Source organism: Scatophagus argus, chromosome 13, assembly GCF_020382885.2.
Source record: "Scatophagus argus isolate fScaArg1 chromosome 13, fScaArg1.pri, whole genome shotgun sequence".
Classification (NCBI taxonomy): Eukaryota; Metazoa; Chordata; class Actinopteri; family Scatophagidae; genus Scatophagus; species Scatophagus argus.
This window is the reverse complement of record NC_058505.1, coordinates 18566935-18711113: the sequence shown is the minus strand read 5'-3', so window position 1 is coordinate 18711113 and position 144179 is coordinate 18566935. Positions and strand designations below refer to the sequence as shown.

At 39.9% G+C, this 144179-nt stretch overlaps 2 protein-coding genes across 2 annotated transcripts; both read left to right on the top strand.

The window, feature by feature from the left end:
- The first annotated feature begins 55347 nt into the window (after positions 1–55347).
- klf17 (Kruppel-like factor 17) lies at positions 55348–58019 on the top strand. The gene is made up of 3 exons (XM_046409161.1): positions 55348–55584; positions 55709–56804; positions 56939–58019. The coding sequence occupies exons 1-3, from the start codon at positions 55504–55506 to the stop codon at positions 57112–57114; spliced, it is 1353 nt and encodes a 450-aa protein (XP_046265117.1). The 5' UTR covers positions 55348–55503; the 3' UTR covers positions 57115–58019.
- Positions 58020–68071: 10052 nt separating this feature from the next.
- slc6a9 (solute carrier family 6 member 9) lies at positions 68072–131328 on the top strand. Its single transcript, XM_046409278.1, has 14 exons — positions 68072–68290; positions 78396–78650; positions 113232–113388; positions 116244–116375; positions 117148–117424; positions 119634–119766; positions 119966–120100; positions 120178–120281; positions 122343–122580; positions 123282–123416; positions 123499–123598; positions 125109–125209; positions 125819–125989; positions 126646–131328. Exons 2-14 carry the CDS (start codon positions 78621–78623, stop codon positions 126874–126876), a joined length of 1944 nt encoding a protein of 647 aa, XP_046265234.1. The 5' UTR covers positions 68072–68290; positions 78396–78620; the 3' UTR covers positions 126877–131328.
- Positions 131329–144179: the final 12851 nt, after the last annotated feature.

The following is a 144179-nucleotide window of genomic DNA, read 5'->3' as shown; positions in this document are numbered from 1 at the left end:
TTCCAAAGCACAGTAAAAGCTCCAACCCTAGAGGCGAATGACAGTTATGAGACATTTGGAACGCACTTTCAACTGTTGGTGACTTGACTGCACAAACTATTTAGTTAACTTTTGACTTCCTCAGATGATCATTTTTGCAAGTGACCTTAAGGTCAATGTGCATTTGTGTATGATCTAATCCCTGCATTTTGCTTTTCTACCTGCACGTCGCACTTTCGTCATTTCTTTTCTGCTATATTCTATCTTGTGTTTTTCTGAAATGTCTGTGTGACCATGCATGAACTGCAGAGCGATCTGTGTGAGTCCCGTGTGGCACACATAGTAAACTGCTGCCCACGTTTTCATCATGCATGCAACAAAAATAAATATCCTCAGCTCTCCTTTTGTTGACACGTACAGTCTTGCACAACTTAAACACAGCAGGTGTGAAATAGATACAAAGACTCAGGTTTCACTACCCATTCACACTCATTTATGTCGACGATCTTATCAAACTGGCCCGAATGTGTGACAAACATCAGGATGTTTTTATGGCACTGTGTTTTTATGACTGATATGGCATTGTGTTACCTCAGCTTTAAAAATGCCCTCAGGTGAATTTTTTTCCAAAGTATAGATGTTTTGCGCAGTATTCGATGCGAACACTTAAACATCTCATGATGACTGACGTAAGGCAACTAGCTTTTGCCTAACAGCACTTTTTCTTGTCCATGGCATCATAAAGTCGTTTTCTTCTAGTCCGTAAATACTTGTTTCATCAGATGACTTCATTCCATTTCACTTTCAAACTCATCCACCATGCCAGAGGAATAACACTCAGTTAACAATAATCAGCGACAGTTTGCCATTCAGAGCTAGGAGTGTATCACAGATGACGGTTAGCTGATCCCAAACAAAAAAGTCTTTCATAGTAATTTGGTCACCATATGCAGATAGTAATCTAAACTGGGCTGATACAGAGGCAAACTGCATGCAGCAACAGAGTTATGTAATGGCTGGAAACCTGCCTACCTTGCAGAAGTGTTATCTGTGTGCTCGTATTTCTAACTATTGCACAATTGCTACTGAACAGAGGCCCATGTGCACCTGCAGTTTGGGGGAGATGCATTTTACCTCTGATCGCAGCTTACTCTTTTAAAGGGCTTTAGCTGCTCTTAAGCTGCGTAAATGATAGTAAAATTAGTTTCATTTTGATATTTTATATTTGGACATTAGTATTTTATTTACAAAGGGCAACGGTTTTTCATGTACATGAATGATTCCAGGCATTCTGGTAGTAACCACCTGAGGGCAGTATATTTCAATGTTATCTGAATAAATTCGATACTTTTCACAGTGCATCGTAGAAGCATTTGTAGGCAGGTCTGTGTGGCTGAAGAGCTTGACCAAAGAAATGAAAAGGGTCCAATGATAATTAAATAAGCATCTGTGTGCATGTTTTTTAGTACCTTGTAATATTAATGAAGCCTTATTTTTTATTTAACAACACAGAAGGTGTCATCAAGGTTTCAAGGCCCATGAGGACTGTTAATAAAGTGTTCATGAGTACTGACAACTTTAATATGTTTCTACCTACACCTTTCTTTTGTATGTCTGCCACTAATGTTCAGCGATTCTGGTAACATACATGTCCTGACACTGAAGTGCCATTCATGGGTATGCAGTACAGAAAACATATGCAGTGGCACATTCTAACCAAAAATCTGTTTTAGACTGATCGAAACTAAAACTACTATAGATTTTTATTTTATTCTCCAATCAGTTTACTTGATCTCCACATTTAATACCCCCTTCCACACACGTTTATGAGTGTGAGTTTGTGTATGGACACAAATACAGAGATGTTAAGATATGTTATTAATGTGTTTGCATTTGTGTGTGTCAGTGCACGTTTGCCTCTCTGTCCGGACACTCATCTCCCTCTTTGTTTGTGTATGGCATGGCCAGCGATAACCTATCACGAACCTTCAAGAGAGGCTGGTCAGATGTCTGACTAAGTGTACAATCTTTTTTGTGTGTGTGTGTGTGTGTGTGTGTGTGTGTGCACGTGTACACATCATGGGATAAGCTGAGGTTAACTCATCACGTCTCCTCTTCCTTATCAGTCAATTATGTTTATGAGTTGTCTGTATGGACATAATGACTGTGTGACACACACACACACACACACACTCAGTTGGACACACACATTCAGTCCTAAGTGGTCCAACAGTCATGATGGGAAGTTAATGAGGGTTTCATATAAGGTATATGTGACATGTAAGTTATGGCGAAGTATTTCTAAGTCAGCTGATTCATAATTTTGATGAAACTGCAGCCATAAAAAAAGAAACTTAAGAACACACAGGGAAGGAAGAGAGACCCTTTGACAGGACATGAATCACTGGGACACTTGAAAGCTTTGACTAAAACAACACATGACATGGAGATACATATCAGAGTGTAAGACAAACAAATTGGCTGTTGAAGTTATCATCAGTGTTTATACTGTTTGATGTGGAGAACTATGTCAAGCATGCATGGACTGTATATAGTTCTCACTCAAGCTTAAGACTTGAAAAAACAGTGGAAAAATTAATGTGAGAACAAACTAGAAGAGATGGGATGGAGAAGGAACGAGGTCAAAAAGCAATAACAGAATCCCACATGTGGGGTTTCCTAGATTTGTGATAGTGCTGCTGTGGTGCCACTGCTGCAATAGCATCTAAATAGAAAATCTCTCAGAGCAAATGAGCGTCCCATCTGGGGCCTTTGAAGTTCTTCAGCAGCAAGACCCGGCGCTTCCTCTTTGCATTACAGAGCCAGTTTGTGGCTGGTTTCTCAGGGGAATTAACAAGACGTGCCTTGATCCATGCGTGCCTGGAAGGGTGCCACGCTGCTCCAAGCCGGAATGTTCTTGCACATCTTTTCTTTATTTCACAGTTGCACATAAGACACTGTATACATTTATATTGCAAACAGACACTGGGACATATAATGCATACACGTAATGCTCATAGAGACACACACTTGATACGATGAAGATGCAGTAAAACACATAATGACTTTGATACTAACTTGTTTTTGTGTGTAATGTAGCTTAACGTCAGTGAAATACCTGATAAGAGAGTAAACTGAGCACAATGCTGATAGGATTTCATTTACATTCTTGTTAAATTAAGTTGGTTATGCCTTTATCTTCTATTTGGATTGCTCATTTATACTCAGACAGAGCTGTTATTGTGTGTGCTGTGCAGCACCAGCTCCCAGTTTTTAAATAAATAAGGTGAGGGTTGCAAATTCAAAATTGAAAAAGCAGTAGGGGGCATCAAGTTTGTGTTTTTTTATTATTATTATGTGAGACCAAAACCAATAATGTAACAGTCTGTCTAACATGTCTGTGACACTCAGCCACAAGCCTACTGGTGCCTATACTGAAGACATTAAATTTTAAGAATAGTGGACAAATATATAGCATCAAAAACCTCCTAAACAAATCTGTGCAGTCATTTTTAGTGAACATTACTCAGACTAAAATAAATACAGTATTTGTTTGGGACTTTTTACAGTGGCAAATCAATAGCATTTTTTGCTGTAGTGAGTATTTATGACAGAAAAACCATGTATATATGTACTGACTCAAAAATAACTACAGCACCTGTATTTACAATAATGATGGAACATGTTGGTGACTCTTTTTTGGACAACAATGGATATCTATGGCACAGAGGAATAAGATACATCAGGCTTTGGGTACACAAATAATACTTGTTAGTAGGATCAGTTAATTTCTGGTTTTGGCCTTTTCATAGAATTTGTTGCCAATAAGAGAACTGAATAAGATAACTTATTACTTCCCAGGATTTTGTCCCATTACAGAAAATATATGGAGCCCATGATAAATATAGTCATATAATCTATCACTGAATCCCGTGGGCCCATGGAACCCACTTTGAAAACCACTGGGGTAAAATATTGCCAGGTTTATCCTTTAATATACACAGTAGACATGCTCTAAAAGTCTCAAGCACATCCAGTGAAAATGGTAATACCAGCATGGCCCAAAACTGTTTGGACCTCTCTTTAGCAGTGACCTCACATTTAAATGAAAGAATGAATTAGACTGTTGTACTTGCTTGTAAGAAATCATAGTTGTTACAAGAAGACTCCCTCATTTGCACCATTTATTTGTTTGTGTGCAAGTGCATCTGCCAAGTGTGTTAAGAATCAGTAAAGCAATATTAGTATGGAATTTAACATTAGCATGGCTTACTTGTCTGCAAATGCCCCAACACGCTGATAACATGAAGTTATGCACCTGTAGCTCAGTTATGTTCATGTGTCAGCTCAGAAACAGGACTTAATGTCCTTTGTTTGCTCTGCTCTCCACATTCTGCAGGTGCACTGGTAAACCCTATCAAGAAGCCTATAACCATTATTGGCTTGTAGCCCAAACTCATATCTACCTTATGATGTTATTGTTTACCAGATAGCATTCAAACTTCATCCAACACCTGTTAGAAATGGCGTTCTGCATGTCTGAATGTTGAACTGTAACAGTGGAGGAGATAATGAATTATAAAAGGGTTTGTCCCACATTTCTTTAGTGTACTGTATATACAATGGATTGTTGGCTCAAGTTACCATTAATATGTGAACTTATCAGTAAAGGTGAAAGAGCTAATGCAGCACTTGAAGGCTTCGTTATCAATAATGGAACATGTGGTGGTTAACTCACTGAACTTAATGTGTGCCTCCTTTCAGTTATTCTTCCTCCTTCCTCTTATTATTTGAACATGATGCAGTTTTTGTGTTAGTCACAGATTTGCAGTCATTGCTCATTTGGTTGACTGACTGTGATTCACTGTCCTCAGCACGGACAGATTTGAGCCATGCAGGTCAGTTGATCCTGAGCTTGCTAGCTGTTACACGCTGCTATCATTAATGTATGTAGCACTGTTAATTAGTTGTGAACAGTCAGAGATTAATACACAAAGCTTTAGGCACCATGCATAACATTGGTATGATGTGTGATGTGATGTTGGCATGACCCTTCCTGAACAGACAGAATGACTGGACGTTTTAAATGAGACTCCTGACATTTGTTATGGTTAGTCACAATGACGTGATCGATCTAATCTGATAGACTAGACTATGACACATTTTGTTTAGTTTAGTATACACATGTTACTAAAATTAAATTTTTGTCTGTATTTGAGTCTCACTGTCTCAATATTTTGTGTCAATTTAGTCTTTTGAAATGATCAAATATGTAAGTATTTGAGTAATTTTTTAAGGATTTTAAGGTTGGAAAAAGCCCTTGAATGGACTACACCACATGGAACAGTAAGTCCTTTGGGATAATGTGTAAAATTTCACATCTATTTAGCCCACAATCACATGTTTGTGTCAGAGGGCTTTTACAATATGATCAACATTCAACACCCTCTTTCTTTCGACTTGTGATTTTAATTACAACTGTTACATGGTGTTGATGCATTATCAATTGCATAAAATAGCAAAGACAGAGCTAGAGAGCAACTCTGAAAATGACGAAACATTAATAAACAAGTGCATGCTGATTTCGAGACACTTAGTGCACACTCAGCTACCCAGCTAGCCACACCTTGGCATGATAAAACATTGAGACTTATAAGGATTCCTGTTGAAGCAAAATGACTTCCATAAAAGCTGTTTCTCCGACTCTGATTTTGCGATAACCACAAACTGATGAAGTAAATGCATTTCATTGAGTTTCTCTAAAAATCAGATTAAAGAGTTTGGTCTAGACCTGCTCTAAATGGAAACTGTCATGAGACAACTGTTATTGTGGTTTGGCGCTATATAAATAAATTGAATTGAATTGAACTAAATGCAATAATTAGCATGCTAACATGAGAATACTGACAATGTACCATGTTGGTGTTAGACATGCATAATCTTTACCATAGTCACGATCTTAGCTTGGCATGTTTACATGCCAACATTCATGTTAATATGAGTCTATGTAATAAACAAATTCACCTAACCTTAAGGTGGCACTAGAGTCAGGGAATCACCAAGGTTAGACTTCATCTCTTGTGGACCATGACTGTGCATGCTTAGTTACAATTGAATCCATCCAATAGTTGTTTCACTTAAAGCCAAAAAATGTTTTTGTGGCTGCAAATGTGGTGGCTCAAAAGGAAAAGTCAGTTTTTACCCACTTATTTCTGAGTCAAAATATGTGCAAGCAGTTATTTCTACCGTTAGAGTAATCATCATGGAATGTATTGTCCAGGAAACCTGAATGGCAGGATCTTAAGCTAATTTAGTAGATGTTGAGATATTTTACTAGATAAATGAAAGCTTACTAAAAACCACAAAAGTCATTCTCAGTGATGTACTATAGAAAAAGTCCCAGGATGACCACACCAAAATCAGTACAATTCATCCTCCGGGGACCACGCATTTCCGTACAAAATTTCATGGCAATCCAACCCAACAGTTATTGAGATATTTTAGTTGGGACCAAAGTGGTGGACTGACTGACAGGCCAATATTTTCATCCTAACAGAGCCACTCCTCTAGCATGTCTTAAAAAAAGTGCAAAAAGTGAATTGTCGGGTGGTTTGTATAGACTGCTGGTTTAAGTGTCTCCAGCAACAAACCACACCACCACCCACTTTACCCTATCATTCTGTCTTCCCTTCTGTCTGATTTGCATCTTTTACATGTGCCATTTCCACAGCAGTGGGAAGTTGGTAAGACAAAGCAGCTCAGTTTCCGTCTTGCAGCACTAATAGTGCTGCTGGGTAATAGCCTCCAGAGGGGTAGCATTTCCTCCACTGAGGGAAGCACACACACTCACACAGAGTCACAGCAGTTCCGCTAGCCCACCATAAGCAGTCCAGTCTCCTTCCCCCATTTTGGCTTGTCTCCATCAGTTAGCCCCAGATTATTAAGAAGGGCCAGTGGGGGCTTGTTAGTGGTCTAGCCAGGGCATTTCTGGTCTGGTACAGCATGTGTTCCTACAAATGCAGCAAAAGAAAATGTGAAGGTCATGGGAAGAATTGGCTTTTCTTAGTTATAAAGAATGTGATTTAAATTTTGTGACCTTTCTTACTTTTCAACCTCCAGTAAAAATATATCAGAGTACCACTTTTAGAAAGACAGTTTCCAGACTACTGTTTTATTTTTTAAAAATAGAGTTAAATTCAATTGAACTCTTTGATTCCATAATTTGCTCACTTCAGTGCAACTGATGCTGATGCCAATACTGCTACTGCACTTATTTGAGCATCCAAATGTTTTTAAATGTTCCTTGACACTGAGGATCAAAGATGTCTGAGGCTGTGAGCAAAGTGTTTGAGGGCCTCTTGAATCTGGGGTACACAAGTCAGGGGATTCGAAGGGGTTTTCCCTCCACTTCCTACCTCCATGGTTGAAGTGAACAGCGGAGACAGCAGTGTGTGGGAAATATTTCTCTCACTCAGACTAACAGAGTATGTTGTGGGTGATGTACAAAAGATTTCATGAATCGGAGATCATATCTTTAAACTGATCAGATGAAGAGTGAATGATTGAGTTCCTGTTTAGTCTGCTGTTTATTTTCTTGATTTATGCATGGGTGAGGGAGTACTTTTTTGTGTTTCTTGTGCATGATTTTTGTAAATATTAAAATGATAAGAAAACGTACTTGAACAGATTGTATGGTAAAAGATATGTGTTTGTGAGAGAAATCCCACCCTGTTTCTCATTAAAATAAATTGGGAGGTTGAAATCCAGTCTGACCTCACCTTCACACACTAAAGATGAGATAAGAAGAGAGAAACTGCATGCATGGTGGGAAGGATGGGTTGAACTGACAAAGTCACGCTGAGATTAGACTGTACAGATGAAGTATAAAATGATAAAGTTCCTATTAACTCTAAAACAATAAGGCAGATTGATTTGAGATTTTTTGGACATTTTTTTGTGTTGACTTTTTGGAAAACAAACACCTGACAACTGTCTTTGGATCGACAGAACCTTCTGAGAGGATTTCATCTTAACTAATATACAATAGCTTGGGATCAATAAATTGTTCAGTTTTAAACAACAAAATATGTCCTTTGTATTCAGTACAAATGATGTTATGGTAAAGGTTTGGTTAGGTTTTAGACACAAAAAACAACTGCCCTTTGTTGAGGGCAGTCTGCAGACAGGGGGACAATACGGACAACTGCAGGGGCTGCATTTTCGGTCATAGGATAGGACAGGACAGAACTTTATTAATCCTGAAGGAGATTCTTGTGCCAGAGGTTGCTTAAAAGAGCACATTGCAGTACACTATTTACAGTTACAGAACAGATTAAATTACAAAGCAAATGACCAAAACAGCAGCTTTGTACAAAATAGCAAAGTAACAAAGATAAAAATGTTCAGTCACGAATTGAAAGTTTTGGTTTCTGCACATTTTGTGTGCTTACAGTTGATTTTCTTACACTGCTGCATTAGAGCAGCTCTTGAATTTCCCTCAGGATTAATAAAGTATCTATCTGTCTATCGATCTATCTATCAGAGCGAGCTACACAGGGATATGTAGAACCACTTCTGTCCCTTGGAAACATCATATTCCAAATACTCATGACTGTGCATGTGATGTAATGTCAAGGTGTGTCCTCAATTTGGTTCACAAAGTAGTTTGCCAGTTAAACAAAAGATTTGATGACAAGTTTTTCTATACTTTAATATGAAAACAAGAGTAAAGATGTCATGTGGCTATACAGGCAATCATATTTAATTTTTTGACCTGGGGAATGGCAGCTGTGAAAAATGCACACTGCAAGTTGTGTTGTTGATTTCTGTGACATTTATGTTTTCATATCTCTCGTTGTTTATTATAGGGGTAGTGAATGTAAGTTGATCACAATCACAATGAGACACACACAGACAATAACCAGGAACATTTTATCAGATCCAGGCTATGTTTAGATGACTTGCAACATTATACACAACATTAGATTCCTCAGCTCACAGGGGCTGGATGGATTTTCACTACACAACATTGCACACTGCCACTTCATACCTCGTACTGTTTACAGTAACTGTTCAATCTGCGTTTTATTGTTGTCTACACAGCACATACTCCACACAATCGCACTCTGGTTGGTGCTGCTCTTCTTTTATGTTTACAGTATCTTTGCGCACTTTGCAATATGTGCAGTTTTCTTGTAATAGCTTGTGTCTTCCTTGTGTGACACTATATATAGCTGTATAGTTGCGTAGTATTTTTAGACAAAATCTCGTGTTGACTTTTTTTGTCTGGTGTTCCATAGCACCTGGTTTTTGGAGGAACATTGTCTCATTTCACTGTGTACTGCACTGACTTTATACAACCAAAATGACAAAACAAAAAAACACAACAAGACTCAAGACTTGACTTGAACATGGAACACAGCAATACAGCATTTGAACATAAGAAAGTTGCTGGTACTTAAATAAATAGATAAGCTCTGTCATAGTCCTCGTACCAACTTGTACTCGCTGCAGTCAAGTCAAGTCAAGTCAACTTCCTTTTCTGCTTGCATTATATCACCATTAAGTTCTATAAACAAGTAGATGAAGATCAGTATTCCCTGACTGAGGGGCCAACAGGGGGAAATCAAGGGGTCAGAGGCAAATGTGTCTCACCCCTTTCCCACTTTAAATAAATTCATCGACTGCACAGATATTGTGGCAAGGACAGAGAGGGAGGAATGCTACTGTGATTCAAAGTCATGCTGAGATTGAGCTGAAGAATGAATGATAAAGTTCTTGTTCATTTTAGACTGATAAGACATATTTTTTTGATTTCCCTACAGGACTTTGATAGGTTGCTGTTTTTTCAGGTCTTACTACTGAGGAAATCAAAAAACAAAAAAGAAACAAACAAAAAAAACATCCAAGATGTGTAAATCAAATCAAATCAACTCACCTCAGTATTGAGACAGATTACAACTTTAAAATGTATTTTACTATAGTTTGAGCACCCAATTTTATTTCCTTATGCTCCCTACAACACATTTGAAATACAATTTTGAAATATGAGTGCTCAGTTATAGGCAGTCTTTTGCAGTTCCCTTCTTCCTCCAAAGGTGTGTATGGACCCAGGCTTATTATGCAGCATAGTTGATTACAATTCAGATACTGATCCTAAAAAGTAATTCACACAAGTTCATAATGAGCTATCTATACTTGTGAAGTATAGATAAGTAATTCAGATGAGGTAAGGTGAGTCTGGAGGCACTGATATGATGGAACAAATGCTATTTCAAACCTCAGAGACTAGTGAATGAAGTAAAGATAATTGTTTAATACAGCAAATGATATGTAATAATAAGTCTTTGGCACTCAGACTCTATCTATCCATTTTCTATACCGTCCTGGGGGGGCCCGGAGCCTATCCCAGCTAACTATGGGCAAGAGGCAGGGTACACCCTGGACTATTCACCTGTCCATTGCAGGGCCAACACACAAAGACAGACAACCATACGCACACACCTAGGGGCAATCTAGAGTAGCCAATTAATCAATTAATGTACATGTTTTTGCAATTGTGGGAGAACATGCTGGGATTCAAACCTGGAACCCTCTTGTTATGAGGCGACAGTGCTAACCACTGCACCACCATGCCGCATGACTGTGCTGATGAGGCTGATGAAATGATCAAAAGGGTGAATGTGTGAAGACTGGGTGGTGAAGTGAAGGTAGAGAGGCGCTCATAAAAGCAATTGAATTTGCTAAAGGCAGAGAGAGAATCATATTTAAAAAGAACAGCAACGGGATGATAGGCTACTGGAAAGATGTAACCAGCTGACGAGAACAGCTGATATCTCAGTTGACAGCCTCAAACAATGACAGCAAGAAATTATGAGTTAGTATGCGTGAGAGGAGTGAATGACAGGATAGTATGAGGCATAAGCTACATGCCTAAGCGTGCAAGAGAATAGGCTTCCTGACTCAATTTTCACTAGAACAGGTGTGTTTAGAGGTGGACCAGTCTCTAGGATGACATACTACTTAAAACATAACAGGTGATTTTCAGTGTATTAGTAAATGAGATTCGTTATTAACTGGTATATTTTTCTGGCTGAGCCTTTTTTGACCGCAGTATTATTTAACCACACAATCTTGTTGTACATGCTGATCTGGCAGGGTACACAGTCAGTTCCTCTTCTATAATTGAAAGTTGATGCTATGTTATGCCAAGCACACTTGGCATGTGAGACAACTTCTATTTTCACAGCAATTAATCAGATGTACAACAGGTTTTAAAGCTGGTTGATGGATGTCATATCAGTATCAGTATATAAAAAAATAAAAAAATAACTTAAACTGCACGGCTTTGGAAAGATTTTCTTTATTTTTGTAGTCTCCTTGCTGATCTTCTTCCAAATCTGTGCTTTGTCTTCTGAACTCATTAATTGTCCTTCTAAATTTCAGTTTGACAGTCGACTCCCCCTCTGGCTAAATCCCTGAAAGCTGTTACCAGTGCTGACTCACTTGAACTAAACACTGTCATTGTGTGTGTGGGTATGCACTAATGTGTAAGCACCAATGGGAGCGTCAGAGGTAGGAATTCCAATTGGCACAGCAGGGGATGGGTGTTGGCTGAACTCAAGGCAATTCAGTGATACCTGGATGAAGAGAGGTGCAAAAACATGTCGCCAAATGAATTCTTCTTGTTAACAACTTTTCTAATGACTGATGAGGCTAACCGTGATTCTTTGTGTCAGCGACAAAATGATCGTGACATATTTGAATATCAAAAAGCAATGTTTTCTCAGGGTGTTTATGGAAGCAGTTTAAATTAATAGCCATGTTCAAATCTGCTCTGACATTGATTCACGTACTAATTCATTTTCTACTAATTCATGTGAGAATTAGTGCTTGGAGGACCAGGAATTTTAATTGAGCAGGGCCATTTAAGATAAACAGGTATTTAGATTGAAATGGCAGAGTAATTATGGCATAATTATAGCTCAGAGTAAAGGGTGTTTACTTACTTGGTACCTGCAGGTCCTTGGTATATGTTGTGTTGTTGAGTGGTTGAGAAGTGAAAGAACTTGAGTAATTTCTCCATGGACAATGAAAAATAAAAGACTAATTGAAGGAATCACATTTAAAGAAGATGGGTGATAGGTGGGAACTGTCCTGATTTTGATAAATATATCAAACTATGCTAGCATCTTCTCAAAAGGTTGAGACATACAGAAAATGGCTAGACAGAATTACATTCTATTTTTCTTTTAGCTATTATTTCTTTTTAATTGATGGATGAAGCTTCAATGGACTTCTTGCTCGTTTGCATTAGGCAACACATGTTGCATCAGACATTCAAATAAGAAACATTCATGACACTGACATTTCACTGGTAAGGTGCATCATGATAGTGTGGTAAGAAAATTGCTCAACCAGAGAAACATGTTTCTTCCATCAGATCATTTAATAAAAAATGTGCTCAGGCTGACAGGCTGGTTTTCTTGTGATGTGGCAATCTGCCACTGTAAAGTGTAGGCCTAAAGTGCCATGAGAAAATGAAAAGCTTGTCAGCTCTTCATCTGTAACTTAGTGATTAGCAGGTTTTCACTTATTAGTCCCACATCAGCATCTAACCTATGCTGTTCTGAAGTCAAACTGAAGTCAAACTGAACAAGTGCAAGTGCAGTTGCAAGTCATTTTTTCAGTTGCTTTGTTGGCCTCTCTGTTTTTTCATTTTCTGTAAATGGTGTAAATTAAGGTGTTACACTTTTCTTCAACTCTCCCTGACGTCAAACTGATAGTGATAAAATGTAGGAAGGTGAAGGCATTAATGTCATCCAAGGTGGTGAGTGAAAAATGTGCATGATGCTGGTATGATCTTTTAGTTTTAGCCAAGAGCCACAAAACAAAGGAAACCACACCAAAGTCCATCTTCAGCTTGCCTCTGCGCTAAGATTTCCAGTGTTGAAGAGCTCTCTGCCTCAGTATACTGTACCCCAAGCTGTAGTCATTCAGAAAAAACATACAATCAATCCTTCATAAGGAGCTTATTAGGAACTACACAATTGAGTTGTCATTGATAAAAGATCCCAAATGAAATGGTTGGTCTTTGCTCTGACTGAAATATCTCCATAGCTTCAAACTTTTATACAAATATTCATGGTCCCCAGAGGATGAATCTTACTGACTCTAGTGATTTCTTGACTTTTCCTTTAGCGGCACATCGAGATTAACTTTTTGTTTTCTGTGGAATGTCTTGACAACTGTGGTATTGTTATAAAATTTGGAGAAAACCCTTATGTCCTTCCTCAGGATAAAGTTTGATAACTCGATGATGTTGATCCCAGATTTCATGCCAGCATCTGGTCAAAGTTTGAATTTGTTCAATATTCTGATGACTCATCCATCCATGGGTCACAGAGGGGGTTTTGTAGCTTTGATTATTCCCTGACTTTACATTCTAGTGTTTCCATCAGATGAAATTTTGAATTTGTCTACTTTGGTTTATGACTAAATACCTTAAATATTCAAAATAGTTTATTGTCATTCATACATATATATACACACATACATGGCACATTGTGGATGCAGGAGGTAAGGACTGAGGGGCCCAGTCCAGTCTGCTTCAGCCTCCACAACAAGTAGACATTGGTGTGTCTTCTTAACAATGCTGGTGGTGTTGTAGCTCCAAGTGAGGTTGTTTGCAATATGTACCCCCAGGCACTTGAAGTAGGTGATGACCTCCACTGCTTCTCTGTTAATGTAAAGGGGAGGGGGAGGGGGAGGGTGGTGGTTTCTGCAAAATACCACAATCATCTCCTTTGTGCACCATGCTTCCAGTTTTTCCACTTCTCTCCTGTTTGCCAACTCATCGTTGTTGATGATGGGTCCTACTACCGCCGTGTCATCTGCAAATTTAACTATGTGATTGCTCACATAGTGATCAGTGCAGTCATAGGTCAGCAGCATGTAGAGGAGGGGGCTCAAGACGCATCCCTGTGGGGAACCGGTGTTTAGGGTGATGGAAGAGGAGGAGAAGTTATGAATTCTGACAGTTCAGGGCCTATTTGTCAAAAAGTCTGACATCCAGTTGCAGAATGTGAATCTTAGTCCTAGCAGTGCCAGTTTATTGTATATTTATTATAGTGTTTGTGGGATGATTGTATTAATAGCCAAACTAAAATCCAGGACAAGCAGTCTGACAAAGGAGTCCTTTTCCTCCAAGCGAGTGAGGGCCAGATGAACCACTGAAGAGATGGCATCGGCTGTGGAGCAGTTCTGTACACATACTGATGGGGGTCCACTGTCACATCAATGGTCTTTGTTTTATCCCTGCCGTTACCAGCCTTTCACAGCACTTCATGATAGTGGAAGTGAGTGCCACCAGGCAATAGTTGTTCAAGCATGACACTATAAAGCTCTTTGGTAGTGATGATGATGGCTGTTTTGAGGCATGTGGGAACTATATCTGTCAACACCTCAGACAGCTGGAATGCACAAACCTTCAGAGCACTCCTCAGGATTCTACCAGTTTTGCAAGAGTTAACCCTCAGCACAGAGCACCTTACCTCTGCTGTTGTGATGCTGAGAAGCAGCTCACTGGGTAGAGGGGTGAGCTTGGAGGGGGCAGTGGTGTTAGAGTCCTCAAAGAAGGTGTTAAGGGCATCTGGTAGAGATGGGTCCATAAGGCACTCAGTCTCTCTGTTGTTGTAGTTGTTCTGGAGGTTATTGGTGGTGAAGTGACCCTCAGTTTTGAGAATATAGTTGTTTTTACCCCTCTGTATGTCAGCTGTCAGTTCCTCTTTTGCTGCCTACTTATTTAGCCATGGTTTCTGGTTGACAGTAATTGTTCTGGTGATAGTATCATCCTCAACACATTTCTAACTTGTGACTGCTGACATGTACTCTTACAGATCCACATCCCCTCTCACGCGTCTGCCTCTCTGAACATCTGCCAAGTGTATTCAAAACAGTTCTGAGCCCTAACTGCCTCTGCACCACAGAGTGATTTTTTTTTGTGGTTTTCTGGACTTGAGAACACAGCTGTAGTCATCATGATGGAAATATGGTTAGAGAGGCTGAGGTATTAAAGTTAGATTAAATTCAATTAAAATATTGAATAATTTCCATTTTACCCATAGTGCAGTTTTCTATTGGCTGGTCTTGATCTGTATTAAGTATTCAAATTCAAATATTGTCTCTAATCTCACGTTAACATAACCTCTTATCAGCTATGCGTGTAATTGTGTCAAAACCACAGGGGGACTTCTGTTATCTTGTCTACAATGGACATAGTTTGGGCCCAGGAGCTATTATTGATTTGTCTCATGGAGCAGCGAGAGTGGATGCTGAGAGCTTGATGCAGTCTTGTGATAGGATAGTGTCAGTGTTCATACAACCCGTGGCCCTAACTCAACACAAACTGAATGTTCGTGACAATACAGATAACTTCCACAGTGATTTTCATCGGGCTGTTAGCACTAACTCAACATGACCTGTTGGACACCCGAGCTGAGCTTTGTTCTGCCACTCTGCGGCTTCCAATAGGATTAACATCCATCCACACCTAGACACACATACTTACACACACGGACATGTATACTCTAATAGAATGCAGAAATGTACTGTACATCCACCTCCAAATATGAACGAACAATTTAAGTGAATATTTAATAGTGAATATAAGCATCACAAATGTATACACACATACAAACTCACATTTATAAGATGAAGTTATGAACACACATAGATGAGCTTTGCTAAGTACACACAGAGAGGACCCTGCCCTCTCGTACCGACACTACTTACAGTATATTGTTTCTCTTCTAACCTGACTGTTGCTTTAGCACTTCTTTACAAACCTTGATCCCTACATGAGAGATTACTGCCAGCGTTTGCTGTTGACTTAGTGCTGTCTTCTTTGGTAATGACAAGTTGGTTTACACATCCTGAGTTGTAGTTTCTTTGTTATCAGTGGGTGTGTAAATAAGTCAGATCCTCTGTGGGCGAATGTGGAGGGACAAGTTTGGGATTAAGTTGCCCTGTGGTGCCCCGTCAGGCCATGCAGGTTGTGAATGTAGGGAGAGAGAGAGAGAGAGAGAGAGAGCATGACTTTGTGTGTGTGTGTGTGTGTGTGTGTGTGTGTGTGTGTTGGATTTGATTTCTTGAATGCTTTTTCTGACTTTCATCTAACTATGAGATCAATTCACACACAATTGACTCATTTGGCATTTTGGCAAATATGCTCATTTGCTGTCTTGTTGAGAGTTAGATATAATATAATACAATAATAATAATTATTATTATAATGATAATAAACTTTATTTATACAGAAATTTTGTAAACCAGGTTACAACAAAGCAAATAGCAACAGCACAGATGAAGAACATCAGATAAAGAGCTAAAACGCAAGGATTATAAAACAATGGGGAGGAAAGTTTTTTTAAAAAAAGTGCAAGGGGAAAATGACAAAACCCAGTAACTTATATTTAAGAATTCATACATGCCTGTCCATACAATAAAGCTCTAAGAGAGGTGCTAATGAAGTGGCCTGTCTGATTTCAGTAAGCAGCACAGTGTTCCACAGTCTGGGCCTGCTCACTTTCAATAACAAGTAGAGACCTTGGAACAATCAGGAGAGCTGCATCCACGACCTTAAAGAGAGTCCAGGCACACAGATGTCAATAAATGTTTCATGTAATTTGGGGTGAGACCGTTTCAAGATATAAAAGTGATAAGTAAAATTTTAAAATTGATATATATTGATAAAACAGGTAGCAGCCCATGTAAGCTGGCTTGAACAGGAGTAATGTGCTTGTATTTCTTGGTGCCTGTTAAAACTGATTCACTAGTGTCACCTGCATCAGCTGGAGTCACTGAAGGAAGCTCTGACTGATACCGGAATAAGGTGCCTTACAGCAGTCAAAGCGTGAAAACATGGATAACTTGCAAATCAGAAGGCAACTCTCTTTACCTGACTGAAACAAGATTGCACAGTACTGTTAATATGAGCCTCAAAACAGAGATCTGCATCAGAGATTACTTGCGGTCAGCTTAATGCTTTTGTTGGATGAACCAGGCTTACAGCAGAGCAGGCTGGTGGAATGTGTTTGTCCAAAGATTATGACCTCTGATCTATCATCATAATGAGTATTATAGTGAGTATTAATACTAATTAATTATTTAGTAGGTGAATTTTGGTACATCTGGATGGAGCAAAGGTAGTTGTTTTTGCATTTCCACTCCCTATTTTAAGTAAGGTATCAGGGTGCCGGATATCGCATGGCAAGAAAACAAGTAAGCATGTTTTGAAAAAAAAAATGTATGAAAAAATGAAAAAAATGTAAAATATTCCTTTAAAGGTTAAAATGAAAAGTAACATATATGACTGAAAAATACACATCTTGAAGACAACAGTATCGAGCCACCTGACCATTTTGCAGCTGTAACAGCTTCCACTCTTCTGGGAAGGCTTTCCATAAGATTTTTCTATGGGGATTTTTGCCCATTCATTTGTGAGGTCAGACATGGCCTCAAAGGTCTGGCTTGTCGTCTTCGTTGCTGTTCATCCCAAAGGTGTTTGATGGGTCTGAGGTCAGGGCTCTGTGTGGGCCAGTCAAGTTCTTCCACGCTAAACACATCCAACCATGTATTTATGGACTTTACTTTGTGTGTGTGTGTGTGTGTGTGAGAGAGAGAGAGAGAGAGAGAGACATAGAGAAAGAGACAGAGAGAGAGTAAAATATTCAGAACAGTTGCTTTTGATGAGTGACACTGAATATATTGTGATTGTGACATTTATTTCAACATTTATAGCATTTGTGCATGCTTTGCACCAACACAATGTGATATAAATCAAGATTTTTCAAAATAAATAAATAAATAAATAAATTATTATATTTTGTACAATAAAAAAAATCTAAATTTTCACTTGTTCTGATTCTATATGACTCACAAAGTTAATAAATCAACAATATAAAGAGTCACAGAAGCAAGAAAGGACAAACCCTTTAATCCCCCTCCTTTTATGCATGCCATTTTACTGAGCACAATACATTATTCACCACAATAAACAAGTCCTGACAGACAGACTGACTGTGTGTCAGTGTGTTCTGCTGGTGTGTGTGTTCTCTCTCCTGCAGTGTCATATGCTGTTGTCCTGGGACTCTGGGGTGTTTGATATCATCCCATGCTGTGCCCTCTTTAGACCCTCTTTAGCTCCCAGTGGAGTGGCCCAAAGGCTAGGGCAAGCCTGTGATTGTAGCCCCCTGTGGTGCTGGGAATGAGGGGCCTGCCTCCCTCCAATTACACCCAACCCAGCCCCATGAAACGCAGGGCTTTACGGCTCTTATCCAATATGAACCCCAGGCAATAGAGGGCAGGGAGAATAGGGCAGCAGCAGGTAGTAATGGCGCTTAAATGGCAATAGGCATTCCATAGTGTGAGGCATCTCCCTCTGAAGAAGACAGGTAGGGCGAAAGGTGAGGGATGGATGGTATAGCCTCAGAGAGGGTTCACACACAGGCACACATGAACACAGTCACCACAAAACATGTCTGTGCAAGCCAGGGCACTCATATAAACCTCTTAGGGCCAATCACAAGATGATAAAAAGGCATTTTACTTTACCTGAGATATATTCATGTTTCTTACAAATATTAAAGAGCAATCACAAATATATTTAAGAAAAAACAATATAAAGAACTTGTAGTTTGTTGCAAATGTAATAATGTCTGATAGAATTAAACATACTTTTACCTTTAAAGTGCTGAATGTCAGATGAAGTGATCAGCAACACCGGGGCTCCACAGGGGACCATCCTCTCTCCCTTGTTCTTCACCACACCACAGATTTTAAGCACTGCACAGAGATCAGCCATCTTCAGAAATTTTCTGATGACTCTGCAGTTGTTGGGTGTATTACTGGGCAGGATGAGAGAGAGTACAGGACTGTAGTGGACAACTTTGTCACATGGAGCGGGAAAAACCACCTACAGCTCAATGTGACAAAGACCAAGGAACTGGTGGTGGACCTGAGGAGGACCCCTATCAACATCAAAGGGGTCACTGTGGAGGTGGTGGAAGAGTATAAATACTTGGGGGTGTACTTGGACCACAAGCTGGACTGGTACAAGAACGTGGACACTGGCCAGAGTCACCTCTATGTTCTCAGGCAACTGAAGTCCTTCAACATCTGCAGGACGATGCTGAGGATGTTCTATGAGTCGGTGGTGTCCAGTTCCGTCACTTATGCTGTTGCCTGCTGAAGCAGCTGCCTGAGGGTGAGGGACACTAACAGACTCAACAGAATCATTAAGAAGGCCAGCCATGTTGTGGGAGAGGAACTGGACTCTCTGACAGTGGTGTCTGAGAGGAGGATGTTGTCCAAAATAAGGACTATACTGGACTTTCCCTCTCACCCTCGTTCAGCAACACGCTCTCACTTCCATGATGCACCACAGAGTGACACAGGACATCATTCCTGCCTGTCGCCATCAAACTGTTAAACTCTGCACTGTGACAGACACACATACTTTTATACATACAATGTATATATGTACACATGTAAATACCCGTATTTTTAGATTTATACTTATCTTGTTGTTTATTTTATTTATATATCTTTCACTTTCTTTCTTGGTCAGGAAAACTGCAAACGCAATGTCTGTACAACAAAGAAGTTCCCCTCAGGGATAAATAAAGGAATTCTGATTCTGATTCTTTTAGTCAAAACAGAATAAATGCACTCATAAGCACAAAAGCAATGGAGATGGCTTGGTATTGTGCCAGCAACCCAGGGGGAAGGTTTGGTCAGGTAAAACATCTAGTGGAAAGCATACTTTGGCAGCTTGGGAAGATTGGTGCCATCACATACCTGTCATCTCCTTCCCATTGTTCCCGGAGAATTTTACAGTATTTAAACCACACGAGATAGTAAATTAAGCTGTAGGCCATCCATAAATAATGATTGTGATTTTATGGTGGGAGAGACCTCAGGAAAGGGGTTGGCCAGGTATTGTAGCTCCTGCTGTGAAGCCCACTGGGCAGCCCCATGAGGCACAGTGGCAACAGCACAACATAGGGAAACTTTGACTGTCAGTTATAAATCAAAGCAACTGAGATTTTTAGTATGGGTCCTTTTTAAATGAAATCACATCAGTTTTATTTCTTTGTCCAAATTTCAGACGGGAAGATAAATCTTTGAAGTTAACCACACAACCACAAACATTTCCATTAGATTACTTGTTAGAGGCCCAACAAAGAGTTTAGGAATGTTTTAGTGAAAACTGGGCTAAACCAGAGACAGAGAGACTTGTACGTTGGGTGTTGTTTTTATTTTTTCTCATAACAATTCATGTATCGTGCAGGTTTAATAAAATAGAATATTTCCTCATACACTATTCTGAAATCTGCAAAAATATTGTAAGTTATTAAACATTCATGAGTTCATCCTGGTCAATCCACATGTGGGAAACAGTATACTAGGTATAGTTGCTCCTGCTGGCCAGCATACTGTGTAACCCCAGGTGGTAAACTAATCATAACCCATCCATACTGGTATGTCTCGGGTGTGGGTTTAATTAAACATATTGTTCACATTTTAACAGATAAATTCAAAGAACATTCCAGTCCTGAATATCTGATGGTAACTTGAGCTGCATGCCTTCCATGGATAATGATTGTGATTTTATGGTAGGAGAGACCTCAGGAAAGGGGCTGGCCTGCTATTGTAGCCCCTGCTGTGAAGCCCACTGGGCAGCCCCATGAGGCACAGTCATGGCAGCACATCCAAATGAAGCTATGACTGTTGCTTAAAATTAAAACTGCGATTGTTTTTTCCTGCATGAAACATACACTGTCACTGTAATTTTTTTTTAGAAAATATTATCTCCACAAGAAGTTTTAAAATTACAGTATTTTGTTCACCAGGCTGTCCTCTGTTAGTAAAGACTGGAGGAAGAAGATTGACTGTTACAGTGATTGCAACATAGCATTTTGGGGAAAAAAAACAAAAAAAAAACAGTCAGTTGTTTCATACTGAACAGAGCAGAATTAAATTTTAAAAAGGGATTGCAAACCCCATCTTATGCCGTGTAATCAATTCAGAAACTTTTTATCAATCCAAAAAAAAAAATCCTTAAGGAAACCCTATATATATATAAGAAAACTTATATATGTCACTAGTGAGTCACTATGAACCTGATTCACTGACACTGTACACACCCAGAAAAAGACAGTGGTATGCTGCAGTTTGAACTTGTAATGCCACTGTACGTGACTGTGTAGTGTCCCAGTTTAAACCAGCACTGACAGTACTTTAATGTGGACAACTTCGCCCACTCAGCAGATTTCAGCTTCAGGAGTAATTTAATGGTAAATAAGAGGGGCGTTCAATACATTTATGAAAATGCAATAAATATATATTTGAAAATAAGTATAGCCATTTCAATGGTCATGAAATACTTTATAGCACCTGTAGCATATCTGCACACTCCTGAAGGTGCAGCTGCTGCCATTCCCTCTTATACTCTTGACTATTGTAAAAATAATCCATCCCTCATAGCAATGCTTTTCTATTGTAAAATAACACCCAAAATGATATGAAAACAGGATATGGAAAAACAAGCACAACTAAAACATAGGCAGTCTTTAACTTTCCACGGTTAAGTTTCCAATTGAAAAAAAAAAACAAAAAAACCTCCACATATACATATACAGTATTTTGCTGTACAGAAACAAAACAGCAACATAGTAGCAACATATTAGGCATATTGTAAACCTGATGATCCAGTCAATGTTTGGCTCCTTCAAAGATGGCATCTAAGGGAAACTCTTTTTACGGTTTTCTTTGCCATCGTGGAGCCACTGTTGTTTTTGGCCTGCTTGTCTGCCTGTGATCATTTTTTTAAAAACATGCCAGCTGACCCCTGGCATCTGATCCACAGTCATTGAAGCACTTCCTCTCTACCAGGAATTCAGCGAAACAATTAACAGAAACTCTCTCTGATGTCTTATCAACCTCTGTGTGCATGTGTGTGTGTGAGAGAGAGAGAGTCAAAAATGGAAATTAAGCAGAGGTGTTATTATAAAGGTTATGGTGTGGCACAACACTAACAGTTACTTTGCCAGTCAAGGAAATCTGGCAGGTCTGCTTGTAGAGCTATGGGCTACTTGTGCTAATAAACTAAGACAAGATCAGTTTGTTTATATACAAGATATACTTCTAAGGTGTAAACTAAACCTTATCTCAGAAAATGTTAGGGTACATGGAAACATTACATGAATTTCAAAGCATATTTATAGTTAGCCACTATTAATATACAGTGCATCCAGAAAGTATTCACACTGCTTTGCTTTTTTCACGTTTTGTTATGTTGCAGCCTCATTCCAAAATGGATTAAATTAAATTTCTCCCTCAAAATTCTACACAAAACACCTCATAAAGACAATGTTTGTTTGATTGTTTTGCAAATTTATTAAAAATTAAAAACAAAAAATGTAACATGTACATAAATATTCACACCCTTTGCCATGACACTCAAAATTGAGCTCAGGTGCTTCCTGTTTCCACTGATCATACTTCAGAGGTTTCTAAAACTTGAGTTGTGTCCACCTGTGGAAAATTCAAACCAAGCCATGAAGTCAAAGCAACTGTCTGTAGACCTCTGAGACAGGATTGAGTCGAGGCAAAGATCTAGGGAAGGGTACAGATAGATTTCTGCTGCATTAAAGGTCACAAAGAGCACAGGGGCCTCCATAATCTGTAAATGGAAGAAGTTTGGAACCACCAGGACTCTTCCTAGAGCTGGCTGCCCAACTAAACTGAGTGGTGCTTTAGTCAGGGAGGTGACCAACAACCCAATGGTCACTCTGACAGAGCTCCAGCTTTGCTCTGTGGAGAGGGGAGAACCTTCAAGAAGGACAACCATTTCTGCAGCACTCCGCCAATCAGGCCTGTATGGTAGAGTGGGCAGGCAGAAGCCACTCCTCAGCAAAATGCATATGAAGGACCATCTGGAATTTGTCAAAAGGCGCCTGAAGGACTCTCAGACCACGAGAAACAAAATTCTCTGGTCTGTTGAAACAAAGATTGAACTCTTTGGCATGAATGACAAGTGTCAAGTATGGAGGAAAGCAGGCACTGCTCATCACCTGGCCAATACTATTCCTACTGTGAAGCATGGTGGTGGTAGCATCATGCAGTGGGGATGTTTTGTGAGAGTGCACTGGACCTCAGACTGGGGTGAAGGTTTATCTTCCAACAGGACAACAAGCCTAAGCATATGGCCAACATCACAAAGGAGTGGCTTCAGGACAACTCTGTGAATGTCGTTGAGTGGCCCAGTCAGAGCCCACACTTGAAACCCACTGAGCATCTCTTAAGAGATCTGAAAATGGCTTTGCACTGACGCTCCCCATCCAACCTGATGGAGCTTGAGAGGTTCTGCATTAAAGAGTGGGAGAAACTGCCCAAAAATAAGTGTGCTAAGCTTATAGGATCATACTCAAAGACTTGAGGCTCTAATTGCTGCCAAAGGGGTCTCAACAAAGTATTGATCACAGGGTGTGAGTACTTCTGTACATGTTATATTTTTGTTTTTAATAACTTTGCAAAAAATTCAAGCAAATTTGTTTTACTTTGTCATCATGGGGTATTTTGTGTAGAAATTTGAGGGAGAAAGTTTATTTATTTTTAAAGTTTATATTATTGTTGTAAACTTTAACATATCAGACAGGTTCTTATCTGATGACATTAGTATACAATCCAAATCAGCCCTGTTTTTACTGCAAGCTGACCACATTTAAATATGAATAACCCCCTGTAATCAAGGTGTATAAACTCCATTGAATTCCCCTTGTAAAGGTCCCGTATATCTGGGCTGATGTTACAATCACAGTGAAACAACCCTAGTTGTAAACTTTTAGATTCACCTGTCATTTGGAGAACTGCAGCTGTAAAGCTGAAATACATCCCAATTCCAGCATGTCTTCTTTAACCTTCGGATTCCTTAGAAAAGTTTCTCAGACTCCTTTCATCCAGACAAGATCTTGCAATATTTATCTCCATTGCAATTTGTCTTAGCAGTGAAGAATGACAGAAAAATAACAACATTTGTCTCCATAAGCAATGTCGTAGTTAATCTGCATAAAATTACTCACATTACTGAAAATCCATTTTAATTTCAATTTGCTGTTTAATGACTTAGCTTTTCACCATCTTTCCAATGAAATCTGTTAGCAACTATAAAATATTCTGTGACCTAGTAAACAACTAAACTAAACAGGACCAAATTCATACAGGATAAAAACACAACTGTGGAATGCATTTTAGCACATATATGATATACCTATTTGTGTTGTACACATTTACCACTGAAGGGACAGACAGGAATGAGCATGGTATTTGACCTATAGGCACAGAAAGACTGAAGCTGTGTATTAGCATCCCACTGTTTTCGGTGGAGTCCACTTCCCTCTACTTACTAGGTTTGATGAGGTGGGGCACTGGCTCCCTTGCTGGGTTCAGGTGTGTCCAGGATGGGTGGAGAGCATCAACCCCCCAATTCCCATTGAGCTCTTTGCTCTCACTCTCACCCTCTGGGTCTCTCTTTTTCGCACTGCTCTCGCAATGATTTAAAGAATTCAGTGGAAACCTAATTGATGTGCCTGATTTAGTAAAGAAAATCTTAAAACAGATTAAACTTAGTGAGGCCGAAAATTGTCACAATCATACAAGAGCATTTGAATTTTCTGCCTGACATTCAGCTTTTTAAGAATGAGCTGGAATAAAGAACTTTTTGTTCTAAGCCAGTTCTAACATGTGATCAACACCCATGGAGAGTAAACAATAATAATAATTATTATAATAACTTTATTTCTATAGCCCCTTTCAAAAAGCAGGTTTCCAGAGGAATGGAATAACCAGAATAATATAGGAGCACACAGAAAACCTCTGGCTGAATGAAGCAAAAGAACATGAATTTTACTCTTAGTGCGTATGCTGAATGCCAAGATTTCACCCTTGGGGGATCTCATAGTCCTGACAGGTGTGTCAGATTTGGAAACACATCTCTCCCTTAAAACAAATTAGGGTGAGATTGGATCAGTGCCGGGCGGCACGGTGGTGGAGTGGTCAGCACTGTCGCCTCATAGCAAGAGGGTTCCAGGTTCAAGTACATTAGGTTAATTGGCTACTCTACATTACCCCTAGGTGTGAGTGTGAGAGTGTGTGTGGTTGTCTGTCCTGGTGTGTCGGCCCTGCTGTTGACTTGCGACCCCACCTCTAGCCCGTAGTCAGCTGGGATAGGCTCCAGCCCCCCGTGAACCTGACGGATAAGCGGTATAGAAAATGGATGGATGGATGGATCAGTGCTTGGTATGAACAAGAACAAGTTGAACACCTTAAAGCACACGTGCATTGCATTCGAGATCAGTAATGTGTGATTTGAAATGCTGACCTGCCAAACCTGAGTATGAATCAGAACAGAAAGATTTGAGTGTCTGTGTTCTTGTGAAAGTGATGACAGTCAAGTGATGGAAACATTTTCGCTTAAACAAAGGAGCCATTCTCCTAATGTATTACCACTGTCACTGTTTGCTGTTGTAAAGAAAGATGGAAAGGAAGAGACAGGATGCACAGAAGTAACCAAGCAGTTTGCGTATGGCAGAAATGTGCAGTGTGCTCCAAGAGTGGTTGGTCTCGTTGTAAGTCAAACATTAATGTGTGGGAATCCTCAAAGTAATCACAAAGTATAGACATCCCACGCTGAGGGGTATATGTTTGCTCATAAACTTCACAGAGAACGGCCCAGACTGGGATTCTAACCTGGAACCCTTGTGCTGTGCACCACCGTTGCAAAATAATTTATTATTGAAAATAATTCTTACTCTGCATATTTTATATAGTGTTTAGTTACCATCAGTTAAACTCAACACTACCTGCAGATGTCTCAAGTTAAAGCCTACGTGGAACAGGAGGAGGAAGATAATGCTGCACTCAACTCAACGCCTACTGAATGATGTTTGAGCACTACATGCAAAACTGTTTTCTCTTCCGAACACTTCGAACAATCGCACTGTGCCAGAGAAAGGGCCAAAATTAGCATGTCCAGCTGTCATGTTTCCAGCACTGCCAGCTGGATTACTGCGGAATCATTTGACATGGGAATGAATGTCGACCGTACCCTTTCACAATGAAGGCAACAGACAGATGTTGGTGGGGGTTTATTTGCAGTGTGAAGGGGGTTCAGAGGAGGAGAAATTCAGAGCAGTGTAACTGTGAATATGGCATTGCTTTGTCATACTGATGGAATTAGTGTTGTAGAAATGTACTTTTTACTGAACTTATTAAGATAAAGGGAGGAGATTTTGAGTTTGCACAAAGAGCATAGAGCTTCAAAAGCTAATTAACATTAGGAACTTTACGAGATGTATCACTATGAACCTTATGTTAAAATATACCTGCAGCACAACGAACCCTGCAGCTCAATTAAAAAGAGGATGTGTGCACTCACAGTGAAGTTACTGAGAAAAACAGTCAGCACAGGAACATTAGCAGCTGACACTACTTCCAATTGTCCCCGTTTCCTTCCACCTATTACAGACGGCATGCAGCTTTACTGCATTACTGAAAACATCCATTTTAGATGGATAATACTAATCTTGGAACTGACGTAAAGGGTAGGAAATAATTAGCAGTCATGTTATTCAGAAGAAAAATATAAAATCTAGATCAGAACTGAATATGCTTTTTCATTTCAGTGCGTAAAAAATGGGATGGAGTGTGCATCTAAACAGAGATCGAGATATAAACATGTTTGACATCAGTCGCAAGCTTGTGAATGAAAGAGAATAGACAGATTCTGATTAAAAAATAAGATGTGCTAGTCTCTCCTTGAAGGGAGAGAGACATGATTGACACTGCATCCACACATACACACACACACACACACACACATATGCAAACAAAACCGGTGTGCACCTGAGTGCCAAGTTACACAGTCTTTACTTGCACACATTACCTACTGTGTAAAGACTAGTTATATGCAAATAAGGTTCCTTTGAAGTAGTGGTGTCACTGTCACGGTAGATGATCATCCAGCGTTTTGCAGTAACCCTCAGAAAAAAAACTCTGTGTCTGACAAATCAACAGTGATGTCCTCTTTATGCTTGGCAAGAAACAGAACCCAACAAGTGATTGTGTTTCACTTGCATGAGTCATGTACTTCATAAATCTCTGTGGGAATTTTAAACCCCCACAGAATGCACAATAATCAATGGAACTGTAAGTTTATATTTGTTTAATCTATTCTGGGCTTCACTAACCTCTGAACCCTGTTGCAGGTGAGTAATTGTTTATGTCATCAGATGACCTGTGGTAAACTCTGCCAACTTCCTCTTTCCAGTAAGAGTTTCAGGCTTGCAGGAAATCGTTATCACTCAGATGAAATGATTTTCCATGGAAGAAAGTGTATACTGGAACACACACACACACACACACACACACACACACACACACACACACACCCTGGATGTAGTCAAATTTTTTATTGCACTACTACAACTACTCCCACATGCTGTGTCTAAACTAAAGTGGCACACATTTGGATAAAGCTTTCTAGTCACACTTAAAGTGTGATCCCAGTATGTTTAAACCTAGACTCTATGTTTTCATATTTTGGTTTGTAAAAGTTCCATTAAGTGAGTCTATTTACTTAATTTATGCCCCCAGTGTTTTTTTAAAAGCAGCAATGAGTCCTGCACTGAAAATTCAAGAGCTAAAGCACAAGTGCTTATTAACAAATTGTACTCAAAGTATCAAAAGTAAAAATACTCATTACACAAAGTGTTAAATTATGGTCCCAAGGGTCTTTTGTGCTTTGAGTGTCTGCCTGGAATGTCCACAGCTTATTTCAACTTTTACCACTGCTTTCCATGTAATGATATCATGATGATATCTGTATTTACAGTTAATTTCTTTTTGTACACATGTTAAGTCTTCACCTTCATGCAGTAAAGCCTGATATTCCGTTGCTGTACTTGATGTCAGTCGATTCACTCCTCACTCAGGGTTTTGTCTTATGCAATCCCCTCTAGCTGACTGAAGGGAGTTGCACTGTACATGATTATTTTACAGTATGAAGCTCTACTTGAAAAAAAACCTGTAACTATCTGAACTGTACAATCACATCTAAATACAGTTATTATAATGTGAAAAAGCAGGACATTTTAACTTTATGCTGCAATTCAAACAGGACTTAGAAAAACTGTTTTTGAATACTGCAAAGGTCAAAAATACGCATGATACAGAAAGTCATTTATTTTGAAGATAATTATACACAAATTTTTTGAATGCCACTTGTAGTATAGTCTATACTTCATGTCTTATACTAAAATGTATTTTTTTTCATTATGCTAGCTTTGTTTGTTTACACTGAATCAAACAATGCTGGTATAACGCTCTCCCAGTGTGTGATTTTAGATAGCATGTTGGCGTTCCAGAAGCAAAAGAGATATGACATGTAAACACACAGCTCCTGCCATTAGTGTTGCCAACTTTGGGACTTATTCAGACCATCAGGAAAAAGGTGAGAAATATAATACGTTGTAATTCCTTTCCATGCGTGCTGCTCTTCTGCCAACAGTGTCTGAGTTGTGTGCAGGCAGTCAGTAGGTGTGGTGTGTGGGGCAGGTTGGAGGACGCTGCTCACTGCAGGAGTGGGGGTTCAGTTTTAGTCTTCTGTGTTAAGTTCATGCTCTCACTCTAAACTATGATCTGTAAATACTATAGCTTGTCAAGAACTTCTCTGTCGTTTGGATTAGGGTGGTCCTATAGGTTGGAAATATTTGGATTATCATTTGACCTTCTCCCTCCTCACTGTTAATTTTTTAATCTTTATATTTACTTTTTGATCTCTCTCTCCCACTGCTACTGATACAGACAATTAGGGAAATGAATGTGTGATAACAGCATCATATGCAAATTAACATAGGGAACCCATGTTTATATGTTTAATACAGAAGAAGTTGGAATAATGACTTAGCACTCCTGACAAGAAGCTACTGAGGCAATGACATCTGTTCCAGTAAAGGATGATATTATGAAACAGTGGAGTTCATTTTAATGCTTTAAACATTAGTGTTATTGTGTTATTTGTAATTTTACATGTATTTGCCCTAATGTAATATATATTTATGTCAGAAGATATCCCTACCACTGTTCATATATTCACTCATCAATCTAACTTTTATCACACAAGAAAAAACATGTAAATAATAATAAGAAGAAGAATAAGGAGAAGAATAACAATAATAATGATGATAATGTGTGGTTCTCTGTTAATTTGCTTTATTTTAATAGACAAATGTGACTGTATCTACCAATGTAATCTGGTGAAACTTACCAATATGAACTGTCAATTTTAATGTAAAATAAGGGGATTTAACTTAATTACTTAAACTCGTGTGTGTGTGCATTGACACTGGAGTTGTATTGATGGATACACAACAGCCTCAGGTGTGAAACTTTAAAAATACAGATAATAACACATTGCCCCTGCAATCAGTGAGGTTTAATGACTCTATTATTCTGTCCTTCTCATGATGCTATTCATATGTAACACCATGTGTTTTGTTAGCATGTAGTGTCCCCATTAAGTGTTTCTATCCATCATTTCATTTGCAGGAGAGGGAAGCACTTGTATGAAAGGTACCTGGGTGCAAAACTCTCGGGAAAATTACAGTCTGAAATCTGAATGGATTTTGTTCAGCTTGCTTTCATCCAGACTGCAGCTGGACGTGAGAATGTAAAGCATATGTTTTGTTGAGAAAATTGCCCTGTGAAGGACAAGAGGGCCAATTTGAGACATGGCAGTTGTTCCACTGTCTCCTAACACCAATGGATTTTATTTGAGAATCCTTGTGATTATTGTATTTTTTAACATTTTAATATTGTCCAAGTACAAACTGGAGTTAAAAAGTACTGAATAGATCATCAAACAGTTGTACTAGACAGGCAAACTGCAAATGGAAAGATTTCAACTTGTTGCCAGGCTGCAAGTTTAGGAAATAGGTCCTTTTGTAAAGAAACAATCAAACATACATGCAAATATTATTTTTTAAAAATCACATATGATTTAACTGTGAATAGAAAGTACAATACAGCCATGATTTGAGAATATTAAGTGACAACACTAATGACAATCGTTATAACTCAGGCGGAAAACGCTGAAAAATAAATTCCCCTGCAGGCCTACTGTAACGGCTCACATGCTAGATCCAGCATAATGACATTTACTCTTTCATTAATTTGTCAGCATAGTCAGATCGTTCTGCTCTGGGCTTCTCTTAATACCAGTTCCAACAGTTTTTACATTTTTTTTTTACATTTTCAACTGAAGTGAACGTACGTTAAGAAACAGCTGGAAGACTTCATTAAACAGCAGAGGGAAAATACAACAGCACACAGCTTCGGCAGCAAATAACGACAGACTTGTTAAATATCACCACATATACTCACAAGGGAATATCTGTCTGTAGGACTCAAACACAACGCCTGGCCTGGTTTTTTTCTTGAGTTAAATAAAGGTTTGTGTTTGATAATGACACACTGTGAGAAGCTGAGCTGTTGTAAAAGTTTGAATTGTTGCGTTTTGTTTCCATCTTTTTCTTCCAGGTTTGTGTAAAGTTTTGATGTTTTAACAGTTTGAGAAACACATTATATTTCTGTGTTCTGTGTTTATTGTTGCTAGTTTTTGAGGCAGGCTAGGTTGTTTAGTTTCCCTTTGAGTATGTTTCCTTTTCAAAACTTTCACTTTTTTCTGCTTTCATTTGCTAAAGTTTTTGCACTCCTCATTTCCATTTTATCACAAGGCATGTTTTGACTCTATGAAATTCTTAAACAAACTCTGCCTTTAAACACGACGAGGAATCTAACAATCCTCGTTTTCTATCATGATCCAACTCATCTAATTCAGAACCCTCATCTCTTCTTTATATTTACAAAAATAGAGCTGAAAAGCTCCACATTAAAATATCTCATGATATTTCACTAAAAGACAACTGAATATAGCGCCTCCATACACGTGTGTGCCCCCATGCTTCCTAAGACTTTCAAGGAAGTAACCAGACTGTTTCAGAGCTTTGGGATTCCTTCACTTCCGACTGGTTTGACATGTGAAAGCAATTTCTTTGATCTTGGGGCTCACCCCTGAGAATCCAGCGTAACAGGCGTTGACACTGAGAGACAGAGAGAGGTGCAATGGAGAGCGACAGGGAAAAGAGGGAAAAACAAAAGGAAGTAAAGCGAGTAGCACAGATCATAGTGGTGAAAGAGAAAAATGAAGAACGGGGAGGGGGTGGGGGTTAAGGAAGTGAGGGGCTACTCTGGAGGGCTTTGGTTACGTAGGTAGAGAATACAAAGTGTCAAGAAAACAAGGAGTATGGAGGGGTCGCCTCATCCAAAGAGCTGTGTTTCACTGTCATAGGGTGACAGGTGAGAGGGCTTGGGAGCGGAGAACGGGTGTAACACAGGTAATGGATGACATGTCAGTGAAGGGTTGTTCTTTAAAAAAACAATGTAAGGTCAGTACCTTTGCTCAAAGAAGCACTTCATCAATAAGAAGATGGAACATGATCTTACATTTTAGCTTTTGTTTTAAGATATGATCGTGAAAGAGTCTCTGCAAATTCTTTCTAGTCGCCAGAAAGAGGAGGATTCAACAGATGTGTCATCATTCAGTCTTAATCAAAATTATTTATTCTTTTTCTTTTCCTGTTTATCTATCTATCCATATGACTGTATACTTCTATCATCTGACTAGTAGTCATTTTCTCACTGCTCTCAGCTTTTTCTCTTTTGAGACCTCTCAATAAACTTGTCACTGCCACCCTTCCTCTTGCTCATGATTACACTCACTGTAAATGAAAGCTGTCAGTAACAAAACTGCACTGTCTCAGTGTATCAGCAAATTGTTATTGATTGTGAAGACTAAACATGAACTGCATGAACTGACTCTTTACTGAGATTGTTGCAGTAAATACGCTTAACATCAACCAGTCAGGGCAACGTTATGGCATACTGACAGAAAATGAAGTTATTATGTTTACATGAACCTTACTGCAGTAATTTCATGTTTTTTATTTTCATCATGATATCTTCTCCTCCCGTTAACAAAGGAAACTTGTTGTGTCTTGTAACTACTGTGAGTCGACAGATAGACGTCCTTCAACCAGAATCCTCCTTTACTACACATGGAAGTCATATGAAACTTCCTAATAATCACCATGTTTACATGTTTTCTTCAGTATTTAAGTGTGTCTTTGCATCGGTGGTTACAGTGAAAACAAAAAAGTGCATATGCCTGTGAATAAAAGCATTAAAAAAACCAAGCAAAAACAGAGGGAGGTTTAAAGAGTTCATCGACGTTTTGGGTGGTCAGGTTTTTCTATCTCATACATTTGAATGAACTTGTCTGTGTAAGAGAATGGAGATAAGCCATTTTAATCCTTCTTCTGCATTAATCTGCTGCTCCTTGAATCACTGATGTTGTGCATGCCAAGTCGAGGCATGACCGTCACAACCATAACCAGTTCATGATGTTAGTCAGATCAAGTGTAGGTCTCACTGCAGTCTTCAACAAGGAGTGGTCAAGCCCATTAAAGGCTTATTTTTTAAGCTAAAATGACTTGCAACAAGCAAGCAACAAGCTATTATGATTTTTTTTTCAAATGTAGTACTGTTGCATGCACAAATTGAAATATGAAGTAATGAAAATATCCTCTTCTGAGACACCTTGAAACAAAACCCTGCTAACATTTGCTCCAGCACTAGTTTTGAGAGTGTCCAAAATAAAATAGAATAAACCACATTGAGGTGTCCTCTGACTAACTGCTCCTGTCCTCAAGGAGGTTGAGGGGTAAAGATCGTTCAACATACACCTCTTCTCACTGGAGACACATTGTACAGTGCATGTTGAACTAAATAAGCATTACTGAGACATTTCTCAGAAGCTTTGATGTTATTACCTTTATTAAACAGGTACGCTTGTCGCAGAGTGTGTGAAGCAGTTACAATGGTTACTACATTCTTTGCCTGACAGTTATGAGGAAGACATTCTTGGTCTGGTCTGACTTTGCAGAGATGAATGAATTCAAAGAGTGTCACATTGTAATTATGACACTTAAACAGTTCCAAAACTAATAAATAATGCCGATGATTGGGAGTGCATGAAAGATAAAGTTGGTGTACTGCTAGAAGAGGGACAAAAGACGTTGTCACGAATAGGATCCTCTAAGGATCCTCATCAGAATGAACAACCTGTAAATATAGGAGCAAACAGTCTCAACAACCACCAAGCATATACACACAGACACACAAACACATTTTTCTCACAGTTCTGAAAACCTACTTAACCTGGTTATCCAGTCCTAACATTTGGCCTGCAGTTACTGTATCTCTACCTTATCTACACACACACACACACACACACACACACACACACACACACACACACACATGCAATTAATTCAAAATCAGCTCATCTCATCTTACAAATCTTCACCTTACAAAACAACAACAGTGAAAGGCTTGTGTTGCAGTGTGTATTTGTGTGTGTGTGTGTGTGTGTGTGTATTCCCGTGGTTGTTTGCACAAAAATCTGTTTACACAGTCACAATGTGCGGACCCGCCCTCCTTATGGGGACAAAATGCAAATCTCCTCAACATAAATCATTAAATATTAGGGTGAAGACTTGCTTTAAGGTTAGGCTGAGGTTAGGATTAGGTTAAGGTAAGACTTAGGATTAGGCAAGTAATGTTTATTGTTATGGTTAGGTGGTGGAAATGAATGGAAGTCTATGTAATGTCCTCAGAAGTGATGGAAACAAGACTGAGTGTGTGTGTGTGTGTGCGTGTGTGTGTGTGTGTGTGTGTGTGATAACCTGTCTGTTGTAAGGTATATGGTTTCCAGTGTGGATGAGCTCCTGTAGGAAACCGATGAGTCCCATCTGTCTGGGGAAGGCCTGAGGTGTTAAACCAGAGAAAGGTTCCAGCCACAACAGTTAGCTGTTGTGCCTCTGGGGAGAATTAATGAGGTTGCAGCTCGAGGCACATATCACATCTGTGGTATCAAATGTGTAATGTACTGCTGTTACACCTGTCTCTCTCTGCTGGGGGTGTCTCCTTTTTTAAAAAAATCAACAGATAGTAAGTAAGTTGTAAATAAAAAAGTCTTTCCGAGGCTTTTCTCATGTTCTGTATTATTGTCACAGTAGTTTGAGCCTCTAAATACTTTAATTTTTAAAGCTGTATTATTTAATATGTTAGAAATCTAGTGACTAACACAGAAACAGAACATTATGAGTATATTTCTGGCCACTCAATTCAGTATTCACTCTTTTTAGCTCTGATTTGTTCCTCTCAACTCTTTAGCTGCTAAATGCTCAGCAGCTACTCATTAACATTGTCTGTCTGCTGGTCAGGAGCATAAAATGGGTTTGTCAGAGTTTTTTCACTGAAAACAAAACATGGTTGATGAGAGCAGTGAGAGTTGAGAGTGAAAGTTGTGAACTGTAACTCCAAAGCAACGAGCTCAAAGACTTGCTAAACCACTTCAAAAATGTCGAGGGGAGCCTACAGATTTGATGATCATTTAATGCGAGATTGTAACCAGTAGTGACATTTTTCATCATATTGCACATAATCAGTGTTTACTGTATCAAAAAAGACTATGATATTTGCAGCTTTAAATTTCGTTTAATCTGTAATCTGTATCTAATGGTGTCTCTGTATCTATTTGTACATTCTTGATTTCTCTTAGTATCTTTGCACAGCAAATATAGTTATGGCTACTACTACCTGTATATGTTCTTAAAACGCTCATTCTGAAAATTGATTATATTCCAAAATAAGCATTTATGACAGTTATAGTAAGACAACCATGCCAGTTACTCTCCACTATAACACATATTCATCTATTTTCTATGCCGACTTGGCATGTTCCTGATAGAACCTGTCCCAGCATTGCATTGACTGAGAGGCAGGGAAACATGCTGGACAGGTCACCAGTCAAAAGTTAGCATAGCAAAAAACACTGTCACACTCAAAGTTAAGCCTACAGGCATTTGTTGGGCCAACCTACAGTTCTGCAGAAGGAAACTGAGAAAACCCACGCACAGAGAATCCTGAAAGACCTTCCTTCTGTGAGGCAACATGACAAACTAATGAGTCATACCGCTGCACTTACTGTAAAACACAACTCAGCAATTAACTGTTTATGCTCCCTAAGACATAGGACTTGAATTTAATGTCAGAATCTGGACTTTTATTTTAAATTCCCCTGAGCACAGCCATTATAGTACAAACTCTGGTTTGCAAGTCATTTGGAAGTAAACTAAACAAAAGCAAAGTAAAAACAAACATAAAACTAGAACCTGAAACACTGAGTAATAAAACTACAGACACAAACATGCACTGTTTAACATGCAGTTATTCTTAGCCCCTGTCAGCCACCAGCCTCCTCTCACTCCCTCTGGGGTGGTGTTTGTCTTCCTTCCTGGGATTTTGAGGGTTCTGTGCAGTATCTTAGGACTGCCCTCTTCAAGTTTTATATTTATACTTATATAGTATAGTAATAGAGAGAATATATATATATATATATATATATATATAACTCTTAACTAACCTATAACCACAGTTCTGATGAGGCAGACACTCCCCTGAATTTTTGAATTTCATTCATTCCAAGAGCATGGATGAATAAATGAGCACTGCACAAAATACAGCGTGATAGCTGTCATTTCCACTCACTTCATCAGTCTTACACAACGTGTGCACTGCCTGCATAGTGAAAGGTGCATGTCAGCATGGAAGCTTCAGTATCCTGTTGGTGTCTACACCAGATGCATTTGTGCACACTACTGAGTGTATGTCAACCAGTGTTTTTGGTAGCACTGAGAATGTGCAGTGTAAATACACAAACTGTGTTTATGTGTGTACAGTGTGAATGAATCTTAACCAATACACACAGCTGTATTGATTAAAGTAGAAGCGTATTTGTGTTGTGAAAAGTGCCGGGAAGTGTTTGTGTGTAAACTTTGAGGTGTATTCCACAGCTTTCAGATGTGAAAAAGGTATAAATCCATCCCAGAAGCATTCAACATGGAGTCAAATCTGGCTTAATGTGGAAAATGTGTATGTATGTGACTCTACAACGTGGATACATACCTTTCCCTATGTCAGTAAGCAGTTGGTGGAAGTAGTCTCTTGAGGGTCCATCCCCTGTGATAATGGACTGAAATTACAATTAAATTCACTGTTAAGCTCCCTGCGCTCTTACAACTGGAGAAGAGTGGTTAAAAGCCAGTTATTCGTGATTTGGATGTATGGATTCATGGATTTCCACTGGAAATATTTCCTTTCATCAAGACTTTATTATTCTAAGTTCTGTCAGTCATTCAGTTTCCTTAACATAGGCTGATATAAAAGATAAATGAGTTCAAACAACAAACTGATGACATCTTTCCTTACAGGACTAGGCTCAGTCCAGGTCCAGACTTATCTGATTTGTATCGTTTCATAATGATGAGGTAGAAGTGTAGAAACAACCACATTTTAAAAAAGTCATATTCCACTTATTTTTGACTTTAAAATATTTACCTCCCACGTCTGGAATGATTCCCACTCCTGAAATGAGTCAATATTGACAGAAGACTTAAGAGAGATAATAAGATACTGGAAACTGCTATCATTGTTTATGCAAAGTTAAAATAAATGTAGTTCTTTTGAAAAAAAAATATATGTAAGCATCAAATTTGACATAGGGAGAGAAAGATAGACATAATCCAAAATACTGTTCTGCAAGAAACAGCAATTCTCAGTAAGTCAAGGTGACTCATTTTTAAAAGCAGCTCTTCTAAAAGAGCTCTTCTGTTAATTGTTCAATTTTCTCTGACACTTAGCTTACACCACCCAATAGTTTGGCACTACAGTGTGTTAGTGATGAACATTCTGCACTATACTGTGATAATGCAATAAACTGAGAGAGGAAAATTCCAAATAATTGATTTGATCTCTCTCTCTCTCTATCTATCTATCTGTGCCTGTGTATGTGTGTGCATGTGTGTGTGTGTTTGTGTGTGTGCCTACTGTGGTACTGCAGACTTAATATGTTTGGCAAATGGCTGTGAACACTGACATCTGCCTTGCTCCATCAGTACTAATGGTATAATTGAAGTTTTTTTTTTTCTTCATGTGGTTGCAGCAAGTGACGCTATCAGCAAACCACAGGCGCCATTTCTGGTTCCAACCAATAGAATCAAAGAAAACAAATAGGAAAAATAAAATCACTACCAGTATGCTCTCTGGCTAAATGTGTGGTCTTTTAATGAAGCATTTGTAAAGTACTGCGCTGGACTGAGTCCTGGTGGCTGTTGCGGTTAATGCGTGGGTGTGAGAAAGAGGTACTGTACATGGCCTCTTTGGACAGGCAGTATTATATTAGTCATTGTCAGTGACACAGTTTTATCATGGTCATGAAACTGCAAACATTCTTTGAGTCAAGATTCCTGGAGTGATCAGTTTTTTTTGTCTCATTGTCTCATTTTTATATACCTATAAATTGAATATGTTTGAATTTTGGAATGATGGTCAGACAAATTGAAAACATTTGAAGATGGCATCTTGAGCTGTGTGACAGCCATTTTTTATTATTTTCTACCATTTCATGTAGACACATAAACAAATTATTGCAAGTCTGCTTGATGCAAAGCAAAAAAGTAAAGATCAGACAATATCAGTAATCAAGAGCACCAGTACCAATAAGATTGATGAGCAATGAAATTCTTAGTGTTTAAATTCTTAAATTTTGAATAACCTTCTAAATAACCTACAGAACGGTTTATATACTGAACTGACAGTATGGACCACATGTTATTCTTTCATGACTGAATCCAGAGTGGAATGAGCGTCTGATGAATCTATCTTTCAGCAGTATGTCATTGGTCAGCTAATTGGTCAGTTCTGGGTGATGCAAAACATTTAACAGTTTGTATGTTGTAGTATGACATATGACATATGACATGAATGTGTTCAGCAGTAGATCTGTTCTGAAACCATTAACTCTCATTGATTATGTTAAACCTAAATGGGTGGATTCCAATAATATCTTATGTTTTGTCCAAAACCAACACGGCCTTTGGCATTCTTTGGTTTTTAAGATCTAGTTAGGATTGCAGGCAGGGTCATTTGTGTTTATTTGTGTTACTTGCTCAAGTTTGACTGTGGATTTGTCCCAAACAACAGGAACATTTTACTGTATATGAGCTGGAAGACAGTGAGCAACAGCAGGCACTGACATGTTAGTGTCTGCGTGTCTGTGTTCAGTTTAGCCTCTGACTAAACTCAGCATTCATCTGAGATTCAAGTTCTTTCTGTTATCCTCCAGTGTTGTTTTTATTTCCAACTCTTCTCTGTACGTTCATGAAGTAGATTGCATTCCCTTCCATTCAGCAGGCAAATAAGGGAGAATTAAGTTGTACTACATTGCAGTGGATTTCAGCAGTTCTACGCAAGTTGACAACCAAGACTGAAGATAAATGTACTTTTTAACACTAAAGTCGCAGAATTGCAACAAGTTGTATTATTACATTAAACAGACGATTGAACTAAATATAGTGCCAAATCTTGTTTGTCCTCCCTACCACTAGAAGGAGGACAAACAGATGGGAGTGCTTCCCATGCTAACCTAAAATTCCGGCAAATCAAAACTTTCTTTTTCTGGAAGGGTAAAAACAGAAGAAATCAACCTCACAATGTAAAAGTTGGAGAAGAAAAGAAACTGAAATAAAGCTTATTTAGAAATAAAGCAAAAATTTGGTGAGCAAATGGCCACTTCAAGGCAGAGAAACATTTTTCAAGTGGTAAGGCAGAGCTGGCTAATCTGTGGTGGACAGTATGGACAGAGGAGGGGGCTAGGTGAGATAGCGCCTTTACTCCAACGGAAATGCAAGAAGCCAGAGTCTGATAAGAGCTGTGAAAAACTGTCCAGCCCTCTGCATGTACTATGTGGATGAGGCGATAACACACAGGATTCTTAGAAAACATGAATAGAACATTAGATGCTGACAAGCAGAAATCGTCTCATCTATAGGATTTCTGTGTATCATTGTGTCCAAGTACTACGTAGATACATTATTTGCAGTGTTTTTATGCTGATCAGTCATATACTGAAATTCAGGAGAAAAAAATACCTGCAACTTTGCAGTGTTAAGGGCTGTAATCAGTGAGGCAAACAGGAAATGAGCAGGAAAATGGTGATAGATGCACAGAATAAACCTGCAGCTACATAACAAATAAAGAAACAAAATCGATTAAATTAAAATAGATTAAATTAACTTATGTTTAATATCCACCAGTCCATCTGTCTCTTCCCAAACTGATAAAGGAAAACAGTTTCTGCTGTGGGACTTAATACTCCAAAGTATTTGGACACATGACCATTACACCAACAGGGACTTTGGTGACATCACATTCTAAGAACGTGTACATTGGTGTGGAGTTGTTCCCCCTTTGTGGCCGTGGCAGATCCCACTCTTCTGGGAAGACTTTACACAGGATTTTGGAGTGTTTCTGTGGGAATTTTTACTTATTCATACAGTGGAGCATTTGTGGGGTTGGGCACTGATGTTGGACTTGGGGACCAGGTTCCCAATCTCTGTTCCAGTTCATGCTGGGGGTATTTGATTGGCTTAAGATCAGGGCTCTGTGTGGGCCAGTCAGTGTTTTTCCACACTGAGCTCATCCAACCATGTCTTTGTGGACCTTACTTTGTGCACAGGGACGTGGTCGTCCAATGCTGAACCAATTACACACACGTGCGCACAAATACACACACACAATCAATTGACAAGTTGATCTTTTAATTTATTTTGTGACTTTGTATCAGATGTATTATTTGGAGAAGAAATGATTAAGTATAGAATATCACACTAAATTGCTTAACCTACCAGAGTCATTTGTCAGGGCTAATGTGGTCTCAGACTGCCTCAAACAATCAATCAGGTGAAGATTTTGCGGGGTTGACTGAAACCACTGAATGACCCAAGAAAACACTTCACCAGCATTTACAGATATATGTGCCTGTGTGTTTCTGTGAGAATTTCTGAGCGTGTGCAGCCATGTGATAGCTCTGTGCCTATTAACTCTTGTCAAGTTTGCTTTTGGTTCTATGCTTGTTGAAACAGACTATTAAAGGCTGGAGGCAGACTTGGTCAAACAGCAGTTATCTGAAGTGGACCCCATTAGCCCTGCAGATGTGACAGGAGAGCGGTGTGAGTGTCTAACAAAGTCAATGAGCACATATGATGACAAATTAGGGGGTGAGAAAACTTGTCAACCCCATTTGAAAAACCAAAAGATGAATGTATGTCAGCTAAGCTCTCTGCAAAACATCCAAAGACCAACTCTGGCTTTTCAGAGAGGTTCACACAGCAGACAGGAATTATCTTGTCAGTGCTAACACTCTGTGGGAAATTACATCACAGCAACAAATAATGACAAATTAAGACAAAATTAGTAGCTGTTTTGAGAAAGACAAACAGACTGATGAATGCACACAGATACCCAAAGATAAGTCCACAAGGTAAATCTCCCTTTCATCGTCAGTGGAGCAGGTACATGGTTTTCTCTTGACGACAGTGCAGATAAAAGTCTTAGCTGTCTACTTCCTTCAGAAAGAGCAAAGCATACCAAGAAGGAAAAAGAAAAAGTTTTCACCTTTTAGATTCCACTCAACAGTACTGTCTACAAAATCCTCATTCACCCAAATACAGTGTAGACGCATGGAACCTCCATAATTAAAATTAGATGAAGCAATTCATTTAGTTTATAATTATCTGTGTTGATTCCTTTAAAGGCATCAGTGGCTTAAATTTAAATTCTTCACAACATTTCTTCCATCACTTAGATGGGCAACACCATGGCTCTGAGGAGGGACTGTCCACAGGCGTTTGTCCTTATATCAACTTGTATGTCTTGTAGAATCACAAAAGAAAGTTGTGCTCCCTGGCCTTACCAAATGGTGTGTGAAGAACATGCCAGTTTCTTCAGTCGTTTTGCGTGATATCGCAACACATTTTTTAGCTTATGTGTGTCGTTTACCGCTGTATGCTTTAAGCTTTACTTGTGTCATTTTAGCCACGAATGTCATGGAGATAAAGTCGGCACATGAAGGAGGTTCGGATGGCTTATAGGTCAAATTAACGGGACTTTCATTCATGAGATCAATTTTCATGTCCCGTGTGAAACCAAAAACCAGTGTTAGTTGATTTTAACTCATGTCTTTAAGTTAATTTATGGTATTAATGCACATGTTCAAAATTCACTAAATGTTCCGTAAACGTTGCTATGCTATTTATATACCTTCCCATAAGATCATGCCAAAATACCTCTTCTATTTAACAAGAACTTTACTAGTGTTTCCTTTGTCTTAGTTGTTAGTGAAAGATAAGCTGTCATTACTGTGCAAATGTGTGTGTCTGTCTTCAGTCCATCTGCAGTGGGAGACTGTATTTTTTGTTCTTTTCTATAATGTACTCTCAAAGAATAGAACGCAAAGAACGTTTTTCTTTACTTTGTTCTTTGTCCTTGCATTTATCACCCATCTGTATCATGCATGCATGTATGCGGTTTACCATGTTTTCTCAATTGAACAATTTTCTAATAAAGAGAAAATCCTGTCCAAATGATGAATACTGTAGATTGTAATCTATAAAGCACACTGTGTAATTAAAGTAAAACTTGTCAACTTCAAAGATAAGAAATTTCCCATTAACCAAAAAACTAATGATAAGTACTGTGGTATGGAATATGATGTATGTGGAAGTGCAATGGTGAATCTGTGAGTTATTTATGACATTTATGCACATTCTAAGTTGTGTGCATCCTCAAATGCATGTTTATATTTACAGTGTGATTTGTAGATATGTCTAGAGAAGTCTGTGGGTGTGTGTGATAGCATGTGTCAAGCTGGAGTCATTGCGTGTGAGAAGCTAAACACTTGCTCTTGCTCTCTTTGAAGGAGGCCTCCAGGGCTATTCAGTACCTAAATCTCATAATGGCTTCAATGACAGCTCCATATCTTTGTGACAGCTATTTCAAAGGCCTGGCAGGTTTAATGTACTGCACATCACAATTCAAACAGGCAGCACAACACAGACAATAGGTAGTAGATTATAAAACGCATCACATCAAAAAAAACAACAAAAAAAAAGGATCTTAAACTGCCATGTTTTCATCAGGACATGCTTTATTTAACAGCTCAGTGCTGTGGTTAAAGATGGATTAACTTGTTAATAACTTGTTTACAATATGATCTGACAGCCTAGTGACAATAAAAATGGTGGCCAGGGTAGCACTAGTAGGTAACTTTATGTTCCCAGTCATTGGGTCCTTTCTTGAGACACTTGTGTCATTGGTTTCTTTTTGGTTCAGTTCTTTATTTTTTATTTTTGTGTGTATTATATGTGCTTTGGTGTGTTTGCTCCATTGATTTTCTCTGTGAAGCTTGCAGGTTATTTAAAAAACAGCCAGATTCTTTAACAGGCAACTGCACCGAGTTTTACACATTCAAAAATGTTTGTAGGTCTTGAGTGATACAACAGATCATGTAAAAGAAAAGGGAGCTCAGATAAACTGAAGAATGTGTGGGTTAAAAAAAATTCTAATCTGTTAATTACACTAAAGACTGTAACTAGGTGGACAGTTACTTCATCTCACAAGATGATAATGATACATATCCCTAGCTATTTTTAAATAAAGGTAAGGATGTTTCCTAAGTGATTGTTTGTCCCTTGAAGAGAAATCCTTTCATTCAGGCTATGTTAAGCTTATATTCCAGCTATGCTAGTAAAAATGTAATTTCTTCTAACTTAACTTAACTTCGACAGGTTTTTGCACCTCAAGTGATGTTGCCAGATGCCTTCAAAATGTTCTGGGCAGCAATGAAAAAACGATGAATTGACAGGTAAATCAGGTATTCCACAATCACAAGGGTTATGTGCTCCAACACGTAAAAGACTGAAAATGATTCACCAGACCAAAAGTTTTGCATTGTATGACATGACATAAAAGTCAAACAAATGTGTTTTCAGTGTGTGTGTGTGTGTGTACATGCAAAAATCCCTCTGTGGTACATCAGTCCTCACCTGAGATCAAATGAGCTGGACATAATGTCAGTTTCGATGTTAGTTGTTAAGATATTCACACGCTTTCACTGTCACAGAAAAGACATTTCAATTCTCTGCCAGAATGTGGTTTGAAACACATTATGTGGTATGGTGCCAGCCCCTACAGCAATACCAAACCTGTGCATAAAGTCTTTAACCACTTGTGGCCAAGTCTGAACCTGTTCACACACATGAGGGCACAGAAGAATGCCATTTAGCCAAACCTAACCTACTGGGAGGACATCATGAACCAGAAATATGTCAGCGCTGCTCAGATTTTATTCATGAAACTTACCAAAAAAAAGAAACAAAACATTAACGTAAACAAAGTACTGAAAGAAAAGAAAACTTATTTCTATTTCTAAAATATCCAAATTTTGCTCTCTATCCAAACACACTCCTCACCCCTCCTCTAATGAAGAGGCTTCCAGCCTGGTCCCGGTCACTCATCCCACTCTGCTCTCCTTTGTCTCTGCGCGGTGGGGGGTGGAGCGTGAGGGGGGTTGAAAGGTGTAATTGGCCGAGCCTGCTCAGGTGAAAGCAGACCTCTTGTCTGGGGAAACAAAACCGACTCTCTGTGTGTGTCTGCAGCACTGCAAGGTCAAAAGGGCATGCTGTTTTTGGACACACACACACACACACACATCCCTTTTCACTCATCCTCCAGCCCCCAACAATCACTGCAGCTACCTGGGAAAGGTAATTATTTGCTCTTCTGTCTGTCTTCTTCATTTCAGGGTACTCAACTGCCAGGTCTGAGAAGAAACAGAGACAAAAAAAGTTTGTACTTTGCTCTCAGTTCCCTGTTGGATACATTTTTGTCCCCTTTCTCAAAGTTTATATGGAGCTTTAAATTAAAAGGTCTGTGTTAATGTACTCAAACCATATGCTCCACAGCGTTACATCCTGCAACCACTCTCCATGCTGTGTCCGTCTGCTCTCCTGCACTCTCCTCAACACATTGTAAGTTGTTCATCATCAAACAGAACATGGTGTAAAATGTCATGCCATCTGATAGAGGTACTGTTTGGCCTGCACAAACATGATCTGCAGGCAGAGCTGCAGAAAGGGCAGAAAAATCCCTGAACCACAGTTGCATCTAAGCTGTTATGGTTGACAAAGAAGAGACTTTACAAGTTGACACATGTTCTGTTTTTATTGAGTGATGATTATGTCAGTTATAACTATCACATTGATAGTTATTGATAGGGGTCTTGGAATGGCTCTATCAGTCAGGCCACCACTTAGATCCCATAGGAAATACCTTAACAACTATTGGATGGATTGCCATGAACATTTGGACGGACATTCATGGTCCCCAGAGGATGAAGTTTTCCAACTTTGATAGTCTTCTGATTTTTCCTGCAGCACCACTAAAAGGCCATATTGTAAAAATGCATTCTGTTAAATTTCTCAACATTTACTGAATGAATTGACAGAAAATTTTGCATGGCATGACATTTATGATTTCCAGAGCCTAAGACATTGATGATACTATGACTGTTCCACTTGTGCCCCCATGAGGCTGACATTCTTTTAGCTTTTTGTCTTGACAACCACTGGATGAAATGGAAACTGTGCAAAGACATGAATGTCCCCTTCAGGATCTATTGTAGTTATTTTGGTGATCCTCTGGATTTTTTTGACTGAACTTTGGTTTTAGTGTTAATTAGCAAATGTTAGCATACAAATACTGAACTAAGATGGCAAACTTGGAAAATGTTAATAGCTAAACATCAGCTGGTTATCTTTGTGACTCTATTAGCACTTAATTGTGCCACTGTGCCTAACCACTGTACCTAAATACATTCTCTTGGAGCTGTTAGCATGGCAGTAGGCTTAAAATGGTATAAAAAATGGTATTTGTAGCGCATCACTCTAAAATTTCTCTGTTTATTGTTTTGCTCTGAAGGATAATCAGCAATAGTCCAACATGTCCATCTTTGCCGCCTCTTCTCTTCAGTTTTACTGTGAGCGTATTACAAAGTGTTCTTCTCATCACAGGGCTGCACAGTATCGTTACTTCAGTAAGAAAATATGTGGTGTTATGGTTCCGCCCACTCAGGTATTAGCAATGGGTCGATGTGGTAACAGTTTATTTTTACAGTGGTGATACTGAACAAACAGACTGGAAGATACAAAGGTTCTTCCACAAATCACAAACCACAATGTTATCCAGACCCTAAATCAAACCTGACATAACCCACACCTGCTAGCCTGTCTGTTGACTATTTATTGTATCTCATCATTGTCTTTATACAACTGACATACAATAATAGCTTTGCACAAAGTTTACTGTCAGCACTGGAAGAAGGGCATGGAACTGTGATGCAAGTTATTAAGAGCACACAGTATAAATAAAAACAAAGCAATTAACAAGTCGTGCCCATTGACAACTTTGGTGACTATTTATGATTCGGTTCTTTTGGTGTTAGTGAAAACGTTGCTCTAATTTAATTTCACTCATCACAGTCACAGTCCAATTATGACACCAGGAAAGATAGAGATATAAGCATATAAACAAAGTTGTTGACCTCATATTTCCAGTCAGGTGTAGACTGAAGAAGCTCTCTGATGATCCCAGTCTCATTCTCGGGGTATCAAATGCTGTTTTTTGGGGTTTTTTTTTTTTTTTTTTTTGGTTTTTTTTGGCATGTCCCTTGATATCTCATCCACAATACTTCTTAAGGCTTTGAGCATCAGCCATTAGCATCAAAGGTTGCTGTATGAGACATATGCGACAAGCTGGGATGAGAACCTTTCTGATCATACTATAAAAACACATGCTGCAGTCAACCAGACTCAAGACTTTGATATAACATCTAATTCTAGTGATGTGTTTTTGTCTATTTCCATATCTTTATATATCCAAAGGGAAAATGATGCATTAATCAAACATGCAAAGTAATATTTTAGACAATTTATTAGAAGGATGTCAACTTTAAAGCAGTTATATAGTCCACAAGAATAAGAGGCAACAGTCACACGAGTGTCTCTGTGAGGTTACACAGAGAAGTGCCTTGAGCTAAATACTAACACTCCTGTGATGATGACCTCTCCCCAGTAACTCAACCAAGTAATCCACAGACTGAGATTCTAACCTGATGAGAAGTTAAAGGATCACTCAAATTATTGCAATTTATCCTGAGGGGAACATGAACAACTGTGCCAAAATTCATGGTAAAGCATGAAGTAGTTTTAAAGACATTTCACTTCTCAAATGTCATCCTCTGTGTTGCACTAGAGGAAAAGTCAGAGGATTAAACAAAGTCGTTATGATTCATCCACTGAGGCATAATAGCAAAAGTCTGGGCCAATCCATTTAATAGAGTAGTTCAGATATTTCATTAGATAAGTAAGAACTTTGACTTGTTGGCGGCACTAAATGATAAGGGAATCACCAAAGTAATTAGGATTCATGAAAATCAGTCCTACAAGTGTTTAGATATTTTAGTCTGCACCAAAGTGGTGTGCTGACAGACAGACAGACCGACATCTCTATAGACATACAGATAGAAGCTTATAAAAATAAGCAGAAAATTGCTCATGTCTTGTGAAAAGTCTACAATCACAGCGTGCAGCAATAAGCCATTAGAACATTGCATATTTCAGTGGCAAAACTCTTCACTCACAGATTTATGGTCTGCCTGGGTGGCCCCGCTAGAAGTTGAACTCAAAAGCCTGCCATGAGACACCGTATTGACACAGAATAAACAGCACGTTATACACAATACATCATCCCTTAGCCTTTCACTCACCCATGATGTGCACCAGCTTTCTTTAGTTTCTTCATGGCCCATGACAGGAGGCAAAGAAATGAGACATTTCATAAAGCACTACGTCATTTTACATCCATCAAAGATATTTGATTTTCTCTTGATTGCTACGGTATCAGCTTTCTTAAAGTTGAACAGGTTGGACCATCGTCATTGAAATCATGGGCCAAGTGTTGAAATGGTTCATCGACTAAGTCTATGGTACATTATCATGTCCCCACACAACAAGTACTGAGATGTTAGGTCCCATGGCAACAAATTTTGTCATATGTTGATCCAAGGGTAAAACTGGTGAACAAATGGTGCAACAGCAAGATGGGTAAATGTAATTTGATAAACACAAATGCAGGAATGAACACCATTATGTGTTAAAAATTACCAAAAATGTCAAGCATCATATGTTTTCCTTGTACCTTTCACAAAAGCTGAACAATGTGCACGATTATGTCCCTTTGTCATGGGTCTATCTAGAGTATCACGGCTGTTAAGAAAGTTTCACAGCTCAGCCACTGAAAGATGAGCTAAGTGGAGCAGCTAAGATGGAAGAAGAGCTATCGCTTATTGCCCAAGAGCACAAGGATTGCCCTCAAACATATCATACAGACACATAGACACCGTATACCATCTCCCTGTTTAAGCACACAATGTTTCTTCATATTGCGTCTTTAATGACGCACTTATTGTCACTCATTTTCTTTAAACAGGAACCCATTTGTAATGATATAAGCAGTTATTTATGGCACATAGCTGAACAACCAACAGTGGTGTCAATTCCCAGTTTATGACTAGAATACTTGTGCTTCCTGACCTTTAGAGAACAGAATAAAATAGAGAAGAAGAGACTGAAAAGGTTCATCATTGACCTGAGTAACAAAATTTGACACAATAATCTCACCACCAAGTCCATCAGTAAAATCAAATTGCAATACTGAATGTTAAGACATTGTGGACTATAAATCCTTACAATGGTCAGAAAAAATTTGACTTTCTATAACCAGACAACCTCACCTTCTGAGGAATGTGATACAGTTCAACAGCTCCAGAAGACACGGAGTAATAATAATAATAGACTGAACTGACAACAGTGTCTCTAAAGATTATTCACAGTATGTGTCATATCAGGCTTTGCAACTTTACAAGCATTAAAGTGTCATTGATCCTCATTATTTTATAATAATTCATAGGTCTCTCTGCCACCAGATTTTATAGATAGACAGCATCTATTAACTTGATGACATAACTTTCATTGACAATGAAAGTTATGTCGTCACATTCTTTGGCTAAGTTCATTTCAAAGTCATATCGTTCTGAAAAACCAGTTTACAACCGCTTTAATTATGAATCTAAATGAATGGTTTCGCTACTCTTCTTTGTACTGTCTGTAACCTCTTGGTATGGTGATTGTTTACACTTGACACCATTAGCTGTATGTCAGGGCTGCCCATCTATCTGCATCAGTCTGACAGCTGATGAAATCAGACGAAATAAGAGCACATCCACATTAAGCAGGTTTTTGTATTTGTGTTTTTCCTGTCCATTTCAGTCCTCCACAGAAACTAAGCCCAAAACTGCCTCCAGAATGCTTTGGACACAATAACCAGCTTTGACACGCAGTGAGGACTGTGTGTCAGTAAATGTCAGTATAACCAATCATATACGGCTATTTGCATTAATCTGTATTGGTGTTTTCTTGACTACGAAATAATATTTTGATCCTTCCCAATCCTATTTAGGAAGGTATTTGCAAGTCTTTCTTTTTAGCCAGTTTTGCACTTTCACTTTGTCCCTTTGCATTTAGGTGCTCAAATGTATGTAAACCAAAATAATGATAAACTGATTTTAATAAAGTAGCATCTATTATTATATATGACACCTTATTCAATATGTTCTCCAACTTCTGCATTTCTTTACTATCATCATACAGTCTGTGGTTTGTGATAAACATAGTATACTGGCGGGGCAAACACACACACACACAAAGAGAGAGAGAGAGAGAGAGAGAGAGAGAGAGAGAGAGAGAGAGAGAGAGAGAAGTCCCAACAGGTGGAACAGGTAAATGGCTTTTGAGCTAATTGCTACAGGCTAGTATAGAGAGATAAAGAGCTGAAACCGAGACAGAAAGAAGTGAGACCGGTTCTTTCCACTACACTTGAATAAAGTGCAAGATCAGGTGCTGGCCTTTAAATTGGTATTTTAGCTTAGCAGACCCAGATCCTCTGCTTCTCAGTCACATGCACGAAGAAGTCTGATGAACTGTGTTTTGTGCCAGAACCTTGATGTTTATAAAAAGTTTTCTTTTTCTCACAATTTCACAAGCAGATGATAAGAATTAGCAGAAAACAATAGTTTTTTGTTTAGTAGCATCATAAAAGCTATTCAAGCATAATATTTTTTTCTGGGTTGCATCCTTGTATTTTATAGCCATATCCTTATTTGTTGATGTGAACTCATAAACTGTCCTATTTGAACAGCAATGTTACCTCAGCAGGCATATAGCTGAGTTGAGGTTGAGATACAATAACTAAAGAGTAAAAGAAGCATATACCAGTAAAGCAGACATTTCTGCCACCCTCTGTCTGCTTACTGTGCATGAATAATCCAATTTTCTGAGGTACACAAAAAAATAAGCTACAGTGTTACTAGCACACCTGTGTAACTGGATGTGGCTGGATACATTCTGAATAGGCTGCAACTGTATATTACACATATATGTAATATACTTAATGAAAGTACATTAAGTACTGTGAAGGATTACAATTGGATTTTGTGTATTTTTCATGAAATTATCTTAAAAATTAAAACACAGTATTGGAACACCTGTCCATTACACAACAGGGGCTTTAATGACATCACATTCTAAATACATAGACAGCTTTGCAACAGTAACAGCTTCCACACCAAACTCATCCAACCATGTCTTTATGGACTTGGCTTTGTGCACTGGGCCACAGTCATGCTGGAATAGAAAAGGGCCTTCCCCAAACTGTTGCCACAAAGTTGGAAGCATAGCATTGTCCAAAATGTCTTGGAATGCTGAAGCATTAAGATTTACTTTTACTGGAAGTAAGGGGCTAAGCCCAACCTTTGTAAAACAACCCCATCCCACAAATGAATTCAATAATAAAGAGATATATCCCAATACTTTTGTCTATATAGTGTACCTACTGGAATAAAATGGTGTCAGTGTGCAATCAGAGGTCCTGCTCAGAGTGACAACCTAAGTCTGATTTTAGCATATCCAAAATGGAACTTGGTTGATTTTGACAAATGTCAGTTTTGTGCAAATGTAACTGCTAGAACTGCTAGTGTCTGGCTTTCACAATAAAATTGCACTTTGACTTCTCTGAATGTGTGCAGGCGCTCTTGGAGAGCAGGACAGAATTTGGTTTGTACAGTTTAAGAATATGTTTTTGATTAAGTGGCTTCTGCAAGTCAACCAAGACCCTGTGCTTCCCATGTAGTACATGGTGCCCAGCATGAAGCATAAAAAGCACCAAAAACCTCTCTTGAAACAACTTCCAAATGCAGAGCAATAAGAGCTTTTCTTTCTGACTGATTATTTGAGAACAATGCATGAAACTTACCTAGGAGGCATATGCACATACTGTAACAGGCTAGGATTTGAACTGATTTGATTTTGAATATGGAAGTAAAAAGTAATGGTTGCAGTAAAGTCAGCTGACAAACCCAGGACTAAGGTTAATGAAGAAAATGATGAAGTGATTTTTGAGAGCGTACAGTCTTTACTATCTATCTCTTTGTCTCCCTTTACTCAGTGGGTCGTCGTTATCATAATAGCTCTTAATTACTTCTGATCTTGATCACACGCACCAGATACGTAAATCAGCCGACATGCTGTTAAGTACTGCTAAGTATGTGGCATCCTGATCTCATTAGCCTAACAGCTAGCTGCTAATGGTTGAATGCTACTAAACCATTTAGCCACCACAAGCTTTGCCTGCTGGAAGAGGTTAAACCATTTAGCACCACTGATAGCTAAACACAACAGCAGGGCAACGATCATTTGTTTGACAGACCAGGACACTCATTTAGCATATCACTTTAAAATAACCACGTGATTTCATTTATATGTTTTGAATATTTTGTCAAGGTTAGATTTCAAACATAATGTTAGAGTTATTTGATACCTGCAACATTATTATAAATTTGCTTTCATTATATTGGGAAATGTCCATAATATAGCTATGTGTTATTTGTGAGTAAATAAGGTACAATGTTTTGTGCTTGTTGAGTAAATTCATTGTTTGCCCACTGGAAATCTATAACTTGAAAGTCAACCTATAAATCCCATATCCCATCTAACTCCTATCTAAGTCCTATCTAGTCCCACATTAAGAGCCTTCCACCCTTGCAGGCAGACTGTTTGACCCAACAGGCGTCAAACTCTGGCCTCAGGAAGAGCAGAATTACTGATTACAGGGCCTTAGGCCGATGTTATTGCTACCCTTTTTTCCCCATGATTCTCCTCATTGGCTTGTGCTTGTTCTTATTTCCTCTCCTCTCCACCTCCGTTTTCTAGAAGGTAACTAGCCTGTCTCCACGCTGTAGTTTTACTTTTTTTTCTAGACTCTAATCACTTTGTTTCTTTTTCATGCCATGCAAGACAGCATATTTATCTAAGATAACAGCTGGGTTTCCCCTCACTTTCTGGGTGATGGAGGATAATTGCTGTTGGTGTGCGTGTTTGTCTCAGTGTCCCCATGTTCAAGTAGATTATTCCTGGCTGTTCAGAGTACAGCTACTGTTTGGACAGGAACACAAAAACAATGCGTAAGCACGGACATGTGGGTCTCCAAATCAGAGAATGGCAGTGATTGTGCAGCTCATTTGCCTAAAAATGCCTGCACACATTTGCATGGAATAAAGAAGCTTCCCATCAAATTAGTGCAGAGTATGCAAAGTTCCTGATATGCTGTTGTGTGGTTCCTGTGAAAATTCCTGCATCTGTTCTTAGCATCAAAGTAAAGCAGGACCTGTAAGAGGCTAATACATTAAGTTAGTGGTTCTCAACCTTTTCGTCTGACTTATTCCCACAAGCCTGTCAGATGAACTCAAGCAGCTTACCTCGTCATCAGTACCATCCAGTCAATTCAAAGGAACATTCAAATATGTCCCTTGGAACTGATTTTAACCTACTGTCAAACTATTACTTTAAAGAAAGTAATAATGTTTGCATTTGTACCACTTGGTGTAGTAGAAACTGGACATTTCATCCATTTATCTATCAGGGCCTGCTTTTAGCTAACTACGCTGTCGAGCAATGCAGTTTAGCTCCAAGCTTACGCTGTATTTTGCACCATGCATCCCTTTCCAGCATTTCCAACTACTCACAGGCCTACTCCTTTTAACTTTTATCTGCTAATTTATACTTTTATCCTACTAATTTATACTCTATTCAAACCTTTATATCCAAATCTTTTCATATGGAATTCAACATTTAAATCCTATTCATACTTTCCCACTTTTCCAACTCTTATGTGTTCTTCAGCTGCTTTTCCATGCAAATTAAAGCCAGCAGTGTTGTATAGCATCAATTTTTCAGCATATAGCATTCACACGGCAATTCCCACAGAAACTGCTTGTTTGGTTTCATGAGCGTTGAATCAAAAAAAAGGGACAAATGGCAGTGAGCTGGCCTGACCCATCACGAGCAATTTGGCGTTCAGAATCTTGCCTGAGGACACATGTGGACAGTAGGAGGTGGGGATTGAACTATCCCCACCTCCATATATATATATATATACAGTATATATATACAAATCTCTACAAATCTATCTCCCCTTCCACAACGAAAAAGAACATTTGAATTGAAAGCATCTAAACAGGGTAGAAAGTAGAAAACTGAATGAGACATATTTTTTGCAATGCTTAAGTTTCCAGGCAAGATAACATTGCTTTAGTGAACAAAAAATAGACTATTCTAAGAGACAAATTGTTACTTTTAAACTTAGAAACACAAACAATTGAGCAAGATAAACCACTTTTTATCTCTACTTGGAAAACATTTCAGTGTATCCAGGAGGAGATGCCTTGGCTGTCTCTGTCTGCCTGCTTAACTGTAATCTTAAGTAATTGTGTTTAGAAAACACTTGAGCTGGTAGACTTCCTCCCTTTCAGAAAAGAGTCACAAAAAGAGAAACCTGAGCCCAGGGCAAATCTTTATCTGCATCTGTCTCTATTCTTGGTTACTTGTTTTTTACATGAATTGGGGTTGTGATAATTCCTTTGATTGAACAAGATAGAGCATAGCTTTTTTCCACAGTGGAGATCACAGCATTTTTCAGTGGCCTTTATTTTTTACATTTCCCAAATTATAGTTCAGTATATTGAAAGAGGCTTAATAGAACACAATAAACAGGCAAAGAAGACTAATTCAACCTCAAGGTAAAACCACTACTGACAAGGCCAAACACTAAATTTCCTAAATAAGTGTTACAGAAATATGATAAGAGAAACCGTTAAAGAGAAATTTGTCAGGACACGTGTAGCTCCATGTCATAGCCATGTCCACTGCAGAGTGAAAACAGAGGAAGCAAGTGTCAGGTTTTTCCTCAGGAAACAGAGTCCATTTCCATTTGGCTCATGGACAGAACCGGAATTTGTTTTGCGTAAGCCCGGCAGGTTAAAAATAACGACGTATAAAGGCAAAGAGCTGCAGGACAGAGGCTTTCACAACACCTGCAGGAGCAGAGAGAGGCACTGGTGTTGGCATTGGTCTGTTTGGCTTAGTTGCAGTTTGGGGTTTTAAAAGTCCATCCAAATTAATCACTGTAGGACCAGTTGCTGCTTACCAACTTTTTTTCCTTCTCACTTCATTAAATGAGACCAAAAAAAGAAAGAAATATCACATTATTTATGTTATGTTGGTAACATTTGAACAGATAAATATTCCCTTTGGTCGGCAGAAAGTCATGCGCAGTGAAATGTTAAGTGTGTTATCTCACACTGTGAGATGATTTACAAAGACACCAGGGTGCTTTGACTGCCTGTTAGATCTGTAATGTCCGAGCTACCAAGTTAATCATTTTATTTTAGTTACAGCAGATTGTGGTTACGATTAAAAAACAAACACCATTCTAATGGTTGCACTGAGATGTGGTGGCAGACACAACAGATGCTTATGATATTTTTGTGAATTTGGGGTCTTTGGCTATCTGGAAGTTGCATGAAGTTACATTAAGTTTAAAAAATATTGCAGTATATATATATATATATATATATATATATATATATATATATATATATAATTTTACCTGTTGTAATATGGTCACTTTTAATCCATTATTATTATTATTATCATCATTATCTTAGCTTTATGGTCCAAATTGGTGAAGAGTGCATAACTATAGCTATGGCCCTGATTCTAGTAAATAGCATTTGGGACCTGTTATGACGCAATCATATTATTCTGAATATGTAGAATGTATCTGCCATGTAGAAAACTAAAGTCTCTTCACATGAATTTGAACTAAAAAACAACTCATGGCTCAATTTCAAAGTGTGTTCTGCGGCAGCATTCCTCTGTCAGCACCCATCTTCCCCGCACATTACCATAGCAATTACAGGGCTTCTGGGGGAAGATCATTAAGAAACATGTCGTCCTTTGTTGACAACGAGATAAACAGGTTGTTTCGATGAGCCGCCGCTTTACACGTTTGTGTTTGTGTTAAACATGCAGGGATCAAGTCGGGACAAATTAACGAGGTGTGAGCGTCTGCGTGTGGGTTTGAAGAGACTGGGACGAAACTGTAAAATGAATGTCTTAAAGATTTAGTCTCTGCTGGGCTGAGGGGCATTGATGAAAGAATTCCCAAGATACTGAGAGAGGTTTGCGCTGGAGCATAAGGAAACTTTAAGGGTCTTTTACGCACTGGAAGCATCCTGCACTCCAGAACTTTTGCCAGGTTTAGTGTCGCCCCCTGTACCCGCCTCAAGAAAGAAGTTTGGTTTCCCAAGGGACAGCAATAAGATGAATTACTGGACTGAAGCTTAATTTGACACCTTTAGACGTCACACGCTTATTCCCACACGTTCTCACCCAATACTGAAAACACGACTGGAAAGCTGCAGATTTTTAAATATCCCCATGACTAAACTGAAAAGGAGAACCGGTGAAAACAGTTTCGCGTGTGCTTTGGAAGACGTGCCCTTAACCTCCACAGGCATTCATATGAAATCACGGATGATTTTTTTTTTCTCGCCATAGTTTATGAACTTAAGTAACTTACCTGTTTGATGCACCTGAATGCCATTTTCTGTTTGTTTGCTGTACTTGCCATTGAGGGGGAGGTGTGTGTATGAGTGTGTTCGGGGGGGAGTAGAGGCCACACCTCCCGGTATTGATAAAGGACCTATAAGAGGCTTCATCAGCACTGTTGACACTCAGACTCAATCCTGGAACACTCCTGAGCTGTCAACACTACCAAATAGGTTCTATATGGACAGAGAAGAAACTCTCTGTTCGCGATTGCAGTTTTAAGTTGTTGCCCTTTTTAATCTAAAAAAGCAACATTTCGGTCAGGATGGCTGCAGCTGACGCGATGATGTCTGTCATAACATCTTTTCCGAGTGTCCAGCCGATGGAAGGAAAACACGTCGACAATGTAAGTTCATGATTTTAACTTTGGAATTTGTAGTATTTTATTATTTTTGTATGCCTGAAGATCTGATTGTTCACGTTAGATTCTTGGTTCTCTAACTTGGTTTCGATTTGCTCCTTCTGTACAGCTGTGCAAGGTGGCTGAGTGCGCACGGGGCAGCGCAAGAGGTGGCGCAGACCAGCCGCTCATCGAAGTTGAGTTCAGCATCGTGCAGTCTCCTGCTGTGCCTCCCAGAGACGACGACGAGTTGGGAAAATTCTTGGATCTTGAATTCATTTTGTCCAACACCATCGGCTCGGATGTTGGAAGCAACAGCAGCAACGGTAACATTTCTCCGCCGCAGAAGCAGTGCGCGTATTCCCTGCCCGAGTCACCCGACAGTTGCAGCGGTAGCTCTGTGCCGGACTGCAGCGAGCACCCTCCTTCTCACCTGGCAGCGCAGAGCTATCACGGCACAGCGAGCTTCACAGGCCCGGGCCCAGTGCGCAGTCTCATGGCGGAGCTTCTCACGCCGGAGGTGAACTACCCAGTGGACAGTTTATCGGACAGCGCAGGCAAAGTGAGAGACGTGCGGGAGTACACCGAGCTGCAAGCGTTGAATCCTGTCACTATTCCAGTAGTAGCTACGTCTCCGCCACCATTTGGATACAAAATTAAAACCGAGCCTGTAGGTCAATCTTGTATGATGGCTGCAGGTGGAAGGGACTTTATGGGACAAGTGTATGAGAGACACCAGATGCACTCCGTGCAACCAGCTTTTACGCACCACCAGGCTGCAATTCCAGGTTTCGGTGTACACCCCATGCATCACCCCGAACCTCAGGGACACACAGACTGCCATTTGGCTCAAATGAACCCTATGAGCTGTGATTATCCCAATCAACACCATCCCCAAAGCCAATACATGAGCGCGCACTACCAGCAGCCGTACGCACACCAGAGTTTGCCACAGTTTCAAGGACAGTATCGCATGCACAGAGAGCCTGTCCGCGTTCACCAGCAGCATCATCCGGCGTCTGTACAGGGCCTGATGCTCACCCCTCCCTCGTCGCCATCGTTGATGGAGTTCTACGCGCACGATGACGTAGGGATCATCAAACAGAAGCGAGGTCGCAGGTCTTGGGCCAGAAAACGCGCCGCGACGCACAATTGCGAGTTCCCTGGCTGCGGGAAAACCTACACCAAGAGTTCCCACCTCAAAGCCCACATGAGAACACACACAGGTGAGCACAGAACTACAAATGCATTTATTTCAATTGTCAGTGGTTCTTCACAAAATTCTGATTTTGTAAGATTGTGTTGTTCGTGCAATTTAAAGCCTGTAATTCAAACAAAGTCCTTGTCTTGTGTCTCTCAGGTGAAAAGCCGTATCACTGTAACTGGGAAGGCTGCGGCTGGAAGTTCGCCAGGTCAGATGAGCTCACCCGTCACTTCAGAAAGCACACTGGACACCGACCTTTCCAGTGTCACCTGTGTGAGCGCGCGTTTTCCCGTTCAGATCACCTTGCTCTCCACATGAAGAGGCATATGTAGTCCAAATTTAAGTTATGGACACTTTTGTTTTGAAATCCATCATGGGATCATGTCTGGAGCATCCGAGACAAAACGCATTTTGTTCATCTTTCCCAAATCAATGAAATAAAACGTTCCTGTAGGGACTTGTGTGCCTTGACAAAGAGTTTAAAGCAAACTTATCATACCACAAATTCATCTCCATATCCAGAACTTTTCAAAAGTCAAGTGCCTTTCCATCAGAGAAACAGAATGAATGCTGATGGTTTCTGTATATATCTGTGGATATATGAATATCTGTGGCTAAATTATAGTACTCTGTATTTAAGATGTTCTTCATTCTGTCTTTCAGATAAGTTATTAATTGTTAGTGAGTGACTTAACAAGATGGCTTTTGCTTCCCAAAAGGGAAAACTCACTGTGGGCAGGACCCTGAATGTTGTACATATGTAAATTGTATTTTTGTAATGTTTACATTGCTTTTATCTTTGATACCACTCAAATCAGATCAGGGTTTTTACTAAGATTTTTAAATGTATTTTCTCAAGGTTGCTGTTGGTTTACACAATAGATATTTTAAATTTGTCAAGTGTTCAGACCTTGTTCTGATCTGATTCTGATCTTGTTGACAAATTCAGGTACTAAAACTAATTTTCAATCCCATTTTGAGAATCCCAAGCATCATGTGTCAGTGCACCCTCTCTTCACCCAGTTCACATGTTACAGCTCAGTGTGCCTAATTAGTGTGCCATTAACACACATGTATTTTTTTATGGAAGATGTCTTTTTTATTATGAATGAAGAAATCCTCTGCAACCAATGGTTGGAAGTGTTCTACTTGAAATTGCCTCTCAGATGTATATTTTTTCCCCAAGAATGCAATTGTTTTTATGTGCTCAGAAAATAAAAGTGCTTTAACAAAACTAGTATATGTCTGCCATTGCCTTTTTCCCACTCACAAGTCGTTCCAAGTCCAGATCTTTGGACTGATACGGGTTTTGACTTCTTTTCATGCATTCTCAGTGCTGCATCACCAAAGACAAAGTGTGCTGTAGTTGAACACAAAGGCTCAGGAGCCACTTTTGTAGCTGACACTGACTGAAAGTTTTTGTGCTCCTCCCCTTCAAAACTTAAATCCCAAATCTCCCAAAATCCCAAAAGTCCAATCATTTCAGCATTTTAATAAAACACAGTGATCTTTTGTCTGAAGTGATACAACCAATGAATTATATTATTAATATTATTCCCTCCTCTAAAGAAAGCAAGCATCATGGGTCGAGAGATTCAAATAAAGCCATATGCCAATGTGCATATTTAGGTGCCTCTCAGACGTTGGATCACTGCTTATCAGACACTGCCCTCTAGTGGTCAATCATATAACTTTCTCCTGCCATTGGATGTTAACTGTTTTTAAAAGACTTAGAAGTATGTTGTACATCCAGCAGTGATAACGACAATAAGCTGAATGTACAAACAGGTTTGTTTGGTAGCTGGCTTCTGGATCCTTTATACACAACTGCAGAGCTGCCATGCATGGCTACTCACATCAAGCTCACACCTCTGCAATTACTGGGACGAATCAGGTAACACCGCCTGCAGCAGCGCACACATCCACGCTACAGTCTGGTGAGAAAGAGAAAATAATCAGATTGCAGTTAGAAAATACACAAACAAACATTTTCTTCTTTGTTTGTTCATTTTGATTTCCTTTTTTCTTGTTCATGATCAAATATGATCAAAATGAATATCATCATGAAGCTGAGTTATGCTCTCTTGCGATAAAGTTTAAAATAAGATGTGGAATGGTTATTTAACTGTAATTCTTTCTGTAGTATCACAATATATTTATAACAATCCAAAATAACAGTGAAATGTTTATCTAAAATGGATATACCGGTCAGATTGCTAATTGTCATGACAACCTGGATGCTTGCTGTGTGTTAGTTGCTGAAACGGGACCCAAGTGATATACATAAGTTTTGCTCATTTTGCTCTCACCAGTGTCTTCCTGTGTGCTTTCACGCAGAAAACCAGAGTGTAGTAGATCTTCCTGTCTGGAGGATGTTGCTTTTTTCATGTCTTACTTTGTCCACTAGATGTCCTCATTTCCTGTATTTTGTACATCTCTAGTATCGCTTCAGTGTCTCATCTTGTATCTCAGTATTCTCTTTCTTGTTATGACACAATCAAACTGTTCTATGTACTATAACTCCTAGGTGAAATGCATGTGACAGTCCTATGCAAAAAAGCTACAAACATGAACAAAATGTGGTCTGATGGTCAGATGTGGATTTTTTAAAAATGCAGTGCTTAGACCTTAAACATGAACGTAAGAGATAAACTGAAGAAGTATAGTGACAAATAACCATACTGACAACTGCACTATGAGAAACAGTCACACAATATGACAAACTGCATCTTTTCTGTATGTTTCATTTCTTTGATGATCACCTGTTGCCTATCAAATAATTAGTAAATGAAGCCTGAGTTGAAGCATGGCCAGCAGTGCTACACACAGTATGTATAATGTTATACCTGCAAACCTACAGGATGTCATCTCCTGGGACAGTGGTATTGGACTGTAAGACCTTCAACAAATTTTGCTTTTACACGTTTGTGATTACTCAGTAACATTTGCATATCCTTAAGAAGCCTTTTTCACTGCAGTCACTGTGCAATAATAGGAAAAGCACAGGTGTTTCAAATAACATTAACAATGACTCAGTTCTATTCAACTGTCTTGCTAAACCGTGGCAGTGTGACACTGAGCCAGCAGCTGAAGCATTTTAAATGGACTTCATTATTTGCACCTGTTCTTTTCCTACTGTGAGGTGTGAAAATATGTTCTGTGGAAAAGGCTGATAATGAGTTGTGTTCAGCTTCTCCTCTGAAGGGAAATATTTGTTGAAATGAGTAAAACAGATCGCAAAGCAGGTGAGTTAAATATGCTCATTTGTGTGTTATATATTTATCAAAAGACATGCTCTGGAATCGAGTATTTGAGGAATTTCTGTATAGCTGCGACCAGTGACTTGTCATGCAGGTGCTGCTGCTGGCCACACGGAGACGGTATAACATCACTATGACTACTCCTGAGAGCTGGGTTTCCTTTGGGACGGTTGATGGTTATAGATAAGCAATAAACTGTATCTTGTTGAGCAGGAGGGTAAACAATTAAAGAAAACTTCAAGCTTAAAGTAGACACACAAAATCTTACAATAAAGTAGATGATTTCCTCTTTTAATGTGTAACATAAACACTGACAGCAATAACCATGGGAGCATCATGTATGGTCTTGTGCGAGGAAAAAGAAAAAGCACATGTGGAACGATTTACAGTCATCATTAGTGACACCTGTCACTAGTTTTTCCTCTGTGACATGTAAAATTGTTTTCAGTGAAAAGGGACAATTACAGTCCAATTATTAGATCCACAAATTATATTTTAAAATACACTTTCTGCTATATTTTACTCTCACTGTAACAGTTGTAACAAACCACCACGTGCCTTAAGATGAGGAGACACTGCACAGTGTTCACACTGCACTACTTATTTCCACTAATATTTAGGTCACTCATGGTTGTTAACCAGTCGAAAATTTTGCTGATGACACTTTTCTGTCCTTAGTGTGTTTTCTGCCAGGTTCTTTCACCTCCAGTGGGGTTCTGATATAATATTAATGAGTAAAGTTTATGGGCGCTGTAGTTTGTTGAAGGAACTAAAAGCTAGCAGCGGCAAAGCTGATCCTAAAGTGGTCTAAATTAGGTCTTTAATTTAAATGCATTTCTCATCCAGTGAAATAAATGAAAACAAATTGTTTTTAATTGGACTAGTGGGGTTTTGAAAAATCAAACAGGCTGGCATTAATTCTCCTCATTCATTTTCATCATCTTGAAAAACTGACAGGCTTTGGAGAAATGCCAAATTAAATTTCAAGCTAAATGTCCAAGAACCTTCAGTGCTTATCTATCATTCTGCACATAAATCTGAAGACAACGACTGGAGTCATCTTGTAACATGTAGAAAACAGTTACTGGTAAAAACTGTTTTATGTACTTGATTTTAAATACTAGTAATATAAAGGGATAATGATCGGGTTGCTGAAAGTGGATTTTCACAACTTTCAGATTTGAAGAAGTAGAAGGAGTACTAATAAGAATAAATAACCAGCAACTGCTATTACTCTGTGTATAAATATAAAGCAGTGGTCCAGTAAATGATGGTGCAGTCAAATGATTGGACTGTACAACTGTCAAAATGAAAGTGACTAACATTTTGATAAGACCAATCACAAGACCAGGCGATCATTTATTGGGTCACTACTGTCAATTTCTTTTCTCTTCATTTTTCCATTGTTCTGGAAAAAATGTTGTCTTCTCAGTTCTCAGCAATGTGCTTTCAGACATAGAAAGGATTTGAAGGGAGGAGTGTGACCACCTTTGGACACTTTTGTCTTTCCTGGAAGGCATTCATGGTATTTCACTCATTTGTACAGATGGAAAATGAAGAGAAACAGTCATGTAAAGAATGGAAAAGAGCACCAATCACAGCATGAAACACTCAAACCATATATCAGATAAGCCTTATCTTCATGTTATGCCTTCTGAGGCTGATTATTTTACACCTCACATTATTTTAAATAGGCCGCAGACAATCGTCGACAATCTAAAAATGCAGATTCTGTTTTGAGATAATCTTGAGAGAAAGCAAGGGATTTCTGTACTGAAAATGCGCTCCCTCAGCTTTTGTTCTTTCCAACGAGCGCGTTAAAGAAACTATACCTCCAACAATACGGCTTGTACATTGTGTGAATGGACGCCATTTGTAGCGGTTACAACATTTGTGCTTGAGCAGTGAAAACATTTGACACTGTAAACTCCACCTTAATACAGTTCCTTTAGCATCACAAACTACAAACCCAAGAACAAAAACCTTTCTGGGGCCAGGAAGTTCCTCCTATCAAATGCAAGATGTAAGATTCCCAAATTCCTATAAATCTTCCTTCTTGTTCTTTTATGACCTGGATGACTGAGAATCTCTTAGTTAAACTGATTAAACTCATTCCGAATCTCTCCCTCATGAGTTACTTTCAATATGATGACTTTCGTCGTTAGATGGTTAGATGTTAGATACCAATCTTGTTTCAGAGCCAATCATAGCAATAAAACAATATGGAGAATTACTCACTGATCACTTTGATTTTAGGATTGTTTGATCTCACAGTTGCTGAACACAACATTCTCAACTGTAAGGTTACATGTTTCAGTTGGCCTTGTGAGTCCTATTCTGAACAGATTTATTTTCTTAATCTTTATCTTCTTTATTTGTTTAAAGAAGAACAGAACAGACGTTTTTATGTTTCCATGGATAGTTTTGAATCTGCACAAACAAACAAAAAAAAAGTCAGTCCTCAGCCCTTGGGCCTCTACTTTTCAGTCAGTCCTCACTGATAGGTAACAGGTCACCAGATGTGCAAGTAGCTTATTATGACTCATATGGACATTTATTGGTAAATGACATATTTTAGCAGCAGCATTAATTATAGCAGGAGCAAAGGAGGAAGTCACTTGAAAAAGTATAAAGAGCGACAAAGTCATTATAAGTCTCCTCATAATGAGGAGGTTGGGGTGGGTGAAACACACGCAGACTTTCACCCAGGACACAGCTGTCCATGTCCCAGATCAAATCAGAAGTCAGCTTTTATGTATGTAATGTTATGTAATGTACCTAACTTATGTGGTGTACTTAACTTAAGTTACACATACTTAACTGTCAAACAGATTAGACTACTGTAACAGTATATTTGTGAGATTACCTAAACAATCAGTTGACAGCCCCTGCTCATTCAGAATGCAGCAGCTTGTATAGTCTTGACACATATCAAGAAAACATGAACATGTTTCTCCAGAGCTGAAACCACATCATTGGCTCCCAGAGCCGTACAGAATCACCCTTAAAGGCTACTGAAAGTCACTTGGATTGACTCCTCAGTACATTTCTGGCATCTAGTTGTACCCAGAGACAGGGTGCCTTCACTTGGTTTTGCTGCCTGCTGACTGTTGACATCACCAGTGTGTCCACATTCAAAAGCAAACTTTCCTGCTCATCCCGATTAAATATTAAAAGACTGAAATATTAAAAAAAGAAGAAGAGCATTTATATCTCGGACTTGTTTGTGCAAGTCTATGTGATGACCATTTTATTCACTAATTAAAACCACATATTGCACATTGAATTCTTTTGTAACACAAGCCTGTTACTAGCTCAGTTTGCTAGGAATGATGGATTGGTATTCTGTGTGTGTCCATATGCATGTTGTCAAGGAGGCAAAGCTATGTGCGCCCCCGTAGTCCTGTTTACCTAACCCAAGGGATTCTGGGTTCTGTCAACTGTCACTAGGTCAGAAGTCATGCTAAACACAGTGTTCCTGAGCAGAATCAAAATTCAGAAGACATTTATTGAACCTGAAAGTGACAAAATGTCTCTAATTGTAACATCGGTGGACATAAAAATAAAGTCAAACAAATGGCTCATGTATACAAATCCTTGTAACAAATATGCATCTCTCAGACATGTCACTTCCTAAACATTTCCTTTAGGTCAAAGTGAAGGCACAGGAAAACCTTGTTGTTGATCCTACAACAGAAACTAGTGACTTTGAGAACCAAACCATTTGTGACCTACTTTTGAGTAGCAGCCCAGTGACCCTGATGAAACATGGGCTGAATACATGCTCAGCTGCCTGTGGCCTGCCATTCTCATATTTGTCAAATGGGAAAACTTGCTCTTCATGTTTTGTGGTTATTGTTACCGTCTTTTACAAACTGCAAATACACACCTTAGCTGAATGTACCAACGCTCAGTCCATACTACAGGGCTGTTTACAGCCATGCAGGCAGAAGTAGTACAACCCAAACTGAAAACTAAATAGACAAGGTGAGGGTAAAGTTGGTACACCTCCCATGTTGCAATTTTGTTTTTTGAACAACAGTTCAGGCTGATTAATTTCACATGAATTTCAGACTCATGTAAACTGAAGATACACACATGAACAGAAATTCCCTACTCTTCCACTGTGTTGTTTATGTTCAGTTTCTGACATTGAGCAACATTTGTTTCCCATAAGCGAACCTCATATGATAATAAATTTACCCTTCACTCACCACGACGTAGGGTTTATAACAGCACCGTGCAGACAGGTTCAGAGGCAAGGTATATGTCATCAACATTTCATCATTTCTTCATTTCGACCTTCTAAATAACAATATAATGGGATTTCCTTTTTCTAAGCAAACATTTTCAAATTATCAGTTTTAGCTACCGTAAGTTAATAAACTATATGCTATGCCTGTTCATAAACACGGTCCCCATCTTGCTGCATTTGATATTGGGGACATTTTTTAATGTTGTGTTATAGAAATCGGAGAACTGTGAATACAAGAAACATGGAATTCTTCCTGTATCTTATTTTACTGTCTTTGCTCAAAGGCTTTTCTGGTGACTTAACTCAACTTCCTGCCGTCTGGGGATTAATGACTAGCTAATGTTAGCCGAGCCCTTGTGTGTATGAGTGTGCATGCTATGTGAGAATCTGGAGGGGTGCAGGTAGCAGTGAAACATTTCTGTCGGATATATCTGGTGTAATGTAAGTACACAGTTCAACAAAAACATAAAGGTTGGGTCATTTTAAAGCAGAAATGTTGCATATTTTATCTTTAAGTACAAGATCAGACAGAGTTGTGTCAGAAGTGTCTCCTCCACACAAGACAGCAGCACTCTTTCTTTGGCACAACCATGAATACTGGAATGGACTTTGTCATACATGCTGCCTGTAGTCTGCATCTGAACCCCTTCAATGAACTGAAAACATGAGCCCTGCCTGCAGCGGCCTGAAGGTTGCCCTCACATCAGCACCAGCTTTGGGCTTTCTAGCTGTATGTTCAAGAGACAAATATCTGCACTGTGGGCATCTTGGTTCAGAGTCATGGCTGTCAATATCACACCAAGGCTTGTTGTTCTTCTAAGTTGCCTCTTGTAATACTATGTGAGCTGCTTTACCTACAGTGATTTTAACTGAAAAATCAGCCCTATTGTTATGGGCTCCAATCACTTTATCAAATACATGTTGCACAATCTGAGCGTTTTTGTCACCCAATATGCCACATTAATTCAATTCAATCCAATTTTATTTATATAGCACCTTATACAGTCAAACTTGTCTCTAGGTGCTTTACAAAAACCCAGAGCCTGAACCCCCGAGCTAGCAGACAGTGGCAAGGAAACAGTCCCTTTTAACAGGAAAAAACCTTGAGCAGGACCCGGCTCACAAGGGAGAACCATCCTGCTGATAGTCGGCTGGGTGAAAGGGGGGAAGAAAAGGTAGACAGAGACAGAGAGAATGAAAGAGAGAGATAAACATGCATGCAATAAATATCATATATTACAAAGGACAAACATGACAGGTTGTTATTACTGGAATTCTGAAAGACTATGCATTGTATGTATTTGTTTTTTAGCTAATATGTTGTTCAAGTTAGTTACATTAGAACTACATAGAAGAACGACATGGGCAGATGCATTTCATGCCATGCTGTTTTCTGGACACCACCATGACAGCCAGCGACGGAGCGATGACATGCGGCTAAACATGTCATCACTGGTCAGATTCGGGAGGGGACCAGAGAACGCTACAGAGGCGGACACAGTTTTTGCCAATGTGAACATTACAACGTGAACTTTGTGTTTGTCTAGTGAAAGCTTTCATATACAGCTACATTGCCTTTACTTTCACTTTTTACTTTGATTATAAAGGCAAATGATTGTCAAAGACCGAACACGTAAACTCAGCCAGGTTTGAAGCAGTTTGCGGTGACTTTGTGGTGATTTAGCTCAGACACTAAGACACTCACTATATTTTTCAGCTAAACTGTCAGTACAGAAGCAGCTCATGCTTAACCTCATGGAACATCTGCCCCAGTTTACACTGAGTAAAGACATGAGTAATGAAATGCAGGTAAGGTGGGACAGTGAGACTGATGACGAATGGAACGGAAAACCTTCAGCTGCTAAAACCTCAGAAAGTGTGAAGGAAGTTCTGACAATAGACGTTTCACAAACTTAGTGTCATTTAGTTGCAGGAAGTGAACATAATGATGTTCCAACAGACAGTCTAGAGCACATTAGCTTTTTCATGCACTTGCTTTTTTCATGCATGTAAGGACTCTTTTTACTTTTGGATTATGTATCTATTTATTTGCTTTCTACCTGTAGCACAATGATTTAAAATGCTGCCTGGAAAGGTTACTGTGTCCTCTTAGCACAAATTCCTAAACAATCTTTGTTTCGTGGTTCAGAATTTATTTCTCAGCAGATCATCAGTTCTGTTGCACATTTTTTTTTCTAGTAGTGGTTCAGGAGACTGTGGTAGAAGAAGTAATAGACCTACTTTTACACACAATTCCATACATTTACATGCATCCCTAATGCTAACATACAGCCTCACACATATAAAAAAGGAAGGAAGATGATGTGTTCCAAACCCAGTTGCTCACTACCAGAATGACTGGGATAATGCCATCATTGGTAGGTGGATGCATGGTATGCATGCAAAACAACAGGTGCAGGAGGAGTTAACTCATGCCAGTATCTCAGCCATTTGTAAACATCCCTAAAGTAAAACAAATATCATCTTAGGTATGTTTTTAAAACAGATTGAAGGTTTTCCTTCCCTTTCTAGTAACTAAAACTTATTATTTCCATTAATTCAGTCATACTTATCTGTAATTTGATTCCGTTTCATTATACAGACCTGTGTTGTAGAGAAATAAATGGACCTGGTCCCTAATGTAGTCTGTTCTTTACCAACTGCTTCTGGGACATCAGATTCGACCTGCAATAAACGTCTATATTAAAGTAAGGACAAGCTGAGTTTTTGATCCTCTGTTCATTGAAGTGAAGACTGACCAGAAGCTTTTCCACATCACCGACTACAAACTGGCTACTGCAGTAATGATCAATTGCCCATTTATTTCTAGTCTCACGGCAATAACTTTATGGTACTTTATGTTTTTTAATAGCCCAAATTCCCATAATGCTCATTACATTTTCTCAAAGATAGCACTGGATTTTGTGGGAAACCACAGCCTCACAGATAGCAGAATTTTTGACCGCCACCCAAGTGTTTAAACTCCTCACCTCCCTCCTCTCACCCCAGCATCTGACCATCACCGCGTCTGCATGCGTGCCTGCTCCACCTCCTCCTCCTCCTGCGCCTGCCCAACAGCCCTACAACCTGATCGGTCCAAAAACAAGGTAAAACCTACAATCTGCATGCCAAATCCTCCGGAGAGTGCCATCATCCTTTTCCTCGGTTACATCTGTCATCCGTCACACATTCTCTGATATCTCTCATGCCCCGACGCTTCCATCTATCACCAGTGGCACATTGGATCCGAGGCTACCACACCTGTCTGGAACATCGCATTGACTATACCTTTGCATTGACTGTGCTGTCAGAGGATTGAATTCGCGTTATTATCAAAGAGCACACTGCACAGCTTATCTGGTGCATTCACATTTGATTGCTCTGCTTACAAATTGCCTGCAAATACACACCATAAAGCCAAAATCACACGGGTCTCTGTGAAGATTCGTTGCGGCGTGCTCTTACAACAAAAGAATGAGCGATACTTGCATTCCATCCATTCCTAACATGTTCACAGGGACACATGAAATACATTAATGTGGTGAAAGAGTGTCACTCCGCCAGTAATACCTCTGTCATCATAGGGAAATTACTCGCACAATATCGCTGCGTCTTTGGCACTCAATTAAGGTTTTAGCCACTTTACAGATGCTTTTGTTTAAGCATGTACATGATTGATAATTAATTGCTTTAACTCGACTCGTCATCTCAGTGCTACTGCATCGGAGAGTTTAAGACACACACTGATACAGCAGTCGGTCATTCGGGGTAACAGAGTGTCTGTGACAGGTCGTGTGTGTGTGTCGGCACACAGGGAGCCCTCACATGTTGCCGACCCCCCGCCTATTTACAAGTGGAGGAAGGCGGGGCTTGGAGTTCACCGAAGGAGGACGGCAGATCAAGGTGATGCAACTTCCAATAAGCCAATACTGGCGGAAAAACCCATATATGTAAAGCGCACTCAAGGCAACAAGACCAGCGCTCACCTCTACGGTAAGACTACCCCCTTTAACCAGAGGGAGAGAAACTTTGTTGTGTTTCAAGCCTAATTTCCTGTTTTCTAACTGAATAATGAGCAAGGGGCTCAACACACTACTACTGCTGTGGGTTTATCCTCTTAATGGGGCGAATTTATGCGTCACGTTCAGGCTGTAAATGCTTCAAAAACTGATTGGACGCATGGAGTGGACGCTTAATTGTAAGAGGCCGAAGGTGGTTCCAGGCGGAGTGATTCATGTTGTGATGTAGAACGTTACAAAGCTGTAAGTTAATCCCAACAAGGAGAAACACGTGGCACCATATGTGCCCCCCCCCCACCTCTCAACACACACATCGCTTGTTGTGGCAATACGTAGTCTGGAGGAAGAAAGAGGGAGTTCACATGTTTAAACATTCTTCTTTGCATATGTCATGGAGGGAAATTGGTTTTCAAAGGTGATATACATAGCAATGGCACACCTTTCCATTAGACAGTTAACCACAAACCTCATACCAAAGTATATATAGTATATATAACAAAGCATGTAGCGCTCATGGGGACTAGCTGTGTTCTGTAGCCTACCTGACAATACACATGCTGATATTATAGGATGAATTACCAAAAATGACAACATTAATAATTCCAACAATGATTTTATTGATAGTATAGGCAGAAAATATTGGAATTTTAAGCACTGTCTATCAGATATCGATGTTTGAAAGTGTAAAAAAATCAAATACATTGGTTATTTAAAAATGTAATGTAAAAGGAAATGTTTCGCCGAACATAGTATGGATTTGTACCTGTACATCACTACTTTACTCACTTTAACTATACACACTTTAACTCTAAGTGGAGATGTTTGTACACATTCTGTTAAAGTTTGCACAATTATTTATTATGTTACTTAAGAAGCCTGTCTATGTATGTTAGTATTTGGCCTGGCTATTTTCCAGTTAGACTATGTCAGCAAATACATTTCCTTATGTAACTACGGCTTATAACCAAGGGGTAAATCTGTGTGCAGCTACGAGTTTGTAAACTTACCTTCTTTCATTACTTTGTACATAACTAGTTTTAGAGATAATTAGTTGAGCAAAATAGCAAAAATCCTCTCCTTCAGGCTACGCTCAGTGATATAAACATTGTCATTTGAGTATGTTATGGTTTTGGACTGTTGCTAGGACAAAACAAAAGAAACCAGTGGGCTCTATTTTCAGTACTTACTATAATTTTATAGTACTAACTGATAATCAAGAAAGTAGTTGGCAGACTAATAGATGATGCATATAATGGTGGTTCTGTATGTTTCACTGTTGTAATCCTGTAACATAACCAAATTTGTTGCTTGACTGAATGGTAAAAGTAGGGTATGTCAACAGAGGTTGTGCATGCATGAATGGCAGCCCTCAACACACACACACACACACACACACACACACACACACACACACACACCTTCTTCCTAGTTCACGCACAGAAGGCCCTTTATTTCAACAGCCTCAGAGTTCTCGCTTTGCTTTCCTTATGTGGGACTGTGTGGATAAAACATAATTTTGCACGTGTCAAAAGGGCGGGGACTCCTGTAGACTAACCACAACAGCTTCATCCTCCATATGCGTGTCTTGAACTGAAGCAGCAACTGAATGGAATGTTTAAACTGTAAAATGTTAAAGACACTTTGAATGGTCACCACTGATTGCCAGCTTTTGCACTTTAAGAGGTGATTCTCCTCACGTTGTCATTAAGCTGCTCAGATCAACAGTAGATATTTCGAGGTTGTAGGCTTTGTAGCAGAAACTTGATGAACAGATTTATCAGCACTTCTCCACACTTAACTGTAACGCTCTCTCGCTGCATGAGCTTTGTAGGTCACGTACAGCACCTATCGACAAGGACAGAAACTCAGTCGTGGGAGTCTCTGACAAAAACAGAGAAAATCTATGGTGCCAGTGGTTGTGATGAAGATCTGTTTTTCTAAAGTAGTTGAGCTATGGCTGAAAGTATTGCTTATAGAATATGAGTAATTGGCAGTGAGGCTGGGGACATACATCAGCTGCAGCTTATCGATTATTAGGAAGTTCCTCTGCAAGTGAGGAAGTGAACAAAGAAAGAACCTTTTTTGGTGAAACTGTAAAATGCCTCACTTCCACCACATTGTGTTGTGTGTGGGAGGCAGTGAATGCCTGAGATTCAGAAATCTTTGCGTCTTGCATGATGCAGGAGCATGTCTGGACTGCAAGGTTGGGCTATAAAAATGTGGTTACAGTTAGGGAAATATAGAACCTATAGCACATAAATTATAGCAAAAAAAGAAAAAAAGAAAGAAAAAAAATCACAGGTTGTGGTTGTTACAACTTTATGGGTTGTTTTAGTGCTTTACAGTGTATTGTTTTGGTGAACGTAGTGGAACATTTAGTCAGATATTGTTCTGAAGTGATCATGTAGACCAAAACAAAGCTAAATGGGTGAATACTGGACTTAAATTCATCAGGTGCATCAGGAGAAACAGAAACACAACTCCAAATAAACTGTTGTGTTAATTTGTGTCTGCTGGATGTGTAAATGGACAACTGTTTGACAACACATTCATCATATAAAAAAAAAAATGATGCACGATAATGTCAGTGTTTACAGCTTGTTTGGATCACGGCCATACGAGAGTGAGGGCATGATGAGAGTTAGAATTAGTTGTCTGTCTGTGGTGGCGTACAAATTTGGTTGGCCAGCTTGAAATGTGGATGTGGACATTGTCCATCCACTTCCCCACTCATTTAGAACATTTAGACATAGACAGACTTCACTGTCATTCGGTATGCAACAGTGTACACAGAACGAAATATCATTGCGATTTGGCTCAGCACAGAATTAAAATTAATAAAATATATTATAATGTATAAAAAGTATATAAAAGAAAAAATATGTATTGTAAAGTAAGATAGTAAAAGTGGCCTGTGGAGCTAACAGTAGTGCAAACTACTTTAGTAGATTTTAGTAATTTAGTGACCTGTATTGTCAATTTATGGATGCTGAAACAAACAATTTTATGTAAGAAAAATAAAAGATTAGAGGAATCTCTTGCTTTTACACTGGGGCATATTTGTAATACTTGTGTTATGATCTAGCTTTCCCATGGTCTGATCAGACTGCTTTCACAGTGGGTACCGAAATATTTCATTGTTATTTTTATACAGCATTAGTGCAGGCATGGCAGGACTGGTGGCATTCCCAGATACTGTGTGACTCCGTGAGGGTTAGTAAAGAGATAAATTGAAAGGGTTGATGAAAAAGAAAAGGGGCTGGAAGAAGCAATACACTATGCATATCTCCAGTAATACCATGCCACGAGTCAGTCAGTTGTACATTTAGAGGTCTCTGTCCCATGTAGTAACTATGATGGCACATCTTCAAAATTTGACAAAAAGATGGTGCTGCTTTGACAGGAGAATGGTCAGAAAGAAAACAGGGCGGATGCTGCAGCCACTAGGGGGCTCTGTAGAGTCAGGATTAACTGTTAGGTATTTGTTCAGAGGTGCATTAGTTCATCATTTTAAGGATGTTTCAGATGTGAAACATCAGGTAGATGAGTAAAGTGTATATATATATATATATATATATGTGTGTGTGTGTATATGTGTGTATATATATATATATGTATATGTATATATATATATGTATATATATGCTAGAACTGCTAAGTGAATACCTCAGGCAACAACAGTAACAGAACAACAACAAATCTGAGGATGATAAGGAGATGAGCAGCAGGAAGGTGAACCATCATGGAGGGACAAGCTGCTGTATGGCATGCATGTTACTGACAGGTAGAGGAGGCTGGATGAGATGGAAGAACAGCACAGAAGCACTAATCATGGCAGCACAACAACAGGCACTCAGTACAAGATCAATAGAGGTTGGGGTCTACCATACCCGACAGGATCCCAGGTGCAGTCTGTGCAGAGACACCAATGAGACAGTTCGGCACATAACAGCAGGGTGTAAGATGCAGGCAGGGACAGCGTACATGGAGCGACATAACCAAGTGGCTGGCATGGGGTTTGGGCTTTAAGTCCCAAGCTCAGAATGAAAGTCACCTTCCAAAGTGGTTGAGAATGACCAAGCTCCCCTGTGGGACTTCCAGATCCAGACCAATCCAATGTTGATGGACATTGTGGTGGTCGACAAGCAACCGAAGAAGGCAGTGGTGATAGATGTAGCAATCCCAAATGACAGCAACATCAAGAAGAAGGAACACGAAAAGCTTGAAAAATACCAAGGGCTGCAAGAGGAGCGAGAAAAGATGTGGCGAGTAAAATCAACAGTGGTGCCAGTGGTAATCAGGGCACTGGGGGCTGTGACACTTTAACTGGAATAGTGGCTCCAGCAGATTCCAGGCACAATATCGATGGTCTCTTTCCAGAATAGCGTAGTCCTGGGAACAGCTAAGATACTACACAGAAGCCTCCATATATATATGCATATATGTATACATATCTATATATCTATATATCTATCTATCTATAGATATATATATATATATATATATATATATATATATATATATATATATACACTGATGAATTTGCTGCTATAGATGGTGTTTTTCAGCACTTTCCTTCCTTTCCAACTAATCTGCCACGGTAGTCCATATCATTGGAATGCCACTATTAAAAAATCCTGATTAAAACCCCATATCTTCTCATTCCCAATGTCACTGCCTTACTGTGGGAGTTCTTATTTGTTCATCAGTCCAAAGAGATGCATAGTGTGACGCCTCTATTTACTGCATGCCGAACAAAGGCCTAAGCCCGTTTAGTTTTCCTTTTCGTACTGCCATATTTATCTTTCTGAACGCAGTATAAGAACAAGTCTCACTCATACCCCTGCATATTGACATCATTTCTAACAGACAAGCCCAGTGAAGTGATGCATTGTGAATATGGCTAGCAGTTATGGACACTATGTTATGTTGAAGCCACTGTGTTGGACACTGAGTCATATAGAGAGCTAAGGGTCCCAGCACTGCTACAGAGTAGAACTGTGCAAATCGAGAACAGCATGTATGATTGTGTGACTACAGGAGGTTGGTGTTGCATCAGTAAAAAAAAGTAATTAACGATCCCTCTTATTTTTCTTGGGGTCTGTTTATTTTTTGCAAAATTAAGAAATAATAACAATATCTTTCAGCTGTCTTTCAGTTTTTCAGCTGGATGCCCTGTGACTCGCAGCTCTTTGGCTTAAAAGGTTACCCTGTCATCAAAAACTGTGGCCCTGACAAAGAAATACTCACGATGGTTAATGTATAACTATGTGGCGTCCTCCCATTTCTTCTTGCCATTAGCCTAGGGTCAGTAGGGCTGACCTTAAAATGCTTTATTTTTTATATAAGAGCTTGAGAAAGGACGATTGTGTCAGCGGGATGCGAAAAATATTGAGGGGTGGACCTTTGCGTTCTTTACAAAATTAGTAGCTCGTTCCCACATAGTGACCAAACAAATATACAGTGAGTTGTCACTAAGGTTATGTAACCTTAGAGACATTCAAACACAATGGGAGACAAAGTGACATCCCTTGAGTCACACCACCACTTTAGCAAGGCAAGAAACATTTACAGTACTATCAGTACACTTTCAATACCCACCACTATAAAACTATTTATTTATCCATTCACGTATTTATATTTTCAGCGATTAAAGTTATACTATGCAGGATTGGGGTACACAGTTATTGCTCAAAGTTTGACATCCATAAAAGTAGAAAATATAGGCAGAAAGAAGGGTTTCTGCAAACACAGACACCATCACACACCTCTAGTGGGTCACAAGGGATAATTGAGTTCGAGTTCGAGTTTTTACATTTGTAGATTAAATGGTGAGCCACATGCAACTGTAGTTGTGCCCCTTAGTCAACTGATCTCGCCACTTCCCATCACACTTCCAGGAAAAAACAAACACTCAAACATAATCCACTGAGGAACACGCACAGCCCAGAAAGCTCTAATAACACCTACTTTCTGAACAGAACGCAACAATCCAAACCAGGTCAAAACCAAACACTTCTAGCAGAAAAATACAATGTGAGTCTCCTCAAAACAAGAAGATAAAGTAAAAAATAGAGTGCTGGCAGATCTGACAACAAAGCCAACAACAAACCAGCGCATAGCTGGACCGAAAGCATTTAATGTCTGCGTAAGCAACACAACGAGTCACAGTAGCCCTAATGTGAGACCCAAAGCAAAGCTGTTCAACAAAAGATCCCAAATGAACAATCTCCTTTAGTCACAGTCTGCCTCAAGAAGTCACAACAAGACGAGAGAAGGCACATTTAAAGAATGTTTTTAACTGAATGTCTGTCAAACTGTCAAGCTGAAGTTTGTGTTAAATGTACAGAACATTGGGTGTGGACATCAGTAAATCAGTGTTGTGTGAGAGAAGGTGGGGATGAGTGTGTCACTCGGTGCAAAAGGATCATCTAGAAGGTAGTATAATTAACCCAAGATGTTGTGTGCCTGAAGCACAGTGTTATAGAAGAAATCAGGAAAAGATAGAGCTAAATGGAAATTAATGAGTTTGAAAATATGTTTGTGATTTACTGTGCTTCTGTCGTGTTTAATCAAAGTGTGCATGCATAACGATGTCTGTACAAAGTTTCTCACACACACACACACACACACGCACACACGCGCTCACACACACTCACACACTTCACTACAGCCTTGTCACAGCAGATATTAAGAGCAAAAAAGAGAGTGTCAACCTTATCTGAATGTTTAATCATTTTTGGACTTGCTGTTCATTTATAAGGTCAACAGTGTACATCTATTTATGTTGGCAATTTTATGTCTTTTGAGATTCTTTTATTTACTGCCACCCACTACACACCTATTTTTTGTCAAAATGTGATTTTTTGACAGAATTGGTCTCTTGAATGAATATATATATCCATGTTCTTCTTTGTTTATAAGGTTTCCAGCATTTAGTATCATATTATTAATGTATTTTGTCTGGTAACCCATACTGATTTGCTGAAGATAATACATTTTCCCTCTCTCTGTTAGATGCATTGCTCACATTTTTAAGTGACGTTTCTGCCTTTTTATCTTGTTAGCTGTGTGGCACTTTGTAAAAAAATTAAGTCATTATTATTATTATTATTATTGGTATAAATGTAATTATGAGATCTGCGTGTATCCTAATGATGGGGCAGTGAGATTACCAGTTTTCATATGCCCTAGGACCATGAAGTTAAACACCAACACCAACACCTGACTTGAATGAACCTAAGAAATCAATAGGAGCTGAAGAGGTTCTATAAAGATCAATTCAAGGCCAAGAGCGGCCTTTACTGTTTGAAAAATACAAAGAATTGAAGCAAGCCGTAAACAAAACCAGAGAGAGGGAGAGACTGGCAAGAAATTGCTTATCATTATATATGCAGATGTAATGAACATTTTCATTATTTACTTTATCTCATAATTAAACAAGGATGTACTTTATAAAAACTGCTTGTATGCTGTAGTTCTGGGAACATCTCTAATAACAGCGACTGCCACTCCTCCTGGGATGGCCCAATAGGCTTGGCTCAACTCTTGCCTCTTGCACATACATTAGTGGAGTCAAACACTGGCATTGTGTCAGAGACTGTGACTTGGTCATAGACTGAAGTCTTCACACCAGTTAATTCCTCACTGCTCACCTGATTACCTGATGTTGAAGTTGTCGTTTTTTTTCTTCAGAGATCATAACATGGATGGTAAGGTTCAGTTTTTAACCTAGCTTTGTTTCTTGTCATCTATTCACTGATGTGCAGCTTGCTGTGTATAATTGACATCCTGGGGCATTTTGGAGACCCAGTAGGGTTGTGTGTATGTGAGAGGCAGAGAGTGTTCATGTGTGTGTTTGCATGGTTATAACACTGAATAGGAACTATATTTGGGTCCTTTTTCTGGTTTTCCTGGGATGCTTTTAGTACAGTGTGGAACAGTTTTTATTCACTGAGGCAGTGATAGAGTGAGATGAAGGGAGACCTGCAGCAGAGTGGCATGACAGCTTACTGACTTTACTGCAGGGTGTACAAAGGAGCTCGGTCGTGTAATCCGATTACTTAAAATGTTTTTACAAAATCTAAAACAATTGATTAATCAGTTAGCTGATCAGTAGAAAATTACTCAGCAGCTAGTTTTGTCAATATTAATAGTTTAATTAATTAGAGTTTTTCATCAGCAACATGAAACATTCTTTTCTCAATGTTTGAGTGGTCCTGTGAGATTGGGACATGTATTGATCTCTGTTTACTTTTTTAGACCAGTCAAGTAACCAGATGTTTAGTTTTTAACAAGGCAAAGATCTGCAATGCTGAGGACTACACAGAGATGCCAAGAATAAAGTTCAATACTTTAATGCAAAATCTCACGGGAGAGACTACAACCCCCTCCCCAAACATCCCCCCCATACACAAAATACAAAACTAAAGCTGGAAATCCCAAAGAGTGTAAATTGTACAAAATGCCAGCATACCAAAGTGTGTGTGGTGTATGAGGAAGCGTGGTCAGAAACAGCAGAGGAAGGCAAATGGACCTGAGTCAAGGGAGACAAAAATTACTGCGAGAAAACAAAACACTAGAGTAGGAGCTTTAAGTGTTATTATGACTAAATGATCTGCGGAAGATGAAATAGATCAGCAGTCAGGAGGTGCAGCTGATTGGCCGGGAATTGATTGCAGGTGTGCAGGTTAAGAGGCGGAAGGAGCCCTTGACACAAGGCTTGTTCGAGTTGAGTCGGACGAGAGCAGGCGGCAGCAGCAGGCGGCAGAGACAAAAAGCACCAGTCAAGTCGGACAGTTTGCAGCAGCCTTCAGTCTACACAGGAAGCCACTCACAAAATACTCACTTGCTGTTAGAACTGATTCTGATTTCTAAAAATGTTGTATCAGACCCGCATATCAGTTTGTATGCAGTCCTTAACCCACTGAAATACTATACGAGACATCTGGGAATTTAAGGTTCATGTTTAAACTCCATTATACACAAATTTCTGTAAATCGGAATATCAGATTACTGCTGTATGTGAATCAGCTGAGAAGACCCTATGCTCATTACATAAATAATTAAAAAAAACCCTCTAAATATCTGATAGATAATCACTAATGAAAACTGTTGTCTTGTATATGTCTGTATGTCTTGTTGTCTATATTGTATGTGGATGATAATATGAGTGGTTAACACTGTCGCCTCATAGCAAGAGGGTTCCAGGTTCGAATCCCGGTCTGGGCCCTTCTATGTGGAGTTTGCATGTTCTCCCTGTGCCTGCGTGGGTTTTCTCTGGGTACTCCGGCTTCCTCCCACAATACCAAAAACATGCACATTAGGTTAATTGGCTACTCTACATTGCCCCTAGGTGTGAGTGTGAGAGTGTGTGGTTGTCTGTCTTTGTGTGTTGGCCCTGCGATTGACTGGCGACCAGTCCAGGGGGAACCCCGCCTCTCGCCCGTAGTCAGCTGGGATAGGCTCCAGCTCCCCCGCGACCCTGACGGATAAGCGGTATAGAAAGTAGATGAATGGATGATAATATGAATGTATTTATCCACTGTTCTACTACTAATGACTACTAAAAGTCACCATGAGCCACCCAACATGCATTCTGTTAATGAAATAAACCTTCAGAATCATTCAAATAAAATTTAAAATCTCTCCAATTCAACAAAAAAGAAAAGACTGAAGTAACTAAAGCAATTCAGATACATTTCACTCACTATTTTCTGCCACTTTTTCCTTCTAAATCTGGGCCTTTTTTTTTGCGTATACTTTTCCAGTTTGGCTTTCACACAGCAGCAGTTGTGGGCAGTCTAAGCGTTTCTTTAACAGTTAATCTCTGTACACAAAAGAGCACATTATTATGGCTGCTGCTTTGTCACAACATGCAAATCTGTCACTATACCGAATTCTTTTTCTGTATTCACTGCAAATTCTTTCTCTCCACCTCACAGCAGGTCATGTAGAAAGACCAAGGAATTGTTTTAACTAAAAAATGTTTCCTTGTACCCCCCCTCCACCCACCCACCCTTCTCCATTCCTCTCCTCCCCTCCACCCCCTCTCTGCCTGTCACATGTTCTTTTCACAGCATAGAAAAGTTTCTGGATTAGAGCAGAATTAGCACAAAGCAGCGACGCCACTCCAGCTACACTCGCAAAGCACACAGAAGAGGCACGAGAGGGACCGAGACACTTGAGCGAACGCCACCTCAGAAAACTTCCAACTCTGATAGCGAGAGCTGGACCTGTCCATCCCAGAGAGAGACAGAGGCAGCAGAGAGGCAAGGGGATCTGTGCCGACAAGGTCCTGAAGGATGGAAGAGAAGCAGTTTGCCGGGATCCTGGTAAGTTGACTTTTGTTCAGTGAACACACACACACACACACATTTAAAATAAAGAAATGTATAACTCCACAGAGATGTCACACAGTCTGAGTTAACTGGTGGGATGCAGTTGCTGGACCACCAGTTAAGTCGCTCTCTGCCTCTCCTTTGCCCTCTTTAATTTTCCTGTTTCGTATGATTTTCCTTTTAGAAACACTCAATAGGTGGGGGTTGTGCTCACAGTTTTCTTTTCTAGTTTTTAAGAATGTCTTCCAAACCCTTGGAAACACTTGTTATTTACCCAACAACTTAACAGCTTGGTTATTCTTTGAGACGACAAAACTACATGTTTGCACATAAACTAATAAGCTTTAGTTTTTTCTTCCAAGTATTAAATATTTGTGTGTTGCAGTGCAGTATTAAGCTAACATCATCAACTAAACACTGACCCAGAAGTGTCCAAAATGTCTGTTTACTTGCAGTCATAGAAACTTATCTCTCATCTGTCAGCTCTGCTTTCACGGTACCCAATGCGATCACATCTTTGCATCTTTGGCAAACAATAAACTGTTTTCACTGTTCTTGGGCTGCTGATAAGAGATGAGGCCAAGAGGTAAATGTGTCAGTGTCGAGGCCTGTGCTTTTGCTAAAGCTTTAAATAGAGGTTTGGCATCATTGGCAGTCAGGTCACTTCTCCCCCGCTCCCCCTTCAGTCCAAGTTCTTCGGTCCGTCTTGAGACGGCGATAAACACAAACTCCAAGCTCCAGCTCTCCGCTGACATTCTCACTTATTTGAAGGCTCGCTTTCTTCTCCGATGGTATTTTTTTTTTTCCCCTGCCAGATCCTTTTGAGATGCATATCCACATTAAAATACATACACGCCGTCTGAACTTAAGAGGGAGGAGCGTTATCAGTCTCTCTCCTCTCGCAATCTTACAACATTTGAAGGTGGTTGGAGGATGGAGATTGGAGTCTTTTTCTCAGAGCTTGTGTAGGTTTATGACAGATTGCCAATCACTCTTTTGCAAAGTTAGGCACTGCCAAAAAGAGTTTCAAAAAGAGTTCAGAAATTCAGTAAGTCAGAGTTCAGAAAGTTCAGAAATGGCTTTCTACAGGATTCAAATCTAATTAAATGATAGTCACAAGAAGGACTTGATTTGTCTCCCCTTGGAAGAGGTTTTGTTTAGAAGATGTACTTGTTTTTAACTAGTGATACGAGTGTGGTCACTCTGAGGGGGGTAAAGAAGATGTTTCATCTGGAAACGTCGCAGCCACTGACTGTGGGCATGTAGGCCATGAGTGAATGTGTCATCTAGACAAATGAATCTTTAGTATTTGAGTGTCTTTGTGTCATGAAGTCTTTTACATCTGACAACACTTCCTCACACACAGCATGTGCATTGTGAGAGGGGAAAAAAAGTGCAGCCTATTATTCGATATCACCAAAATCAAAGCTTCAGTGTTCCGAAGTTCAGTCCTTCAGTTAAAAATTTCGCCACCAGTCAGTCTTAGAGTGGATGTCACTGACACAAATGTTGGAAAACTACATGAAAAAGTGGAATGCATTCCGATTCTTGCATTATGGTGAGCTGGGCCTGGTGTAATTTATCTATATTACTACTTTGACATGCTCATAACCACATATCGTGCCCGCTGTCTTGGCTACAGCCTTGTCTTATCACTAATACAAATGATAGCTTGTTTAATTTGGCTGAAGGCATCACAGCAGTGGGTGAAGAATTTGTTTGCTCTCGGAAAGTTTTGTTCCATGGCCAGCGCATAGTGATTTTTTGTTTCAGGTCAATGCTGTTGATTTGGCAGGCAACACAAAGTGAAAAACCCATTAAAACTGACACACAGGGGAAGACGTGTGGCTGAACCTTAATTAGATTTAGTAATTACAATTACATTTAGTAATTAAGAACTTTAAATTGGGCTTAAGCACAGCGATACTTCCCAGATGATTAGGGCATTAAGTTGCACTCTTTTCTCTCTAAGGTCTTGCTTTCGTACCATTTCCCATTTTTCTTTTCAACAAGTTGGGCAGAGGTGAGAGTGTAACAGGCCCACATTTCTAATCTTTGAAGGTAAACATGGCAAACATGGTAAACAGAGCTGCAGCTAGGTTGTACAACAACTCCAGCAGTGACAGCAGAAAACTGCTCATGCACACAACTCGCCCTTTGTGATTGGTTGCTTCTCATGGCTGGGGCCGTTGTCTTCAGCAGCAGTAAACAGTGATGTCAGTCGTGGCTTAGAGACGTCAACAAAGAGTGAAAGAAAGTGTGTGTGTGTGTGTGTGTGTGTGTGTGTGTTACGGACAGAGTCTTGCTCTCCCATCACCATGTGTTTGCTCTAACCCTCCCTCTCCTTGACCTCCTCTCTGTCTTCCTCCTCATTCATTTGTAAGAAGACTTGATGAATTTATGAATATGTAGAACTTTCTGTTTAATCCTCGTAATCTTTTCTTCGGTTTGGATAGTGGAAAGTACCCTTTCCTGGTTTTCCTTTTTCTGGAAGTCCCTGCCTTTTCCTTTACAGTGTGGTTAGACTTATTTATGCTGGTCCAGATGGCTGGTGGATGGACCCGTCAACGTAAATCTTGTGACACACAAGGCGCTCACTTCCTGCTACCGCTTGGCTCGGCCGGTAGCCTTCTGCCGGGACTCTTTCTGTCCAAACTTAATTCCCCTGTTCGTTCACAGCGTTCAAAGGGAGCCCCCAGTTCCTCAATCTTCCTGCGCTGTCTTTGACTACCCTGGAAGCTGCCACTTCCACTGGGCGGATGAGCAGATGGTGCCCTGGCACTCGTTTTTACTGGACGGATAGCTGTCTCTTTGTTTTTACTCCTTAGTTACTTCTGTTGGACTCGTCTTTAAAATGTGTGCTGTTTTGGCATATCTGCAGTGATGTGAGAGGAGGAGGAGTTGGACAAAGGTTTTGCTTATTTGTCTGCTGAGTGTTGTATTTATATGTCTGGCTGTGCAGACCACTTCTACCCCTCCATCAGCCAAATGGTCTGAGTCTTTCATCCTTACAGTAACACTTGACCCTGCTGAGTTCTGATTTTTTTGCACATTCCCTTAAGATTTTTTGACACAATATGACAGGATACGTTACATGCAATATGTACTGTATTCTCATTCTCCACAGTTCCAAAATTTAATTCCACTTGTGCTTATCGGTTGCAGTTTTTATCAGACCATAGTAAAGTTATTTTGTGAGAATGAAACAAACATGGAGTGGTTTAATTATATTAACCTAAATGTGATAAAATATGTATCAGACATAATGAAATAAGAGCTATGGCCTACTTCATCTTCACAAGCTTCTTGATACAAATGATTAAGATCCTGGTACAAAACTATTAAATTGATCATGTTGAATTATTGATATGATCCAAATGAAAGATTAACTGGGAGAGGTTTGGGGTTTCACTAATTAGTAGATATGCTGTGAGTGACATTTGTATTTTTGTTCATTTGTTTCTTTTTGTATGCTGCTCTTTGCTTAGTGAATCTGTGTATTTTACCACAGATATTATTTTTATTTATTTATTTTTTTTACATTCAACGTCACATTCACACACTTCTAATATTCACTTGCATATGCAGCGAATTGCTTTGCCATAGAGCCCTGCTGTCATAATGGGAAGCAGTGCTGCATCTTTATTGCAATGGCCAACATACAGTTCAGGAAAGAGAGGATTTGACGCCTTTATTTTATCTGATACAGACTGATTAAAATATACCCAATGCGTTGTCTGTCTCAGTTGTGTTCATTATTGATAAATCTGCCAAAAAATATTAGTTGATTTTTGTTTTTGGTGAAACATACAAAAACAATGAAGAAAAGTTTCCCCAATGTGATTTCTTCAGATGTCTTGTTTTGATCAGCCAACAGTCTTAAATCCACAAATAACCAGTTTGTAATGGCCTAAAGCAGATGAGCAGCACGCTAGAAGCTGCTTGGACAGGTACAATAACATGGAAACAGTCACTGTGTCATAATGCAGGAATGTGGTTACAGTGGGGAGCCTTTTTTTCGTGCGTTTGTGTGTGTGTGGGTGGATGTGAATGTGTCCCTCACTGTGTGTGTCAGCCTATGTGCGCGTCATTTCCCAGGGGTTGTGTGGCTAATGTGTGCTGTAGGCTGTGAAGTGGAAACTAACTGGAAAGAAATAGTGGAACCCACAGCCACAGCCCCCCTTGAGGTCAGGACCCACACACACACACACTCTCTCTCTCACACACACACACACACACACACACGGATAACACTTTTATACATTAAATCACACAGACACAACCTGGATGTAAACACAATCTGTTTGACTGAAAGTTGGATGTATTCCACTGTTCCTTTTCATTATAAATTACAAAATAATAAAAATTTTGTTCACCTGTTTAGTACCTCAGCGATGTGACAAACCTGTGCAGCCCAGACTGTGGCCCATGGGTCAATATTGGACTTGTCAGGGAGGGTTGAACCTTGTTTTAAAAGTTGGATTACTGTGGTATCTTGGTGTGTTTTTTAGTCATGGTCCATATTCAGCTCTGTGAATTTTTTAATAATGATTGATATTTATTATTGCTTATGCCCTCCGGAGCTGTGCTGTGTATTGTTCCCAATGAGAGTTCCCCATAATCAAAGCACACTTATGACAGGTGAAACTAGACAGCATCTCCCTCTCTCTCTGCCCTTATGTAAGAAACATATTGAGTTGCCAGTCAGCCAGTTTAGTTAACAGCAGTGTTCAGCAACCGTATTGACTGCCTCTGGGGCGAGAGGCCAACAAACAGATGTGAACCAAGAGATAGAGAGAGAGAGAGAGAGAGAGAGAGAGAGAGAGAGAGAAAGAGAAGGCTGTGAAGGCAGGTGGGGGGGGGGAAGAGTGACTGACCAGCTGAAAGACGGGGGAAATAATTACAAGTAGCCGTATGAGGGACAGACAGAGCCAAATGTCAGCTTAATGGCAGCCACTGTGGCGAACATACAATTGACAAACAAGGGCCACAAATGCCAAACACGTTCACTGCTGGGCACTCTTTAAAAGGTAACCCACTACCAACCCCCCCCCCCCCCCCCCCCCCAATGTAAGAACACACACACACACACACACAACACACACACTCATACCATAGAAAAAAAGGACTCCATTATGTTTCGGACCTTAAGATTTCATTTGGAAAAACCACTCAGGCAGAAAATTTCGTTTTTCTGATTTTCTTCCTCTCCTCGTCTTTTTCTGGTTTAATGGTTTCCCCCCCCCCCTCCAACTCCACAAAAAATACAAGCAAGTTAGAAAGAGGGGGACTTCACTCTTCCTCTCTCGTCCTCTGAAGTCAGTAAAATTATGGACAGGGCTCTGACATTGTGTCCACTCAATGAAGCTCTTAAATCTCTCCCCTCTTTTTTGTAGTATTATTATCATTTTCAACGGTTTCCAATTGAACTCTTCTCAAAGGCCTTTTCAGAACCATATTTAGGTAATTTGTTGCGCTTGAACCCAACCTGCTCCCTGGCTCTGTGTGTGTATGTGAGCATTGAATGGCAGCTGTAAGCCTGGGACGAGGGGGGATTTGCTTTTCTCAGGGCCGGACAGCCCTCTCCTGCTTGGTTTCACACCTCCCCTGTGTTATTTATCACTTTTCTTACTCTCTTGGATTCTTCCCCTCTTTAGCCCCTTTCAGACATGGAATCTGTAACATTGCTGGGTTCATCTGTCTGATAAAATGATCAAAACATCATGGAAAAGTTCTGTGTTGACTGTGGTCAAACATGACCGGGTCATTATTGATGCAGGTGCAGCGCTGCTGGAGAGCAGCTGCTATTTGGAAAATAATTTCATCAAGGAAGATGAGCAATCAGGCTGTAAAACTTTTTGATGTTGACTGCTTATTCTCACAGCTTGATTGCCAGCTTGATTACCAGCAATCCACAGTGCAGGGTGGAGGCTCTCCCTCACTACGCTCTCATTTCATGCATACACTTCCTGACTTATTTTATCATTTACTGATAGGACATAAAATACTCCTGATGTAAACACTTTGCTACATCAGGCCATTCAAGTGAGGCTTTGAAAATGAATGAATGTTTTGTTCTTATGTTGTTGATTTCTAGGTAAAACCATTTGCAGAATTTTCCTCTTGGCATTGATATAAGTTGAAAAACTAGCAGCTGGTGAACAAATTTTCTGCTTTGTGTAGTCACACATAAAGGCAAAAAAAATAAAAAGCAACTTTGCATTAATTGTAGAAATATCAGAAATAACTGAAAAGATAATGTTGGCATAATTGTTGTACTGAGCTTGTTCACAGAAAATGTCTACAATAGAAACACCTGACACAGAGAAACAGGATTCAGTTGGTAATACCAATATTCACTTTCATTAGCTGTTAAGTGCAAGCAGAGTTGGTTGATAACTCCCTGTAAGTTTTGATTGGATTTTTATACTATTAAAATTGTCACTCAGTTTTTCTGTTTTTTTTTTAATTCAGTAATGCGACTGCATTGTATTCTGATTTGACAGAGAGTTCAGGTAATCTTGCTGGGTCCTAATTATTCACATTGCTGTGGTGACTTTAATAGAAAAATGATCCCTTTTGAAACGAGACGCTGGCATCTTAGAAGCACACGTCTGAAAGGATCATTTGCTTTTGAACATCCTGCTCCCATTCTGAGCAGAGAGGATGAAGTCACCCATTGACCTCTGGTGTCTGACTTGATAGCGACATTTAGAACGAGCTAAACAAAAAAAAATTCTCACTTCAAGGTTCACTTAGCCGCTGCTCAGGATGATATCACATGGCCTTTATCAGCAGAGGGAGGAAAGGTAGACATTTCCATTTCCATTTAACTGAGCGCTTCAAGGTCTTCTCGCTTAAAAGTTTCTAACTTTGGAAATAGCAGAAAGTAGGATTTTAAAGAAACTGTTGTTCAAGACTGTCTTCCATTGTTTTATGTAAAGATATGTATTTAATTTTCATAGAATTACTCATTCTTCTTTCATTCTGCTTCTATGTTTCTGTCTCTACATTCAACTTAGAAAAGGGGTGTTTGTTTTTATACACAAAGTGTCTTGGACGGTATTTCAGTGCTTTAATGAACGAAGAAGATACTGTCGCTCATATCTCTTTCTCTCTCTGCTTTTTGCTCTTCCTCTCGTCACATTTCCAGCACAACGCTGACTTCTGCCACGTGAGGCCAACTTCAGTCACATGTTCCTCACTTTCATCCCCAGCAAAGGTCCCATATGTTTGTCAAAATGTGTATGTTGTGTGCTTTTTCCGGCCCGATTTGTTCCCATGCCTTCTCTCCAATGAGCCCCGCTCTCCCCGGGGGGGGGTCCAAGCCGAAGCCTCACGCTATTTATACAAACCGAACAGCTGGGGCCCTCCCAGCCAAAGCAGTGAGGGATGGGTAGAGAAATTATCATGGAAACTTCAGGTTAAATCAAGCGTTGGAAATGCCTCTCTGTTCCCTCTTTTTTTACTCTCTTGTCCTCCTCTCCATCATTTGTCTTTGTCCCGTGGGTGTCCAGAATGCTCAGGTCAGGTTGTGTTCAGCTCAGGTCAGCTGGACCACCGGACATCACTTATCACTTATTTGGATCTCATTCGTCATCCCATTTACAATCTCTTATTTATCTCTCTCTTCTCTTATGTTTTTATTCAGTCTGCAACTGATGTTTTTCCTCCATTTTTCCTCTCTGAAACACACTTCCTTCCCCAGCTTCCAATTAAAGAGCTGGCTGTTTGGGACTGAACAAGAAAGGTTGATTTTCCCTCCAACTGTGCCTCAACACATTTTGTCCTTTTGTTGCAGTGGACAAAGCCGACCTGCTGTTGCAAAGCTGAGCTTTTTGTGTTTCTTCCCTTTTCTTCTGCTCTATGGCTCCTGCGGTGCTTGTCCTTTATTGTGAATCTCAGCACTGTGAAGTTCCCTCCTCATTGCTCTTCTCTTCACTGATTTCAGCCTGTCTTCACTTCCCTTCTCTTATCATATCTTCACTTGACGGCTCTGCCCTCTCAGCTTTTCCTCATGTGAACTGCTCAGGAGGAAAGAGAGATTCGTGCCTGTCGATACTTTCTTCAGTTCGTGGCCCCTTTCACAGTCAGACATCCCATCACAGGCATGCTGAGCTAATGAGAGGTGAAGAGATATTAACCTAATTGCTGTAAAAGACAGATATATAGATTGAGGAGGATGTAATAAGCCTAGACGTGACTGCTGGCTCCTTGTGAGATTAGCCTTTCAGTGTAAAAGCAGGTTGATCGACAGATACTTCTTAACAAGAAGTATTGCCATGAGGTTTTATGTATCATTTCAAATATTTTACATGTTTTTTTTACTTACTTACTATTAATTAAAGGCCAAATTACCAAGAGCGCACAACGCAACAATATATATTTTTTAAATTTCCCTACTGTACACTATATGGACAGAAGTATTGGGGCACCTGGCCACTACACCATTCTAAATACATGGACAGCTTTGCAGCCATAACAGCTTCCACCCTTCTGGGGAGGCTTTTCACAAGATTTCAGGGTGTTTCTGTCGGATTTTCTGACCGTTTATGCAGTAGAGCGTTTGTGAGGTCAGACACAGATGTTGGACTCAAAGGCCCTGCTCACAATCTCTGTTCCACTTCATCCCAAAGGTGTTTGATGGGGTTGAGGTCAGGACTCTGTGTGGGCCAGTCAAGTTCTTCCACACTCAACTTATCCAACCAATGTCTTTATGGAGCTTTGCTTTGTGCACTGGGGCACAGTCATGCTGGAATAGAAAAGAGTCTTCCCCAAACTGCTGATACAAAGTTGGAAGCACAGCATTGTCCAAAATGGTGTGATGAAGCATTTAGATTTCCCTTCGCTGGAAGTGAGGGGCCGAGCCCAACCCCTGAAAAGCTGCCCCATAAAGCCCCATGCATGAACATGACAAGTCATTTCTAGATCACACCCTGCAGGGCTGCATAAGACTGTCCAGTAAAGTGTCTTTTTGTAAGTAAACTGTCTTTTTGTAAAGCAATTATTTGAATACTACAATTTTTAAAAATCCAAGTAAAACATGTTTAACGTCTCCCCTCTAATGTTTTTTTTGCCTGAATTTGTTGTCTCTTTTCTCTCTCAAGGTTAGAAGGTGAATTAATTAATAAACAGTAAAAAATAGCACTAGGTTAGGGTGCGGTGAACAGTAAGCCTTAAAGTCTCTTTTCTTGGAAAAGACAAAGTACAACAGAAAGACTTCTTGTTCCTTCAGATTTGACTGCTCTAGTATAAAGTCAGCTTTAGTGCTGTTTGCCACTCTTTCAGTTCAGTGACCACCAGTAAGGATGTTTTTGGGGGTGAATTGTGTTTGCTTGACCTCGGCTTTGGAGTTTGCTCTCTTTGGTGGTTATATATGTGTGTGTGTGTGTGTGTGTGTGTGTGTGTGCTCACTTCAAAGTGAACCAAAAGTTGCATAAGCTGCTTGTTTGTTTGATTATAATGTCATGTGAACCGCTTGACAAATCTGTTTTAAAAAATGGTTAATATTTGCTGGAAGATGGATAAGACATGAGCAAATCTAAAAGCCCTCTTGAGATTTATTCAAAAAGTAAAAATTAGTTAGATGGAGACTTTTCCAGTTTCTACTAGATGGAAGACAAGGAACCAGCCCTTACAGGCCTAATAAAGATGGGCCTACAGTCCTGCACATACCTTCGGACTATGGAAGGAAGCACAAGAAATAAACACTGGACAACTGGAGTAATACAGTAATACTCAGTAATACTCCAACTGAAACAAAACTGTGCACAATGATGGAGTTTTGTAACTCTTCATTGAATTTTAATTGTATTTCATTGGATCACACAACTTTATCAATCCATAAAAGAAAGGCTTGGGGGAGATAAATATTTCACCTGTATGCCATGATATTTGAATGTATTTGTCCACAAGGATAAGAATGCTCTGAAGATGGAGAGAAAAACATGAGCAAAGAGATGAAATGAAATCATTTCAAAGAAAAGGAGATTATTTTCTTCTTCAGACTTGTGGATGAGTTGCATATTTTTGTGTCACCTGTTTCTTGCTTTCCTCTGCCTCATATATGCTGTATATTCCACTGTGTTGAAGGACTCATGCAATCCCAAAAATCTTTGTTCTTTGTGTTCTGAAAGACATCTTTTTCTTCACGTTCCCTTTGCTCAACCATTTAAACACTGTGACAAGCAAACCCCGGATCTGTGAACTCTGTGAAGGGACAATGAAAGTGAAGCAGCTACAGGAAATGCATTGTGTTTGTCACCGAGTTAGTGAACTTGTTAATGCAGGACTGCTGTTAAAATAAATGTTGCTGTGCATAACAAGAGAAGAAACAGTTATAACAACCACCTTCCCTCCATTGTTTGCCGATTGAAATGCGTTTGCCTTATTTGCTTCTTTGCTCTGACACATGACATGATGACATGATGTCCTTTTAAAGCAGTTGACAACCCTGAGTGTTAGAAAACCAGCAGGTCAGGGTTCAGGCAATTGTGTTGAATTGTGTTGCCACCTCATCTGTCTCTATCATCTGCTTGTATAGCTAAAACTGGAACCTGTCTCCTAATTACAGCGTGATGTGCATGAAATTGTGCCGCAAGCACGTTATTACCTGCTTGATTTAAAGGTCTAGTTAAAAAGCTCAGTAAAGAAATGTGAGACCCAGGCTACATTAATCTTCAAATTACTGCGTATTTGTTACGGCCGTCAGTGAGGATATTGGTTTGCCAGTGCTGGAGCTTACAAGGAAAGTGGAAAAGAAAGCCTCCCTGGCCTTATATTTTTTTCTTTTATTCCTCGTTCTCCGTTTCAGCATCTTTAAAAGTTGGCATCTGTTGTTTGTGTTGTATGCTTAGTGATGAGGTTTAGCATCAGTGTCTGTGTTTGGCCTTAGATTCAGCTGTAATAAATGTTGGCATGTGCTTTGATGTTGACAGGAAAGCCTTGAGGAAAGAGGTGATCCATTCTGACCTTATCAGTGTATCTGCTCTGTGCCCTCCTGTTTGTTTGTTTTTCTGCTCTTATCTGTTGATGTTAACTTCTCTAATGATGGCTAGTAGAACGAGGAACTAGCGGTTTCTGATCTCACATTTTTAAAATCTGATTCAGGGGATGATTAGTCGGTAACTGGCCAACAGTTCTATCATTGGATGTGTTTTTATGCAAAAATGACAGCATTGGTTTTTCAAAACCTGTCCGATCAAGAAAATAGTTGTCATCTTAATTGTTCATGAAATTAACTGTTTGTTGCTGCCTTAGTAACAGTTTCTGCAACTTTCTGCAACACCTCATTTAGGAAAAGAGTAGTTGTATCACAATGAGCGGACCACCGTTTTCAGATCTGCACTCTCTGAAGAGGGTTATTCAAAAAGCATGCTCTTTGTCATCATCAACATTTGTTTGGAGTGAAGGGAAGCTAAAAGGGTATGATAAAATAGTTGTGATCTTTGTTAATCCGTAGGCAGTTGTTCTGGTTAGCTATAGACCCAAAAGGAACAAACCCATTCCATCACACAGAAATGCTTGATTAATTTTAGTTCCCCAGCACTTAATAAGCACTCTTTTGTGCACAATAAAGACATGCTCATATGGTGTGGGCGGACACAGAAGTGCACTTAAGAGTTAGCTATGAGAACAGTCCAGACTCTTGTTGTCAGAATCACAAACAGGACCGAGTACCTTTGAAAATGGGGTGAATTTTTCTTCTCTCTCACACAGGTGGTTATGCTATCGCTGCAAGGACACATGTAAAGAAACAAGTGAGAATTTGAACAAGTTGCTGTTGTTATAAACAGCAGCATCTGTGCTTCTTTAATTAGAGTTAAATGACCTGACGTAATAGGGCAATTACTTCAAGAAACAACCCCCCCCCCCTCCACAAACAGCCAACTTCAGCCACAACAAGCATTTATTTTAGGATCTGTTTGTCCCCAGCAAATTCATACTCAGTTTTCAGTGAATGCTCCCACACTTAATGCCTGCATGATTAAAGTGTAGCTCTGTGTGTGTGTGTGTTTATGTGTGCGGGTGGGTGCATTTGTTAAGCCTTTCATTAGATTTGACCTAATCTGAGGCCAGCAGACCCCCTTGAGGCAGCACTAGTAAGAATTGGCTGGATCCCTGTGGAGGAACTAATGATCTATCATGTACACACACATAAACACACACATAAACACACACATACACCCCTGTATTATTAGTAGCCCAAATATAGTGACTTTAAGAAGTGAGCACCAGCTTCAGTGGCCTCATGTCACAAAAAATGTTCTTGCTCTGAGTATTTAAAGCAAATTTGGTCTCACAACGACTGGAGAACATGAATACACACGAAACAGTGTCTGAAAATCCGACGTGAAAGGATGTAGTGACACATGTATCCAGGCTCACAAGCGCACATACAGCAGGCTTAGTTTGTATTCTTCAGTCACATCAAGCAGGTTTCCTGTGGCATAAATTTACTAGATCCAAACATAGATCTGATGTTGATGCAATGACGATGCAATGACATTTTCTCAACTTTCTTGATGTCTTCTCCACAGTCACCAAGCTGAACCGAAACCTGAAATTTGTCGGTGATGCAACAAGTCCAAACTGACCAATCTCAGTTACTGAAACCTCCACCTCTGTGTAGTTGTCGTGGCTCTGGTTTGTAGTTAGATTTTTAATGAAGTGCACATTAGCTATGGCATAGCCTGTGACATAGCTCTGTAGGGTACATGTGAAGGCTCTGTTGTTATGCTAAAAGTATAGCTCTTGACTAATAGTAAATTTTTTTGTCATAAACATACAACATAAAAATGTATCATACAAATCACTTGAATTTGTTTTTGAAAGACTTGTGACCAAGATACATGCTGAGCTGGACACTCACTGGAAGACAATCAGTAAAGGATACACTGTTTCGAAATGACCTCAGACCTAGTTAGCTATTTACTGACTCAGTAACCTTGTTAGTAAAAGCACTCAGACCATAAGTTTCACCTAAAGAAAGGTCTACATACCTAAAGTAAGTGGGTAAACAAACCAAATCAGCATTGTTCAAAAAATGTGCTTTTTGAAAGTCCTAATGGAGAAAGAGCAATAGTACCCCTGTTATAAATGTGTCAACGTGTGTGACTATTTGTTGGGTGTGCTTGTTTTCATTACCCTCCGTACTTCCTCTCAGCACACTGAATAGGGCGGGTATATGGTAATGATTCCTTTATTGGATCCCCTGTGAGATTCTAATCCTCTGAATTGATAGACAAATGAATAGCATCCTGTCTGCGTAGCTCGTCTCGTGTTAAACATAAATGAAGGGGCTCCACTCAAGCGGCAGCAGCCATTGTCCCCAGCTATCAAACACCCATTAGGCTGAATGCCAGTTGCTTGTCAACTTTTGACATTATTCGCACTGCATCCAGTCAGAGAATCGAAGCTGAGTGACACGTTGAAAGACGGCTTGTCTCGTTCTACTGCATGAGTGATGCATTTGTTGATCTCTCAATCGCGCCCCTATTGTAGATGCAGTTTTACCTTTCTCTTTCACAAGCTCACTTCCTCACTTTCTTCTCGCTCTTTTTGTTGTGGGTAGCCATTAGCCATATGGTGGCAAACAGGCACAACAATGCGTGTAACAAAACAGTGGCTCAGGAGGGAAGCGCTTGAATTGGAAAGGGTGAAACTCTGTGAACGTCGTGGATGAGGCGAAGTAGGAGGGCTTTGGCTTGACCGGCCTCTCGGTGTGACACTGCAGCGGCGTGGTGGGGGAGGCATTGGCAATGTCAGGGTGTAGAGACGGACGAGGATTTGGAAGAGTCAAGTGCTGCTGAAAGCAAAGTTGTTGGTGGTCTGCAGAGTTGCTGCAGCTGCCTCTGAAAACAAACGGAAGAAATAGGAGAGACGGGGGGGGGCGGCAGTGGAGTCCAGTGCAAGGCGTGCAGGCTCCTCACTTGTGGGCTCCTCACTTTTTTTGTCTCCTTGCTTTAATCTGTTAGGATAAAGACTGAGGGAGAGAGAGAGAGAGAGCTTGGCCAGAGCCCATGGGTGCTCCAGACCTCCCCCCACTTTACTCCGGCCAGCTTAACTAGAAGTTCAACACCCCCCTGTCCCCTCCAGCACCACCACCACCACCATCATCGGTCCGTCCTCTCTCCCGCTTACTTGCTCTGTATTCAGCCTAGGTGCTGGAGTGACAACGAGCCATTCATTGTGGAGGTAGAGGGAAAAGACTGTGGATCTCTCCTGTGTCTTTTTTGGGGAGGTGGTGGGAGTTGGGAAAAGGGGTGGAGGACAGCGGAGGAGAAGGAGGGAGGGCGCATATTCCTGAAATGGTGAAATACGACAGAAAAAGGGGACAGAAAGAGAAAGTAAAAGGGCTAGAGGAGAAAGGCAGGGAGGGGTGAGTAAAAAGTAAGAGCGCAAAGGAGGGAGGGATGGATGGAGGGGAGGCAGAGCTGGAATCGCAGGAGGAAGGGGGTGGGTGGAGGGAGTGAGAGGGCTACCATGCCGAATGAGCAAGAGGGGCGGAGAGGAAGCAGAGCTCCATCAGATGAAATGAGGTGAAAGTAATTCAGGCATTAATCAAGCCAGGGCAAAAGGGAGGGTGTACTGTGTTTTCTCCCCCCTCTTTCGCTGCGGAACTGAAAGGCAAGGTGTGAATGAAGGAGCCTACAGTGGCCAGCAGAGCAGCACCACTGGGTCACAGCGTCAAATCATGTCCGATTCGAACACCGTTGCCGCTTCCACCACAGACCAGGTCAGTTCAAGCTGTCATTGAGTTTATTCTGTTTTTGTTGTTGTTGTTGTTGTTTGTTTGTTTTGTTTTACTCCCTCATCAGAAGCAAGCGTGCCGTTGTTTCCTTTTTTATTAGTTGCACCTCCCGCCGGCTTAAGCTGCCAGAAACATTTGTTAGAGGACTTGGAAGCGAGCCTTTGAGGAATAAGAAAACTGAACGTATCCCAAGTTCCGGTCATACGTATGTTATCTTTAGATCCTAATTCGGAAGTAGTCGGAGGAAGTTTCTAAGAGCAACTGAGTGAGTTTCTCGGACTATCAAAGCAATGATTGTTTTGCCCGGAGCTGCCTGGACAACGGTACAGGGTCCTGAAAGAATTGAATTCATCAAGACGAGCTATTGTCTACGCCGCCTTATTTTTCGGTGATCATTCAGGGGGTCTGTGACGACTCAATACCCTCCGCACCACGTGAGGAGGGGGATGCAGCTCTTTAAAAACCAGACCACGTGTGGCGGCCCTGAAAAGTTTTTATAAGTAATTGCAGTGGGAAGTCCGGGCAGCACTGTGAGAGATGGGGTTGGTAAGGAAGTGGGCTGGTCCGCCGTGTGTGTGAAAGAGAGTGACAGAGTGGAAAAGCAGAAGTGTCCAGAAAAGGTCGATATTTATGCCCCCTTCCCCAGCCGGCAGTCCTCCTCCCCTACAAGCCGCTTTAATCGCACGCTTTGGCACATACATCCCTCACTCGGCTTTCTTTTTTCTCTTTACTGGCTTTGAAACACTTAGAAACAATTAAATCCTCTGCTCTGTCAAAGATAAGATATAGTCAGTCATTTCCATTATGGCAGGTAAAGAAAAAAGCGTGTGTGTGTGTGTGTATCTGACCTTGCTGCTGGCTTATGTTGTTAGCCAAGTCCTTGTCTCCTGTTTCCAATTGCTACTGTCAAGGCTGAGTCAGCTTGGTTTAGTTCTGTAGGCAAATACACACACACGCACACACACACGCACAGGAACAAAAGTTTTAGGTACACACACACACATACACAACTTACACACCAACACAACAGCTGCTCGAACTGCTTGCACACAAAAATCGGAGATGGATTGTGGGTGGAAGGTTGAAGATATTTAGAGCTGCATTGTGTGTGTGTGTGTGTGCGTGTGTGTGGACTTAGAACAATTCCCAAAAACAGCATTCACAACAGACAACTCTTCCACAGTCCACACGCTAATCCGTTGATTCTGGTCCATTTAGATTTGTTAACACATGCTCACCATATTTCTCCCAACGCTTTGATTGACAGGACTGTGTAGACTAAACGTTAATTAAAAGCGGCTGCACGTGCCTATGGCTGCAAAATGTGCTCTATGATTACTGACTATGATCAAATAAATCTCTGTTTAAATTCAAATTCCTTCAGTTGCGGTACCAACCTTATCTCTCTGTATTTTTCTACACACAAACTTCTTCATCTGGCTTCTCCCCTCAGAACAACCACTGCGGATGACACGATGTTACCTGTGAACGCTAGTCGGAATGTTTGTACTTTTACGGTATTGTTGTGTTGTAGAACGGAAATGACTGGCAGAGGTCTTCATTAAAATATACACATCCAAAGGAAAAAACATTAAAATAATCAGCACTTCAACACAAATCCAGTTTTGCCATCAATGAGGTAAGTTGATACAGTCAAAATCAATGATTAGTGAAGGTTTATCAAAGGCATTTTGCTTGTATGTTTGGCGAATTTTAGCTTTTTTTTTTTAATCCGTCCAAGAGAATGACGGTTTCCCCCTTGCTCTGCTCGTCCTGTCTACTGACAATCACACCTGCAGAAACACAGAGATGGAGGGACATTCTCTGGTGTTGTCTCTCCTGTAAATGTGCTTATTGTGATGTGACCTCTCCTCTTTAATATACCCCTGCGTACCTTTGTAAAGGCTTGTAAGTGGTTGATGAGATGTCATTTGGTACGACTTTGGCTTTGATCATTTTGACAAGCTAACTCACCAACAATGAGCCTCCTCCACATGTGGCTCGCCTGCTGTTGTGAAAACAGAATTGTGGGTGAAAAAATTCAAAAAGGAAAGAGGGGAAGCTCATGTACGTGCAGCCATTTTAGTGCATTTTATTCAGACAAGAACACTGAGCAAATCTCTCCCACAAATATATCTTCATTCTCACCTGTGGATGAATTACTGGCATCCAAGTACTTCTGTTTGCCTAGCAGGAGGACCTTTATTTTTTCTGAAACACAAACTGTTTTGACAAATCAGCCCTGTGCTACTATGCGTGCATCTCTGCAGGCTTTAAAAACCAATGTGATATAAAAAAAATTCAGCCGTGATAAAATGAAAAACGTTTCATGACTATAAATGACAGTCTTGAAAGCTAAAGTTAGAGTGTCTGTTAAATTAGGTAAATACATCAGGTTTTGCCAATTGTTTATTTCAACACATTTTTGTTAATTTGCACTACGCTGAGCCTTGATTATCAAAAATGAGATTGCAGTGCACTTTTTGGCTGTGGAAATGGAGAGGTTTGGGAGAAACCCCTCCAGGTCGATTACTGTGGGTTGACTCAGCTGATAAAGCGGAGCGATCATGATCTCTCTCTCCTCATACAAACACACTCTATTAACGGCCGAACCAGGTCCACAGTAGGGGTGTAAATAAGCGGTACATCCCTGACTTAAATTGATGTCTGTCAGTCATCAACAGTCTGGTCCTGCAGTACTCCACATATCTTGTAGAAGATGAAGTGAAATAAACAGATGGAAAATGGTTCAGTGGTCAGCACAACACTGATTAAAAAGGAAAGGCGAAGAGTGTTAAGTTTTGCCACAATGCTAATTATCATTCTTATGTTAGACTCCACTCCAGATTAAGTCTTAACTAGAAACAGTCAAGGAGGCATTACAGAAATATTATATGGTTTCTTCTATTATATAGTTTCTTCTATAGCTTCTTATTTACCTTAAGCATTTCCTTAATTTCTGTCACTATACACAGATACTTCTCCCATTACTAAAGTCAACCAATATCCTTCCGTAAAAAAGTTTAATTGTAAAAAATGAAAAAAATAAATTCATAATTGCAAAGTAAAAGTCCTGTTCCTTCATTTCCTCTATCATTACATGGGTCACATCCCTCCTCACAGCGGGAGACTGACCTCACAGTGTTGGGACAATAGTCTGAGGTCGTGTGTGAGTTTGAGGCATGCTTGACTAATAATTGGAGTAATAAGGAGCTCAGATGGATCTGGTAATTACTAAGAGAGTGCTGGTGATTGGCTTTGACATCCTTTCACTGAATGAAAGTATGAGATTGGATACCATCCATATCCAGAGAAAAGAAATTGTCATTACTTTGACATTTCAGGAAATTTAATTATTTCAGTGATTTATTCTACACATATTTATGGTAACTTCACATTTACATGGACTCTCCCTACATTACAACACAGTTTGACGTTTGACTGAATGGTAATGAGTTTTCTCTTATTTTTGATAGCCGATCAGTAGCAGTCTGAAATAGCCATAAGTCTAAGAAACCAATGAACCAATGGCTTTAACAGGCTAACCTAAATTATTGCTTTGTATACAGTGATTCAGGGACCATGCAGAAAAAGTTTGAGAACCACTGGTATATAAGATGATTTTCTGGATCATAGGGCACTGTGCCAAGATGTTAATGAGGCCTTACATGTTCTGCTGCAGTGGTGTTCATCTAGAGAGCTGTTGCAACACCTACCTTTTCTCTTTATGTTTCCTGTAAGATTGTAAGTAGACATATTTAGCCCGTCTGCCCTACAGGCACTCATGGTTTTTGTACTGGTTTAGCAGATTGATGCCATATTCTCCTCTTTAAAAACACTGCTTGTTTAAACATAATGAACATAGTTCATACTTTTTATATGTCTTTTTCTTTTTTTTACTTTTTTTTTTTTACTGAAATGGAGCTGTGAAACATCCATGGGTGTCACATATAATGTGGCAGTAGTTGCTAATATACAGTTCAGTACATCTAGCATAGGAATCCAGCAGGGGCCCACACACAGGCATACACACACATACATATACTCACACTAACTCTGCACTCTGCCCATCTGGGGGCAGGTGTTGCAGTTTATGGAGCGGAAGTGCAAAATAGCTGTGTTTACTCACTGCACTAAGGCTTAGCAAGCTAGGGAACAAACACATGTGAAAAAGAGAGACAGAAATAGGCAGAAAGTGTATTCATGTGCTTCTGTGTAGTGTGTGTGTGTGCGCATGTGTGCCCCTGGTCTGTCTCCCTGTGGTGGCTCCAAGCTTCGGGCTCCCTTTGACTTCACCAAGTTAACCTTGCGGGCTCACAGCTGCCTTACCGAAGCACACAGTCATAAAACACACAGACAACTGAATATATGTGTAAGGATGGGTGGACTGATGGATGTAAAGTTGACTGATAAGATGGAAGAGTTTATGATGGATAATGGCTTGCTGGAGAGTTCTATAGGTGGGAGCTAATGAGACTGGAGAGATATGTTACTGACCTCCTGTGTGCATAAATGGATGTAGATATGCAAGTTAAAATCTTTGGTGGGGTCAGGGGCATTTGGGTCAGGGGTTAGGATTGTGAAGTTGGAGGAGCTACTAATTCCAGAAGCATTTGAAAGGTTAAAGAAGGAGAGAAAATAGCACCCACATGAAACTGTTCACAACAAGGTCTGTGAATTATATTTGATTTTTGGAAAGAGACATTGCTGTTCATTATTACTATTGTTGTTGTTGTTGTTTGTTCTTTGAGCACCACAAGCTGAGTGCAGAACAGATTCATTATATTTAAAAAAAGGCAGGCATCTCTATAGCTGACATCTCTCGAACTCAAACTTATACTAAAACAGTCGAAATGGATAAATAACTCTTCAGATAAGAGGAGAAATATGTTTTGATTTTGTTATGGACTGTCCCTAAATAAATAGTTTGGCACATTGTCCAAAAGTATTAAAAGCCAGCCAATTGGTGCCTTTAAAGCTCACCAACTAACCAATGACCTTGTTTTTATTCATTTTTCCCCATTTCTAGTGTTATGCTAAACTAACCTATATTGACCATTGGCTTTTGATCAGCTCATCGTATCTATCAGACCACTGTCTAGTGTGTTTTTCTTTTTGTGGTAATTTGTTCCTCATTCCTGACTATCTCGAACATATATGATAAAGAGGTTCTCAAGGCTGGTTAGGCAGTTAAAACAACAGTGCTAAAACAAACAAACAAAATATGGGTTATTCATACATTTATTGAACCCCATGGACTATTTCAAAATCATGAGGAGAAGCAGCTCCTTCATTTTCACTCAGAGGCTATCAAGACTCACTGGGTTAACATGCTTTGTGTTAGGAACAGGTCATGGTTTGTTAAATAAATAGCAGAACCAATATTTAGCATTTAACAGTAGGGAGGAAATAGTCAAGTCAAGTCAGTTTTGTTTATGTAGCCCATTAACATAAATATACTTTGAGGAGCCAATCAATCCAAGATTCATAAATACCAAGTTTATTGTTTTCTTCAGTTAGCATGACTGGCTGGTATTGGTGGTTAGAATACTTCTAAATAAAGGTGTGTTTCATCCAGATATAAACTCTCCATACATGGGGATGTGTAATAGGGGGTTGCGAGCAAAATGCATATATGGATAAGTGACACTGGACAAAGCTAGAGTTACCCTCCTCAGGCAAAAACATCAGACTGAAGAATGTTGGGGTCATGGCAAGAATGAACTGCTCAAAGCTCTCAGTGCCAGAGGGCAGCGTTTTCCAACCTGAAGCCTGTGGCCACAGGGAGTGACATGGCTAGAGGTTATATTCAAGTATGAATAGACACTTCAGGATTAGTCACTTTGGGTTTCCAGAAAGTAATCAGGATCATATCCGTCTCAGTAAAAGGTATTCACACAAAGATAATCATGGTGCTGCATTGCTTTAGGAGCCCTTGGCCTTTGACTGTACCACACTGGTGAGGTTATCCAATTATTCAAGTTCCTGGAACTTAGAAAACTGAAACTAACTGGGCCACTTTGGTAAATTCAGATCTGCCTTTCTCTGTAAGATGGCATTAAGCCAACTGAAATTCAGTTAGGGAAGTACTAAAGTGGAATTGTGGCACTGTGGGATGTTAGCATGGAAGGTCATTGTGACCCTACCTATGTTATTGATATAAAGTTTTCAGCTGAAATGAACTGACTGTGCATGTTCTTTGCTAACTGGCTGACTTGGTAACTCACTTGTGGGAGAGTAAGTCTGGGAGACTGCTCATTTTTCAAGTTGGGCACAATCACTGGCTCACCTTCTGGAGACTAATAGTGTTTGTTCATCTTTTAAAGACATTTATCTATATTGTGCTGCCGTATTGTCTTTGCTCTTACCACTCTGCTCTTTTTCATTCCACTCTTTCATTTTCTGAAGTAAGGCTTATCTAAATTTCAGAATATCAAAACCACGCCACCAAATCACCACAAATATGATAACCACAACACTATTGTACATGTAAGCATACTGATGGGTTTGTTGGTTTTTTTTCCAGTGCTGGAAGGCCTGTCAGTGATGTCTTTCACGTGTGGCAGCTTTTCTTATACTAACGACCAAAGTACTGTATGCTTGTGTAATAGTTTCTTTGGTGAGACATCTTTTGTTGTTGGGTGCAACACAGAGGAAAAACACAATATTAGAGAGTTTGAGTTGCATATGCCCTCAGACATTGTGAAAATGTAATCTTCTTTTATCTTATGTTAGTGCTCTTGGCAAAGATAGCAATAAGTTATCTGGAATCAGTTTTCACATTTCAAATATTCTAGAATTCATCAAAAGTTGATTGAATACCAGAATATACTTACATCTACATGGGTGAGGGGTTTGAAAATAGACTTGTACTTGAAAATAGACTTAGACAGAGCCTAATCATTTTGTGTTATTACAACAGTCCAACATTCTTCAGTAGTTAGCTGTGATGTGCAGCTCTAACCTGCTCACATTTACAACTTTTTACAAGAAGGGGAAGTTTAAGGAAAACTGTGAAAGGAGGTGAGGAGAAAGGGCTGATGAGGCTTATTCATCAGCTTTGTCATGGATTTGTAGGAAGCAAAAAGCAGAGGAAAAAAAGAGCTGATGATGAGGCTCGTTGTGGCAGCATACTCGCCATGTTAGCAGGGAAAAACGGAGGGGTTGGGGGTAATGCTTGTCGGTTGTGTGTGTGTGTGTGTGTGTGTGTGTGTGTGCGTTTGCACACTCTTGTTGAAGCAGCACACTTGCTTGTGAGGATTGAGGGCAACTCTACTGAGATAGTGCTGTTTAAAGCAATCTCAAGTGAAGAGTGCTCAAACAATGAGGAAAAATAAAGGCAAACTTGAAAAACATAGATAATGGAGTGTGATGTTTGTATTGGGGGACAGTAGCAAAGCAGTGAAATTCAGTAACTCATCAATCACAGCTACAGTCACAATTTACATGCTGTAACTGAATTAGCCAAAATAAGACCTTCTGATTCATTCCTACTTCCTAATTCCTACTCAGAAATCAGAACTTCAGATCTATAAAGATTTTGTTCATTATCGATCATCTGCCTGTGATCTTTCATGACTAAATGAATAACTTTTTGATATGTAATATGCCAGGGAAGGTGTCATGGAGCAAAGAAATGTGTACACTTTATTAATTCCTTGTTAAGAAAGTTAAACAATCGACTGACTATCAGAATCAGAATTCCTTTATCAAAGTAGTTGCTGGCACATTTGTGCTGTTTATACGTTAATTAACTTAAGATTTGCGCTCTACAATCAGCAAAACAAGCCATTAAAAAAAATTTAACTCAGCTCCACAGCTGATATCGTGGAAATATAGCAGCTTGAACCCAGTCTTCACACACCATTTGCTCACACTACTGGCTTTATTGGATGCCAGTTCTGTGAGTGTGATGGAATATGTGTGCATTTGCGTGTGCGTATGGGAGGATGTGTGGGGGTGAGAGGGATGCAGGTGAACAGCTTGCGAGGGCCAACAGTTCCGCAGGCCAGTCTCGCGCATCACTTGACAGCCATACCCGATGAAGGCCTACGCACAAATGAACTTGTTAAGCAAATGAGTGAACAAGCAAGGGTGGGTGGAGGGGTGGAGGGGGGTGCACACGGCTGCGGATCCAGCTAGACCTGCCTCCCTGTCTGCATACATCAGCCATCGCTGCCCCTTGTCTCTCTGTCTCCAACTCTTTCCTTTTTCCCTCGTTTTCTGTCACCCAGTCTTTCTCTCAAAGAGCTCTCCCTATCCATCTCTATTTCAGTCTTTCCCTTCTCATTGCTCTCGTTCACTCGTGCTCATGTAATCCCATTGTTTTATTAGAGAACAGCCTATTTCCGCATTGGATTGGGAGATTATCTTCACAATGCTGTCATCCTATGCTCACAAACAATGGACAGCAAAAGAGACTGTCAAAACAGAGCGGTCATCTATGTAGAATCGATGTGGTTACCAAAACTGTAATAATAGATCCATGGTATTTACATGGATCTTGCATGTAGCTGACGTACACAGACAGGACTGAAAAGCCAGTGACAATGATGGAATCTGTGATAATCATTCCCAAAATAAATCTCTCCATTTACAGTACCTGCATGCACGTGTAGCAGCATGAGTAGGATAATCTATGACACGCAAATAGACATGTCCACAACCACATGCACATGTCGAAACTCACAGTTACATGCACACACCCTTGTCAGTGCAGGAATGTGTCAATCCCCATTGATTGCTGACACTAATGCCCTCCCCTTCTCTTTTGCCCCAACCACACCCAGCCTCCCTGCCCCTTCTTGGCCCTTCATGGCCCTTCTAGCCCCCTCCCCCCTTTTCTGTCTTACAAAGATGTTCGCGAAACTAGTCCTCCTCCTCCTCCTCCTCCACGACCACCCCTGGGGCAAGCATTTGCAGAATTCTGCCTAGTAAATTTTTGTGCTATAAGTATCATAGACACAGAGAAGTTGGTCAGTCATCAGGGTATTGGGACTATTTGAGGGGCCGATGCTGATCTTGCATCAAGATCCTCATCATGGAAAATCATGCCAAGGTAAGGAGCTGGATCACACGATTTATAGGGAGGGATCTATGCTATACATTTTTATTCACAAAAATTCTTCGTTAAAGTCTCTCACATCAGTGCAGTTTCTTTGAAAACTATATGTAAAATTTAACAGGAAATAGGTAGGTTGTTCTCCAAATAAATGTGTTCCCTTCGGATTTCATTTTGACCAACTAAATCGCATTTTGCATTTGTACTTCTGAATTACAATCTGGCCTTCCAACTCTGTTTTTATAGCCATGTTTTTACTTAATTCACTGATAGATAAAAGACCAATATCCAAGTGACTGACGAGTTTATTGCTTATTTTAGCTTACTGACGTCAACAGTCTTTCTTAACTGACTGATTGATGACCTGTTCAGCACACTGTCTTATGCCTACAGTAGATATTTTGCACAGATCAAGTTGAACTGATTTGATTTAACATATCAGACACTTTTGGGCATTTAGAGTGTTGCATTCTGTTGCACAAACAAAAAGTGAAGTTAAAATCCTTTTATCTCTCTGATGTAGCCCAACCAATTGTAACATTGAAAAAGTTTCGATCAAGGGATTTCAGACCAAGTTTGACAATGTAACAACACTTTGTTTGAAGCTAATTAACGAGTTCCAGCTGTGCTTGGGATGTAATCTCAATATTAATTTATTTGAGGGCCCTTCAGTGTGCTCAGGCGTGCATTTAGCTCCACATTAAACTTTGAATAAAGTGCATCCTAAAGCATTTAGCTCCCAGCTGAGGTGGCCAAGCATTCGTCCATGACTGCAGGAAACTTCCATCCTGTGTATGGGTAGATTTCCACTTGTGGTCAGATTACCTAGGGCACTTGCATCTGACACTTGCAGTGCCTTTCTGTGTACGGTGTGTATACCTGAAGCAGTAAAGGCTACATCAGAACAACGGATCAGGACTGAGTTATCCCTGGACAATGCTAGAATATCTGTCTGAAGAACTTCATGTATCTACATGTAGAGACACTCGGAAAGGTTTTTAAATTTGACTCTGTGGAGCACGCCATTTTTACATATGAGCCGGCGTCAATGAGTCTGGAGTTCCCCTATGACTCATGTAGTACACAGCAGGAACCTGTCCGTGTCAACGCATTTTCACCTGCCTGAAAATATTCTTGTTCAGATGAAAGATGGTGCCTGGGCAGAACATGTCCCTACTGTTGTCTTTTTTCATCATCTGCTTCTGATTTTAATTTCCATTCTTATATATGTACATACCTCAAGGTTGCAAAATGCCAAAAGAAGCACGCAGACAACACATTGAAATGGAACTTACACAAAAGCATAATACTTAAAAACTTAAATATAAACTTTAAAAACTAGCATATCATCACTCTAGGATGCATTTTAGTCTCAAGTGTGAACTGGAGATATTTGACTTTCTGAGTGACTTTCTAAATGTGTGGAGTGATCTAACCTGTAAGTGACCCCTTGCTTCTGGACGGCCATCTATCAAACACTTCGTCTCAATTTTCTCTCGTCCTCCACCTCCTTCTCCTGACACCCCATCTATTGGTTTCAATTAATCAACCGTGGAAGGGAGTTTATTCAGTCCCTGCCCAATGGGATTCTTTGGTATGTGGCCTCAATTGTAGCAGGTTGAGAAGTCACGGTTTGCACTGTCTTTAGGCCTATTACTCTCACCTCACAGCCCACTCATAAAGACAGCTTTGAGCGGCCTGTTTTTGAGGGGATCCGGTGGGCTTTTTGTCCCATAATAGCCCAGTGGATTCAGTCACCGCAGGCAGACATGTTTACTAAACTCTGTGTAGGTGGAGTGAGGGAGATTACGTGTGCCACTTTGAATAACTGAGGCCTGATTACTGTCTGGGGAAAGTGTGCAAAATAACATTTTTTGCTTGACTCACAGAAAATTCACTTTGCAGTTATCGTTTTAAGATAGCTGTTTTGTTGGACATAATGGTCTCAGGGGTGGCTCATGTAAAAGAGAGATTTACACTTTCTAATTGCACATATTTGCATGTTTTGTCATTTAAATATATAAATAAAATATTGAGCAAAACTGAATGGAAGGCATGGCATTATAAGAATTATGTGTTGCTTATACCCTGACAAGATGTTAAACTTAAGTATTCACATGAATGGCGTTGAATAAAACTGTTTTTCACATTTGGTATTATAGAGTGTCCTTGTCAGAAGACACAGAATTTGTCCATAAACCAGCTCATCCTGGTGGAGAAAACTGGGCACATTTAAGTTCAAAATGTAGTGAGTTTTATGTTTTGCATAAAACACTGCACTGACTCATTCTGATGTGTTTGACATGTTTTTATGTTTGATACGTATTGTCAAGAGGCTCTTGTGACATTTCCTGATGCAAGAGAAGTGCATACAGCAAAATATTCATCAGAGCTCTACATAGCACCTAAAATGCAGTAGTGCATTGAGATCAGATGCATTTGCAGCGGCTCATAGGAATGCAAATGAGTCCCTCACTGCATTAAAGGTCAACATTTTAGTGTGCATGGAGTGAAAGGAGCAAATCTATATCTTTCAGCAGACAAACCTAATACTGCAACCCCATTTCTCACCTTCAGTCATATTTTCATTTTATAAGCAGAAGATGCTGGCTCTTAAACATCAGTGGCAGAGCCATGGGGTAGCCAGGATGGGACATTGGTCATTTAGGCATGGATGTCTTGTACTTGATGATTAATGTAATGATTACACCACAAACAAACCTTAGGAGAATCCACTTGAAATTGGACTCTGACCCACCTTGGCAAGTGGTCTTCACCAGTCTTTGGTGAAGTCTTTCACAATAGCTTAAACAAACTGCACTAACCAGACAAACACACCGAAGTCGAGTTATCTTTCCCTTAGGTTTCAGCCTGTTTCATAAAAACTGTTTGCAGTGTTTTCCTCCTGACATGCTAGGGGCTCTAAACTTAATAAAGTTAATTAAGAGTGTCAAAAAGAAATCTTACCTGTAATTCCTCATTTGTTGAGAGAAGGCTTTCTAGACTGTAAAGCTGTAAAGTCAGTTCTGCAAATATGGATATATAATGAAGATACTCCAAGACACTCATGTGTCCACCTCATCACACACATGCACACCTAAATGCATCCCAGGTGCGTTGGGGCTGCACAGAAATGGTTCCTCTTCATAAAAACCCAGTGCCACAGAAAAATACCCCAAAAAGGCGATTATGACTGGGGCAGCCAAGCTTCAGTCCACAATCATCCCTTGCCACACCCCAAATTTGTGTTTGTTAAAGATAAGATCAGTGATGCTATGTGTGAACTTGAGTCCATCTGAGTTCATCCAAATTTCCTGCAACGCCCTTTTAAATTCCTTCGGACACCATGCAGTTCCATCTCAGTTCAACATTGCATGTCAATTTTCCAGTTCATAATTCCAAAAGCAATATTTTTAAATCCAAGTTCTGTGTAGTGACCACAACTTATTAAGGCCTGTTTGAAACATAATAAATTAATCAGCAGGCAGCACGTTGCATAACACAGGTTGAGTGAGGTACATAAGCCTTTCCAAAAAATGATGCAACTTTGTGTCAGGTGTGAGCTTTCTCTCCTCTCACAGTCTTTCAAGTGAGAACATGAAACCAAACTCAGCTACACATTATCTGGTGCTTGTTTTGTTGTGTCTAATTAGCAAATCAAATATAGCAAAAAAAACAAAAAAAAAAACAACTTCAGCACATGAAAGTTTTTTCAGCTTCCACTGGAGGTGTTGTAGGACTCTGCTGGAAAGTGACTGCAGATGTGCAGAGGTATCAAAGATGTCAGATAGAGCAATTATCGGCCTGGCTGATTTATGGTGATTTATGGGACTGACATTCAGCCTTTTTTTCCTGTAAAAAGTTGTTGTTGTCGACTGCTTTTTTAATTAATTAATTTAAAATAATTGTATATAAATGGTAAGATATAATACATAATGTTTGTATTTTATATTAAATATCTTAATCTGTATCTGAATTGTAAGTTTAAAGTAGCAGGAAATGGAGAATCCAAGTACCTCAAAATCATGGATCTCCTCGATTACCAATAGTCAATGTCTCTTTTGGCCCTGAGAAAATGTTCCTTTTGTGGGTTTGTGCATACATCTATATGTGAAGACACTTTTCTGTATGTGTGTGCTGAGCTTTCACCAGTATTCCCAGAGAGCAGCTGTGAGACGTCGTAGATGTAATGAATGATAACTGGGTAATTACCTGTGGAAATCAGATGTACACATGTGGAAATGCCTATGGAATGCAAATATCACACTCCTCCCTTAGTACAAAATCCTATTTATGACATGTTTTTCTTTCTAAAGCCTTCTAATCTACTAGTAACCATTTTTTAAAAAAATACATACCTTTATTCTGATTCTTTTAGTCCTCTTTTTCCCTTGACAACTGGGTATCCACCAAAAAATGCATGTGTTGAATGTTTTATTGCTGACAAACTTTTTGCTTGAAAAGCAACTCAAACTTACAGGGATGGAGACTTACACGTACAGAAAGAGACAGCTTCCCCTGAGAGAGGAGGCTGTGAGCTGTCAGTGTCCTCCACCCTATAGGAGGTGTCACTAAATAAGATTCTGTCAGACAGGAAACAGGACACACAGTCAGCCAACTGCATGATATTAACAAATCACATTTTGTAAACGAGAATGTTATGCCTTAGCAGAATGTCAGACATTCGGTCTACAAATGTCTTCTCTCTTTGTTGTACTGTCCAAATCACATTTTATTTTCTAACTTAAGTTTAAAGATCATCATCAACGAGGGGAAAGGAAGGAAAAGTAACATCAAGAGTATTGCCATAGGCTGAAAGGAAGTTTGTAGTTCTTCCAGTGGATAGTGTCTCTTACAGACATGGCTGCAGCTGTCAAGAGGCATCACTTTGAATGATTTGCTGCTGTCTGTCAAACTTCTGTGTGTGTGAACACATGCAAAATTGTACCCTCACAATTGGTGTATGTGTGTTTGAGTGCCCATCTATGGCGGTAAAGTGCTCTCTTTGTACTGTGAGAAGAGGGAGGATGAGAGGCAACAGCATCACGAGGAACCACAGGATGGAAAAGGTGCATCTAGAATAAAAGCGAATCATTGTTTCTGACCTATTGTTCATCTTATTGTTCGTTCATAGCAATTTTACAAAGTAATACAGTTGAGATTCTTGTCTTGACCCAGATACTCCTCCTGATGCCTTCTGACATTTCTTTTCATAATTACGTATCATCAGAGTGCAGTTTGAGTTTGAAAACATAGGGTTAACTGGCTAATCTACATTGCCGATGGGCGTGAGTGTGTGCGTGTTTCTGTCGTCGTGTGTCAGCCCTGTGATTGACAGCTCACCAGTCCAGGGTGTACCCTGCCTCTGGCCCGTAGTCAGCTGGGATAAGCCCTGCACAGCTAAAGTGGTATAGAAAATGGATGGATGGATGGATGTATTTAGGTATTTTATATGGTCTGTTTGTGAAGTAGCACTAATCAGTACATTATGTTCCCACATGGGATGAAACCCAGTGCTAATGTCTGTTGTGCATTATAAAGATGTCTGATATAATCACTGATGATGCTCTGTTAAGCAGTGTTAATAATTATGACCTGAAGTAGATTTTCTTTACTTCAGTCTTTTCCTTTTGATGCTTAGTTTCTCAGGTATAACTACAGCCTTGGTGTCGAGCAGCTTCTTCATCAGAGCAGTTTGACAGTATAGCTTAAGAGAATCTCAACAGTAAGAGTCCACCTCCCAACCTACAAACAGATGAGCATTAATTTCCCTCAAATTACACCCTCAGGCTTTTGTAGAGCGACACGTTTTTTGGGTAAATCGCCCTGATCCTACCTTATGTCACTTCCAGTCTGAGCCTGCACAGCACAGATCAGCGTTTCTCTTTGCGTTCGCGCCTCAGGCACTGAGCTGGCAGACTTTTCAAGCTCAGCTTAGCAGAGTTAGGGACTCTTTTTCGTCAGCGGATGTTTGAGAGATTGTTGGTGTCTAACCTGTGAGATTACGAATAGTGACTCAGTACTGCTTCTGCAAGATTGTACTGTTTGTGCCAAATATACAGCAGCCGCGGATTTCTGGTTCTACTATAATGAGAACCAGAAATCAGGAATTCTGTGTTTCTCAAAGTATGAGAAAAAAACATATCAAAATAATCAGCAATTCACAGTCTCTTCCACACCATCATTCCTCAGCTGTCAAATAGCAAAACTGAGTTGAGTGATTCATCGAGGGGTGTCGGGATATACCGGTATCGACAATAAATGTGATATACTTTCAACATGCTAATAATACACATAGTAATGTTAATATCATGTAAATAATCCCAAACCTCTTAAATAATTTCATTTTCTTTCTGTTGTTGTATGCTTTTGTACTCTTATAAAGACTCTCCTCAAGTCCCTACACTTGTAATTCATTTGCCAACAAAAGATTAAACGCACAATAAACAAAGTTAAAGATTAATTTGACTGATAGCATGATTTCTTTTCTGATTTTCTGTAGATATTGCAATAACGTGGTTTCTTTTGGCCCAAATAGTCATGCAGTGAAAATATGCAACAGCCTTACATGCTGCCCGTCAAAGTGTTCCGACACCAGTTACCCATTTGAATACCAATTTACCTTTTAAACTTTGTTATTTGATGCAGAATGACAGCATCATGTGTATTCATTTCCTTGTTCCCTTGACCCGGGTTAGTGTCCTGCCATGACAACATATGTTACCACTACAGCCTCACAGTAGGAGACAGCTGTCTTGCTCTCCACCGCTGTCCGCCCACGGTGGTCTCCTGCCTTTAGCTGTTTCTTCATCAGTCAAACGGGTTTGTCTGTGCTGGACGCTGGGGCGAAGGCTGTGTTTTAAAAGTCTCGCTGTGCTTGCTTGTCAGTTTTTTATCACTCTCTTTGGAGTGCAGTTTCACTGTTGTGTACCCGCTTTTACTTTCAGATGTCCGCCCTTATTTGCTCTTTCTTTAAGCCATATGACGGGTTAAGTTGTGACAAATGCTAAGTGAACCTTTTCCGCCGTTTCTGTTTGTCGTTAGAAGTGTTAAATATTAGAGGGAGGAATAGCGCAAATAGAGACGACTCCAGTGCAAGAGTCACAGAGTCAATGCTGTGACTCAAAAGAGACCTTGGAAAGAAAGCGAAGTTTCAAATTAAAAAGAAGGAGACAGGGGGACATGTGTGGTCTTACATAAAGCCCAGATGGTCCCAGAGAAGCACATGACAGAGGAATGGAGGGATATGGACAGAGTGTCTGACTGTCTGTCTGACTGACCACGGAGCTCCCAGGAGCCTCGGGCTACAACACCTGGGCAGAGAGAGGCAGACATCAGGGTCAGTTAAGGGAGGTCATGAAAAACACAAAATTGAAATTCTATCCAGAGGGTTCCAGCCAGTTCATGGTGTTTGACACTGCTATGACTTCTACTGGATCATGTTGACCTATTCAGCATCTGTGTCTGTGAATTTGCTTTTTGGGATAAACACATTTTCCTCGGTCTGTACTAGTTTCCAGTTAAACCAGTTAACCACTTATGATAATGTTTGAACTTGAGGGTCATCCTCTACCTGTAGCTGGATGAATCAACAGTAACAGCACAGCAGAGCTTTTAAAGATGTGTCTTGTGACAGCTGCACTGCTTTCTGGTCCAGTGAGGCTGAACTTGTGGGATAATAGTTGTGTACCTGTAGTTTTGATTTTTAGGGGGCACGGATTTTACATGTAATATGCAGTTTGTTTCTTTAGAAATGTATGTGAGTTGTTGACCAGAATTTATGGTGGAAACCTGGGATACACCATCCCAGATTCTTCCCTCTGATCCTCATACTGATCCTGATACCAAAAGACTCAGCCAAGTGCCAATACCTTGCGTGTTATGATAAACAGGGCACTGTGGTGTACTTGCTACAATGACATTTTAGGACTCCAAGTAATGATCATTTTTATTATTGATTAATCTGACAGTTATTTTCTCAATGAGTCGATCATTTTGTCTAAAAAGGCAGACTGAACATCAAGTTGAGTTTTTGAGAGTTTACACAACAGACTCAGGGGTCATCACTATCGCCGGTGTTTTCTCCCCTTCCTGTTTCTGTCAGAATGAAGACCTCAGCAAAGCTGCCAACCTTTGTGTTTATGCGTGTGTGTGTATCTTCTGAAGGCTCACACCTGGTTACTGATAGGGAAGTCAGATGTACAAGATGTACAGCTGGGTGCAACAAGAACACACACAGCTGCACACTGTGTGTGTGTCTTTGTCTTTTTCCCTCTAAAGTCAACTCCAAACGGAGACGTTGTAATGCGCGACCCGCTGTGATGGCAGGCTCTCCGCTGGGGGGTTTCTACGCACACACTGCGGTGACCGGGGCTTCACTCTGATCATCTCCTCATCAACAACACGTGTTTGCTGATCTTCCTGTCTGTCCCACCTGCAGCCTCCACTCCTGCACAAAGAAAGGTCGAGGAAGCTGGAGAAATGCTCTTTGTTTTGCCCTCCTGACATGCAAGCACAGCCGGACTCAAAGATAAACTACGGAGTGTTGGGGGAAATATGGCAGCTGTTTGTTTTATGTGGTTGTTGCTCTTTTGTTGTCCAGTATTTTTTCTCTCTCTCGTTAGTCACGCTTGGTGCTGCCTCAGAGTTGAACTGCAGCACCATGGGGGCAAAATGTGGAGGTTGTTTTTAGTTGTTGTGTTGTGGTTGATATTTTTTGCTGATGAACAAGACAGTGCACTTGCTCTGTTTCAGAAGCAGTGTATTTATGTGGGAGAGTTTCTGTGTGTGTGTGTGTGTGTGTGTGTGTGTGTGTGTGTGTCTTGCTATTATATAAACTAAGATACATGTACACTGATCAGCCACAACATTAAAACCACTTATAAGTGAAGTGAATAACATTAATTGTCATAACCCCCCCCCCTCGCCACTCACACGCACACACACACACACACACACACACACACACATGCACACACCCCCATGGCAACAGCTCTTCCTGTCAGCAGCAGCCTCCCCCCAGCTGGACCCCATCACATTTCCAAAACAGCTCAGGAGTGTCTCAAGGACCACAACAACAGTCTGCAGATCCCCCAGATCCCAACCTGATCGACAATCTGTGTGATGCAACGGAAAAGTTGAATCCACCCTCCCACCTGGAGGCCCCACCCTCAGTGCACAGGACCCAACATTTGATACCAGTGACCAAACTACCCCCAGAGGTCCTGTGTCCCTTTATCTGATAGGTCGAAGCTGTTTTGACAGCACAAGGGGGACCTACAAAATATCAAGCGAGCGGTTTTAATGTTGTGGCTGTGTAAATAAAATAAGGCTATTAACCCCAAAGCCCATGATGGGCAGATGAATAGTGAAATTTAACTGCCAAAGTATGTTGTTATGTGTTTAAATTGTCTGACAGGTTGAAAATTTTGTCATATGAAAGATTTTTTTTCTTTTTACAGCAAAAGGAGTGTTTCTGTCACCAGTATTCACTTTTCTGTTATTCTTACAGAATATTTAAGGCTATTCACTGTTTGAGCCTCTGAAAACCAGGCCCTGTCATAAACAGATAACACAGGCAGCATGAGTGAATGAATGAAGTTTTTATTACTGTGCCATGCATTCAACAACATAAATTCATATAAATCAGAGCCAGCACTCTGGCTCTGATTTATTTTTTTATTTTATTCAAACACAAAAAAGTCCATAATAGAAAAACAGCTTTCACAGTCACATCTTTAGGCCTTTATTTTCCACCACAAGATTCATTAATCACTGACAGAAAATACATGTATCACAATAATGAATATTAGCATATACTAGCATGTACCTTGCCTGCTTTTTAGACCATGGGGACAAAAAAATAAATTAAACATTTGATGAACATGAATCATTTGTGTAGCAGAATATTTCAGGGTTTAGTCAAGCCAATTCCTGGAAAATGAAAATCACCATAATTTTTCTATATATATCTTTAAATATATCTTTAAATCCTCCCAGCTCAGTAGCTTGTGGAAGAATAAAAATTTCTTCTAACTTTAATATCAGCTTACTATTAACAGAGTTAACATTATAACACAAATTTATCTTGTAGTTATGCAGCATATCCACCTGAATCGGAGTACTAAGCCTCGTAGTATTTATTTTTCTGCAAGAGCACAAGTGTCTTCACGTGTGCCCACAGTAACATACACGGACGGACAAACACGCAGACAGACAGACAGACAGACAGACAGACAGGCACAGCTGAGGTTATGGAGGAGGTCAGTAAAGAGCGACCATCTGATGCCAGCAGATGGAGTGATGAAGGGAGGGAGGGAGGAGTGGAGAGGATAAGCTCGAAATCAGGACGACACCACCAAATGCTTATCGGATGTTCTTAAGGCGCTGATTTCACTTTACATCCTGTCCACTCCAGTGCGCACACCTTATGCTCGACTTGGGGTAGAGAAGAAAGTATTTTATTGAAAATATCCAGTAACTGTGACTGTGAGCATGAGTAATTCAGTACCACACAAACCCCCAAAAATGTTCACTAATTACCATCATTGCATGATACTGTTGATAATCCCTTAAATACACTCAACATGAGAATCTGATGTGGCTGAATAGAGAAAGTAAGAATGCTGTTGTCTGTCTGTAAAATAGATAGTAGTTAGTTCCTATAGAGCAGTTGTTGGACCCGTTGCAGCAGCACTATCTCAGAAATGCATTTGCTTTCCTGTCACCTGAGCTAACCTCCCTGTCTCTCCCTGTCTTGTAGAACGGAGCAGTTCCAGGCGAGCCAGTGAAGAAGGATGAAAACTCCCGGAGAGGGAACTGGGGCAACCAGATTGAGTTTGTCCTCACCAGTGTGGGCTATGCTGTGGGCCTGGGCAACGTCTGGAGGTTTCCCTACCTCTGCTACAGAAATGGAGGAGGTATACATGTCAATGCAGAGCCAAGCTCATTTCGAATGATTGCCGAAGTGTATGGCATTAGACTATGCGCAGGTCAAAAGCTGGTCATAAAAACACAGACAGTACTTAGCAGGATGATGAACTTAAATTATTTCTGAACACTGAGCAGAACGGATTTGATTAACTGACAAACAGGGAAATGTGAAGTCATAAGAAAAAAACTATTAGGGACAATCAAGATGTTAAGTCATCCACTGGACCTTGGGGATCCAAGTTTTCATTCTGCTCTTCTATTTTTTACATACTTAACATAGCTTGGGCAAGAAGGCCTCCAAGAAGTTGTTATGTTAAGTTTTAAAGGAATTGACTGGATATGTTTTCTTGGAGCCAGTACCGGTTACTAGTCATCAAGGAGACCAAGGTCTTGATTCAAGATGCATTTGCAGCAGAAATGAAAATCTTAGTGTGACTCTTATTTGATGACTTTAGTTACTAGTGACTACAGACAAACAGGCATGACTATATCAGAACCAAAGTACACTATATAGACAAAAGAAAATGCAGCCTCACCGACCTTGTTTGGTCATTTAGTTAATGTCTTATTAGCTTGGCAATTTGTCATTTGAGGTATGTTTTGTATTTTTTGTAGTAGAATATCAAATCTTCCCAGCTCACATTATGAACAGGCCAGATGTGTCAACCGTATTCCATATTAGCATCACCTCTTTCACTCTTCACAGTTGATCATGTCTCATCTGTCTGATTGAACCTTGGATTTGAATCAAAGCAGCTGTCACACATCTTTGTAAGCATCAAATCTGGTTCAGTGTGACTGCATTATTGTTTACTGGAGTGTGAATGCTGTGAAAATGTGTGTGAGTGCTTAGAATGCATCCAGCTGCTGCTTCCTCTGACGCGCTGCTTTGCTTATGGCTAAACCATATATTCAGGCTGTCTTAAATGTGCTCTAAATAGTACTAAAAGACTGAACGTACTAGAAATGTGCTAAAGTAATGAAATGCAGTTTGTTTTCCACAGTCCTGTAACTCAGGATCTCAAACCTTTCCACAGCAAATACCTACTTCAGTTCAGATGTTTACGCTACAAATATTTGGATTAGTGTTATACGTTTAGAGAGTTCCCATGCAATACTGTTTATAGGCCGTACATGAGCGCATACACAGCTGCAAATAAGCGCGGTGTGTACAGGGGAGCTGAACTTTACCAGCAGCCCACACAGAAAGATAAGGTTTTGGTGTTGCATGGTATCAGCTGGTTGTATCCACCTAGTTCACACACAGACACTTGTATAAAAGCACACACACACACACACACACACACTTATACATACATTCCCTATAGATGAGTGTCTGATTCCAGGTTCAGTCTGAACCACCAGGGAGTTGCTGTACCACTGGACAGACTCAGCTGCACAACCAGTGAGCTCTGCTGAGGGGAGGTTATTGTGACAGATGAGGTTTTTGTTTTCTTTACTTTTTTGTTGGTGTTTTTTTTTTTTCTTGTACTGATTGCCATATCATTTAAATGTATATATATTTTTTAATATTTCTTCAGATCACATGGTACTTGACTAATTGATGTGACATTCCCGTTAGAGATGCACTGACCAACCAGCCAGGGACCCGAATTTTCCGCGTTCGGACCAGAGACTGGCCGGTCAGTCTGGTCCGTTTTACACATGCGCATACGCAGAGCAAGACAGTCAGTGACGTCACAACCGCACACTGACGTGTCTTTAGCGTGTACTGTGGCCAAAGTAAACCGTGGAAAACGTTCAGAAGAACAAACCTAACCAGACACTTAAAACACCGTCAGCCAGCTGAACGTGTCCTGTTTGAAGCTGCTAAAGCTAAAGCTATCCAGAGCTCAGTGCCAGACACAAGCCAGCGGCCTCTCCTATGTTTCCTTGGTATGAACAGCGAAAAGACCAATGTAATTACAAGGAAAATTATTAAATAATTGTTCAAATTCATGGCTCTGGATGATCAACCGAAAATAGAGGCTTTTGATAAATTACCTGTTGCAAATCTGTTGCACCTGTTTTTATTTCGGAAAATAAAATATGTCAGATAAAGTTGGATATGTAGCTCATTTTCAGTTAATTGTTATTTGTAGCTCTTTGCAGTTGCAGTTCACTTTATTTTGAGAATAAAATGTGAAGTTTAATAATTTATTTTATTATGAAAGTAAAATTTTGCATTGAAGAAAAGTTGATTTTTGTTTGTATATGCTGTCATTTAGAGTTCGGAATCAGCAAAAAAATGCTAACAGCAGGTCGCACAAAAAATTGGAACGCGGCATCGGCCAAGAAAATTGCAGTCAGTGCACCTCTAATTCCTGTATTTGATGTTTTTTATTTGGTGCTGTATTATACCTCGGTACACTGTGTACATATTTTTCATTGTCATTGTTTTTAATGATAACATGATGAATTTGTCTTACTAATGTGATTTTAGCCAGGTATCCTGTGTATGTTGTATTTAGAGAGCATATCTGTACATCACAGTATTCCTAGCACAGCACGTTTTAAATTAACATCGTTTAAATACACTTGTCTGCTTCCCTTCATCTGTTCATGTGCCAGTGCCAGGTGGACCAGGTCTGGCTGTACAGTATTTATTATCTTTGTCAGAGGATAACATTTGACATGCATGCTAGGCTTCTGTGTTTTTGGACAAACACAAACGTGTCCTCACATCAGCAGTAATAAAGCACTGCTGTTGCACACCTTGGACTTTTTAGAATGTAATTTTCTCTCTTCTTTTTTGTGACTCAATGTATTCACTCCCAGTCTTCCGGTGGTGCACAGACCAATGCTGTAAGTGGGTTCCTGTTCTGCTGTCTGTCCCCTCCAGGTGCCTTCATGTTACCGTACTTCATCATGCTGGTATTCTGCGGCATCCCCCTCTTCTTCCTCGAGCTGTCCTTTGGTCAGTTCGCAAGCCAGGGATGTCTGGGAGTATGGAAGATCAGCCCCATGTTCAAAGGTTAGTGTCAGTGTATCTTTGTGTTTTGATAAGACAATTGCAAAGATGTTTGGAAACAAAACAGTTTTTTTCCATTATGGGGTTTCTTATTTGAGCTTTTTGGCTTGGTTTAGCATTTATGTTTGTTTTGTGTATGGTGTCTTTAGCATGGTGTCTTTAATGGTTGCAGTGATTTCCTATTACAAGTGATCTCAAGATTAATGTGCCTCAGCTCTTCAGTTTTTAATGACACTTTTAACAACAGAGCAGTAGAGTTGTTGTAAGGATTCAGTGCATGATCAAAAGCCTGACGTGAGTTTGAGAGGTGCGTACATGATAAAAGCAACTTGTTGTCATGTTGTTGTTGTTGTCATCTTATCTTTGGTGAGAAAGATTATTCACTGCATAAAATTTTTATGCAGTGAATAATAGAAATATGTGAGGTGAAAAAAATAAAAACTTTGACCAGATACAGCCATGACCAAATTAAAACTGTTAACAGCAGGAGAGGACTTAATGCTTGTGTACAATATGAAGTATATCATCCTATATATCAGAGGCTCTGAGCCCAAAACAAAATATAGATTAGTTCCTCTATCAAAAGTCGAACTTCAACAATTGTCAGGATTTGCTGCTTGATAGTAAATGAAGAGTCTTTGGATTTTGGACTTTTGGTTGAATGGTAAAAGCAATTTGAAGATGTCACTTAGAGCAACATTTTTCACATTAGTCAAATTAAAGTTCCAATGTTCACGTTCAGTTTTTTCTCCATTCTCTCTTCTTCTCCCTTCAGGTGTGGGCTACGGCATGATGGTGGTGTCCACCTACATTGGGATCTACTACAACGTGGTCATCTGCATTGCCTTCTACTACTTTTTCTCATCCATGACAAACCTGCTGCCTTGGACATACTGCAACAATCCCTGGAACACACCTGACTGCAGTGGGGTTCTGGGCAACAACCTTCCACTTAACGCCAGCCTGGCCAATGCTACCAATAGCCTGGTGGCAGGGGTGTCCGAGGTGGTCAACCGCACTAAGAGGACCAGTCCCAGTGAGGAGTACTGGAAGTAAGTCTCTAAAGTACATCAATCATCAAATAATGAATGAATTCAAAACAAGAGATTTTCTCAGTCAAGTCGAGCAGTTTGATAGCACACATTGTTTTTTATTATTGTTTTTACCAAGTTATGTATCCAACTCCTTTTGACTTAGTTTTGTAGCCCTATTGTACTTGACACAGAGGTCAAAATTGACTTGCACCTGTAAGATAAGCTTGCATCGAACCTGCTCCATGTTTGCGGAAAGCATTTAAATATTTGCACTAGATTTGACTGCAAGTAGAGCAGCTTCTGAGCACGTGGCACAGCGCCATAGGCAGTGACGTACAGGAAGTTTCCCATATTAGCACTGTTTAGGCTCCATTTTCATGCTGCAACCAGAAAGCACTCAGTAAATCTCAGTAAAGTGCCAAGTGAGGTATGTAAGATTGATCAGGGTGCTCCCAAGTGCACCTGCTATACATGATCGTATACAACAGGTACAGTAGCGCTGTGTTAGAAAGGGTTTGGTGAAGTGAAGTAAGCCAGAGAGATGTGCTCATCAGTCATCCTCCTAGCCACTTTTCACATCAGATTAGATCGGAAGATCTTAATTGTCATTGTATTGGTGCAGCAGCAACTCAAGTGATGTATTCATCCACCATAAAAACTGTTCTCAAAGACAGGGATAAAGGAGTGAAATGGCTGATGATGATTGATGATTTAACGCTCAAAGAGGGAAGAAAGGAAGACAACAACTTTCATTGTCTCAGGATTTTACACTATCTCTGTTGCTGTGTCTGTCTAAGGTCGTCACACTCAGTTAAGGTCTCCACAGTGGATCCTCATGTGTGATGGTTCTGCATTTCAGATATAACACACAACTCCATCCTACTGCTTACAGCTGCCTTTGAGAATTTAATCATCAGCTGATATCATTCAGATTCAGCCATATAATCTTTGCCTTTCATATTTGCAATCAACTTGTATTTTGTATCAAATTGTGTACTGGTTGGAATGTGTTTCAAGTGTTTTGTTCAGTGTTAGTGTCATTTAAGTGTTTGGTTTGCTGACTGACCAAAACACTAAACCAACAACATGATATGCCAGAAGCAGTCCTGCTGCTTGGATGTCCACTCTTAATGTAAGAGAGCCAGTTACTGTTATGTCTTATTGCATCTTCACCCACCTCTGTGCTGTGTGTGACGCATGTAGACACAATGAACGGCTAAAGTGCATTTCAAGGTCAGGATGTAATGAATGCCATTGTACTGCTCTTACCAGAGCCGTTGCTTTATCACTTTACTACCAGACATGATCACAAATCATTCATCAAAATATTGCTGGGAAGGAACAGAAAAATCAAACTTTCTTAATGAGCCTGTTTTTCTTTGATTAAATCCCGTACAGAATAACGGGATGTTTGACTAATCCTGGCTATCAGCTTGTTCTTTTTATAATGACATGCCTGACATGGCTGTTAGAACTACTAAAGACAATTATGAAGTTATACCATTGAGAGCATCACATTGGAGAGGCTCATGTCATGAACTGTAATACTGAGCAAAACTCCTATAAAATCACCATATCTCTGACAATTATCCACATTGTATGGGCTTGTGTTCATCCCTCTTTCCTTGACGACACTGTAAGAGAAACACTGCAGATGTGAAGATGTGTAGTTTGTATAATATACATGAATATATTAATAATTATCCTCCCTGTTGCATCTATATTGATACTGACATTTTGTAATATTTCCATTTGAAATAACACTTTTAAAAGAGATTTCAAAGTAAACAATGTTTGGGAAATTTAGAGAATTTAGGACATCATTTTTGATTCGTAGTGTCCCTTTTTGGATCCCCTTAACAGAGTTTTCAGCCACATATTAGTTGCTTTTCGTTACCTTTTCTGTTTAGTAATGGAGCAAGACAGGCCACCGAATGGCCGTTAAGAATACTATTAGGTAATAATACTACAAAGACAAACCTTGCCCTGTGTGTTTTGTTTGACACACTTGTAAGTAAAATGTGCATTTCTTTAATCAAAGACAAATAACAGTTCAAGTTAGTCAGTTTTTATGGTTTAGAGGTCCTATAGGAAGTAGTGTTGTGTTGGGTGTTGCTGAGGCTGTTTTCTTTAAAAAATTAAAATTGCTTTGTCTTGAAAAAGAAGAGTAACAACTTAACCTTACCAATCTTAAATTCATCCCTTTTTCTCTGTCTCTTTTTCCCAGACACTATGTATTGAACATCTCTGATGATATTGGGAACTTTGGAGAAGTGCGTCTCCCAATCCTGGGCTGCTTGGCTGTGTCCTGGGTTGTTGTCTTCCTCTGTCTCATCAGGGGCGTTAAGTCCTCTGGAAAGGTCAGCGTCACAAACGCATACGTGCGCGCGCGCTCACACACACACACTACAGCTTAAACGCATACAAGAACAAACATAACATTCAAACTGTCTATGATATGTGTATATTACATATTTCTCACAGACAGCTATTCTTAGTGGGTCCAGTTGATATCATCTGCTCATCTGTGTGTGTGTGTGTGTGTGTGTGTGTATCCAGGTGGTGTACTTCACAGCTACGTTCCCCTACGTCGTTCTGACTATCCTGTTCATCCGTGGCATCACCCTGGATGGGGCAATCAATGGCATCAAGTACTACCTGACTCCACAGTGGCAGAAGGTCCTTGATGCGAAGGTATTCACAGGCACATGGATAGATAAACTGCAAACACAAATGGTTTTGTTCCATCTTTTAACCACTTGTTTTTGCAGGTGTGGGGAGACGCAGCGTCACAGATCTTCTACTCTCTGGGCTGTGCCTGGGGGGGGCTCATTACCATGGCTTCCTATAACAAATTCCACAACAACTGCTTCAGGTTGGTACTCCAGACTGTGGATAAACATAAACCAAAGGAATAGTTCAACATTAAATTGCTCTGTAATTACTCTTCTTTGCTTTCTTGCTGAGGGTTAGATGAGAAAATTGATACTGCTCTCATATCTGTGTGTGTGTAATATTTTAGCAAAGCATAAAGACAGCTAGCGTGACACAGTCTTGAGATAACAAAATCCACGTGCCAGCACCTTTAAAGCTCACTGATGAAACTGTTACATCTGTTTTTGTGGGTGGTAATGAGTGGAATTATTTCTTAAATGAGGCCAGTGATTTGCGAGGCTCCTGTTGTGACTGTGATTTTGCCAAACAACCAGAGCGTTAGGAGCTTATTGCTCCCATCCACAAGATAGATAAGAACTACAGTGACTCATTTTTACACTTCGGATTTTGTACAGATTAAACCAACAAAAAATTATACATTACACATTATTTTGTGAGCTTTAGAGGTGCTGGTAGGTGGAATTTTTATTTTTGAGCTACCTGCTTCCAGTATTTTTAAAATGTTAAGCTAAGAGGCTGCTGGATGAAGCTTCATATTTAACAGACATTTAAGAAAATTAAAAAACTTACAAAGCATTAAAATGAAATAAACTGGAGGTGAATTTTACCCAACAGCATTTACTGTACTGTACAAGTCCCTGCCTCAATATGATCACACTCATTTTGCATCAGGCTGTTTCAGCAGCACAGAGCGGCATCTTATTCTTTGCACTAATCAGTGCAGCTAGGCAGAGGGAGTGAGGTGATGAGGAGGCGTAGGAGAAGAGGAAAGATGAAGCAGAGGGATGATGGGGAATTGAGGAGAGGAGAAGTTGTCTCAGGTGGTGTAGGCTGTGTGGCAGCCCTCTAATGAGTCAGGACTACAGAGTGATGGGAAAGGGAGAGGAGGAGGAGGGTAAAATAGTCAGGAGCCAACTTCAAGGCTACCTGTCGAAAAGGAGAAGGGGGAGAAGGTGTGATAAGGTGGGACAGGAGGAGGGACAGAGATAATGTTTCTTACAGATTGGTGTTAAGAGGCTGGTTGCACTGTGCGTGAATGCCAAGGGAGCAAGCTAGAAGCCGAGGAGAAGGTTACGAGGGGAGAGGCTAGGGGACAGGGGAGGAGATAAGAAAAGAGAAAGATGTCATTTACTCTCCTGAGCTTGTCCACACATGCTGACGGAGTGAGGGCGTCAGGACATGGATTTGGAAGGAGTGAGAAAAAGGCTGAAGATATCATTTCTTCCTCTGCCAAGAGCTTGAGGTTGTGCTATCTGCGCGTACAGCTGTGTGGCAGCCTAATCAGCTTGTGTTCTGCAGCTCTCTGCACTCATGTAACACCCCCAATTGGTGCATATGCAGAAGTGCAGCGAGTGTTGAACTGAGCAAGGCGCCTGATTGGTGGTCTGTGAGTAGCTGAGAAAGAGACTTGCATCAAAGTCCTCAAAGACATCTTGTGTGATAAGTCTAACAGGAAAATTCCCTTGTTGACTCTGAACAAAGTCAAAGTGAGGTGCTTCTCAGAACAAGCACAGCAAACTTCAAGAAGAAAAGGAGAATAATGTTCTGAGATTACTGTGACTTCATCTGAGTGCCAAACATCTGGACTCATAAAGAGTAAACCCAGCTTATGTCTTGTTTGTAGATGGGGGTGAATTGATGGTGAATAGTAAAATAATAAATCAGTCTTATCAATAGTTATGCTAAGATTGCATTCTGGGGACATCAGAAACCTGCATGTGATGGAGTAATTAAAAGAGGGTAAGAATATTGTTTGGTAAATTGTTTAGTAACCAGTGATTCTGGCTCTTCACTGGTGACTTCAGCCACCCACCCACACTTGTTGGATGATTTGGAAGTAGGGGTGAAGGAACTGCGTGAATCACATAAAGAGCACAATCAGCTTAAAATGTGAACTCAAAGTCAGAATTCATCACATTCTTTCATTTTTGTCATTTATAACTGCATGTTTTTTCTGTGCACAGTGACAGTTGGGTAACAACAATACTTTTCACTTTAATTAATCCCCAGCATGTTTTTTTCTTCTCTTTCTTGCATACAGAGACAGCATCATCATCAGCGTAACCAACTGTGCGACCAGTGTGTATGCCGGCTTTGTCATTTTCTCCATCCTGGGCTTCATGGCACACAACCTGAATGTTCCTGTGTCAGAGGTGGCTGACCACGGCCCAGGTCTGGCCTTTGTGGCCTACCCAGAGGCCCTCACTCTCCTCCCCATATCACCACTCTGGTCTCTTCTCTTCTTCTTCATGCTCATCCTTCTGGGATTAGGGACTCAGGTGAGGCTGGGAAACTGTACATCAAACATAGTTGTGCTTAACATGCAAATCATGTCTGACCATACTGATCAGCACTTGTGCGTGAGTGACCTGTGCGACATTATCATGGGCATGTTCCATAATGAGATTATCAAAACTGCACTTAAAAGACTTATAATACATCTGTATATGTACATACAGTATGTATACACGTACACAGATACCTTTCACCAACTGAGTATCTATATTGATCTAAAGATTGTGTCCTACGTGAAACAAATTCCACTTGATGTCCAGTTTACATACCAGACAGTTATCACTGGTGACTGGCTTTTCTTCTCGTGCCATACAGATCAGTATTTTCACTTATATGGTGAAATATCAAAACTGATTGAGGGGTGCCCTGACATTTTGCACAGAGATTTATAATCTTCCAGAAAGTGACTGCTGAATACTTATTTGTGATCACCTGGCTTTTCATGTGACACCTTCTTAAGGTTTTCTTTCCATATTAGACAGTCAATCTGTACAGATGAATCTCACTGTGTAGTGGATACAAATGTGGTTGCTCACAGAACAGACCGTGGTAAAAGCTTTGGATTTAATTGAATTAAAAGCTTATAATTAGGCTGTACATTAAATGTAGAACAGGAACTTTCTCTCTTCCTATGTCTCATCTCAACTATCTAGTGTCATCTCTCATAAAACTTTTATTCTTGTAGTTCTGTCTCCTGGAGACCCTGGTGACGGCCATCGTCGATGAGATCGGTACAGACTGGATCATCAGACACAAGACCATAGTCACATTGTCAGTGGCCATAACTGGATTCTTACTGGGCGTGCCGCTAACAACACAGGTAAGTCCCAAACACATGTCCTTGAACTTGTTTTCTCTCACTGACATGCAGTATTTGCTTATTCTCTGTTTTCTGTGTGCAGGCAGGAATCTATTGGTTGCTACTGATGGACAACTATGCTGCTAGTTTCTCTTTGGTCATTATCTCCTGCATAATGTGCATCTGCGTCATGTATGTTTATGGTAAGGAAATAAGAGTATCCTGATGTGTGGAGCTTTTAATTTATTGCTGTCATGGTAATTTAGTAAAAAAAAATTCTGGGACACATTAACATAACTATAAAACATACTGTCAATGTGATCTGCAATTTTGAGGTTTGATGATTTTTAACTTTATATAATTAATAATAATTCCAGTTAATTTAATGAAGACGTACTTTCTATAATGGAAGGCTAGAATAGCTATAACAGGATGTGAAAACATAAAACATTTTCTAACCAGTAGGACATCAAGAGCAAATGTCCTTCTGTCTGAGTCAAAGACGAGTGAAATCAAAGACTAGTGCATAGGAGAGGGGAGTTCATGAGTTCAAGAGAAAACTCTTCGTACTCTACACATTCTCAGTATGTGAATTAAAAATTACAAGAATTGCTGTGAGACTGGAAATACTTTGCCTTCTCTTTCTTTTTTGTACACATCCTTGCATCCACAGTGGGAGATAAGGATAGCTAAGGGACACACATTTTGTCTCTGCTGGAAACATGAAACAGCATAAGCATATGTGCAGACAAAGACACACATGCTTAGACAGACATGTAAGCACACAATTATAGCTGGAGATAAAAATCTTTCTCTTTGTCTCTTTGTATACTGGGCTGTACAGATGTAAGTAGGATCACTAACTATGTATCAGTATACAATATTAATGTAAATAATCAGGAGTGAATTCAGCGTCAGAGCCACAGTTTAATATCAGCACTCAAATGACCAAGGCAACAAGAAACACATTGGAATTTACTCCGAGGTTTCCTGAAATGCCACTTGCACCTGAAATAAAAAAAATCCTGATGAAGACTGCATTCCCTATGGGGGTGGTAATCTTCCCTCTCACCGACAGACAGCCAGGTATCTCCTGCAACAGGATAGACTTAGACTTTACTTCATTGATCCCTTTATTGATCAACTTGTTTCAGTTTAATCCGATAAATTTTACTTCATTATGCATTAAAAATAGTACCTGTGAATTACTTTGATTGATCATATTGTGGTCTCAAGGCTGTTAGAACAGCATTTTTTCCAAGGCTTTTATAGTCCTAGTCCAGCCTACTCACCTTGAGTGCTGCTGTTAAACACATCTCTAAATGAAAAATGTCATGGGGGAAATTAAGAGGTTCCCCCCCATATCATTGCATACAGGGTGCTTAACTTTACACAAATTCATCTGTCATCATGTTTACCATTCTTCATCTATTTTTTCTTTTTCTTTTTTCATCTGTTTTGTCTATTTCTTTAAATATAGCCAATCTGTTGCCCCTCAGCAGCAGCCTAGGAAGTCAACTGTGCTAGAAGTGGACAAGAAAGGATAAGGAAACCAGATAGTTTCAGTTACCACAGTCAGCCACAGACTCACTGTTAGAATGCTTTAAAATCAGAGATGGGCAATGTAATCTAAAAAACACACTGTACATGTCGGTATTCAAAAATAAGAAATCAAATCTTGAAGTTCCTGCATATTTTTTTCTTTCATTGCAGGTCACCGGAACTACTTTAAAGATGTCGAGATGATGCTGGGCTTCCCACCTCCTCTCTTTTTCAAAGTCTGCTGGAGATTCATCTCCCCTGTCATCATCTCTGTGAGTGAACACATAAATGTTCTTCTTGTCTCTTGAAACATCAACATGTTGGGATATTTGATTGCTGCAGGAAACAAACCGCACGTTGATTTAGCAACCTGAGGGATGTTGAGTCTCTAAACTTTACTGTGTTGCTGACATATTGTTAGGGACCTGACCTACATTTTAGCTGCCGCCAACACTAATCTTTTTGACCTCTGATGGCTTTGTTTTCAATATAAACCTCTAAAAGCAAATCTTTCACACTGGGAAATGGACACATGTTATCAATAGCCTTTCCCAAGCAGGCAGCAGTATTAGCCCTCTAAGCTGCTGGGCCAACCAAGAAATTCATTGTTGTGGATTACTGGTCAGATTTCAGGCACTTTTGTTTCATTTCTCTGCACAGATTAATGGCCTGGCTCTCCAGGCTAGAACAGTGCATAGCAACCCGCTGTTGAGAACAGTTATGATTCATAATCATCTGCAACTGAAATAAAAACAAATGTCTGTTGTGCTGCTGTCTAAAATGCTTTCACCTGTACTGAGTTAACGCAGGGATCTTGAGAAAAATGCAGTTGTATGCTTTACCTATTATTTAGAAACTTCATCCCCTCTCTTTCCATGTAGTTCATCCTGATCTTCACAGTGATCCAGTACAAGCCCATCACCTACAATGACTATGTGTATCCTGGCTGGTCTCTGGCTATCGGCTTCGCTATGGCTCTGTCTTCAGTGGTTTGCATACCCATCTATGCCCTCTACAAGATCTCAAGGTCCCCAGGAGCCACCTTCAGAGAGGTACGGTGCTTTGAAATTCATGCAAGGCAAATTGCGGAACATTAACCTGTTATCATATTTATACTATGGCTACTTGTCATCAAACTTTGTTGCCAAAAACAGTCATTAATTTATCTAACTAATCTTGACATTTTTGCAATTGTGTGTACTGTACATTCCCTGTATTGAAGAATTTGTTTATTAGGAAAGGATTTTGGAAAACAAGGTGTTTAAAATTGTTTCCGTGTTTAAAAGTTTCATTTCACGAATAAAGAAGAAGTGTTCTTAAATAGTTACATTATTTATTATGTAATTACACGAACAGACTTCTTGGTGATTTTCTCGGTTACCAGGGTAACAAGTCCTACTATGACCGATTACCCGAAAAACAACTTGAACTGCTCATCTTGGAGCCGCTGCACAGCTGCACGAAAACGCAGGGTGCTCTGAAAAAAGCCGCTGGGCGCCTTTTCTCTGGGAGGCCACATGCTGATATTTTGAAAATGTTTTTGGATCTTGCATTTGTTATAATGAATGAGAAAAATGGAGTATATAATATTGTACTTACATCTGCATCATGAGTTGATGTGATTAATGTTGAAATTAGAACGTTGGATGTACGAGGGGTTTTCCATACCAAGGCTGCTTTGACTGACGTGTCCCTCTTTTCATGTCAGCGGTTGAAGAACGCCTGCCGATCACATCCAAAGTGGGGTCCAGCCCTGCAGGAGCATCGGACGGGCCGCTACGCCCCCATGGCCTCTGAAGACACTGTGGAGGCTCGTCCCCTCAAGGAGAAGGAGGAGCTGAAGGAAGAGGAGAAGGAGAGGAAGGATGAGATCAGCCTCACCATCCAGGGAAGCAACGGCTCCACTAACACACACAACAACCCCAACCCCAGCGCATAGACGGCACCCTACTCTTTCATCGGGCATGTCTCAAATGCCCCACCGTTTCCTCCTTCTCTTCCTTCCTTGTCCTCCCTCCTCCTCACCCCACTTTCCCACAGTCCACTGTGGGGAAGATCCCATTCGCTGGAGACCTTTACATATTGTAAGGGCTTATTATATCTACCCTAACCTCTTCTATCTATCTGTGTTGTCTCTAGATAATTGAAGAAAAAAAAAATGAAAGGAAGAAAAAATTGGGTCATCATCCAAAAGATTTGTGTGTATGTTAGTGTGTGAGTGTGGGTGGGTTGTTAATTTGTTACACATAATTTAATAATGCGGTTTGTTTTTCCTTTCCTTTTTTGTAAAACGTGTATTTGTCATCTTCATATGCAGTTAGAGGTACAGTAGATTGTGAAGCTGCATGTGTTTGTTTTGTGCATGCAGCAGCATAGAGACACACACTGTTCTCCTTTATTCTGTTAGCTGGGTATGTTTGGGATTTGGTGACTTTCTAGCAGCAGTGATTTGACAGCTGGAGACTTGTTGTGATGTGATACACAGTGGTGCTGTAACAAAGAGGAGCAGGACAAATTGTGCCTGTACTGGCCATTTACAGTGCGGTGATGCTGAAAGGTGGAACTAGGCTCGATCCTATGGCCAGAAAAAGAGGCAAAAACACTCATTCACACTCAAACACTCATAATATTGTACATTTTACAGCACACAGTGACCTCAACCATAGTTGATCTCAGCTTAAGACTAAGCCTGTTGTTTTTTATGCTGCTTCTTTAAGAATATTCTACAGAGCACAAATATTTAACAAACACCTGAGAGATTTCCTTCATTTGTAAATTTTTCCACTAAAGCTGCTTAAAGTCAGTAGAATGAACTGTACTGAACTCTGCCTACAGGCGCACACACACACACAGACATTTGTTTCTAGTTTTTTTGACAAGAGATCCCAATGCCCGTTTCTCAGGGTCCAAGTGAAGTTAAACTTTATGGCTTGTGGTTGTTCCTTGCCTGTGGGAACTTTGTTTCGAATAAGGTGACCAGTTAACGTTAAATCCAGAGAAACCACCTAACTTTCACCGAAGAAACATCTACACTTATATACAAAACAGGTGGATGCAACTCTCTATGTTGAAGTGCCATCTCTTCTCAAGTCTTCCAGACATTCTTTTTCAGTGAAATGCATCTTGGGATGTGGTCCATGATTGAGGATCCGAGCTAGGGTAGGCAGTTAGTGAAAGGATCATAGATCTGTGGTAGTCTGTCTCTCATGGGTTGTAGCAATCTGCCCAACTAAGGCATGTTACCAAAAGCATTCCCTGAGTCTTGCACATGTTTTTGGTAACATTTATACTGTATATCTCAGAGAGGCTGATACAGTGTCTTTTACAGTCAGTGGAACCTTTAATGTATTTACAGGCATTTATTGTAAAGCTCTGAGCCAAGCTGTGCTATGACTGCTGCAGAGACAGAACGCAGGGAGATGGAGCTTGTTTCCAGAAGAATTAAAATCAATTGAACTGAATTATGTAGTTTTAAATGTAGCTGTATAGTATTGTTCTCTCAGTAGAATTCTCCTTTTTACCTCTCATTATTGTAAAGTAACTTAGTAAATAATTATAAAGACAGCACATGTTTATTTTGTACAAACAAAATCAGAATCACAATTAACCATGTTTACCATTCCCTATCTGTGACTTGATTTGTTAATGTTTTGATGGAGGGTGTGATAGGACAGAGAGGGGTCTTTTTAGCATGCAAAGTTGGGTTCTCCGGTGTCTTACTGTAAAGCATCCAGGACATCTTTGTAACAGTGTGATGGCACTCTGAACACAAACAAATACATGAAGAGTTTTGTTCTTTGTCATCTGGACAGATGTGTGAAGAACTACCTTTGTTTTGGATGCTTGTTCAGGTGGTAGTGAGGTGCAGACAGGGAGGATTTCGGGGATTGAGTCAGGTCTGGCTGTAACTGTCTTGGTTACTGTTGTTCTTTGTTTGTGAGCATCAATAAACTCAAAGGTGTTTGGAGAACCGGGGACTATGTTACCAGTATAAGCATGGGACATACTGTGTTCACTTAGTGTACAAAGTAGGATGGCCTGTCTCCCAAAATGGTGAAGTTCTGTTAAGATTCTAAAAATTCATGTTCATGTTTATCAGACGATACTGAAGCACAACTTCACACATTCTTTTTGTCTTTCACCACTGCTTCCCACAATCGTGTCTCTAGAGGATGATGGCGATTTTGACACGACAGTGCAGTTGCTCCACTGATCCACAAGATGGGGATATGCTGACACTCAGGCTAGCAAAGGCACAACAGAGGTGGAACTGTGAACTAACTGCAATAAGTCCAAGTGTCAAGAACGTATCAGCTTCAGAGGTCAATGCTAAGCACAGAAGCTCTCATATGGTGGAGATAATCAGGATAAGTGCAGTGAGCATTCTGAAACAAGCACATATTTCTATCCAGGTTTTTACAGGAAGGTTCTATGATTATAGAAGCATTTACTGGCTGTTCCCACCATTGGATACTTGTAGCTTTGGTCGGTAGTTAGCCGTCAGTTTTGACCTTGCGGTTTTTATTTCCTAAAGTATTTGTATCACACATGACGTATTTTGTAGTGGTGTTTATTTTTAATTACTGCAAAACCAGGTGCTTTATGAAACAATACATTATCTACTAAATGCTCTAAATATATTGCATTGCTTCCTCTTAGTAGAAATTCCAATCTAGGGAACATTACTCTGTCTACATGGGGTTTTATTTGCTGATAAAGGTGACTATGAACTTCTTGTTCTCACTGTATATTGGGACAGCTTGTAGCTCAGACCTTTTCCTGTTTGTGATTGCCTGTCTTATGTGTTCATGCTGTAGTAAGTGAAGCTTAGCCACCATGTTATTATGCTGTCTCTCTATATATCCCAGCCCTCACCATCTCTGCTGACCCCACAATTCTTTCTCCCTTTGTACAGTAATGTAAAAAAAATATATAATCAGACTGTGTGTGTGTGTGTGTGTGTGTGTGTGTGTTCACCTTTGCTTTTATTTTGGAGTAAGTGGGTAAGTGTGTTTTTGCGGATTGAGGGAGGATGGGTGTTGTTTCGTTTTGTTTTTGATTTGTCATTTTTCTTGTAGTGTAGTGTAGATGATGTCATGTGTACTGTGTACTGTGTATAGTGGATAAGCTCTTACTGCTGAGCCTGCATGTAGAGCAGGTGTAGTGTCAGTATTGATGTACTTCTAACCTACCAGAACTAGTTAAGTCCTATTCTGCTAATAATACGCAGTCTATTTCAGAAAAAAAACAAAAAAAAACATTTTGTACTAAAAGAAGAGAAGGAAGTCTACATATTTTATTTTCAGTTTTTAATCATTGTTTATCCACATTCAGTGACATATATTTTTGTTTTTCAAGTCGTATTGATGGTAAATTTAAGATAAAGCCAGTTAATATTAAGATCATTTCCAAACAAAAAGCTTTGGATCAAAACTTGAACTACAAATCAGTGGTTAGTTTGTGGGTTAGATGGCAACTGCAGCTACATGACAGTACTTTTTTTTTTAAGGAAAAAAAACAGTATGAACCTAAAACTGTTTTACACATTGCTGTGCCAACAGTCATACATTGTTGTTTACCTTTAATATTCTGTGGCCCTTAACCCGAACAGTTTGGCTTTTTCTGTCTAGTTGTTACAAAATGTTATAAAATGAGTAAAATCAAAACACCAAAATTACTCTTCAACCAAGACTCAATTTGCATCAGGACCCATTAACACACTTACATTCATCAGAACATTTTACTGTTTTACGTGGACATTTTAGGTAAATTTACATCACTTATGTATCAAGCAAGGGTCCATTATATTTGGATTGCTTTCTTTTGTTGGTAAAGTAAATCTTGAATTTTCTGGCTACCAAAAGAGACCCATTTGGTCCTACAGGAAAATTAAAAGCACACAATCTGAGTAGTTAATAATTGAAATAAACTTTTCCTTGCTATCATCTTTTGCTGAGGTGGTTGTGCAGAAAGTGACTGTTGTTGAAGAACTTGAATTACATGAAGGTTCGGACCATTTTTTATACACAAATTAACAGCGCAACTGCTCTGCTGTACTAAAAACTGTGATTTTTACCTTGTTTCTGTGGTTCTCTGTAAATTGCAGAACATTACCTCTGAATTTACTACTGCTCATATAAGTATAATCCCATGTGTCAGCACTTTAAAGAAATCATTTGTTTTTATAAGCAACAGGATTTAAAATAATAATTCACACACAGTTCTTCTGATATTCTCTATCATAGCTATCTGTCTATCTATCTAACCATGTCTGCTCTTCTTGTTCTTCAACCTTTAGGGCCAAAATCCATTGAAATGTTTTAGTCCTGTCAGCTGTATATCGTAAACTGTTGAATTACAAAATGGTAAATAAAATCTATTTTAAAGATCAGTGTGCTGCAGTGTTCTTGTGTTGTTTTGTTGTGGTTTTTAATGGTTATATGCCTTCAAACTGCACAAAATACATAATTTGGAATTAATATCCCAAACTGATCAATATTGGGTTTACATTTACCTCAATCACATCCAGTTATCCCTCATGTTTGGTTGTTGTCAGAAAGGCAATCAGCAAGTTGACGAGTGAGAATTAAAGCTGTGTACTGTGAACTGTGAACTGGAGCCAAGATTGGGAGCCAGGCCCAGGGGACGCTGCATTATGATCTACAAGGGTCCAGTCAAGACTCTGAGGAAAGCCAGGAGAAAAACAAACAGTGAGAAAGGGGTATGAGTTACATGCAGTTAAAAACAGTTAACAACATGAGATGTGGGATAGATGGGGAATGTTCAGTCAGGGCAGAGCTGATGGAGGCAGCTCCTGGTGGGCAGGCTGGGCCATGAACAGTGAAAGCAGGAGCAGCAGGTTAGTTAATGAGCAGGAACGGCAGGCAGGGTAGAAGCAGAGGGTGAGAAGAAGAAGAAGAAGGTGATGCAGGTGGAGGTCAGTGCTGGTGGATGGAGCTCTGGAGAAATCTGTGCGAGACACCAAGGCCAGACTACAGTATAAAATGTACTGAGATTCATTCCAACAGTGACAATACAGAGTAGTAAAGTAAATAAACAGAGTAAATAATTCTAAATTACTTTCAGGAATAAAAATGAGTAAATGTTGGGATACCCACGAAAACACAAAACACCATAATACAAAACGTACACAAAGGCAGTCAAAAAACTACTACTTGCAAAAAATTGTCACAGGTTGAACACACATGTTGTGTCAGTTGTGAACATTTAAGTTTTGTGATATTCCTGACAGGTTTGGAATGACCGCTCTAAACAATATGATAATATTTGTCAGGATACTCTTGCCTCATTATGATTCATTGGTTCCTTGTTTTCTCCTATGTTATCCCCTAGCATAGGAGAAGGTGTCTTTCTGTGTGTGTGTGTGTGTGTGTGTGTGTGTGGCTGTCTGGAGTTGGGTGTGCCCTTTTGATTTTTTTCCTGCCAACTGACCTGCACAGCTGACCCTGATTCACTCATCAACTGCCCCACCTGCCTGCAGTATTTAAGGACCAGGTCATTCATCCACTCCTTTCCAGGTTGTTCAGTTCTGCATCTTATTACTTTTCTCTGAGCTTAATTTCTTTGCGATAACCTATTGTGCCAATTTCTCTGTTGGAATCTTTCATTTCCATGTGCCTCCAGTTCTCCACCTAAACACTATATCCTCACTCATTTGGAGCGCCATGTTCTGCCATTCTCCCCCAGAAGAATTTTGCCAGCCCCTGATACTAAGCTTCAGTCAGTCTCAGTCATTGGGATCCACTCCCAGCGACCTGAGCCCAGATACCTTCCTGTGCCGCTAGTCACTGCTCCATCTGCCTCTCTGTGAATTGTTGAAATTGTTTTGGATTCAGCTCTAAACCAACAAAGACTTACTTTTACATGTTCGTCTGCTTCGGTGTGCGTTGTGCACTGAGGGTCTTAAATCTTTGTGTTACACATAACAGTGTGACAATAAAAAAGGAGAAATCGCAGGCCATGTTGCTCAATTCATACCACAAACATTTTTGATTATTTCTTGTTCACGAACATTGTTGCATATTAACTGCGAGAATAGCATGCTATTTATTAGAAATACATACGTTCTGCTGTGCATTAGAAATACATAGCATGCTGTATCAATAAAAGAACAGAGAACAAATAACAATAAAAAGAACAAAGTATATAAATGTAGAACTGAAGAACTATAGAACTAAAGGAAGGAATAGAAAAGCAAAACTAAATTTTATTTACATGCAAAATATACAATTTTGTGCACACTATATATATATATATATGCTGTGCGTGTTCCTCAGTGGATTATGTTTGAGTGTTTGTTTATTCCTGGAAGTGTGATGGGAAGTGGCGAGATCAGTTGACTAAGGGGCACAACTACAGTTGCATGTGGCTCACCATTTAATCTACAAATGTAAAAACTCGAACATAATGTATATACTGCGTTCCAAATTATTATGCAAATTGTATTTAAGTGTCATAAAGATAACATTTTTTGTTTTTCAATTAAACTCATGGATGGTATTGTTTCTCAGGGCTCTTTGGATCACTGAAATCAATCTCAGACACCTGTGATAATTAGTTTGCCAGGTGAGCCCAATTAAAGGAAAAACTACTGAAGAAGGACATTCCACATTATTAAGCAGATCAACATTTTCAAGCAATATTGGAAAGAAAAAGGATCTCTCTGCTGCTGAAAAGCATGAAATAGTTGAATGCCTTGGACAAGGTATGAAAACCTTAAGCGTGATCATCGTACTGTTAAGAGATTTGTGGCTGATTCAGAGCACACACAGGTTTGTGCAGATAAAGGCACAATGAGGAAGGTTTCTGCCAGACAAATATATCGGATTAAGAGAGCAGCTGCTAAAATGCCATTACAAAGCAGCAAACGGGTATTTGAAGCTGCTGGTGCCTCTGGAGTCCTGCGAACATCAAGGTGTAGGATCCTCCAGAGGCTTGCAGTTATGCATAAACCTTCTATTCGGCCACTCCTAAACAATGCTCACAAGCAGAAATGGCTGCAGAGGGCCCAGAAATACATGAAGACTAATTTTGAAACAGTCTTGTTCACTGATGAGTGCCGTGCAACCCAGGATGGTCAAAATGGATGGAGTAGTGGATGTTTGGTGGATGGCCACCATGCCCCAACAAGGCTGCGACGTCAGCAAGGAGGCAACGTAGTCATGTTTTGGGCCAGAATCCTGGGGAGAGAGGTGGTCGACCCCTTTAGGGTCCCTGAAGGTGTGGAAATGACCTCTGAAAAGTATACGGAGTTAGAAAAATATCATTTGCATAATAATTTGGAACACGGTTTATATCCAACCTTCCATTTTTGTCTAAAATACTTGAAAGAGTGGTTGCAAGTCAGTTAATTCATCACCTACACAGGAACAGTCTGTTTGAAGTGTTTCAGTCTGGTTTCAGAGCCCATCACAGCACAGAAACAGCACTGGGTTTGCAAGTTACAAATGACCTCCTCATGGTATCAGACCGCGGGCTTGTCTCCATACTTGTTCTACTGGATCTCAGTGCTGCTTTTGACACTGTAGATCACAGCATTTTATTACACAGATTAAAACATGAGACTAGGATCATAGGGACAGCACTAGGCTGGTTAAAATCATATTTATTTATTTGTTCACATTAATGATGTTTCCTCTTGGCATATAAGGGTTAACCTCAGTGTTCCACAGGGTTCAGTGCTCGGGCCCATCTCCCTCTAGGCAATATTATTCAAAAACATGGCATAAACTTTCACTATTATGCTGATGACACCCAGCTGTACTTATCCTTAAAGCCTGAAGAAACAGAGCCGTTAGCAAGGCTCCAGGCATGTCTTAAGGACATAAAGGATTCAGACAAAATTGAGATCATTGTTTTTGGCCCCAGACATCTCAGAATTAGATTAACTGATAATATTGTCTCTCTGGACAGCATTACTTTGGCCTCCAGTATGACTGTGAGGAACCTCTTCGTTACCTTCAATCAGGAAGGGTTATTTATCCATCCCATTAAACAGATTGCTAAGACAGCCTTCTTTCATCTACATAATATTGCTAAGATTAGGAGCATCCTCTCTCAGAGTGATGCTGAAAAACTTGTCCATACTTTTGTTATTTCTAAGATGGACTACTGCAACTCATTATTATGAGGATGTCCAAATTACTCTATTAATAGCCTGCAGCTGATCCAGAATGCAGCAACTAGAGTTTTGACATGAATCAGTAAAAGGGATCATATCTCCCCCATCTTAGCTTCTTTTCACTGGTTTCCGGTAAAATTCAGAATAGTAAAATTCTCCTACTTACATATAAGGCCCTAAATGGACTATCCCCATCATACCTGCAGGATCTAATAGTCCCATATATTCTCAATGGAACACTCAAATCACAGAGTGCAGGTTTACTTGCAGTTCCCAGAATTCATAAAAGTAGAATGTGAGGACGAGCCTTTAGCTATCAGGCACCCTTACTGTGGAACCAGTTGCCAATCTGGGTTCAACAGGCAGATGCCACCTCCACTTTTAAGACTAGACTTAAAATCTTTCTGTTTAGTATAGCATATAATTAGCCTCAAACAAAGTGTGTAGGGCTGGTAGGCATAGTTAGTGCCTGGTAGGCAAAGTCACTTCTTGATATACAGCCACAGGTAGAATAGGTCTGACTAACTGTTAATCTTTAATCTCTATCATAGCTACGCTGCTATAGGCCTATGCTGCCGGGGGACACAAAGATGATCCACCTTGCATGTGAGCCGGGTCCTGCTTAAGGTTTCTTCCTGTTAAAAGAGAGTTATTCCTTACCACTGTCTGCTTGCTTACTTGGGGGTTCAGGATCCGAGTCTCTGTAAAGCATATAGAGACAATTTTGATTGTATAAGGTGCTATATAAATAAATAAATTAAAATTGAAATGGAAATTGAAATTTTTTTGTGCCAACTTGCAGATTAAGTTGATAATACATTGCGTTCCAAATTATTATGCAAATAATTTTCAAGTCATTAAGTATAAATTGAATGTTATTGAACAAACCTCCCAATGATAACAGTATTTTTTTCAAAAATAAAAAACTTAAAATGCACTGTTCCAAATGATTATGCACAACGGAGTTTTGAAACATTTTACAGATTGTAAAGAACTGAAAATGGTCATTTGTTGAATTTGCAGCATTAGGAGGTCATATTTACTGAAATAAAAAGCTATTTCAATCAAAAACATCTTAACAGGTCAAGTTACATTTTAACATAGGACCAATTATTTGATAGCAGCTTCACAATTCTTGCATCCATTGAACTTAGTTTTTGGAGAGTTTCTGCTTGAATTTCTTTGCAGAATGTCAGAATAGCCTAGTTTGGATGTGAACTGCCTCCCACCCTCATAGATACTTTGCTTGAGGATGCTCCAAAGGTTCTCAACAGGGTTGAGGTCAGGGGAGGATGGGGGCCACACCATGAGTTTCTCTCCTTTTATGCCCATAGCAGCCAATGATGCAGAGGTATTCCTTGCAGCATGAGAAGATGCATTGTCATGCATGAAGATGATTTTGTTACGGAAAGCATGGTTCTTCTTTTTGTACCATGGAAGAAAGTGGTCAGTCAGAAACTCCACATACTTTCCAGAGGTCATTTCCACACCTTCAGGGACCCTAAAGGGGTCGACCACCTCTCTCCCCAGGATTCTGGCCCAAAACATGTCACCTCCTTGCTGACGTCGCAGCCTTGTTGGGACATGGTGGCCATCCACCAAACATCCACTACTCCATCCATCTTGACCATCCTGGGTTGCACGGCACTCATCAGTGAACAAGACTGTTTCAAAATTAGTCTTCATGTATTTCTGGGCCCTCTGCAGCCATTTCTGCTTGTGAGCATTGTTTAGGAGTGGCCGAATAGAAGGTTTATGCATAACTGCAAGCCTCTGGAGGATCCTACACCTTGATGTTCGCAGGACTCCAGAGGCACCAGCAGCTTCAAATACCCGTTTGCTGCTTTGTAAGGGTATTTTAGCAGCTGCTCTCTTAATCGGATATATTTGTCTGGCAGAAACCTTCCTCATTGTGCCTTTATCTGCACAAACCTGTGTGTGCTCTGAATCAGCCACAAAACTCTTAACAGTACGACGATCACGCTTAAGGTTTTCATACCTTGTCCAAGGCATTCAACTATTTCATGCTTTTCAGCAGCAGAGAGATCCTTTTTCTTTCCAATGTTGCTTGAAAATGTTGATCTGCTTAATAATGTGGAATGTCCTTCTTCAGTAGTTTTTCCTTTAATTGGGCTCACCTGGCAAACTAATTATCACAGGTGTCTGAGATTGATTTCAGTGATCCAAAGAGCCCTGAGAAACAATACCATCCATGAGTTTAATTGAAAAACAAAAAATGTTATCTTTATGACACTTAAATACAATTTGCATAATAATTTGGAGGAATAGGCCTATAGTTTGCTAAGATGTCTGGGTCAAGTGAAGGTTTTTTTAAGTAAAGGTCTGATAACAGCAGTTTTAAATGCCTGTGGTACATAACCTGTTGTTAAAGACAAGTTGATCTGATCTAAGAAGGAAATGCCAATCAAGGGAAAGACTTCTTTGAGGAGCTTAGTTGGGATGGGGTCTAAGAGACATGTAGTTGGGTTAGGTTTATTAATGCTGGAGGTCAGCTCAGGGAGGTCAATGAAGAGGAAGCTGTCCAGAGATGGCTTAGTACTAAAAGAGGTTTCTAAAGATGGCAGTATATTGGCTATTTTGGGAAGATCTTTATTGATTTTTTTCTCTAATGTTGATGATTTTGTTGGTGAAGAAACAGAGCTGTGACCCTTTGTCAGAATGGCTACAGAGAAAACATGGGTTGTTCTTGGTTTGCTCTATTAATGATGAATAATAAGCTGTTCTGGCTTTACGAAAGGCCTTTTTATATGTCAATAGACTATCTTTCCAGGCCCTCTGGGATTCAACTGATTTGGAGGAGTACCACTTCCACTTCCTCTCCATCCGAGAAAAAGCTTGGTAGTATTGAGAATGAGGGTAGAGTAAAGGCAACTGCACGGTAATGTATACGCCAGAAGAATACCAACATAACAAATTAATTCAGTGTAAAATTCACAGGTGTCATGCAATGGTTAGAACTGTGTGTCTAGAACATACAATCAAGCCCGAAATTATTCATACCCCTGGCAAATTTTGACTTAAAGTTACTTTTATTCAACCAGCAAGTTTTTTCTTGTTTGGAAATGACACAGGCGTCTCCCAAAAGATAATAACACAATGTACAAGAGGCATCATTTTGGAAAAAAAAATCTCAGCTTTTATTTACATTTGAACAAAAAGTGGCATGTCTGAAATTATTCATACCCTTTGCAAACTGTCACAGTCTATGGGAAAATTCAAAGTTCTATACCATTCCAAATAGTCCAAGCTGTTCTAAAGCATCCTAATTACCCTGATTCATTGGAAACAGCTGTTTTAATCAACTCAGCAGGTGAAAAACAGCAGCTCTGTAGCTGGTTTGTGGACAGTCATGACTGAGACAAAGGAACTCACTGAGGACTTGCGGCTGGGCATTGTGGTTGCTCACAAGTCAGGAATGGACTATAAGGCCATATCTAAACTAAATGTTTTCAAGTTCCAGTGGCTACAGTGTTATTAAAAAAAAATACATGATGTTCTGCACTGTGGAAAATCTCAGAGGGTGTTGTTGGAAGCCAAAAGTGACACCTGTGCTGGACAGGAGGATAGTGAGGAGGATAATGAGAGTGGTGAAGAAGAAGAAAAAAAGAATCCAAGGACCACCACTAAGGCCATCCTGGTGAATCTGGGTTCTGCTAGGGACACTATCTCAAGGCAGACAGTCCAACGGACACTGCACACTGCTGGATTCCACGGACGCAGAACAAGAAGGACGCCACTTCTCCAGATAAGGCACACAAAAGCGCACTTGGCCTTTGCAAATGTTCACCTGGACAAAGAAGAAGACTTCTGGTCTTCTTTTTTATGGTCAGATGAAAAAAAATTAAATTGTTTGGCCACAATAATGTATTCTTCATTTGGCTTGAAAAAGGAGAAGCCTTCAACCCTAAAAACACAATCCCCACTCTCAAACATGGTGGTGGGAACCTAATGCTTTGGGGGAGTGTTTCAGTCAGTGGACCAGGGTACCTAATCACAGTAAACGGCACCATTAAAAAACAGCAATATATCAAGATTCTCGACAACAGTATCAAACAGTCTGCAGAGAAACTTGACCTTGGGCACAAGTGGACATTTCAGCACGACAACAACCCAAAACACACAGCAAAAGTGGTGAAGAAATGGTTAGCGGACAAAAGCATTAACGTTTTGCAGTGGCCTAGCCCAGATCAGGGTGATGGCAGGAAGACCCTCCAACCTGAAAGAGTTGGTGCTCATCGCTAAAGATGTATGGGCGTGGAGACAGTGGAGACATGCGAAAAGCTGGTCAGCAATTGTAGGAAGTGTTTGATTGCTGTAATAGCCAATAAAGGCTTTTTTGTTACATTCACCAGATTATATTCAATACAAGTTTAAAAGTCATGGAAGAACTTCAAACTGGTCAAACAAGAATTGACAGTGTGGTCTTTTATGCAATATCAAGCAGAATCAGAAGAGGGCAGCATGACTGTATCTGTAAGGACCACCAGGCACAGCTTCTCCAGCCAAGCCATTTTATCACCAGGTCATAACATCCATTATGAGTGCCACCAGGTTACAGGATTAAGCAACATCATGAGCACAGTGATGTCAAATAGTGTTTTTTTTTTTATTTTTCTCTCTGTCTCTCTGTGTTGGCTTGCTGTTTTTTCAGTTACATAAGTCCGCTGTCTGCAATCTCATCAGCTACAGCAGTCCTGTTTGGGGAAGATAGGAAACAGCAAGACTCAGAGAATCACTCCATAGAATAGATTAGTGGTTGAATTGTAAGTGCTGATCCAAACAGTGACAGACAGAGGATAGCTGTGCGGTCTTAGTTGTCGCTTGAATGCTGTCCATATTGCCTTCAGAACAACACTGCTGCAGTGTGGTACAGCCTGTGTGTCAGGGGTAGCTGAAGGACATTTCCCACACTGGAGTTGCTGGGTTTTTTTTTCTGACAGAAAGCAATTTTCCTGCTTGTGACACTATTGTTGTATTTTGTTAGAAAGGTGACTCCACTTCTGGGAACCCGACCTTTTTACCTTTCCAGAACTGAAATACATCCACCACTCAGTGTCACAGCGAGCAAGCTGTCAGTCCTCCACTTGTTTCAGTTGTGGTACACAACATATCTGCAGTGTGACACCACAACATAATACTTTCATTAATAAGACTGAGGGGAGAGTCAGAGCGGCTGTCATTGCTATTCAGATCATCTGATACTAACCAGATATGAATGAACAAACTGAACGATCCTTCATCCTGATGTCGGCCTGTCATTGATCAATCTGTTTGTTCCATGTGGTCATGCAATATGCAAAACAGCACAAGGATAACACATTATTTTAGAGCATAGCTCGGATCTTTCCCATCACAAATTCAAGCTTAAATACCAATTCAGAGAGGCTTACTGCAAGGGATATATGCAAACTATTTTTATTGCATGTCCATAAAGGTCTGGAAGAGACAGCTTTGATTAAACAAAAGAATGGTCCAATGTTGAAAAGATCAGCTGATTACGAAGGACTGATTATTCCTGATGACTGCTTAATGGTTTAAGTCAAAAGGTTTATGCATCACCAATTACCCACTTACACACAGGAGCTTGGGCCAATCCTAGCTGGTCAAGAAATCATCAGTCATTCACAGTTCTCACACATAAAGACAAAGAAATATTTATTCTCACTTTCACACATACATGGTCTCTATGGTTTCCAGTCAAACTAATTGTGGGAGGAAACCACAGTTCCCATGCAGGCACAGTGAGAACATGCAAAATCCAGGCAGAAAGGATCCAACCAGCAGGCAGGTTTAACACATGTGAAGCAACAGTCTGGTGACAATGCTCACCACTGCATGACTGTGAATTCCTGTTTTTAAATTTGTTTCATTTTTCACTTTGGGTCTGGAAAAACAGGTAAATTATGGTCATTACCTTGTGATCTGCTAAGTGATGATGGGCATCTGTGCACTTGTTGCAGCACGCTTCAACAGATATTGCTATTGTAGTGTGTCCTGCTTTGGCAAATGCAGTATTCTGGTACAATGTGTGATTCTCTTGCAGTATTCCAGTTTCACCAGCTTTTTTAAATGTAGTGTATATTTATGTATGGATGATGGGAGGGATGCATGGCGTCCAAGTGAACAATATAAGTTATCTAACCTACTAAACATCGATATATTAACTGCAATGTGATGAGCATGTAGCTCAAACAGCCAAGTACTTCCTCACAGAACCAGCTAAAGGCTGTAGCTCTTGGCCATTTTTTTTTAGTCTGACTGTATTTTTTGACACTTGAATGGCTAAATGATTAATAAGTAATTAAAATAATCATTCGTTTTGTTAGTTTCACCCTGCCTGCATCAAAAAAACGAGCAAGCTTCTCAAGAACAGCTGACATTATTTTCATCGCCTTATTAGTATTATTAGTGTTGGTCTAAATGTTGTAAGTGGTGAAAACAGTTGAATCAATTTTCTTTGATTCATTCAGTGAATTTCCATATCACAGAAAACAAACTGAACTTCATTGAACATTATGGATGTATTTGCTTTGTGTTAGCTCAGCTAAATGTTTGGCTGCATTCCTGTCAGTCACTCACTAATTGTTTTGCCACTATGCATTTTTTTCAGATGACACAAAGATAGTAGAACTTGTCAGCTGTTAAATTGAAGGAAAATAGTTCTGGAGTGAGGTGGTTGCACTGGTTTTATTAAATTAACAATGTGCTGCCTTTGCCAAGGTTTTCACAGCATGTCCATCTCTAAAAATTAGTAAACTAATCCCTGCTTCCTGAGGGGTGACTTTGCATTTCCTTGATGAATTAAATAACAAGTGTTTTTGTCAGCTGGTGAGCAAGGATACTCATATTTACTGAGAATACTGTGGGGAAATATTTTCACTTTGCGCTTTACTTTTACAGGAGCCAAGTCAGTCACATTGTTGATGCCAGAATGACAGTCCTCTGGATTTTGGTCTTTTGAACCAATATGATGTATTGTTTCATCTGAAGAAACAAAAGAAAATTATCTTTTACCCCACACAAATCACCTTGTGTTAGGGTTCTTTTTTTAATCATATCACATTATCTTGATACTTGAAAAGTAATGTGGTGTGTGGTTTTTTTTGTTTTTGTTTTTTGGGGTTTTTTTTTTGGAATATAAAAATTTGTCAAAAAATTCAAAATGTTTACCTGCACTGGAAAAAAGATGATAGCATATCTCAACTCCCACAAAGAAAGCTGCCAGTAATAGAAAAAATAGCTTCAGAGACTAGACTTACACTATCAGTTCAAATGTAGTCATTGAAATTACCTCAAAGATAAGCTTTTACCCTATCTGATGGATAAAATCCCTCTACATTTGAAAAATGTAACTATATGCACTGACTGCTGTTAAGGGAAAGGACAGCATGCATTAAACAGGGATGGAACAGTTACTCAGACTTCCCCAGGTCGGCAACTCTCTTTACCCTTCACATTGCATGGGTGTAGTGCTGTCATGCCCATACTGACTGATTTGGATCAGTGGGTCCTGAGAATTTGTGTTGACTGTAGAGGGTTGGGGAAACAGACCGTTCATCACCTTAATGGAAGAGTATTGATTGTGGTGCAGAAGCACGATACCCGTCTGCAATAGTAATAGACTCACTGAGAAATCACAGGTGAAAAGGCATCAGGGGATATCCTGGAAGAGTTAGACACCCCTGATCTTAGCACCTTGTTACCTGTTTGGATGTGTGTGTGTGCCTGTGCTTTTTTTTTTGTCCATTAATATAGAGCGATAAAAGCACAAAGACACCACTATGTTCACCAGCTAGTCACTAACTTTTTGTGACTGATGAGAGCAGTAAGCACATTTGCAGGCTGGGGAAACCGAAAGAATGAGCTGATCTTCAAGATGAGAACATGCCAGCACAGTATTTTTGGAAGTAGCAGACAACAAGGCCAGTTTTCATGCAGGAGATCACACGCCATCACAAATCTGCAGTGACCTTTTTTTTTTTTTTAACCGTTTAACCAAGTACCTTTTAGAGGACCAACCTCAAGCATACACATTACACATGGTCCTGTCATCTGTAGTTAATAGAAAAATATTGATTAGCACAGCTTTCTTTTCTTTTTTAAAACAACTCTTTCCACTGTTGCCTGAATAATCCATCGAGCATACTGTCAACAGTTTTCTTTTGTGGAAAGCAGTTGCACTCAAAACTGTTGCCAGTGAGCTCAACAGATTAATCAGGACATTGTTTCTGGGACATGCTGCTGCTGAATTTTATAAATGTCATTTCTCAGTATTGTGAGCACCACATGTGAAATTCCACTCATCTTCACTGGGTGAAAGCCGAAATTTCAAAGACAAATATAACTGGCACAAAAACCTGAAACCGTCTGCATAGTCACATACCACTAGGATAAATAAGAAAATAGTTTTTTGGTGATTTCAATGAAACTTGCCCTTTATTCTGCGAGTGTGCTTGCATAAACCACTGTTGTTTACATGATGTGTACACGCTCAGAAATATCTGCAGGGAACATGCATCTGAACAGATCAGTGTAATCCCTTTATTCTGTCATCTCACATGTCAGCATCACTGACATCTGTCAAGGTGTGAGGGCCGAGGCAAAGGATGATGGACAACGGATTCATCCACAGTGTGTGTGTGTGTGTGTTGTGCAGTTACAGTAGCAGGTCCTAATAACATAAGACTCTCTTAGCCTCCGTGCGGCTGTATTTGACAATCCCCTCAGCGATTAGTGGAACAAATGTCTGCCTGTCGCATTACAGCTGTTGTTTGGGCGGCCATTTGTAAAGCTTTCATGTCCTCCCGCGTGCGTGTGAGTGTAGGTATGCTTTAAATTGCTGTTATCTCCACAGCATCTGTCTGTGCGTGTTATTGATTCTAACCCATGTAAACCATATTGTGCACAAAAAAGGCAATTTCCTCACCTGGGTTTGTGTTTTCATTTCTATTGTTGTGTAAATTATACAAATGGGAATTATACTGCCCTGTGGGTAATTTAGCTTGTATCACTCCATCTCCATCTGTCTGTCTGACGGTGAATCAAGTCGTCACAGTTTATCTGTGCCTGCCATTTGAAAA

Bases quoted from the DNA above. Each gene is read 5' to 3' on its own strand.
- slc6a9 (XM_046409278.1), top strand. From the start codon at position 78,621: ATGGAAGAGAAGCAGTTTGCCGGGATCCTG. The intron at 117,425-119,633 runs GTAAGTCTCTAA...TCTTTTTCCCAG, and splicing joins CCCAGTGAGGAGTACTGGAA to ACACTATGTATTGAACATCT. The intron at 123,417-123,498 runs GTAAGTCCCAAA...TTCTGTGTGCAG, and splicing joins GCGTGCCGCTAACAACACAG to GCAGGAATCTATTGGTTGCT.
- klf17 (XM_046409161.1), top strand. From the start codon at position 55,504: ATGGCTGCAGCTGACGCGATGATGTCTGTCATAACATCTTTTCCGAGT. The intron at 55,585-55,708 runs GTAAGTTCATGA...CCTTCTGTACAG, and splicing joins AAGGAAAACACGTCGACAAT to CTGTGCAAGGTGGCTGAGTG. The intron at 56,805-56,938 runs GTGAGCACAGAA...TGTGTCTCTCAG, and splicing joins CCACATGAGAACACACACAG to GTGAAAAGCCGTATCACTGT.